The sequence below is a fragment of the Caloenas nicobarica genome, chromosome 13, assembly GCF_036013445.1.
Source record: "Caloenas nicobarica isolate bCalNic1 chromosome 13, bCalNic1.hap1, whole genome shotgun sequence".
Lineage (NCBI taxonomy): Eukaryota > Metazoa > Chordata > Aves > Columbiformes > Columbidae > Caloenas > Caloenas nicobarica.
The window spans coordinates 104,161-222,913 of record NC_088257.1 but is presented as its reverse complement, the minus strand read 5'-3'; the positions used below and the strand labels follow the sequence as shown (position 1 = coordinate 222,913).

The window sequence follows — 118,753 nt, the reverse complement described above, 5'->3', positions numbered from 1 at the left end:
CGGGAGGTCTCCTTAGGATGACTCTCCAGAAGCAAGAGAGCCTGCAGCTTTCTTCTTAGGACGGGCTTTCACACTTCTTACTGGAAGCTGAGGAGAAAGACAAAGAGGTGTCTAAGGTTAGTTTAACATCTAAATGTCTAACAGAAAGATACAAGAATGCAGAGTGAAAATAGGAGAAAACTACAACACCATGTTGACCCTATTCACGTCATCTGTTGTGTCAAAAAGGCGGCTATCTAACCATTCCGTTTGGTTTTGGTTAGTATAACAAATCACTCTGATCCAAACCATGAAATCGACTCAATCCATCGAAGAGCAACCAGGAGAGGAAGATGTTCTAAAACAGGACAGGTGTGATAACAAAACTGAAGTCATCTGTCTCCACAAAAGATTAGACATAGTGGTATTTCTAACTGGTAATATTCACGTAACACTCCACTGCTATAACTCTTCTGCCTCCTGCCATCCCAAACGCCGTTCTCTGAAACATGTAGAAACATCTTGAACTAGTTTGCACACTTTACTCCCGTGTCTTTCATTCCACATACTGACAAGAGGAGTGCCTTTATGATTTATGATGCATTCATCCCTTCCCGTCAAGCTCAGAGATCTCAGTCAAAGACCACCCACAATTCCTACATCTGAACCAAAGATCCAAACAGACTAAGCATAAAAACCAATATGCCTGCAAAGGGCTTTTTCAGAATTTCTGTGTTCACAATAAATAGCATAGAAGAGTCGTTACTGTCTTCTCATGATTTCACTTGAAAAATTCCTCACTAGGAAGCCGGGAATCAAATTTTGTTCCTCTTGTTTCCCTGCTCCTGTTTAATATGCTACAGAAGAAAGCAGAGGGGTCAACTCACAAGTAAACCTTGGGCATTTAACAAAGCCCCAGACTGATTTTAAATGCATCTTTAGACATACATGTCCATCCTTGGAGAGATTCAAAAGCTATCTGGACATGGTCCTGGAAACTGGCTCTAGATGGCCTTGCTTGAGCAGTGGGGTTGGACCAGGTGATCTCCAGAGCTCCTCTCCAACCTCAGCTATCCTGCGATTTCGTTACAAAGAGTACTTACTCACACACAAAGGTGTTCTGTACACTGTAAAATCAGGCTAACAGTACGACTTAAAATGATGCTCTAAGCAATTACTTTCCTCCAAATTATTGAATACTTAGTCTAAAAAGCCTGACAGTGTGAGCCAATCAAACAGCATTCTGTATCTTAAATAAAAATACAAAATGAAATTTGGAGTCTGAGTTGAATCAAGCAAACAGCAACCCCAACTTCACAATAAGGGAGAAGCATTTTACCACATATAAATCAAAGCACAAGAAACATTCGAGTAAGAGTCAAAACCTGAAAAGCAGTACCTCAAAAGGCATATTCTACAGAACACACCAACAGCTGAAAAAAAGCATTGTTAAGGTAAAATGGCTCTTGGACACAATTGCATTTATTTTTGTGTATAGTTTGTTTGAATAATAAGAACACAGGCAACTTGTGTTCCACCTGAATGGCTGTGAGTACCTTGGATCATCACATGGTCACATGGAGGAGACAGCTCAACCGTGACTGGTTACCAAAACTTCAAGACAAAACTCTGGGGTGGGGGGAGTGGGGGAGCAGGGAGCTGTGATGGAGGGGAAATTACATTTTCCTGTATCTAATATGTAGAAGTTCAGGAAGGCCTAAGAGGGAACAGAACCGTTGCGTTTTAGATGAGGAGAAAGCGGCTGTCCCAGGGAAAAGTCTCACAGCAGTAGTATCTATTTAGACTGTACAGACAGGAGAGAGGATACAGGCAACAAAACACGTTACAAATACCTAACGCCCCACTCTTCAACACAAAACCTGAATGAAAGCAAAGCTGGGTCCTGGCTTATGACAGGGGCTTACAGGCATGACAGAAATACCAAAGCTGGAGACCAGCATAGCAAGTAGGTGGCAAGTCCTCTAATGTAGGACTCAACCAGCAAAGACTTAGTCCAATCAAGTTTACACAAACAGTTTTTAAATGCACTGCAGCTATGAAGCCACAGAGCCTTCCAACAAAGCTCACAAATCAATGTCTGTGTTTGAAATAATCTACACATCAGCTCACCTCAGTTTTCATCACCTTCTTAGGAGCTTTGAGACTCTGGGTACGTTTCGGAAGTTTGTCTCCTCCGTCTTCATCTGATGGGTCTGTTCTGGTCTCTGACGGGGTCCCGTTAGACCTCTGCGCCACGCTGCTCTCCTCCCCGGAGGAGTAACAGGAAGCTGAGGAATCAAGAGAGAAAGTTTTAGCAAATACTTTTGAAAAATCACATGAAGTCTAAAATGGCCCATCCCAAAGGACCACATGAAAGGGAGATGTCAACAATCCTTAACAAGGATTACCCAAAAAGTACAGAGACATGTTAAAACATGGGAAGGGACTAGAGAAGACAACGTAAATCCTCCCAGATAATCTGGCGTCTTGTAGCCCTTCTGAGACCCAAAGAATGGAAGGTCCCGGGAGCCCCTCCTGGCTCACCACGAGGCCCCATGCAAGGGTCCTGCAGCGCTGTCCTGTACCTGAATCCTCAATGGTTTCGAGGCGACTCCCTGCAGTGGGGTGCAGCTGTGGCTCATGGCTGCGCAGATGCACAGCATCCTCATCGCGGATCAGAGTGAGATCCTGCATGCTGAAACTCCGCAGCTTCTCAGACAAAACTCCCTGGCCCTAAGAGGACAGAAAAATCAGGGCCAAGGGCGCTCTGCTTTCACCAAGCTTATCTCACATGGGATCACTCAGAAGAAGAGGAAAGGTGCCCTAATCCCCACCAGGGTAGTCCGGAAAAAACAGAGAAGGGAAAAAGAAAAGACCAACATGGAAAAGGTTAAAGCAAAACCCATTCCACTCTCCCTCCACTTGTCATAAGGATGGGATTAATTGCAAGGCAAACTGGAGAAAAGGAAAAGTAGAGTGGTGCCAACAAGTAGCAGTACCATAACAGACCCAAAGCATTAACTGCTGGTACACAAGACTGAAGTGCTGGGAAATTCCTGAATGTGACAGAAGGTGTTGCATTACCTTTGCAGCCGCAGTAACTGCTGCATTGGCAGCAAGGTTTAACCCTCTCTTGCCAACTCGCATCATGGTTTCATAGCTCTTGTCACGAGCCTGAGTAATGTATTCATCAATTTCCTAGGAAGGCAATGTGGAACACAGCATTTAGCTCCTCATTACAAACATCATCCAAGTCTCCCCATCATCACCCTTGAAAACTCAAAGCTCATCTGGATGCCTTTTTCCAGGCCACCAGCATCAGCTGTCACAGACCATGTAACTGCCATTTCCCTGCTACTTACGGAAAGCTTGCAAATGCAACTTTTACTTAAAATATGCTATCTCCAAATTGTAACAAGTGAAACAAAGCAGTTGCTTATACCGACAATGTGAAAAAACAGCAAAACCAGCATGGCTACAGAACACGCTGCTCCCACCGGGATTCCAGGAGCTTAACTACTGACAGTGACTCTAAGGGCTCGTGACACCGGGTTAGGCAAACTGCTGTCTAAGCATGAGGCAAACTACTGGCTACATTACTGTCTTCAGCAAGCTGCAGCACGACATCGTTGTCAGAGACAGAATCATTCTACATCCACTAATGTCAGCACAAGCATGATTCATGCATTTCAGTTTTTATTGTGGCATAACGGTATGGAAGCCACGCAGCTCCCAGACAGGTCAGTACAATCCAACAACGAGCAAGTACCTTCTCCTTATTGGAGAGCGTTGGGTGCACGAACTTCCTGTAGAGGACACTGGAGCCCTTGGTGTAAGGGGAGAGCAGCCAAATCACAAATGCAATTTTCAGCTCGAAATAAAAGGGAAACCTGAGAGAAAGAGGGAAGGAAAAAAAAAAAAAAAGAGAGAGAGAAAGATGGAGAACGGGAATCAAGATCAGCACAGAGACAGATGGAGGTAACTGGTAGAGAGCAGCACAGGTGGAAAGAGCAAAGGCAAGGCAGGGGCTCAGAAACAAAGGAATCGATATATCAGGTCAGAATAACAGCACCCTCTTTGGAATCCTAGGACATACCTTCTTCGAGTCTCATTTAGTCTTTCATCCATAGCCATGAACACTCCATAAACAGGGCATCTCTCAGCCCTGCAAACACACCAAATTACAATCTGATAGCTACTCTCATCATTCTGAAGTTTGTTCAGAGAGTATCCACTGGATGTTAATATTACATTAATTTCCCTCTCATTTTCTAAAATTTTCAACCACGTATCTCAATAAATCTCAAGTTCCTGCTGAGGCTGATGGCCAAGTTCCTGACACTTGCAGCAGGGACTCCTCAGATGAGACACAAGGGGAGGACCAGTCTAAATGAAGAGGAGCAGGCAGCATGTATGTCTTGCATCTCTAACCCTTACCCAATGAAGTCTCTGGAAGATACACCAGCAGAGACTGAAACAAGTGAATGCAAACTTCCTACACTCTCTATTAGCAGTAAGAGACTTCTGTTTTCAGCGGTCCCTTTTAAGTATGTGAACAAGCCAAAGCTCTTGTCCTTTTTAGATCTTTCTCTGCTTTTCAAAATTAATGCAGGAATAGGCAAAACTGCCGAGCACTTTTGTAAGGCATGTGTAGCCATTTCATGTTTCCTCAAAAGCTGCAACTCTTGACTAGTATTCTCTGAGAAATGTATGCAAAGCTCAAACATTAACACAACGAAGAAACTGAAGATACCCTGTTCCAGAGGTTCAGTTGAAGAGATGTAATGATGATTTGTCATTTTTAGAGGCCTACATATTGCCAGGCGTGACAGACAGCACTGAAAGGACTAAGAACTTGCCTCCCCCAGCACCAGTGGAAGAGAATTTTATCATGGAAAACACCCAGAGCACAGACATGCATCTGATCTGCTCCTCCACACAACAGGCTCACAAAGCAAAACAAGTCCCTCCCTTCTACCACCTTTTTTTTAAAGTGTATTTTAGACTGTTTCTCAAACTTGATCCTCTTACAGATGCTGTGTATTTATCGTAACTGTTTGCAAATATAGGAGATGAAACAGCTAAGACAGCAGCTACTACCCACAATGTCTACAAACCTGCTGACTCTCCAAAGGGACTGAAAACTCCTAAAGGAGAGACATTTCATTCTTAGCATCTTAACACTACTTCTCTCTCTCTAAAAAACAAACCAAACCAGAAAGAAAAAAAAAAAAAGAAAAAAACAACCATGCCTCCAAGGAACTCACCAAGAAAGAACAATGTCCGTGAGTGTCTCCGCAGTGGTGAAAAAGGCAAACACGATCCAGTACATCATCCACTTCACCTGCAAAAGAGCGGCCGGTCAGCAGACACCCTTCAGAACCCAGACACAAGCGAAACGTGCTCTCAGCAGAAATGACTCATCATCTGCACACATTCCCATGAACTCAACAGCAAGAAGGCACATGAGATCAGCCATGGAGAGGGGGGCATCCCCAAGGGTGCAGCGGAGTCCGGGCAAACGCGTGGGATCAATGTGCTCTGAAGAGACCAACGCACACAGACCCACCGAGGGGTGCACGACCTGCAGCAACAGCACGATGCAGCAGTGTTAAAGTCTCAGAGGAGCTTTCCAAAAAGAGTAAGCAGTTCACTTTAAGAAGTTACACTCTTTCATATATCATGATTATTGTAATAAATATATACACACACACACACGTAGAAGTTTCGTTTCAACTGTAGCCCTGTATTTTCTTGATTTAAAGTTTCTCCTTGGGAAGAAAAGAAAAAAACCAAAACAAAACAATAAACCCAACAGATACAGTATTTTGCTCTAACACATTAATAAACATTCTTTGCCTAAATCATTACTCCCAGAAATTACATAAGCGTTTCTCTTTTCTTTTTACATAGAGGCTCAGCGAGAGGTAAGAAAGCAAAGAACAAGCTGCATCAATCTCATCGTCTTGTTTAAGCTCTTGAGTATAGTTTGCAAAGTGTCCTTTGTGCTATTATTGTCTGCCTCACTGCTCCTCACACCCTTCTTGGAGCAGTAGGTATTTCGCCCAAAGAAAACAAAAGAACTTCCCCCTAATGCACACACATTCACACTCTGCTGTTCTAATAACAGGTCTCTCAGCTACAGGCCAATTATTCCTAAAGATGAATCAGCTGAACAAGAAAACTGCTACCCAAAAACTTCCAACAGCACATGGATCGATAAAAGGGAAATTGCACGTTTTCTATGCTGTTAAGAAGTAAAAATAAACATAAAGGTTACCTTTGCTAAAAGCAACTTAACTCCCCTCAAGAATGGGAAAGGAGAACTAAACTGTATCAAGAGAATTCCACGCACTGAACCCACACATTAATCCATATGTTAAAATTACATGAACAGTTTAGTGACGGACATCGTTACAGCAAATTAAATTACAAAAGCAGGTATTTCCTCCCATTCGCTTATGTTGGAAAATTTGGTGATCTGCTCTTGAAAGATTCTCCAAAACTTTCTAAAAAACCCAATAAAATTACGCTGCCTCCAACCCCTCTAACACAGTGAAGATAGTGGTTAGTAGCCCAGATTATTTCCACTTCATCACAACGGAAAGTAGCAAAACTTGTATTTAATGGCTCTCTCCTGCCTTTTTTTTTTTTTCCCCCTTACATCATCAGTTTGGACAGGACCAGGAGTCATTCATTTGACTTCTAAAGCAACTCTGTGAAATTAATGATGAAGTCTTCAATGCGGAAACATAAATCAGTTCTTGTATGAAGTGTGTGAATAATGACAAACAGCGATCCCAATGGGTGAGAGATTGCAGAGAGATCACGTACCAGCAAATCTTACTTCAGTATTAGGCAAAATGAAGGCAATAATAATAAAAGCAATCAGCAGACTCATAGATATATATAACATATGAGGAATATGTTATTTGCAGAAAAAAATTAATCTTACAAATGTAGCAGAACTCTTAGAAGGTTTCCATAAGCTCTTGCTACAGCGCTTCCCTTACAGGCAGGGCCTGTGGAGTTTCTACAAGGTTTCCAAGAGGCCTAAATCAACACCCAAAGAAACTGAATTGTCAAGGATAAAAAGGAAGGGGCTCACGAGAATTAACAACTAGTTAACAGAGAGGAAAAAGAGGACAAAAATAAATGGCCATTTTTCACAAGGAGAACAGTTACTAGTGGAATCCCAGAGGACCCTGCTGAGACCTGTGCTGCTCTTCGTTATGAAAGACCTGGAAAAGGCTGCGAATAATAAATGACAAAATGTGCAGAAGATACTTTTCTATCCAGGGAAATAGGTATGAGTTGATAAAAGAATTCAGAAAGGGATCTATACTGACTGATCTCCAGTTGACATTTTGTTGCTAAATGTCATTAATTACAAAGTAATGAACTTAGAGTATCTGCTTTTTTCTGAGTGAAAATTGTTATGGTTGCCCGAATGAGCTCAGCGCTCGTTAGACTTTCTCGTTCTGCTGAAGAATGCTCAGGAGGATTGGAAGAGGAACTGAGAAGAACACAAAGCTCTGTGACTGGTGAAATAAACTGCATGGTCACATCTTTGATACTGGACGCAGGTCTCCTGCCCCGTCTCCTCCTGCCACCCTTCACCCTGTGCTCTACAGCCAAAAAGAAATATAGCTCTCAAATAAACTGGAAGGATTCAACTTCTAGCTCTGGAAACCCCTGCAGTATGGATGACCAGAAACCAGAAGAGCAGAAAGTTGAGGGGAAGAATCACTAATTACTTTTTCTTATGATGTTTGTAATCTGCAGATTGCAAACACCTTCAAAAACTGAGGGTCAAACCACGCTATATTCTTCTTTCAACCCATTATGAAGGAGTCTGGCCTTTGCTGCTCAAGCTGATGACCACCAGCTTCAGCTACGTGCACATACGTAGCCCCCCAGCTCGCAGTGAGAACCAAAATAAATTCAGCAAATGCAAAAGCATAACCGGAGTGTAGATTTGACCAAAGCTGAAGATCACATGTAAAAAGAAATAAATTACTTTTAAAATAGTCTGTGCTACTAGAAGTAGTTTGTCAGAGCTGCTCAAGGACTTGTAAGTTTACACCACAGCGGGGAGCAGAGCGAGTTCCCCCGCGCTGGCGCCGCGCTCTGCACAGCACCCGCGAGCGCCGTCTGAGCAGGAATCGGCTCCTTTCCCGTGCCTGACAAAACTGGTTTTGCCCCAACCTTTCCTCTTACATTGAGAAGGACGGAGCCCTCCAAAGCATCAGGGATCAGGCAGCAGCCCACCAGCTAAACGCTTATTCCTGATGTAGCCCTCTCAAGGAGAAATGATTTATATATAAGATCGGTTTGAACAGTTCAAGTACACTTTATTGAACCAACTCCAGCATTTTCACTGAACATACAAACAAGAGAAAAATTTCTGCTGTAGTGATTCAGCTACTATCGACTTCAAGAAAACTACATCAATGAAGCATTAAGCAAAACCCAAACCCAAATGCCATACTTTTCCACATCAGTCCTAGCGGGGCTTACAACCAGATCGTTAGTTGATATTACTGTTAAAACAACTTCATCATACTCAAGTACTCTATCCCATTTCTTTTTCACCATTACATTGGGGAAGTCTTACTGGAATTTAGGTAACATCGACCAGAAGAAAATCAGATAAATACAATGTTTACATTCTGCAAGGAAACACAGCATTTATGTACCTCAGCAGCTAACCTACCCAAAGAAAATACGCAGATTTTTAATGTAAAAAATGCCTACAAATTCAAAGGCTCCATACTACTGAGTCTTTGAGCTCCAGAACAAGGATACTTTAGGCTGCTTTTAAAAATGAGGTTTGGGATTTTTTTTCCCTCAAGTTCTCAACAAAACAAATTAAAACTCTAAGATTTGTGTCTGTCTTAAAAGTTAACACAATTCTGTAAATGCAACACAATCGTTCCATGACAGACACCCATGAACCAGAACAAAATTTCAAGTGAAAAAAAATGCATTTCATGCAACAAATGAAGGTCCCGGGCAACTGGAAGGTCAGAGGAGAGGAAGGCCAAAGACAACAGCAATACTATACTACTTCATACGTAACTTCGAAGATGACTATGAAGTCAGAGAATCACGTGATTATCCAGATAATTTCTTTCATGCTTTCTTTTCAGTTTCTAATGTTACAACTAATAAACTTTGAAGTTTAGTGAGGCCGATCGTATTTCTGACTACATCTCCAATACTCAGTTATCAATGTCTCCTGAACATTCACAATTTGACTTCTCTGCTGAGGCCAGTATTTAAAAAAGAAAGCCACAAAACACCTCAGGCAGATGTTGTGGCTTGTAAAGCTGTTCACTGTGAGACGCACCTCAGCTGGCAGCTCCTTCAAAAAACAGTGGCCTGAATTTTAAGCCGACATGTAGGAAAGGTCCAGGCGATTCTAGAGGACTGAAACAGCACGAGACAAGCAAGGACTATATCCCGCAATCTTATTGTTGATGTGTCATCTCGTAAGGAGCACACAGAGCCAGCTGGATGAAGAGTTTCAGACTGCACCACAAAGCAATATTGACAAATTATAACCCATTCATCTGTTACCTCTCTTCTCCATCAGGTTATTCCTCGCTCTAGACAAACGGAAACTCATCCCACCCATACGCCAAATAGCTCATGTCTCCAGTGATCAACTCAGAACGCGCCTGCTGTAAGAGGATGGCACGTTACACCACTAAAAAGCATTTGTTGTTTTAAATACAATAACTGTAACAACGGCGTAGACAGAGAAGGGGAAATGATTCCGGAAAGAGGAGGATGAAGTCTTGGCCACCAGAAAACACTGACCACAAGCAAGGTTGACAGAAGACACACGACAAGCAAAATTACTCAGCCTTTTGGAAGAAAACAAAAGTAGCACTGAAAAAGCAGTAAAATGACACACAGCAGGGATAAAGTTAGAGGGGAGAACTTGTCCTGGGCTTTCAGATGCTTCCAGAAGGCAGCGTTTCCCCTGCTTTCCCTTCCCCAGCATCTACGGAGAACAAACGGCCACATTCATGGACGAAACCCCCCATTCTAGCGAGCGCCCTTCCGGGGAACTTCTCCCGAGCCCCCGCGGCCGCTGCCCGGGCGGCCCGGCCGAGCCCCTACTCACGTATTCCTTCACGTTTTTCGTCTTGACGGCCTTGTAGGAGGAGTACGCGGGGTAGAGGGTGCCGAAGATCAGCCTGCGGGAAGAACCGACCTCAGCGCCCCGCCCGCCGCTGCCGCGGCCGCCCGGGACCCGCGGCCGCCCCGGCGGGGCTGGGCCCCCCGCCCCGGCACCGCCCTGGGGCCGCGGCCGCAGCGCCCGCAGCGGAACCGGCGGCCCCCGAGGCGCCCCCGGCGGGAGAGGCCCCGCGCCCCCGCCGCACTCACACCACCAGGCGGGAGATGATCCAGGAGACCATGGCGGCGCGGGCTGGGCGGCGGGAGGCGGCTCTCCCGGCGCGGGTCCCTGCGGCAGCGCAGCCCGGCCCGGGCACCGCGAGGGAGGAGCCGGCGCGGGGCGGGGCCGCAGCGCATCGCGCGCCGGGCGGGGCCGAGCGGGGCCGGGCGCGAGCGGCGGGGCCGCGGCACCTGCCGGGAGGCGGGGGAGGCACATGCGCAATTGAAAACCACGGAATGACGGGGTCGTTTTGATTGAAAAAGACCTTTCATATCACCGAGTCCAGCCGTTACCCAGCACTGCCAAGTCCACCTCCAACCCCTGTCCCTGAGAGCCTCATGTCCGTCTGCCCAGCCCCTCCAGGGACGGCGACTCCAGCACTGCCCTGGGCAGCCTGTTCCAATGCCCCACAGCCCTTGGGGGAAGAAATTGTTCCCCGCATCCAACCTCAACCCCCCCTGGTGCTGCTCTTGCCCTGTCACTTGTTACTTGGGAGAAGAGACCGACAGAAGAGAAAGTGCTGGGCTGAGGTTACGGATTCTTTTTAATTTAAAAAAAAAAAAAAGGCAAAAAGCTAGAAAACGATTGTGGTTCTCCAGCTAACCAAAAAATCCCTGAAGGAAGGCACTACGGCAAAGTCTCATTACTTGCCAAATAGCCTTTATGAAAAGGAAAGAGAGCAAAAACAAAGAGCTGCCAGGGAAGAATTTTCTCATGAATGCATGAACTTTAGTATAATGAGCAATGATTAAAAACACAAAACATTTGCAACTTTCCGCTACATGTGAGAGTTGAAAACACAAATGTCTACAGACAGTGACAAAGAACGTTTTGTCATAGTCTGCTTTTGGACATGAATGGCCACCAAATGATTGCATAAGGGACTGCACAATTTACACCACTGATGGCATAACTGCCCTACAGATCGGACAAAAGGAATCTGCTCTCACACAGCCAAACAACACCAACATGCACAACCTTCACCAAAATAATTGTTTCTAACCACATCAGTGTCACCTGGCAACAGGTCTGGTACCTGAATAATGTGTTCATACTCAGGTGAGTGAGAGATGCAAATAGAAGAGAGAAAATTCAGAGATCTGGCGAGTGCGATGCATGAAGAGTGCGGGGGTGCTAAATAACTGCAGCATGGGTAAGCGGCACCTGAATTAAATGTGCCTTAAACTATTCAATGTGCTGAGGAGAAGTATGACATTTACTGTGCATTAGAAATGAATGGTGGTAAGAACAAAAGCATATGAACATCAATATTAGTAGAGCAGGTGGTCTTGTGAATGTCTGAAGTGGCAGCTTATTGTTAAGTAGCACGTTGAGCTTAAGAGCAACTTCAGGAAAGGTATTTTAAGCTGTTATAGCAATTTACAGTTAGCAACATGTAGCTCAATTTCTTTCCATACCTTGAAGAAGAACGAGAAATTAATTCATTAACTTACCTTCCCACAAGGAGAAACTACTGGTACTGAAGGGCTGTTTTTGGAACAAAAGCCAGCTGCAAGTCAAATTAAAATAGATTCATTAGTAGTATTCTTTTTCTTAAATTATTAGTAGTATTGTATAGTGCTATGTAATTAAGATCTTAACACCTACCCAGGAAAGCAATTCATTGATTGTTTTCGAATTAGGAATGTGTATTTTTCTAGAAGATGTGCTACTGCTGAAATAACTCATGACAAATTTGTGTTCTACAAATGGTTAAAATAGGCGACTAAATACCTATCAATTTATTATGGCCTAAACAATAAGGCACAGGAACCAAACTAAGTGTTCCTTGAGCAGAGCAGCTTAAGCAAAGCTTTATCTAGAACAAGGCCAGGCCAGGTTTGGAGATCCCACTGAAGCTGAGGGTCCAGCAGAAGCTGCTGTAATTGATCACAGAATGGTTTGGGTTGGAGGGACCTTCCCGGCCCATCCAACCCCTGCCATGAGCAGGGACGTCCTCACCAGACCAGGCTGCGCCGAGCCCCATCCAGCCTGGCTTGGGGCGTTTCAAAGGGAACGTAACAAAGGTACCTGCTTTCAAACAAAACAATTAAATCCTGCTACTCTGTCAAAGGATGTAGTAGAAGCTCTAAATGCAGCTACTTCCAGCATCAACACAACAGACATGCAGCGAGCTTCACAGTCTAATGACGAATGCCATAAAACATCCCTGCCCATGGAAGGCTGCAGCAGAGAACAGAAGCTAAGCACGTTTGGAAAACAAAACAAAACACAAAACAAACTCAAACTAAACCCCTGCAGTTGTCTGAGGTGTATATACATACACAGAGTGTAATACATAAGTAAGGTATAATATGGACATCCATAAATATATGAATGTTACATATTATCTCTATATATCTGATTAGCACTAATAAATAAAAATCCATGTGTTTGCAGATGCACAATACATGAAAAGTCTATTTCAGAAATTCTGAAACTGCTGTACAGTAATGGCTAAATTCACTGAACAGAATTCTAAGAGCTGATAATTACAGCTTTTAGTCAGCTGAAGACCTTCTCTTGGTGGAAAACAAGCAAGAATAGATAAGTGGATTCTGAATCTACATAAATGCAATTTTGTGCCCCATATAAAAGAATTACCTACTTGGAAAAAACTTACCCAAAGAAGTGGTAGTCTCCATCTCCTGATGCATACAATCCAGATAAAGGACACAAGTTTTCATATGTAAGTTACTGGAACTGATTTGCCAGGCCAATTTACAAATGCTTCCTGTCCTCATCTGGTCTAAAATCTGGATTGCTACATATTTCTTAATTTTAATCTGTAATTTTTGTGCAGATCGTTCCTCTCATTTTGGCTGAATATTGCCTTAGGCTGATTGTACTCTACAATTAATGAAAGAGGAAATTCAGGAGACAGACTCAAACCAAACATGGGTTCAGCATGAGATGCAGAACTTTCAGTGTAGACCCCTGCACTGGAAATGACCGATGCTATTGCATTACGCACAGCCAAGTCTTTGTATTTTTGATCTTTATGTAATTCTAATTGCTGATAACACAGCACAACAAATGAGGGAAACATCTCGGCTATAATTAACCATTCAGAATGGGGTGTATGCACAGAGTACAACAGAAGCGCACAGGAAATTCTGCACAATAGAACCGGGGCAGTTGAACGGCCCGGGGGTCTGGGATGAACCTTTTCTTGTCGCAGGGATGGCTGAGCCCGCCCCACGGGGCAGCTTGAGGGGACGGTGGCAGCAGGAGCCAGGCAGGGAACCACTCGCAGCCGGTGACCGCCCCCCACCAGCAAACCAACTGCTGGTGCGACGGATCCCCCACCAAAACCAGCTCTGAGAATCCAGATCAGGTGGACCAGTGTGCTCCCAGCACGTACTGGGGACACCAGGGGGAAACACCCCCCGCCCTCTGGTCAGACACAGCGAGAATCACCAGGCACCAGTGCCACAAGACTGAGAAAACTCCAGGCAGGAAGGTCAGTGCACAAGCCTGAAAGAAACTGCCCAGGCTGTTACAGTAAATGACTTTTATTTTTAAAAAAATGAAATAACCGTGAACATATTAACAGGCCTGCAGGCGGCACTACAGTACAGCTGGATATAAGGTAGATACATTTCCCCATGTACCCGGACAATGAAATCCATTGCATCAATGCTGACATTAGTAAATTCTGAATACAGTTCTATCAAGCGGGAACATTTGACTTAGAATAGTTCTGGACAAAGTTGACACTGAAAGTTAACTTCTCCTTCACTTGGAAAGGACAGATGTTTTCAGCTCGCACTGGTATTGGGTGAACTATTGCCTGCAGTCACCAGTGCAGGGCGAGATGTACAACATCTCCACATGAGAATAGAGTTTATACTCCTTTTTACTCTCATTCCGAGGAAGCAGGGCGGCGTAGGGCAGGGGGAGATGAGTGAGGAATACAGGTAAGGGAGGTGGGGGGTCAATTTCTATTCACTCTCCTTTGGCTGTTTTTGTGCTATTTTGGACTGCTTTCTAAAAATCACTTCTTGATTTTATTGAAAGGAAGACTAAATGTAATGCGCCTTTCCTTGAAAATCCAGGAACAGTTGTGGTACTTCAAAAATACTAAAAATATCTACTTTCATGAAATATTAACTGTTTCACTACAAACCTAGTTTTTCACTAAATACACAATTCTCCTATTTCTGGAGTCTCCTGGGGGGAAAAAAGTGGGTTCTCCCTTTATTTTTGCAACTCTACAGTGTATAGAGAAACGGCTACAAGAAGGGGAGTGCAGAGAATAGCTTTATTCTTTTCCTTGGCCTGTATCTCACATGGGAAGTTTGCTTAAATTTCTGCAGTTGGGCTACTGCTGGTCACACTCCTTCAGCAGCTATCAACTAGGTCTGCAGCAGGACAACCGCCTCCAGCACGTTCCGTCTACCTTTGTGGAGACTAACTAGGCATGAGGGAAAAACCCTTCACACTCTTTATACCATTTCTAATCATAATATGCAGGAACACCAACTGGTTTCCATGTTCTTCCAATTTGCAAAAGGCCACAGGAAAGGGACATGGCACCTTTCATTAGAATCTGGAACTCTGCATGTAACAGTGCGACCTTCCATTAGACCTTCAGCGTTGAGGCAGCGTAGAAAACAGTGGCTGAAGAGTGTGTGTAATACTGACCACACCAGCTCTCAGTGAAAGCCTCTGCCCCTGCAGAGACAGTCGTGTGCAGTCCCTGTGTTCATCGTGAGCAAGAGGCTTACTTCACAGGGTTGTAGAATCAGCAGTTCCTACGATCTAGCTAGTTTGGATTCATGAGCTTTCAGTGTGCCAACAGCATCCTTCACTGCATGGTAGATAATGTTCTTCACCTGTAATAGGAAAAAAAAAAAAAAAGTCAACTTCTACGGACTAACAAGGAGAGTCTGACATACCTACACAGTCAACTGACGGCAGAATTCTTACCAGCCAGCAAGTATACACAAACTACATACTGTCACTGCTCCAGGATATCAACAGCACGCATTTTAACTGTCATGGTTAGACAACAACTATTTTAGACACCTGCACTGATTTATTAACTCATTTTCTGGTCACCCAGCAACATATATTTACTCATATTATTTTAAGGTAAAGTCTCTTTCATGAGAGCCAGGAGGAAATACACTATTGAGTCACACATATGAGTTTGTTTTGAAGAAGTCCTTGTCATCCAAGTCACTTACAGATTCACATGAATCAAACCCAAAAGAAGCAAGAAAATCATATGGTTTAACTCTATATAAATTAATATGTTGCAACAAATCATCCTGTTGTCTTTGTATGGTGGCCAGAAATTCTTCTAATCTGTGCATCTTCCAGAAAGGCAAGCATGATCAGAGACAAACAATCTACTAGTACTCACAGCAATCTGTTCCATACTTAGCTTTTTAACAATCAAAGCTCTGTCTTTTATGATTTTTCTGATCTAAGTTTATTTGAATTCAGTTTCTAGGTACTGAACAGAACAGTTTCATCTCTGAGTTGCTTAATTGCACTTGCTCAAACTGCCAAGCAGCATCATTTTTTCCTGATGTACATATGATCTTAGTCTTTTGTATCATTTATGTGACAGTTATTGTCCCTGTATTTTTAAATATATATAAACATACAGAGACAGATGTTTATATAAAAATACTGTAAAATATACATGAAAAATGACAAAGAAAAACAGTGGGGTTTGGCTGTGAGGCACAAATACAACCAGTATCCTTTCCACAGGAGTACTGAGTTCCACTTTGCTAGCCGTTGCCTTGAAGAGTTGGTGGTAGAAGCTAGATCCCCACAATAAGAACTGATCCTACTTCTGCCTTCCTTTAAAATCCCATGCAAATCCATATAGAAATTTGTAGCAATTTTTCACTGAATTGTTCTGACGCTCTCGGGTGACATACTGGAGAATGGCTATACAGGGTGTTTCAAAAAGATGGACCCAATTTCAAAGCAGTATATTTCATGATGGCAACATGCTACAATTACAAAAAAAAAAGCACACATGGTTTAATTAGTTATGAAGTTTTAGTAACCTTTTTATAAATGCTCTATGTTCCTTCCACCTGCTGTAATATTTCTTTCAAAGATTTTGAAAGAGATACAATCTTTCTGAAACACCCTGTACATTGAGTACTCACTTTTGTAAGAACATCCATTCTGCAGATCTCCACCCTCCTTCATTTTACATGCATGAGATTACTAATACACAAGAAATGCTGACAACGAAATTTGCAAACTAAAGAGATACTAACTCTTCAGAAGCATATGTAGATGAAATCAAAAAAGGTCTCATATAGTCTTCTCCCTGTAGAACTGTCTTACACACAATGTACTACTTCAGTGCATAATATGTTCTGTGCATAATCATTACTTCAAGTAGTCACACTTCCTCAAATTTTAAAAATCACAGGATCATTTCGGTTGGAAAATACCTTTAAGATCATCAAGTCCAACCATAAACCTAACACTGCCATGTCCACCAATAAAGCACAGACCTGATTTTAATAAACAACCCTTCACTTTCAGAGCAATTTTTCTTTGAAGAAACAAACACAAGTGTCCTTGGTCAAACAAACATATATCTTCAAAGCTAAGCACTGCCTTTTCCTTTGTAATTTATTTTTTTTTCCTGCTATGCTTCACTGTCATTCAGGATTCAGCCACTTAAAAATTATCCATACCGACACATGCACTAGTCCAATAGTGGGAAAGTTCTCTGGAAATCCAAAAGTTTATTTCTAATTTTTGTTTACATAATACCGTAGACATAGGTACATTAATTATTTTTTAAATGCTTATCAAATGAGAACCTCCAAAGTTGTGGAAAGTTGTTATTTTTCTTAAATCATTAGCTGCACGTTTCTAGTACTGAACAAAGCTGGCAAGACACAGGATGTATTTAGTGACTACTGCCATAAAATGCTTACCTGCAGTTTATCCTCATGGTTTGTGTGAGTATTAGACAGGTGCCTGAACTCCTGGGTCAGACGGAAACAGTGCTTCACATGTTCCGGAGATACAAAATCTTCTGCCACTTTAATGCAGCTGTACAAATTATGGACCTAAAAACCCCATATCGAATGATAGATGGATCAAGATTGAATGAACCACACAAAACCCCCAAAATAACCTCACCACACGTTAGGTTCTTCCCCATTGCTTCTCAGAAACAGGAACAGAAGCCTATTTGATCTCACCCAGAATTGTGTCCAACAGTAAAACCAGAACAAAATACAAGACATCTCACATATTCCCTTTCTCTCCCATGCACTAGTGTTCCCTAAAGCAAGTTCTCTACTCTTCTCCACACTTTTTTGAATTCTGTTCTCTTGGCTGAAGCGTCACGACACAGAAATGTTTTCCCACCATTCACCCTAATTTTTTCTTCTTAATTCCATCACAGTACTGTACACATCATTCAGGTATTTATATAATTTTTACCCATTTAATGGCTAAGATCCAATTCAAATAGTTCCTGTAAGAATGGCATACATAGAAAACCTAAGTCAGCAATATTAACTACCAGTTATTTTGAAGCTGCAGTTTGGTTGTGCCTCAGATTCAGTTCTATTTGCCCCCACGGCCCACAGTTGGCACACCCACCTGATGGGGAGCACCTGCCGGAATGAACACAGCGTCTCCAAGGAACTGCACTATTGCCCAGCCTTGTACACCATACTCATCGTAGAGTCGCTTACGTAAGGTCTGGTCCAGGTACCAGCTTTGGTCATGAATGGGGTCATGATCTGGGGGATTTTCTTGGCCTTGTTCTTCTCCAACCTAGGGCCAAGATACGGGGTGGAGGGAAACCATGACACAGCACCTTGATATTGCTGGCTCACAAAAAGCTCTGTACCAAAAAACATAAACTATTTCAAGGTAGGACATTACTTTCATTAAGCTCATTTAGGTCTTAACTAGTGACACGCACATTAGTATGAAGATTCTAGACCAGGTTGAAGACCTGGGAATGCAATAACTATTAATGTTCTCAAAGACAGCATTAGCATACCCATGCACTTGAGGTTGATAGCCATTTGTTATCATTCAGCTGCTGCAAGTAAACTATGCAAGGAATCGTGTAGGTTCAAGACTCCCTTGTAAGCAGCATACCTTCCGGAGAAGTTCCCGTATCTTTTCAGCATCCTTGGCAGCATAGATGTGCCACAATGCTCCAGGTTTCTCTCTTCCCTCATGGATTCGCTGCTTTGTTACATCATCAGCATCTCCCTCATCAATGGTTTTCAGAACCTCTGAAAGGGAATCCACATAAAAGTGATATGATTACATAGCTTCTGATGTTTGACATACAGAAGAGGAAGGAGCATTTTTAGCCACTAAACCCAGTCACGTTGCTACCGCAACTGCTGCGTCACCCAGTGCCCTTTTGAAACACATCAAGCTTCGTTTTAACAAAATTCAGGAAACTGACAGCTAATCACAAAGCTCAGTCATGAATTCAAACTGAACTAACCACCATGATTCAAATACAAGGGGAAGAAGAGTAACTTAGCACCCTTTCTCCTCCTTTCTTCAGGGAGATACCTAATTTCTAGCAAAACGCTGCTGCTTCCACAGTTGGGAACCAATGAGGCGTTACTGCACTTTTAAATATATGCTGCAGATGTAGCAAACGGCCTTGTATAGTCATGATACAACTCACAGAAATGACAAGCTTAAACAATAAAAGATACAGTCTTCTTTCTCACACACACAATTGATTTTTAATGGACAGAAAACAGCTTTCCTCAAACATTACCATCATCATGGGTCCCCTCCCCAATGGGAATCCCAACGTACACCATGACATTAACAGCATCAGACACATCCAAGTGCAGGTTTGTGGTACCAACTCGTCTGTCTTCTGCAGTAATTAAGCCTGTAATAAAGTGTAAAATAAAATGAAATTCTATTTAAGCTCTAATAGAAATAGCCTGCCTAAAAGACTTTTCTAGAATGCTAACTTGACACAGCAATGAGAGCAGAAGCCAATGTCCAAGGGCAGCTGACGTAGTTATTTTCATGTCAGATGTAGGATAAGTACAAATTTTACTGATAACTAGTATTTTTATTTTACAGGAAATAGAAGTAGCAAGTATAGTTCACCCAAGTCATGAGAAAACAAGCATTTTAAAAACAAACCTGAACTTTTACTGTACAATTTTGTCTCTTTGAGGGTCATTTATACAGTCTGTAGTAGGGAACTCAGCTTTCATAATACAAAATCAGTAGGCATCCTTTGGCACTGTTCTCCTTTGCTTGGAGGCACAAGAGAAACCCCGACTGCTGTTACGTGGTGTCAAGATCACACTGTGAGCAGCGAGTCAGTGGACTGTGAAACATATGAGCCTCCAGCAGTTCATTATTTTCTCATACCCAGCTGTAAAATCCATATGATCCGTTGAATTCATAGCAGTCATTTTCCAACTCATCATTAACAATTCAGATTACAATTGAGTAAGGAAAAAGACCTGAAGACTCTCAAGTGCTTATACCTTTATACAGTGGATGATCTTATGCCTCTCAAGCGTCTATGAAAGATTTCACGTTTGCTTTGCTTTACCTTCTCATATAACACATTCTTCTCTCTTCCTCTGACCCCTCAATAGTACTCACTCTCTCTCTCTACTTTTGCTTTACCATCTCCTCTAGCAAGTAGCATGGGGAAAAAAATTAAAAGATTAAAAAAGGCTTTGTATTGGCAAACACTAACGTCAGTATGACTGCAAGACTACTGGTTATATTTTAGGATCGCCATCATATTTATCTCATTTCTATTTAAAATATAAGCTCCTGGGGACAAGAACTCAAGTCACCATACAGTACCTATCAGACCAGAAACAGTAGCTCATTTAGACAGTTTGCAACATGAACTTTAAGAAAGCACAACTGAAATACAAACATGGGTAAATGTAATATATAGGGTCAAACCAGGCCAGACAAATTCACAAGATAGGTTAATTAGTGAGCTCAAGTAAAGGCCCTTACAACCTCCACCTCAAAACTGTGCTTTGCCCGATGCAGTAGGGTGTAATTTAAGAAGTGTCATTCTTTCCTTAATTATTTGGTAGTGGTCTAGGTCACACAGAATATGCTGAGAAATACAAACACAACACAATTTTTCTACCTTAATGCTAAGCACATGAAAGACTTTACCTCATACTATTGAGAACTTTTTTTTTCTTTTAACTTGAAAGTAAACCGAGTTTAATACTTTCTCTCTTCAGACCAAGACCTATACACCTAAGATCAAATAGCAGAGAGTTACGTTCTATGCTAAAAAAATACCACCAACACTCCCTCCACAAAACATCCACATTAGGATGGATTCAACAAAATGAATGCATTCCTTCCATTGCGAGAAACTACCAACACACAAAGAGAAGTCAGCCACCCCTGATTACCATGCTCCTTGCTGCACTCAGATGTATATTGCTCGATTACATTCGAAGTTCTTTGGTGTACAGCCTTCTTCCCTCAACTTACGTGTCAAGTAATGCATAAACCAAAACAATGAACACTCTTAAATACTGAGTCAACTCAATTTGCCTAAATTCACAAACCTCTATTTTTTCAACTCTTATTTGTGATGTCATGATGCTAAAAATTTCCAAAATAACCCCAGAAACACCTTCTCAGAACTGCAGTATGTCGGTTTATAGCTTAAGTCTAATACACATTTGGTTACCGAGCTTGTTTTTAAAAAATATGAAACAATGTAAAATCTTTCACGCCCTTGTGATTTGTTACTCTAAGTATATCAATAATAGAAATGCAAACCCTTAAAAACCCCTGCATCCCTGTCTCATCAATATCCAAAGACAACTACAGAAGTGACATTGGGGTAAGTTTGCTTCTATATATACCTGCTTTGCAGGATGGCTGCATCTTTTTCTGTATCAGTATCACCTGATGTTTTCAGTATATACAAAGAGCAACTACTTTAAATGTTACTTATGTTACTCCGAAGATGCAAAAGCACATACTTCCAAATCAGTTGGTTATTTAAAAGTATCCTGGAACTTTTGGCCATGACCTCAAAGTCAGTACATTCAGGAACTGAAATAATTCAAGTCGATACGACATGCATTAATTGTTCATATATTCTCCACACTCTGGTACATTGCCAATCATTTGAGAGTTTAATGCTTCACAGCTCCATGCAAGGGATGTGTTCAGACAGAGGTTTCCTCCATTCCTATGCTATTTACCTACTATATAGTTACAGACTCAAGAGCATGACAATACCCAATTCAGGTAGCTGAACATGGTGACAGTTATGTCTTGCATGTTGCCTGTGGTCTGTGTTGTTAGACATGGATGAAGAAAATTACAAGTCATATGTGCATCTCTTGGAAACCACAAGGCAAAAAAGGGCAAATCTGACAGAGGGGACTAGCAAGGGAATAGATCGCAGGACCAACTGAAAAAATGACAGCGTGCTCCAGGATAAGCATAGAGTTTTGATTAACGCCACAGCCTTGCATACGCCCTAAAAGTGTAACAGAAAGTCGCAAAAATCAACATCTGCAGAACTGTTCTCACATACCATAGGCATTGTACATCTTGGGACCCAAGTCAGGACGGACAAAGTAGCTTGGCAGCCTCGATGCCAAATTCAGTCTGCCATCCCTCTTGGTATACTCAGGAAGAGGAAGATTTTCCATCAAGTCCTCAAACCTGGAGAGCAAAAAGAGAACAGAGGTACGCTTTCCTCCTGCAGCGCCCACAGCAGTGCTGCAGGCACTGGCACTAAGGTTCACTTACCTTGTGGGCATCATATCTCTGAAGTCCTCCCCTGGAGGCCAGTCCTTTAACTTCAGTACCATCGGCTGACCATCATCGGACCTGAGCCGCTCTGCAAGAAACAAATTAACATTTCAGCATGTAATATCGTTTTACCACAGCCCATTACCTTGTTCAAGCTCTAAGTCTTTTGTACCAAGACCTCTTACATTGCACAGCAAAATAGATCCTGATTTTTCTTTGGGCTCCAAGCATTATCATAGTATGACCAAACAACAGTTTTACAATTAGATATGTATACCGTTACCTAGAGCAGAAGTTTGCCAGATCTTGCACAGCTGCTAGGTTACAGAATAGTTTTTATTCAACTTTGAAAGCAGGCCTTTCCAAAGCACTTTGCCTTACTACTTTTACCAAAGTCTAAAGGAGTTTTATCTTTCATTTCAAGAAAAGTGGTGCTTCTATAAAAATAAATTTATGGGTCTGTGCTTTGAAATCAATTCTAACCCCAGTATAAAGCAAGAAACCATGCTACAGCACACTCAAAAGAGCTAAATGGCAGCTGTTACTGAGGAAGATAATCTTTAGTGTTTTAAATTCTTCTTTGTTAGAGGCGCTCAAATTAGCACGATGCCAAATTCAAACATTTGCTCTTCACTTCAAGAGCTGTACACAAGTCCTGACCGGTAACAGAGAAAGCTGGTGGCACACAGAGATGCTGTCACATACACAACAGTGGATGTACAACCTGAGAGCACCGGCCACATCAGATGCTGCTCTGCCTCAGATGTCACGGTGGCTGAGAAAGTGTCTGGAAGGGGCGTGGGCAGCAGACAACTCAGCACAACATTTAGAGAAACAAAGTTCACTCTTCTACCAGATTCTTCATTACACTACATGAAGCCATCAGTTGGAAAACCGAATACACTGCAGTCTGACACCTTCACAGCCCCTTTTCCCCAGAAAGCAACATCCATCACCACTTCCTAGCGTACCGAGGATTGTTGGGCAAACAAAAAGCAACCGATTTCACCCAGACCTAGCAGAGCCGCTGACCGCACCAAGAGAGAAAGCTGCTCCAAGAAACCAGGACTTGGAGACCTGTGAATCACATCTGCATTATATATCAACAGGCTACAGAAGACAGCCTTAGTCTGCAATATAAAAAACGATTTTATTGACATTAAAAGGAATTCAGAGCTACAGATACATAACCTAAGTGACCGGTCTAAAGAAAACAAATTTTGATGAGCTACAGATGTTAGAGAGGCAAGTGAACTTGCTCAAGGACTTGAATTTAAAGATGTTTCAGAACTTCCCATATTCAAGATTTTGAACTCATCAAGGATATTTGTTCCAAACAAGGAGAAGAAACTTGTAGGAAGGATATTCAGAAAGGACAGAGTGAAGAGCTACCTGGAGGAAAACACATGGACCTGACAAATTACACAAAACTGGACAAAACCCAGAAAACATCTGATCAGTAAAGAAAAGCAGGTCTAAGAAGGATCAAAACAAAAAGCTAGACCTGCCAAAAGTCCACTAAGAACTCAAAGATGTTAAAAGTAAATAGGATAAGATTAAAATTAACTAAAGTATCATACAGAATAATTAAGGGATTATCTCAATACTACGTCCAAATTCAGTGGCTGTTCTAAATCTCTTCAATAACTTCATGTGAGTGTGTCTGTATGGCAGGGGGTGGAACCAGCCACACATGTGAGAAATCTAAAATTTGTGTCATGCAGAAAAGTCAGAGTAATTTAATTTGCAAACAGTTTTCATAAGAATTAGTGTGTGAAATCTCTGGACTAGTAGCAAATAATACTTTACTAAACTGGGGATCGCACATGGCTGAAAAACACTAAATAAAATGTATTTAAAAGAAACTAGCAAAAGTGATCAGGTTTTCCAACCTAAATCACTAAACATTCCCCATACAAGTGTGGTAAAGGCACTGTCCAGAAGAAATGCAGCAGCTGATTTTGCTGAAAGGAGCATATCCATCTGGAGACAAACTGCAAATAACATTTCTCAAAGATAACTGACCCAGACGAATTTACTATTTTCATTAACGACCCTAGCACAAAAGCGAAGAGTTTGTGAACTTTCCCAATTACTGTTAATATACAGAAAAACCACACCGTTATATCCTTCTCGGCCACCTATTTCTGAGCAATAACAGAAATAGCATGAAATTTAACAGCACAAAATATAAGTCTCTGTGCTTGGAACCATATAAAAAAAAACGAGACAAAAGTTGGGAGATTTTTGACTGGAACTAGGGAAGAGAATATTCTTGGTCTACAAATCTATCATTTTGTTCGCTGCTGAACAAATATTCCATTAAGTCATCCAATAGTTCACCATTTCTGCTATGTGCCGACAGCAAAAAATACAGAAAACGTTTTACGCGCAACACTAAAAATCAGCAACATTGCAACGAACCTTTACAACTCTAACATCTGTAAACATAAGAACGCTCTGATTTAGGTATATATAATCTAAAATAGAACACACTGCTTTTTATAAACTCCTTAATCTGACCAGTTATAGCCTCCAGAATTTTAACTGTTTAGCTTCCACATCCACACTTGACAGAAGGTTTTCTCAAAGAACTCAAACATTAATGTGTTATCACAAAAGGTACCCATAAAGCATCGCTATTTGTAATACATATAAAGCTGTGTTTGTACTTGCAGATGATCTACTACAAAAATAATTTGCAATGTCAAGTTTACTTAGGTGATGTATTCCACCAATTCTGAGTTTTAGCATCAAAAGCCTCAGTCTGTTGTAGCTCTGCAGATTCCCTTTAGTTTTACAATAAATATTGAGGTTGGAAGGAGAGTAAGGGAAGTCAAGTTACTTACTGTCTTAATAATGGCAACCGATGATTAATTTCACTGAGGAAAGTTAAAAAAAAAAAAGCAGTTTCCCATGAAACGGATCATGTTTTGACACACAAAAGTAACACACAGCAACATGCCCTCGTACAAAGTTTTCTTGGGCAGCCCTGCCCTAATCTTCACCAATAAAGTATTTTCTACATGTAAGGAGCAATGGCTTCTTTGGATGAGACCAATAGCTATTCAGATTTTTTAAATCATTATGAATTTTTTTTTTGAGAAAATAAGTGGAAAAGGAGGAGTTGAAGGTAGCGAGACAGACTGCTCAGTTAAACTAGTCAGCCATAGATATTACTTACTAGATATTATCTCAAAGCCATCCCAGAAGTCACGCACTTTCACGTCTGAAATTATGGCACAGTTCCTGCAGTTCACCAAATCTACATCTTGATCTCCAAATTCGAGGCTGAAAGCTTCTGGTTTCCAAAGCTCTGACTTCAACTTCTTATGGACACCAGATACCAGCACGGGCTGAGAATACAAAGATGAATGCTTACTCCACCATAACCACATTTCTTACACATGCAGCCAAACTTTCTTAAGAGCTGAGACTCCTGGCTACCATCATACAAAAGACAGCACAAATCTATTTCCATTCATATCTGGTTTTTGTCCATCAAACAAGTAACCAGAGTCAAGGCAAACTTCAGTTCCAGGCTGTGTGCAGTTGCCTCACAAGTGGGGTTGGATTGGATTGGCCTCACCACGGCAAGTGTATCAGGTCTGCAGGAGGTGGTGTTGGCAGCTGGGGTGGGCTCGGGACCTGCCTCGTGCTGGACACACACGGTTCCACCTGGCTCCAACAGACCCATCACTGGCCAAAGCCGAGGCCATATCTGTGATAACAGGAAAGGGTAAAAAAATGCTCTGCAGCTGCTGGTGGGCAGGGGGAGGAAACAAAGCAAGAGAAACAACTCTGTGGACACTAAGGTCAGTGAAGGAGGGGGAGAAGGTGGTCTACAGAAGAGACCATGGTGAAAGCAGGTAGCTGCCCTACAGCCCATGGACAACCACAGTGGACCAGATGTCCACGGTGCAGCCCGTGGCAGAGGGAGATGCTCTGAAGGAAGCTGCAGCCCATGGAGAGCCTCTGCTGGAACAGTTCGTGAGGACGGTATATCCTGTGGGAGGGACTCCATACGAGAGCAGGGGAAAAGCCCGAGGAGGAAGGAGCAGCAGAGATGAAGTGTTATGAACTGACCGCAACCTCTATTATTGTCCATCCCCCCTGTGCCACTGCACGGCGGGGCGAGGAGGTAGAAGAGCTGGGGAGGAAGGAATACCGTTGAGCCTTTAGAAAGAAGGAGGGGTGGGTGGTGTAAGGTGTTTTTAGCTTTGTCTTTATTCCCCACCATCCTACTCTGGTTTTAATTGGCAATAAATTAAATTACTTTTCCACAAGTTGAATGTGACAGCAATTGCTATGTGATCTCCCTGCATTTATTTTGACCCACAAACTTTTCCAACTTATTTTCTCCCCTGTCCTGCTGAGGAGCGAGAGCGCGGCTGAATAGGGGCTGGAGCCAGCCGAGGTCTGTCCACCTGTGAAGGACAGTGGGTGTTGAATTCCACCACCCCTCCCTTTTTTAAGCACAAATGCAACTACCACGAGAAACAGCATTTGTAGTAAAGCTTTCTCATAATAAATTTTCCTATCCGATATGAATTTTTAAACTATTTCACTCATTCTTTAGGTATAATCATGGATCAGCATTAATTCCCTAGTACAAAACCAAGCAGCAGACTTCTCACTTGCAAAAGAGGTTTTAAGAGGCCTAGGCTAACCACATATATACCTTCCAGATTTGAGTGGCCTTTCCCCATAAATGCTCAAGCTATTTGCTAAACCAACAATACCAGGAAAAGGCAAACCAGGCAATCCTCCCAGCACTGGCACAGGCCTTTGCAGCTCCTCTCACCCTGCAATCCCTACAGAGAGTTACAAGACTTGAAAGAAAAGGAAAAGAAGGTACGAAGTAGAGTCTACACAAGTTTGAATCAATTCCAAGCTGCACTCTATATCTTAACAAAGATCTGAAGGTGGATCTTGGGTTTATTCACATGAAGAGCTCAGCAGAACCTTGAGGAGCACAAATGCCCCTAGGTGTTCTAGCAGCATCAGCACGTTAGGCAAAGCTCTACAGAGCTACAGACAAGCAACTCGCGAGTTATGTTGCCTAAAAATACCACAGTAACTAACCACTGCTTCACCTGGATTGCCCAATGGCCTCTAACAGAATGAGTACCCACCCTAAATGAGGACAGTGTTTCATTCAGAAATGAATAGAGGGGGGAAAAAAAAAAAAGGCAACTTTGGGGATAACAGAAATGGCCTTGGTTTTCCAATATAACACAACATAGCCCTTAAGTTCTAGAAGGCAGCAATGAAACCTCAACTCCAGAACAGTGAGGTTTAAGAAAACAAAAAGGAATTGTTACTTTATTCCTGTCACCATCAGAAAAAAAAAAAAAAAAGAAAAAAAAGGCAAGCAAAAGAACACCAAAGAATCATTTAGGTTGGAAGGGATCGCCCTCACACTAAGAAAAGCATTTTCTTGTGTTCAGGTCGATCTACTTGGTTTTTAATTTGTGCCCACTGCCTCTTCTCTTGTCAGTGGGCACTACTGAGAAGGGTCTGGCTCCCTCTTCCTCATTCCCTCTCATCAGGTATTTATACACGTTGATAAGATTTCCTCTCCACATTCTCCCAAGCCTTCTCTTCTCTAGGATGAACAGTCCCAGCTCTCTCAGCCTCTCTTCATATCAAAGATGTTCCAGTCCCTTAATCATCTTTGTGGCCCTTCGCTGGACTGCTCCAGTAAATCCAAATCTTCCTTGTACTGGGGAGCCCAGAACTGGACACAGCCCTCCAGGTGGGATCTCCACCAGTGCCAAGTAGAGGGGAAGGATCAGGATCACTTCCCATTGCCTGCTGACAACACTCTTCCTGATGCAGCCCCAGATGCCACTGTCCTTTGTCACAAGGATGCACTCTTGGCTCAGTCATCTCCTTGTCTGCCAGGACCCCAAGGTTCTTCCGGGCAAAGCTACTTTCCAGTTGGCCACTCGCCAGCACGCACTGCTGCAGGGTGTCACTCCTCCTGGGGTGCGGGACTTCACATTTTCCCTTGCTGAACATCATAAGATTCTTCTTGGTCCAACTCTCTATCCTGTCCAGGTCCCTCTGAATAGCAGCACAACCGTGCAGTGTATCGGCCATTCCTCTCAGTTTTGTATCGTCTGTAAAGTTGGTGAGGATGTTTAAACTCTGTCCCATCTAGGTCAGTAATGAGGATGTTAAATAGCACTCAACCCAATCCGGACTCCCTGTGGTACAGCACCAGCGACTGCAACCACAACCCTGTGAGTGTGGCATTTCGGTCAGTTTTAGATCCATCCCCCTGTCTGCTTATCTAGTCTATACTTCATCAGTTTGTCTGATGATGCTGTCGCAGTGTCAAAAGCCTTACTAAAGTTAAGATAAAAGACATCCACTGCCCTCCCCTCATCCACCAAGCCACTCGTCTCATCACAGGAGGCTACAAGGCAGGTTAAGCATGATTCAATCAGCATTCCCAAGTCTCTCTTCTCTTCAGGACAATATCCCATAGGATTCTTCCAAGCAGATATCTGAAAAGGTCAAAGTCCGCTCCCCTGAAGCCCAGGCTTGTGATTTTGCTTTTTTGTTTTGCTCCCTCCTCTCAGGACCTTGAACCAAACCCTACCATCTGATAGTCATTGCAGCCAAAGCTGCCCCCTATCTTCACATCAACAAGCAGCTCTTCCTTGTGTGTAGGCATGAGGTCCAGCAGAGCGCCCTTCCCTAGTTGTCTCCTTTGTCAGCTGTGTCAGGACATTGCCGTCAATGCACTCCAGAAAACTCCAGGAGTGCTTGTGACCTGTTGTGTTGATCCACCAGCAGATAGCGGGACGGCCCCATTTGGCACAGGAAATGTGAACACAGGGCTTCCTCCAGTTGTCTGAAGAAGGCTTTATCACTTTTTCTTGATCAAGTTGTGGGTAGCAGACACTCGGCACAACGTCACTCACATTAGTCTGCTTGCTAATCCTGGCTCCTAAAGTCTCAGACGGCTCGTCATCTGTTCCTAGGCAGTTTCACGCATTCCAGTTGCTGCCTCGCATGAACAGCAATGTTCGCTCCTCACCTTTCTGGCCTGGCCTTCCTGAACAGCCTTTAGCTATCCCTTGCCATATGACAGCTGCATAAGCTATCCCACCACTTCTCCATCATACCGATGAGATTGTGGCCACACAACCGCACACTAATTCCTCCTGTTAGCTCCTTGTATGCATTAGTGTACAGGCACTTCAGGAAGACACCCAGCCATGCTGTTTTCCCAGAAACGGTATGAGAGCTTTCCTCACAACACTGTGATGCAGACAGTTGTTTACTTATGCACATATGCCTGAGGTGGACATCTTTCACCCCTGTTTCCTGGAGTATGAGACTTCTCCTGTTCATATCACCCCACACTGCTGGCTTGACAACCCAATCAACCGCTTCCTTTCTTGATCACCGGTCATACTGTCCCATCCCTTGTTGTTCCTGGCTTACAGGTCTCCTAATCAGGCTGGTCAGACTGTTGGCAAAGATGCTTTTGCCCCACTTAGATGGATCTCATCTTTTCTAAGCAGTCCTCAATCCTCAAAGAGGCTCCCATGACCGTAAAACTGAAAGCCTTCTTGTTGAAACCCTCTGCAGAAACAATGGATGACATGCAGGATAATTCCACCCCTCTACCCCTCATCGGCAGGATTAAGAAAACCACCTGGGCTCCACGGCCTTGACCACTACAGTCACTCTTGATACTGTTCAAGTCTCCATATGGGGTGGTATTGTTCATGTCAAGACGGAAGAGCAGCAGAGGGTCAATGTCTGAGGGACAGACAAGCTTTGTCAGTCTTTCCACTGTGTCCCAAATGCGAGGCCCTGACAAGCAGCAAAGCTCCTAAGATGACAGAGCAGATACACTGATCCCATGTTTAAATATATTCCCTGATCCCAGCAGGAATTGTAACATCAAGGCAATGAAAAGGTTTTAAGCACATTCTACAAAAACCTAGAGATCATGGATGAGGAGTAAAATAACAGTACCTTTCACAGGATGGGCAGAAACTGCTGCCAGGTAGACTTCGAGCTGATGAATAAACTAGTTTTCTTCAGTCCAGGAAAACAGCGACGTAACAATTAAAAAAAAAAAAAAAAGAAATCTACTTAAGCTAGTAGAACCCTTACAGCTTTCGAGCAGAGAATTTCTCATGGAAGAAAGAAAATGTTTTCTCTAGTGAAGAACACAGCTAGAGTTGCAAGATAAAGGGATAACAGACTTAGTAGACTCGGTTGGCAGACACTTCCTGCCAGATCTGCTCTCAGATTGCAGGGAAAAAACCAAAAACCTTCAACATCACCCCAAATCTTCAGCATCTTTAAAGAAGAGAAAGCCTAGCATGAAAATTCAGAAAAGAACAGGTTGCTGTAGGATGAGAATCCTCACAGTATCCCCAGATGAGCAACAACCATGTTCAGCAGAGCAAAAGGCTCTTGAAGAATGGCTTCAGAAAGAAATAATCCTACGGTCTCCCAGAAAATTCTGGGATAAGACAGAGTTTAACTTACTTCTGACAATTTCTAAGACAAAGGACTTGAAAAATGTTGCTCTTTCTGCATGACACTGAAAGCATGGCATTCGTTATCCAAACATTAAGCTAAGAGGTTTTTCCAAACTAACCTTTTCCGACCCACAGAATGGGAAGGGGAAGATGATTTGGGGGATGGTGGTGGAATTAATGTTCTTGACTTCACTTTTAAAGGTGCAGCTGGGATGTACAGGAGGATGTCCACCAGGAGAGAACTGTGACAGAGCAGCGTTTGTTGAGAGAATCTGTGCTTGAATGAATTCTGTTCAGAATAGCTTTGTCAAGACAGCGATGCCTGCCTGGGTTACCTCTTCTCTTGTGTGGGAATGAGAGAGGTTCAGGTAGATTGCTTTCCACATTTCAGCATGAAACTCAAGTGAGTGCAACACCACTGGAGAATCCTTGACTTGAGCAAGGGACTTGCCATGCAAGGCGTCCTCCGAATGATCAAGTCATCCAAAAGCATCGATAGCACATCCTAGAGCGAAGCCTAAAACAGAGCGTCACAAACAGTACGTGAGCACAACAGTTGTGCCCAGAGCCTCAGAGTGTGCACCAGCTTGGAAGGCAATGCACACTGCCAGCTACGCATCTGACAGAAGATCAGTAATCCCATCTCTAGACTCCATAAGGAGTCTCCTGGGATTCATTAACAGTGAAGAACCCCAAGGCCACATGCAGCATCTTGTACCTGGTGATTAACCAGTCTCATGTACAGAGGAAGTGGCAAGCACATCTTTTGTAAGTATTCCCAAAATATTTAGGATCCTCCTTGGAGAGACAGTATTAACTGTTGACAGAGAGGGCTGAGAAAATATCAGAGTATACTGACCAGAAACTAAAGACCTCTTTGCCAAGTCAGGCAAATGACTGACAACACAGCACTGCAAAAGAATGATCTGAAATCCCTCATAAATCAGAAAGATGCAATAGGTTAAACAACAACAACAACAAAAACTAAAAGAGACTCTTGTGCACTTCAAAAAAACCAGGACAGGAAGATAACTGCTATTAGGGGGAAAGTTGGCAACACTAATAGCCAGCTGAGTTCCTAGTCAGACAAGTGAGGGTATGCTGCCCAGTAGCCTCTTCCACCCATTAGGAGCTGTCTAGACGAGTCAGAAATGGGAACCGGGAACTATGAGGTTGGTGGCGCCACAGTCCTCATGGCTACTTGTCAGTTATGCTTGTACAGTCCCATAGGACACACTAAACTTAACTGAAAAGTACTGTACTTCTGGCAGGAACAGACTCTGAGTGCCAAAAGAGGAACATGCAGCCTGATCTGTTCCCTCCACTACAGCTCAGCAGTCCACATGTCTTGTGAGCAATCACAAATAAGTATGGAATGTGAGTTCCAAGAGCGTTAGCGCAATACCAACAGAACAGCTGACAACAAGGACTTCCCCAGAAAAGATGATGAGGTGCATAACTGTCTAGCACCAATGGTCTCAATTTTGAGCTGTCAGCGAAGGTAATGGTGTCAGGTGCAGCTGCAGAACCAAGTGCCAAGAGCACAGTTTGACCACTGATGGACATGATATTCTGTTAAGAGCTATGGGTGCACTTCCTCTGCAGCTGCAGTTACGCATCCATTTTTTAAGATTCAGCTTGTCTGACCAGGCCGATCTCAAGGACTCTCTGGAGAAGTCTAAGCTGTAGCACTACAGATTGAGGCCTGAAAAAAGTGGCTATGCTGGCAGCAGGTCTAAGGACCAGTCTCTTCACTGAAGGCCTAAGAGTTTGATGACCCCTCAGACAAGCCAGGAGAGTGCTCAATACATGAGATGCTGAGTTCAAAACAATACTTGGGTTCGCACAGGCTGTAAGCTCACGATGAGACACTGCATCAAGTACATCCATAAATTTCAGCAGAAACTCAGCAGAAATTACTGCACACGGTACTTTTATTCTTGTACATGCTGCAGCTGGAAGGAACAGACCTTTTGCTGAGGCTACAAAGCATCGAGTACAGGCTAGATGTCGGGATGCATGCAGGGAATCATAGTGGATTCACTACTGGGCTGCAGCAGCGCAGGCTCAGCACACACCACACCCCAACTAAAAAGATTGTCACTGCAAACACCCTCATACCGGTAAGCTGAGAAAAGCCCAATGTGCAAGGGCACAGGGGCTCGAGTCAGTACAGCCTGGAGTGGACAGGGCTACTGCGTCCCCTGTTTATAGTGCTACAGTTGAAATCTTTATTCATCATATTCACTCAGGAGCAACTGGCCAAAGTTTGAATGGACTTGTCAATAACCAAGGTACAGGTTAAATTTTCAGGATACTTATCAACAGCAAGAGTTGGCTATTTGTCGTCACCCACCTGGCCTTGTTTCCAGCACTCCCTGAAGATCTTCCAGTTGTTTTTGTTGCTAGGATCATGAAGGCAAAGGAGTCTACCATCACAAAGCCAAGAGTGGGAAGTGTGTGGATCCAGCACATTTAAGCCCATTACCATCTCCTTCACCTCTCTCTGTGTATCAGCTAAATTACTAGCTCGTTTGGCAGCATCAGACGTCTTCTTATTTTCCACCACAGAAGCAATGATATGGTCTAAAAAGTTAGGCAGGCTGGCTTTACCTTTGGCCCCCTAGAAGATGTGAATCCAGAGGTAAGTTTAATCTTGCAACAGCATACATATTAATGCATATCTGCTCTCATTCAGATTTTAGTCATGGACATCTTGCTATCAGAAAAACATGCAACAGTATGCAACACGCATCAGCTCAGTGACAGGCATGTACCCAGTAAGAACAGAAACAGCTATGGCGCTGGTTTATAACAACAAAACTTAAAATGACCTCCTAGAGGCTAATGAGAAAAACGCTATAGTAAACAGCCATGGAATAGAAAACTTAAGTGATATAAACTCTGCTACTTTAATGGTACAAATGGTTCATACTTTTCTTAACTTCATTAATATCTCAACTCTATTTCCCTGTTTTCTATTACTAAGAAAGTGAATTCAACCCTGGCACAGGTAAGCTGATGAATACGGGAGCATTAAGTAAACACTGACAGACAGAGAGGAGTAAGTGCTTCCTGTATGTAGAACGTCAATAGAGCCATTAGTAGACAGCCTCTCTGGTTGTGGTGTCCATGCTCCACAAGGGATGTTTAAAATTCAGAAGAGATTAACGACACAATCTTAAATTGTGTTCTTAACTTCTTTTTTTAAACGCCTGCCTACAGGCCTTGCCTATAGCAAGATACTAAAGACACTAAATATATTTCATATATTCAACAGAAGATAAACACTAACTGGATCATTATTCGCAAGACAGATATCACTGAAGGAAAACAAAATTGTTTACCGTAGAAGCTGCAGAGAAGACCGGAGGAAAGGGGATTCCTGTGTCTAACGGGACCTGAGGAAGCTTTCCTGGCCCTGTGTGTAGCAGATCTCTGAGACTGGAGCCTTCAGCTTTGTTGGTAGATGTCACTGGGCCCAACAAGAGGCTGTTAAACAGCTTTGGGGTTAGTGGGGAAATCTTTGTGCTGGAGTTGAATGAGTCCAGTCCAAAGGGTGAATGGGATTCTTTACTAAGCACTGACCTCAGTGATCCTGATTCTGCGAGACAAACATCAACATTAGAGGAGGGGAAAAAAAAAAGCAACAAAAAAAAGAGAAAAAAGGGTGAAGTTCAAATGATCGCAAAGTACTCTGGAATTATCTGCTCTTGTATTAAATAGGATATTGACTGAATCTTATGGTAAAGGTAAATTATCACTGCAACAGTGAATAAGGTGCCTCAAAAACAATTAAAGACATCATATATTTCATACAGATTTTACCCTTAGTATGCTGTTAAGTTTCGAATAACATAGGAGATCTGACCTGAAGATGTTTGATACACAAGAAACCATAACTTTGTAACAGATTCAAAAAATATTTGACTTTCTGAATTGTTTCAATATGAAATATTTCAGATTTTAACCCTAGTCAAAATATTTCAGTGACTGATCCCTGTGAATCTAGTGAGTCATGAACATTTAACTTCGACATACAGAGTAGCTCCTGCTAGGCATATGGACAGGACTAAGTCCTGTGTCAGTCGTGCTACCTCTGACAACCGGGAGGTGTATTCTGTAAAGAGTTATTTCAGATTGAGAATCACACTCAAACTATCGACTATTAGAGAAGTTCTAAGCTTTCATCAGACCCTCCAAAGTGGACTCCACTCTCTCAGTTCTTTGGAAATACACTCTTCACATGGTACACAAACCAGTTTTATTTACTTCAATAGTTAGAAAGTGACAAAGCTGCATCTGAAAGTAATTATTAACATTTTACATCAGGATACCAGCTGCTTATTACTTAGAAAATAAATACAAGAACTGGTACGGAAATAAACTGAGAGTGACAAGACAGTATTTTTATCTTCGGCTGTATCATTGTCTTCCCAGCTCTGTGTATTGCTAAGCCTGTAAAAGAAACCTGGTTCTAAGAGGCAAAGGAAGAAAAATGACCATGTTCTCCTCTATTTAGGGCTAGGCACTCTCACAAAGAATAGCAACCAAGCAGTATGTCATCATTTCTCTTTTAATTTCAACCCCAGAGGGCATGTCTTCTGCTCACCTTTTGTTTCTTCTTTTGCCTTCTGCGTTGCTAAATCTGCAAGCCAGTGTAAGGCTGATGATGGAGCTGTTTCTGGACAAAGTGGTCTGTTAGTCTTTATTTCACCAGTGTTATTCGCTGGTGATGTCTCCGTTTTTGCAGATTCTTCTATCCTACTATCAGTTGCTTCAGATTTTGGAACAGTGTCCACTTCTAGTTGCCCCACTCCTGCTGTCCCTGCTCCAGTGGAAAAGGTGCTCTCATTCCCAGAGACTGATGCACCAGGATTTACAGCTGGAAGCTAAAACAAAAATATAAACAACTCGTAAATGTTGAATAAAGGGAAGAGTTCAACTCTGGAGACATTTTAGTTATACAGTGCATTTGGGTTTGTTGTTTTTCTTTGTTCATTTGCTTTAACTGTACAGTAGAATTCCTTTATACGTATGTACCAGCAGAGTACAGGAGCTGCTTCTCCACGTACATGAGACCTTGCACTATGGTATGAATCCTTACCATGTCATCTTTTAACACAACCCCAGACTTTTCAATTTCTTTTTTTACAGGAGAACTTCTTAATTTGAACTGTAACAGAACTGCTCTAGAGTCTAACATTTTAACAGATCTTAAAAATATAATGTCAAACAAGGTAATTTCAGCCTCAAATTACATACCTGTGATATTCCATTAGTGACAGCTGGTCTCAACACCGATTTGTTCTGACGGCTAATACACGGACAATTGGCTTTAATACCCCATTTGCCTCGTGCTGCATGAACCATGTCTCCAATATTATAAAGCGCTAGAAATAAAGTTAAAATCTTTAATATCCCATGTAAAGAGGTATAAAAACGAGGCCTTAACTATAACATATATTCAGAGAGGCAGGGTTTTTTAGTATTACTGCTAAGTATCTTTAAGATCACATGCTATAACAAGACACTTCCCTCTGAATAGTGTAGAGGACTGTGCTAAGACTAACTGCGCAATGTCACCGAGAGGCTGTCAAACCTGGCAAATCCTACAGATTATCATCTGCTCCTGCTGTTCCATATAGAGTCCAATGATATTGCAATGAGGCTACTTCAAACCATCAAGAGAGACCACATATCGCTTGGAGCAATGTTAAAAGCATCTGGAGCACAGGTGGTGTTCTTCCCTGTCCTTCCAGTAAGAGGAAGGAGGTAACGAATTGAACCGGTGAACACCTGGCTGCGTGGCCGGTGCCATACTCAAGGTTTTGCTTCTCTGATCATAAAATCGACCTTTGACAAGCCAGGTCTCTTGGGAGCTGATGAGATTCACCTGCCCAAGCACGGCACGAGAGTCTCTGACAACAAGTTGGCCAGACTTATATGGAACCACTTATATGTGACCACTTCCCTGGGGAGCCTGTTCCAGTGACCAACCACCCTCTCAGCAAAGAACCTTTTCCTAATGCTCAATCTGAACTTCCCTTGTCGCAGCTCCATTCCATTCCCTATGTCCTGTCACTGGTCACCGGAGAGAGGAGATCAGCACCTCCCCCTCCGCTGCCCCCCATGAGGAAGGCGCAGACAGCGATGAGCTCCCCCAAAGCCTTCTCTTCTCCAAGCTGAACCAACCAAGTGACCTCACGCGCTCCCAAGTCTTGTCCTCGAGACCTTTCACTGTCTTGGTCGCTCTCCTCTGGACACACTCTAATGGCCTGAAGTCCTTGCACGGAGGTAGCCAAAACTGCACACAGTGCTTGAGGTGGGGCTTCATCAGTGTCAGGTTTGAGACCACCCAAGGAACCTGAACAGGGCCTGTAGTGTCAGGACCAAATTTATGGATACAACTAAGAACAGCTGAGCATGACAAGTCACAGCTAATATCAGAAGCGTGTTCACTTCAAACTCACAGCTTGATCTTACTTGAGTTACCTTCCCTTCAACCCTTCTGCTGTAGCAAGTGCAAGTCTCTACGTCAATGCTAGAAAAGTTATCAGCTAGAACACCAACCATCTTGGCGTTTTTTCCACTTGCATGCTCAGAATTGAGACAAAAATGGGAATTTTTCTCCTTCCTTTCATGTTTCAAGCATTACCTGCACCAGGAATTATCTGTGTCGGCATAAGATTCTCTGGTTCATGAGACTGACCCTTTGCACACTTCAGCCATGAGAAGACTTCCTCATCTCCGTTCTCCTCTGTCTCTGGAAGAAAGACATAAAACAAGTAAAATTTTATATAAAAGACACTAAAACTTCACAATACAGAATGCTTCTGCATCAACATTGTTTCTTTAGGTTCTTTATAGTGCAGAGGATTAACCTAGTGATCTCAGAAATAGACTATAAATACAGACCATTAGAACAGGACCTACAGCAACTTCTTTGCCTCTTCAGATTATACAACCACTACAGTCATTTTCCTTTCATCTCTAGTAGCTTGTTTTTTTCAGTCACCTAAAATCTTGGCTTCTAGCCTCAATTTTTATATATCACACTCTTGTTCTCATTATGCTTTCCCAAGTAATTCTATCTTTTCTTGTCATCAGCTTCCAAGCTTTTTCAACAAAAAGTATCTGCAGATCAGTTCCAGGAAGAGGAAGCTAAGCTCTCCTGACAGTATATCTACTTAAAAAGCTAACAAGTAGCAAATGAATAGTTTGGAAAGTAGTCTGACAAATTTCTAATTCTTCAGATTTTAAACCAAGTTAGGCCTACAAATCTGAAGCTGCATAAACCGCATGTCGTTCTCTTTCTTTAAAAAGAAAGGTGGGTGGGAAGGGTGAGTGGGGTAGAATATGAGAAGGATCACATAAAACTTAATTTCAGGGTCCTCTAGACCTGGTACCTTCACTGATTGTTTCTACAGCACAAAGTTCAGAAGCCCTTGAGACAAGTAGTCGTAGGTAAGTAACGCCTTGGTTCTACATCTTGGCCCATTCCAAAATTTCAGACTTGATTAATAAACCATAATTACAATACTGTTTTCAGGAAGACATCATTGATAAGCACTATATACACACACATGCTTTTATTTGACATTGTAAAATATCAGTCCTCCTCTGAACACCAGTGAGTAAAAACTTCTCATATGCCCAGGACATCTCTTCATTTTCGCCTGGCACAGGTTGGGTTATTATATTTATTTTCTTGCTGTGAGAAGAAAAGGGTTTAAGAGACTACTGCCCTTGAACCATGGACATCTTTATATCACATTCTGTCAGTGATATATTCAGACCCAAATGCGTCTTCCAAACATGTACAGTACCAGATACAAGAAACCCCATTCTACTTACTTTCAACTATTTCCCTTGTACACTGGCTAATCATCTTAAAGAATTATCTCAAAAGATCATTATGCTCTCTTCTGGTGTATTCTGGCAGTAATTTCACGGGCTTCATTATTATACTGGGGCTGGCTGGGATGGAGTTAATTTTATTCCTAGCGGCTGGTGTGGTGCTGCTTTAGACTTGTGACCCACACAGTGCTGACACCACACCGAGTCTGGAGCTGCTGCTGAACAGTGTGTGCCCTGTCAGGTCTCCTCTGTTCCTCCCTCTGCCCCCCCAGCGAAGGGGCTGGGGCTGCACACGAGGCTGGGACGGAACACGAGCAGGCAAAGGGCTGTTCCAGGCCACACAACGTCCCACTTCAGCAACAAGAGCAGAGCGCAGGAATTGCAGGGGGCAGCCACCTTCCGCTTGGGCAACTGCTGGGCCACGATCTACCCATGGGAGGCGGTGAGCGCTTGCCTTTGCAGCGCTTGCTCTGTTTTGTTTTCTTTTTCTGTTTTTCTATTTCTTCTTCGCTTATTAAACATCTTTTCTTGCTTTTGCTGTTCCTTTCCTCCTTCCCCAGTTCCATTGCTGTGGGGAGTGAGCAACTGGCTGCCTACTGGGATTAACCCACAAAAATTATATAAAAATAGGTGACTCTTTATCTATTAAAAAAAACCCAAACCACATTGCTTTTATGATACATGCAGTGTTCTCTGGCACCTTTATAATAATGAGTAGACAGCAGTACTCACACTTATTAACATCCAGTATTTTGCACATCTGCTCCATATAACAATGTAACTGTCACTAATAGTCTTATACTTATTAAGACTGTCCATTGTCCACACCCATGCTACCAAAGGAATCTCAATACTGTAAAATACACTAAAAAGCCACCAGGTATTCACTTTTGTAAGCGCAATGTGCCTCTATTTGTTAGAAATTGACCTTACTGAACTTTTTCCTGAATTAAAAACACTAGTGCATCAAGTAATAAAAAAATCCCACCTTTCCAATCTAATTCCTTGTTACAGAAAGGAGTTCTCTGCCATGTCTGCTTACTACTTCATTTTGTGATGGTTCTGAACTGTTAAGATACTACTTAGTTTTTCTTTTATACTCTCCGAGGAAAAGATGGAGCTATACAGTAGCCTGTCTCAGTACACAGCCTGTGCCTGCTGATGTTGTAATTTTTACACTCAAATTCTAACCAAGAGATAAAACACAGGCATCTAAGGAAACGAAGAACTGAAAAGCAGCATATAAGACAGTAGTGCCCAAGCTCCAAACCTCTGGCCTCCCAAGCTGATACTCATTAACTCTCCCACAAAACCTTCAGCGACTTCCCAGAAACTGTCCCCATGGAAAGCAGCCAGTTCAGAGATACAGCGGCGGAACAAGTCCAGGACTCACCACTACGGGGACGACTCTTCCTCAGCCGGTAACAGTCCAGACAGACCCCAAAACCACACTTGCGACAAACCCAATGAATATTGAAGAGTGTTGTCTCACACACATCACACATTTCCCTCACGCCACGCACTGCTCGCTTCCATGCCACTTTCTCTATAAAGAGAAGGAAGATTAAGAATTATTGCTTTAACATTTTGCATTTCTCCCACCTGATTTGGCAATATGACAGTAACATTGTTTAAAAAAATGCACAGAAACATGACTTGAGGTTAGAGTACAGAAGCACATACTTTTTTGCATCCAGAGACACATTCTCGGAGTTGCTAGTCTTGCAATGCTATTAAAATCCCCATTTCTAAGAGTGGCTAAGGTCAAGTCCCAAAATGCACACACTACAAGGAAATGGAGCACCTTAGAGAGTTCTGTAGTAACTGAATTTCAAAAAGCGCTTACAAATTACAGCAAAATTAGAAAACTTCTGCTAGTTTTAAGAATAACGTGAACTTATAAAACCATAAAGAACGTATATTTAGCTTTACTAATCAGATGCCTGTCAACTCTTCAGATTCTAAACCAACACATTTGCTGAGGAAGGGCAAGTCCTCTCCAAATGTCTGCCCTTGTACATTCCAGAAGCTAAAGGGAAAAATCAGATAGTCAGAGCTATCCATACCATAGGCTGAACTGGATACCTCCAGGAAATTTCTTCTAAACCCCTTGTAGTAGCAACGCTGGCAATTATTTGCTCAGCTGAGTCCCTGCAGGTGCTGCTCCTCCCTAGAAAACCCTGAGCTTTTATGTGATGTCCCTGGAGCATAACAGCACGGGAATATCTAAGAAAAGCTGCTCATTAAAGCATAGCCGGTCAGTGTGATAAGTGTTCTGGATTTATTTCTATTTTCTTAGGAGAAGGGATCAGCTTATTTCTGCATTTATTTATCGAAAAATAATTTAGAAATGTCTGGGGAAGTTACCGTTGGCTTCCTTGGTAGTAATGTTGCACTGATCTAAAAGAAAAATCCCAAATGGTGGTCCCACAATTACACCCCAAAGAAGTGAGTATACTCTTCTCTTTGGAAGAAAAGGAGAAGCATTTTGACACGGAATTATATTACACTTGCAACTCTATTCCACTGCATCGTACACATATTACACAGAGAAGGCAGACAAAAAAACACATCAAAAGCCCAGCTTACGATGTGGCTCCACCATCATCATTGCCTCCTTCTCTGACATAACGAGCTGGCAGAACTGGTCCCCAACATTGGCCAGGATATATTTTGAAGTTTCCAGGTCGATCCCCTCTGCAGGGGAGGAGGAAGGAATCCACAGGCTCATGGCATCAGGGTCACTCTGCTGTGGGTTCAAGAAACCTTCTACTCGTAGGATACCTTTCCGGGTAAATATCAGCCTGCAGAAAACAGGATGGAATAATTGAGAAGTTGCCTTTAATTAACTTATAATGCCATCTATGTCAGAATATAAACCTAGAAAGGGGGAAAAAGGCTTCAGCTAGAGTGCTATACTCTACAGCCAGTACAGTTACTATGCAAATCCAAATAACACAAAGAATAAGGTACACAAAGGCAACAGCCACAAAACCCAGCAGAATGAATCCCCAGGTACCAGTAAGCGTTGGTGGGAAACTCCACATACAGGAAATTGCTACAGCTTGGTAAGTCACACTTCTCTACACTACTAATAGAGATGACAAAATTTAATTTATATGGGCTGCTGCATGATGATGTTTGCAAAATTGTGCATGGTTCTCATTCTCTATTTTAACTCGGGATAAAGTTATTTCCCAACTTTCAGTAAACCAGTATTTCAGTTCTGGCTAGGGCCACTAGCACTTGGCAACTGTTCTAACGGTTCACATCACAAGACATACAAAAAGCCTTACTGTACCTGCTATTCTTGCCACAGAGACAAGCCACAACTGTTTTATCAGTAGCTGTTGATCCTCCTAGTCTTTGTTTGGTAAAAGGTGTAACAACATAAGTTACAGAACCCTGAACATCTCCTGCCAATATTAAAGGTAACTTCATTTTTGAACAAAAACAATCTTGTTTTTAATCTCAGAGCTAGATTAATTTTTAACGAGTTCAGGAAGAGAAGCAGCTATAATCGTTACTAGATGGCTGGCACATACTAGAAGTTCACTTCATCCTTTATATTCCAGAAAGTGAAAAAACACGTGTTTTTTTTAAAAGATGCTAGAACGGGCGGTTAAGGAAGATCAAGAGAAGCGTAACAGGTCAAAGAACTGTAAGATGTGTATGTAACACAGAGAAAACACAGGCAGTTTTCTACTCCTAAAAACCAGTTCTGTACTCAACAAGACCTAGTCAAACATTTGCCTTGTGCTGGCAATGTTCAGTTACTTGTTGACTGAACTAAAATTGCATCTCTGTAATATTCTACCCAACAAGGCAAATTTGACCTCCTGAGGCTGGACTTGAAGGTTCACTTAGTATCATATGGCTGTATCTTCCATCAGCAGCTCTTCCTGCCCCAGTGAGGGAATTCCAGTCAGGTGATGCAGAGAAATGCAAGACATTCAAAATCTTCATTATTGCACCCAAATACATTAAATAAGTAAAACATAATTACTTTGTGCTTGGACATGGTCCAAACTCTGCACATAGACTACACATGAAGGAAGGAAGAATTTGAGCACCTCCGGAAATGGAAGAAGCGACACGCCACAGTTGAGTCATCCTGCTCTTGCTCCTTGAATTTGCGATACCGCTCCAGACGGCACTCCCGGCACTTGTGCAGATGTGGAGCTACATTGATGCAAGAGCCATCCTGGAGAAAAGGCTCACCTGACTGCTTCAGCTTCCTCACCTTGCTCATATCTTTCAGCACAGACTGGCCAACTGGGTGAGGCAAAGTAAAAATCCACTAGTTAACTGCAACAGCAAAAGGATGCCGGCCCCAATAAGCATTTTCAGAGATCTGTATGCTCGCACTCATGCAAAACCACTAAGACCGTTCAAGTCTGCAGCATACCACACTTTGGTCCTGACAAATATGCTTCAACATTTCCCAAAGTGAACATGTTGATTCACATACAAGAGGCATTACGCTTTAGCCTTGTAAATATCCTGTGTGCTGCCTACGAGCATAAATTGAGGTTTACACCTGTGGTTAGTTCACACAGTTCACCACACAGGAGATACCCCAGTATTCCACCCCTCTGTGCTTCCAAGACACCCTCATCCAAGTCCTCACCTTTCAGGGGGGCTGTGCGGGGCCGGCCCTTTGGGGCTTGCTTCCCTTTCCCTTTCCCCAGCAGGAGCTCAGCGTTGCGCTCTGCACTGGAGCCCAGTTTTGCCATCAAGTGGTCTGGGATGCCCTTCATACAAGCCTTGGCCTGCAACTGGTCTTCAGAGTCACTCAGATCTGACAGGTCACTATTGGTACTGGAGTCTGAGTCCTGTTTGGATGTCAAGCTCCGCTCATCTAGAGAGAACCTTTTCACAGCTTCAAAAGGGGCTTTGCTCTCCAGTGGAAACTCTGCCTGTGAAGAGAAAAAGCCATGTGGATGTCTGCCAAACACATTAGAAAAAGTTTTCAGAAGAGGATTGTCCTGCTGCCCAGGCCCAACAGCTGGTTTTTCTTCTGTTGGGCTGGAGGAAAGTGTGGGCATCTCAATAGGCTGTGTCAGGTTGCTGGTGGGTGAGCTGGAACGGCCATTCCCTACAGCGGAAGGACTCTGAACACTGGCAGCAACTGTTGAACCAGGAGTACTGGAGATCATCTTTGAAGAGTCAGTTGTTATAAACAAGGTTTTCTTCTTAGCTAGAGAAGAGTCCGTAGAGGTGAGTGATTCTGGCCAGCCAGAAGTGGCCTTATGACCCACAGGTGTAGCGGGAGTAGAAACCCCTGTCTGAGATGAAGATGCAAAGCCACTGAAAGGACTAAGTTCTGCTTTCTCAGCAAATGCCAGGAAAGGGTTTGAGGGTTCCTCTCTTGATAGCTTTGGGGGCTGTAAAAATAGGTTTTCATGACTATCTGGGGGGCGAGTATTCAACAGACTTCGTGAAAAGGCTGGAGTAAGGGTAGGCATAGACTCCACAGGCAGCTTCTGCTCCACAGAACTGCCAGGCTGGGCTCCTGGTTTAGCGTCCACTGAAACAATTTTACCTTTACAGATCCCAGCACCTGCACTATCTGTACACTGCTTGAACGAGTCCCGACTAGAGGCATCTTCAGTCAAGCTCTCAGAAATGACCGTGAAGTAGTTACTAGAAGGTAGATTTTGGGACATGCATTGAAAAAACAAGTTCTTGGACAGATCAGAATCTTTCTGAGCCTCTTGTCCAGTACAGCCAAAAGGAAATCCAGAAGGCTTGCTTTCTGGAGTCACCACTCCGTTTGATTGGTTCCTTCCACTCCCAAATACCAAGGACTGGGAAGCACTTGGGAGAGAGACTCCAAATCCAGAAGAAGCCAAAAGTGAATTTCGGGAATTCTAAAACAAAATTAAAAAGTATTAGCCTATTAGAGGATTCCTGTTTGATTCAGCAATACTTTGGCTCATCTTATCGCACAATTAGTATTCTACTTACCCACCTGTAATAGAAACTTCCAGCAGAATTATCCACAATGACAAAACTTCTTTAAAGATTCTGCTAGACTAATTTTTCCTACCTACAAGCTATTGAAATTAATGAGCTAATGGTGCCCATTACATACTAAAGACACATGGAGAAAATAAACACTTAATGTCTTATCACGCTTTAGAACAAAAGTGAGACACAAGACAAAGTGAAATAATTCACAGAAAAGCAAGTTATTTAAACTGCTGATTGCTTTAATTCAAATCAGCAAGAAGGGAACCTTAATTGAAACTACTTTTCAATAATCTCCCATCTTTCACTCTCCCTCAAGATCATCCTGAAAAGCTTCTCCTACTTAACCAGCACCCTTGAAATAATTTCTCAGTACAATTAAAGTGCTTCCTTAATACCACTGATGACAGATACAATTTTGACCATTTACCTACACAATTTGTAGTTGTTTCCAACTTTGAATTTTTTTCTTTTTTTTTTTTTTTAATATAATGATTTAATTACGTAACCCTCCTGCCTTTTACAATTCTGTTTCTCCTTTACAACTTACCATCTAGGAACCCTTGTCCCAACTTAAACATCTCACCTTTCCCCCCATTCTATTAGCTAAAACAAAAGAAAGAGATGACACTAATCCATTTAACCTCCTGGCAATTACCTTGGGCTCTCTAATGTATCTCCCATTTTCTTCACTTTTTTTATTCTGTAGATGATGAGTTTCTTAATTTTTGGTGTACTTACTGAGGTGGGTTTTTTGTTTTGTTTTTACAAGCCTTCATTTGATTACTTAAAAAGTCTTTTACTTCATTTTTAAAAGGGTTTCTCTTCTACTTTTCCCCTTGAAAACAAAGACATAACTAAAAGGTCTTCAAGCTGCTTCCAGACTGAGCTCTTTATCAAAATTTATTCTAAAGGTACCCATCTTAAATGTTTTAATTATTTCTGTTTTCAGCCCTAGATAGGACATGATGTGACTGGTTCATTTCTCTACTACAGAGATATCGTAGCTGTAACAGACAAGTTGGTCATCTAAAAGAGCTTGTTTAAAGGTAGCCTCTCTGTTTTTCTGGTTTTGAGGCTTTTTAAGTATCTCAGGGCACATTCTCATACATATTTGTTTATATAAAGGCAAGAGATATTAAGCAGGTTCTCTTCCATATGACAAAACAAAGTTGTTCAGTGCTTGAGTGTCTTTAAGGCTGCGCTCCTCAGACTAATGCTGAATAAAGGGAGGAGTGCTAAAAAGTTCTGTCTTACAACTCCACCAAATATCTTTTCTTTTGAGTTCTTAGACCAGATAACAGAAAGGTTTCCTTTGGGAGGGGAGGAATTAATAAGAGAAAAAGTAGTTTTCTCAATGCCATGGACACACTTTTTTAACAGGAGTATGTTGCAGAACACCTGCTGCAAATATGTATGTACGCCTTGAATATGCTGGATCATGGGCTACTCACCTCTCCCTGGGCTTGTGACCGGCCTGTTTTCAGTTTCTCCTGTCCAGTAACAGCTGGCAAACTGGTATCAGAGATTCTCACAGTTGTCAGCGTCAAAGCACTTGTAGTAACTGCAGCTGCAGAAGTCACCATGCCTTGGCCAACTTGTTCCAGTGATTTTCCTGCCTCTTTACATCCAGATCCAACTAGCAACGCTTGTCCAGCCACAGGGGAAAATGGAGTGAAGGGCAACGGTGTGTCACCACCAACTGGCTCATCTTGGACTACTAGTGTTCGGCCATTCTCTTTGGTGTAAGTGGCAAAGCGAATATTGCGATTAATCTGAGGAATGAATGAAGGCTGTTTGGCCCTTGGATCCAGTCCTGTTTCACTACTGGAGCCTCCTTTCCAAGGACCTCTGCTTACCTCACCTCCATCACTACCATTGCTATCCACCTCACCCCTCTCCTTCAGCTTCTTTGTTGCAGGATCAAACCCAGAATCTGAAGCATTTTTCCTCCTGCGTCCATCCTTTCCCTCCAGACTTTCTTTCTTCTTTTTCCCTTTAGATGATTTAGCTGCTTTCAGGCCCCCTCCCTATAATACACAAAAACATGCAATCACTATACAGAACAATCAGGAAACCGGTTCAAATAATATTCTTCTGTTAGAACAGAACACATAATGCTACTGTTACGCTTAGGAAAATTTAAATGCAAACTAAAACACCTAAGATATCACGTGAACACAGAGCACAAGCATAACTGCAGCGTTGTCTTTTCTCTGCTAAGATAGGATCCTCACAGTAAGATTTTTAGCTGAGTTACTTTGCTGTAGCATGCACCACATCATGACAGATTCTGGGAAATGCGGCACACAGCCATACTCTAACACAGTTCTTGCTCATGTATAGAAACCATTTGCATACTACTTTTTGCTACAAGTCTAATGCTCAGAATTCTTCTGAAGGGTGCTCTTTCTGTCCACTATCCAAACCCTACCAAATTTAACTACAGGAGATAGTTTGCCCTTTAGCCTAGGGTAAAAACACAGGTTCAAATGTTATCATGGAACCTCTCAACTAAAGCAATGAAATGCCACAAGCATACAAGCCAGCTTCAGAGAAACCAGATGACAATTTTTAGAAACGTCTACAAAGGTCTGTGAAGAAGCACAGAGTGATCCCGTTAGAAAAAGGCACGGAGCAGAGAGACGTTCTTTATCAGAGCACTACCCCTTAAAATGGAGCACAGCAACCATGATTATTGAGCCCCTCCAAGATCTATGCTGAACTCAGTAAAACAGGCCTGAACAAAAAGAGAAGATTGTTCAAAGAAAGCTGTGATCATTCGTCAAAGTGGTAAAGAAAATTTTCCTCTTCCAACTACATTATCAAAAGCCCACAGTGAACACAACATCAGCTTTCAGTTGTTTCCATGCTTTAGATATTTACTATCTAAATCTTTATGAAGTTTCACACTGCATATATAAGACCTGAATTGTTGCAGTACCTCACTTGGAGAAGTGTTATCCATCACCACATGAATCAGTCGAGGATCCACCGACTTTATTTCACCACTCTGATTTTTATGCAGATTGATATTGAAGAGGTAGGAGTAAGAAAAGAGTAGGTTAGTTTTTAATTCAGAGCATATAGTATCAATATAAGAGACCTTAAACACAGGGTTTCTCTGCAGCTCCTCTCCAATTTACCTTTTGTTTTCTGTCCCACTTTCTTGGCAATAAGACAACCTTCCAGTTTACCTTCTATCCTTTTGCTCCTTTGCTATTTCAAAAACTTTCAGATTTGATTCCTACCACTGATTCCTTGTATATTTGTTCTACTGAGCATTTCTAGAGGCGTTCATTGCATTAAACATAGCTCTTCTTAAATTTTAGTATTGTTCTAGTCTTCTGCACATTCACTCTGCTAGATGTAGAAAAGACTAATGGAAGGAAGCACATTAATTTATACTAAGCAGCCTCATCAGCGTCTCCCCACACGGAGCAATTAATCCCCAATCTCGATAACTGTGCCTGGATGTCACCTTTTTATTTCACGGTAGATACACAGTAAGATGGGTGCTTCCTGGCATGTATCTGCTGAAAGCACACACTCCTCAATTTCAGTGCCTCTGCAAAGCACTACACTTATTTACCATACATTTCACAAATTTCACTAATTTACCATTACACTTCTTTCCTGTATACCAGCAACAGATCCAGTAGCCAGAGTGCAGGATTACTGCAATGTACACAGGACTTGCTGGGCACATTCAGTGCATTCATTCTGCACATGGAAAAGGCTACAGGGACGGGGGCACAGGACAGGACCCAAAAAAGAGAAGACTGCTGCCGATACCGTGATTTACACACAGCACCTCAGCCCTGTTCCTAGTTGCTCCTGAAAAAGGAGCAGGCTGCTGGTGAGACTGAGCTACCTGTCAGACCACACAGAATATAAACCAGGTAACCCAAGCAGTGCATGCATTTTCTGTGCTGTTGACAACACTTACTAGGTTTACCGATAGGAACAGGACAAAAGGAAACAGCCTAAAGTAAAATACATCAGGTTTGTTTTGACTCTGACTTGTACTGCCTGAGAAAAGGCACAGGAAGATCACAGCATTCAAGACCCAGAAGGCAGCTTTCTGTACATCAGCATGCTCTCCCATCCAGAAAGACACTTCCAATATTTTTTCATATAACTCTCATTTCCAAAGAAATTCTTATAGCTTCATTTATAGAAGTGGGCTGTATATCATCATTTATTGTGGGAAGTAATCATAACAGGAAAAAAAAAATCTGTGAATTACAACACGGATAATTACTTATTACTCGTCTTTTAAAGCAAATAACAAAGAACCAAAAGCACAAGTTTTGGTGAGGCTGTCACTGTCCACAAGATATTGAGAAATGTATTTTTAGAAACACCAAAGCAGTCCTTCATATTTTTACCTCAGTCACAGACACCTCCATAAGACGAGTTATGGGGTCTTGATGGCTCACAACACCACAAAGCCAGCTGTTTTCATCTTCTGGTTGGTAAACCTTAACTCTTTGGCCTTTGACACTGTAAGGACCTGGAAAAGAAGGACTTTGAGTACATTTTCCAGACAAGCTTTGTGTCATACTGATTAAGAGTCATAAAATAAAAAGAAGAGTTCTGTGCACATAATTAGCGCTTGGTGTGTGATCCTTCAGGTGGAAGGAAATTAAGACACATGGGCTTCTGCTGCAAATCCTGCATAAGCCAAGCACACTGCTGTAAAAAGTGCATAAGCCCTCACTGCTGTGACTCAAAGCTATTGTAAAGACAAAATTAATACAGTTTGCAAGTAGAAAAAAATGCAGAAGATCAAAATAAACTCACTCCTTTGACAAAATCAAGCTAGACAGGGGTTCCTTGCTAACTAAACTCTTTTGCTTTCTAACCTACAGGTCAGGAATTATGAAGCATCAATCCAGTGGACAGTCCTATCATTCTGACTCAGTTCAGATGTAGCAAATCTCAGTATAAACTGCATGCAGTTCAGAACAGAAACATGTATTTGTAACTGTGGAAAGTTTAACATAATTGCACAAATATCCGTCTCTAAACCAACAAGTCTTAGTTCTTTGACACAGGTAATGAACCATCTACAGAAAGATTTCCTCCAATCCTGCCCTCACTCTCCGCATCAGCATGCAGAGCTTTCATCCTACCCTAAATGCAGACAAAAAAAACTCCGTTAATATTAGATCATCAAAACCCACATGACCATAAAATCATAGAATAGTTTGGGTTGGAGGGACCTTCGCCCAGCGCCCCCCCTGCCACGAGCAGGGACATCTTCACCAGCTCAGGTTGCTCGGAGCCCCGTCCAGCCTGGCCTGGGATGTCTCCAGGGATGGGGCATCCACCACCTCTCTGGGCAACCTTCACAAACATACCTACTTCTATATGAAAATATTTAGGAGTTTTATGTATAGTTTTTCAATTGCAGCCTGTAATTGGCCTGATACAGACTGTACCTGAGACATCCCCAAGGCAGGGACAATGCTCTCTGTCTGAATCTAGTCTTCCAGAAGATCCCAACCCCCAGTGATCTGACAGTCTATATCTGATACAACCTGAACTAGGTGCTTTGGAAGAAGGCTCCAAACTGGACAATTCTGCAGCTACTTGCTCGCGTAAGTAGTATTGTCCCCATAGCATTTTTATCAATAAACATTTTTTTAACCAAAAGGCACCAAATCCCCATTAAGAATTACATCATCCTTCAAAGGTAACACAGGGGGCTACCTCCAGGGTGGCCACCTGGCCCGGGAACTCAAACTCTGCATAGAAAATTGTTTTGGCACTTGAACTAGAAGACCCCAACCTGACAACAAAAGTTGCCATCAGGCTTAACCCCAATACACAATCCAGACCACAGTTAAGGTATTAACTCTATGCTGAGCAGCCACAGCCTCATCATATTTTCAACTTAAACAATTCATGTATTAATTATCGAAATGCCAATATTTGGATTTGACATAAGAAATTTTTAAAGATCAGCAACTACAGAGTAACTTCACTTCTAAATTTCCAGAACTATAAAACAGAACCATAGAACAGGACCAAAACTTTAAAAATTCAAAACTAAAACTTAAAATAAGTGAAGCTGTAAATACAGGGATGTTATCGATAATATGTTGTCCTACTTTAACTACATCTTCAGTGATCATTCCCAGAAGGTACTTCTGGTTCTATTTCAGCAACTGCTTACCCGTATCTATGACAAAATAACGCTTCTTTGTAAAGAATTTGCAAAACAATACAGAAAATTTACCTTCCAAATCAAACAGTAACAGATACTACCACTATTCTTCTTCACGAATCCCAGCATATTCTAAATGTTCCACAACAAAGTAGACCTGAGATAAAAAACACAGTCTCACCTCTACTAAATATCTCCTGAAGTTTCTGGTCACTGATCAATGCATTGACAGATTCTCTTAGTGAAGGCTGTTCCTGAAGAATCTGATTTTGACTCTCTGTTCCCATCTGCCAACAACAAACAGTTTTAACATAACGGTATAGTCTTTTAAGATAATAGAATCATTAGTTTTTAAAGGCCAGCTCTTCTTGGACTGCTCTCAGAAACTGACAAACACAAAAAAACCCAGAAAAATTAAGAAAAACATTGCTAAACATGCCAGGAGGAAAGAGGGACAAACTATGCATAAGCTGTTGCAAAACTTCCACTGCAGTTATCAGCTACAAGATGCCTGACAGCTAGCTCTCCATCTGACCAATGTCGAGAGGAGCTAGGGCTTTTCGAAGGCAGAGGGAGGTTAGTGTAAGGGCCTAGAAAAGCAGGGAAACAAATGCAAATACATGGCAGTGACAGGAGGAATACAAAAATATCTAAGTGGAACAGCAAAAAAAAAAAGTTATCTACGAAGCACAGCACCAAGTTAAATTCGCACTTTAACTGAACACAGTACAAATACCTGAAACAAACGTAATCCACTGGCATCAGACAGGAAACGTAAATGTCTGTCCAGAAGAAACTCCACTGGGACCACGGAACCTAAACCCAGCTTATCTACTAGAGGAGTGAAGGTCTGTGATGAACAAAACACAAAGGTTATAAAAATGACTGAGCACACATATAGGCCAACCATAGTTATTTCCACATGCTATTTAAGTATCACAAAGAATAAAAAATTTCATTTCTCAACTTGCACCACCCAGTGCCTGAGTTTTAATGCCAATTACTCATTATGTCTAAGTCAATAATTCTTGACCATGTGGCATAGTACAAGAAGGAATTACAGAAAATTATCTCCACTTCTTCATTAGAACTTAAAGCAGAACTGAAAATACCTTTTGTAGTATTCATTTTTTTCACAAGTAAGCACCTTCTGATGCTCAGGTTAAAAAAAAAAAAAGCTTTGGTTAATGGTTCAAACTATCCTACATATTTTGGGTATAGCCTTCTGAAAGCAGTGTTTTTATTCCTGCAAAGATGTCAGGTGTAAGTAATTTATATGCATATTATTAAAGGTAAGCTTTCCTTGCTAGTGTTTTGTGCAAAACTGAAATTCATAACAAAAGTACTATTGACATTCAAGCTGCAGGACAGATCACTAAAAATATCTAGCAGAATCAGAATGATAACCTTTATAACATAACTTGCTGATGGAAGAGGAAGTTGCCAGCCATCAAAGTCTTAGAAACATGTTATCTGTCTCACACGATTTTAACACACAAGTATTCACGACATTTTTCCCTTAACAGCTCTCATCAAGTTTGTTCATACTCCATTCTCCTGTACACAACAGTATGAATATAAAATTTATTTTCTCAGTTTATGTAAAACTATTTCCTAAAATTCAACAGGACTAGAAGAAAGAGATAATGAAGGACGAATACACATTCATAAGTGATATATCTCAAAAAAACAAAACAAAACAAAACAAAACCCTCAAAAACACCCCAAAAGCCACCACCCCCCAAAAACCAACCAACCAAACCCCAAACCATCCACTCCGTAACGCTGAGCAGTTGGCTCTCCAGAATTGTCTCATTGCACATTGCCCTGGCTGACCCCAGCCTGTGACCCGTATCGTTACCTGGGCAGGGCTCTGAGTGCTCACCTGGCTGTCCAGGTGGAATGCAGGGGATGGAAATGTTTTTTCCAGCAAGGCTATAGATATGGCTTGAGTTATAGTAGAAATACCGTGGGGTCTGAGTGGACCCATATTTGCTTCCAACAGGTTCTGACAACTCATTACACAATCAGTGTGTGGACTACAGTAACGCCCCCAAATTACCCAGATATCGAGATACTTGGGAATCATCTGAAAGAAACTGATCCTGTATAAAGTTTCCCAGATGAAATTAAACTGGAGTTCACTCTTGGAGACAAGTCGGAAATACACTGGAAGGAAAACTCTGCCTATGGAAAAAAATACCATACACATAATCTCTGCTGTAAAGGCCTTGTTCTCTTCTGCCTTAAGACAAAAGCAATAAGGAAACACCCAGAGAAAGAGGCAGTGCTGAACTTGTTGCTTTGAGTCCAAGTATCCATTTTAAACACTAAATTAAAATTCAGCCAGTGCACAAGGTCCTTGACTGGAAAATAAATGTCAGCATGCCCGTGCACAAAATGTGGTATTAAAAAGCAGACATTAGGATCCCAAGCAGTCCAAGGACTGCAGGAGGAGAAAAGAAACAAAAGAAGGGCACAACAATAAAAATTAGACATCATGACCACAAGGGTAGGGTTCTTACATACAATTACCCTTCCTCTTCGGAAGCCAATAAGAGAAGGAAGGGTATACGGATATAGTGCTCACCAGGATGTCTGCAGAATGGGCATACTCAGGTATGCTGGCTAAAAACATATTTGTTTTGGTCTCAATGATGCAAAAACGATGCATCAGCCTTTACCATACAGAGCTCTAGAGAGTCCACAGTAAGACCAAAAGGCTTATTCTCACAATTCGGAAAAGCCTAACACGCTCAAAGTTCTACAGTAGGGGAAAAAATAATATTTTTGGATGCGTACCACATCTCTTCAGAGACCCACTGGTAAACAATATCCCATTTCCGTGAGGTAACAGCTTTTAATTTCTGGGGCAGGAACTGGAATCATGCTGCCTCTCAGATGCTTTTCCAGAGGCACTATAGTTCCCAGTTAACTCCTCTATTTACCATTTAAAAAAATCCATCACCAAGCAATTTTTTGGTACCTGCAGAATGGTACAATATCCAAGCCTTGTGTTTCACAGCTGTGTTGACGCAAACCTCTGAGGATACGAGAGCGTTTGGCCACATACTCACCAGTGCAGGCCACTGGGCCAGGGACACTCGTGTCCCCTGAAGCATCACCGGATCATTTCGAGGTGCCCAAACCAACGATCCTTCCAGCAGCAACACTATAACTTCTTCAGCATGGACTTTCACCCAAGCATGTTGTTTCCAGTTACAGCCGTCAAATTCCACAAAGATCTGATTAAAAAAAAAATTCAGAAGGCATTTCAGCTCTTTTCAGACACTGAATAGAAAAAAAATAGATTCCTACAATCCCTATGGATAAGGAGACAGCAGCTTTAGTCAGAAAAATCAGAATAAGTGTTGTAATGATAACACTGAGATCATCACAGCTACATAGCTGTCAAACATTATGAAACAAACAGGAACCAAACTCACATCAACTGTTAACCTATGAAAAATTATTTATCCCCAAACACACACCACTGGCTCCAAATGCTATTTCCCCATACAAAATTAAAGATGTGAAAATCGTTCATCACAAAATACAGCTGATGACACAAAGCAAGCCTCTTTTGCACAGGAATTTTTTAGAGAATTTAGACACTGTTGGCACTTCAACAGACAGCCTCTATCCATATGGTAACTGACATTCACAGAATTAAATCCTTCCGCCAGGAAAGTTTGTGTTTGTGAAATCCATTCTAAATCAGAAGTTTTGTGTTGACTTGTACATTACTGAACTCCCTGAACCAAATGCAAATATTTTAGATGGTATGAGATTATGCAGAAATACCTACTCGCTAGACTTTTCATGACCTTATTTACAAGTGTGACAATATAAACCATACTACAATTCTAAATCACTATTCTGAGATACCATCCTTGTTTTTTCTATCACAAAGGACAAACGTTAAAGCCTTATGAAATTGCACATCAAGAATGCCAAGAGGAGGAACACGGTGACAAGTCTCATTCCATGTTCTGACAACTACGGCTGTTAAATTAACATGGCTGCATTCCAATCTTTCATTTACAGAACTTACATACCACACAAACATAATCAAATATGTCAGATGAACAGCAAGAAATTCCTAGTCAGTTAAGAAACACCTTAAGCTGGACAGTCAAAACAGAGTTTTGTAACAATTCCAAGATGACTGGGGGTATCAGGGTACTACCCACAGCGCTCTGCTTCTCCAGCGATCCTCATCAGGAGGTACCAGAGACACCCACACGCTGCTCCCCCAGACCCAGCCCAGTAAGGGGAGGGGGACAGAAAGAGACAACCCTCCTGAGGGATTCTGGAACTGCACTTACTGCTTCAGCTGCCCGCAGAGAAAGAAAAGACGACTGGGCCTTTCAACTTAGCCTTCCTCCAGTTCAACACATTTCAGCAATATAGTGGCAATTCAACTGAACACCTTTTCAGTTTCAGTGCCTCTGTACCTTTCTCAATATGTTTGAGCTACTTTGGCAGCAGTATGAGAGATAAAGAGAGGACTACCACATAAGAATAACAAAATGGCACTGTTTCTTTTTATGTACAGTATTAATGAAGTAATCATCTTGTTACAATTCTCTTATCATAGAGGTTATACGAAAAAAGCTGATGAGAAGAACTATTAGAAAAATGTTGACTTTGGAATATATTCCTTTTTGCAAGATATTTAAGAATTTGATGAAAAGGAAGGGAGATTTTCTAAATAACAACACAGACAGGACACATATCCCCTTAACCGAGCTGACAAGGATCTCTAAACACAGACAAATTCAAACAAGCAACACAGTGCAGGTTACCACTCTGTCCCAATCAAATCAGGATATCTGTTAGTTTTATTTTTAATTTATTGTTTCACACAAGACTTAAGTGAATTTACCTTGTCACGCATGTGAAGTAAGACTATAAGAAAATTTCTTCCAGTCTTAACCTATAAGACACCTCGCATTTCTATGAATCATTATAAATTGATGATGTGGAACAGCTGTACTTCTAGCTGAAAATTTATCATGTTACTCCCTGGTTTAAAAAAAAGAAAAAAGAAAAAAACTACAAGAAATAGCCTGTGATGAACTTCAAGATGGGTGTTCCACATTTGTTTAATAGGTTCATTAAATATTCTGACGGGAAGCTGGCCAACGTTATTCCACTTTACAAGAAGGGCACGAGGGAAGACCCAGGGAACCACAGACCGGTTAGTCTAACCTCAGTACCTGAAAAATTATCAATATCATGCAGGGTGCTATTGAAAGACATTTAAAGGACAACACAATCATCAAGTACAGTCAACATGGGTTCACAAAGAAAAAATCCTGTTTAGCTAATTTAATCTCCTTCTACAACAAGACCACCCACCTAGTGGATGAAGGGAAGGGGATGGATGTAGTTTTTTGAATTTTACTGAGGATTTAGATACTGTCCTGCACAGCATGCTTCTAGACAAGTTGTCCAAGTGTGAGATAAGTAGGTTCACAGTGCGGTGGGTGAAGACCCGGCCGGATGGCAGGGCTCAGAGGGCTGTGGTGAGTGGGGCCACATCTGGCTGGCAAACGGGCACCTGTGGTGTTCCTCGGGGCTCAGTGCTGGGGCCAGTGCTGTGCAATCGTTGTATCAACGATCTGGATGCAGGAGTTGAATGCACTATTAGCAAGTTTGTGATGATACCAAACAGGGAGGTGCTGCTGAGTCTCTCAAGGCACAAGAGGTCTTGCAGAGGGATCTACGCAGGTTGGAGTATTGGGCGATCATCAGTGGCATGAAGTGGCACAAGTCCAAGTGCCAGATTCTGCACTGGGGATGGAGTAATGCCCAACACCAGTCTAAACTGGGAGAGGAGCGGTTGGGGAGCAGCCCTGCAGAACAGGACCTGGGTGCTGGTCGGCGGCAGGCACAGGAGGAGCCGGCAGTGACCCTGGCACTAAGAGGGCAAACCACGTTCCTGGGGACGTCAGACACGGCATGGCCAGCCGGAGGGGGCTGTCCCGCTGTGTTCAGCGCTGGCGCAGCCCCACCTGGAGCCCTGTGTGCAGCGCGGGTCCCACCGCTGCAGAGGGATAGGAAGGTCCTCGAACACAGCCAGAGGAGGGAACAGAGCTGGGGAAGGGCTGGAGGGCAGGTCCTGTGAGGGGCTGCTGAGGGCTCTGGGCTTGTCTAATCTGGAGAGACGGAGGCTGAGGAGCAACCTCCTGGCTCTGCAGCTCTCTGAGGGGACATGGACAGGGAGGTGCTGAGCTCTGCTCCTGGGATCCAGGGAGAGGATGCCTGGGAATGGCCAAAGCTGTGCCGGGGAGGTTTAGATGGGACATGAGGAAATGAGGAAGCATTTATTGACCAAGAGCGTGGTCAAACCCTGGAACAGGCTTCCTGGAGAGGCGGTTGCTGCCCCGAGCCTGTCAGTGTTTAAGAGGATTTGGACAGCGTCCCTAATAACCCACTTTAACTTTTGGTCATCCCTGAAGTGGCCAGGCAGTTGGACTAGATGGTCAGTGTAGGTACCTGCCAACTAAACTGTTCTATTCCATCACTTAACTCAGAAAACAGACCTTATAGAATAGTTTCCCTTTCTAAAACCCCAGACCCATTAACTGGTTCAAAAGGAGAGAAAAAAACTTACGTATTCATATTAAGATAATCTCTCTCCCCTTCAAAACAGGGAAGTAACGGCAAGTTTGGTTACATGCTTTACATTCAATATTAGGTTTTCTTCCATCTTTGTGTAATCAACATAAGCAATGGGGTCCTGCCAAACTTGGACTTACAACTATTAAAAAGGTGTTACTAATTCAAAGTCCATACCTAACAGTATTTTCCTCCACAAAGATATGCAGGGCAGCTGCTCCAGGTGCATGCAACACCACACATGATATTGTCAGAATTGTCAGTAGTTTCCAACAGATCACACAGCAACAAACAGGATGAAAGCCCCAACACAAACAGCTACATTCTCAGTTTCTGTTTCCAGAATGTGCAACAGAATCACTTTGCGTACTGGGTAAGAAGCAGAAGCTGACTTGCACAGCACACTGCATGTTTGCGTAAATACCACTTTGTATTACTACAGAAAATAACTACAGCATATTTATGAACTCATGTGGAACATGCTTAGATTCTACGAGAGAAAAACACTAAAGCAAGGAAAGAAAGATGAGACAGACTTGAGAGTGAATAAACATATTTTCTTTTGATATTTTAAGTGGTAAACAGAAATACTCCACCTGAGTTGTAAAACCCAGAAGCCTTAAGCAAAGTGGCTACATTATAGCTGAGAACTTCCTGGCTTTTTCTCATCTTTATTTGAAAATCGTGTAGTTCTGAGTCAAGAGGGAAACGTGTATGCTGAAGCCCTGGCTACATCGGAATAAATTACCTCTCAAATGTGTCGATGGCCCTACAATCCATAGAGTGACATCTACCGACCGTATCTCTGCTGACCCTCCCAGTCCTGCTCGGTCAGTTTAGACTGACCAGAGAACAGCAACGGCACTTCGTTAATACCACTGCTTTTAAAAGTGCTGCTGCTGATGGCAACGAGATCTGCAATTAGTGCAGGTATGTCTGTATCACATTAAGAAAATTATGCTGCTTAGACAAAAATGCACATGCAGGATTTCCCAAGTTCTGCTATGGGGAAAAATGCCTTCCCTAAGCATTTCTAATTGCAAACAATAAACATTTTTGTTTTGTTTGTTTTTAAATCTACAAGACCTTTTTTTTCCCAATATAAAAAAATGAGGGCGCATACACACCTGTAACTCTTTCCTTCTCTGCTCCCTTTTTTTTTTTTGCCTGTCCCAATAAAAAGTGCCACTAGAAAGCAGAGTTGTTGCTCTGCTTTGTTTGATACACAAAGGCAGCCTGAACCATTTTTTTCCAGAAGACACATTCTTGTCTAGCTGCTACCCTAACTTTCAGGCCTTAACACACCATAGAGAACTATCGTTTGTTTCAAATGGAATTTCCCCTAAAGTTTTCCAACATCAGTTCTACTATAAAAGCAGCAACAATAGGAAGACCATAGGGTAGATAAGACAGGTATATTGGTTGTTTTCATCACGTGACACACAGGCTTTAAACATGATTTATAAGAGAAAAAATACCGCAGTTTATTGCATTAGAAATTGCACAATGGTCTAATGTAGATGCCATCTATTAAAAACAAAATCTTTACATTTTATAGTTTTATATATTATAAAAAGTAGAAGATGGCAAATAATCGAAGTTCAAAAATATCCCTTAAAATGGTCTTAAATTTTACCTAGTTTGGAAAGGAAGGATGGTCCATCAGTTGCTAGAGAGCAGCCAGAGGCCCAGGTTCAACTCCCTGCTTCCTCAGAGGCTTCCTGCATGACCTTGGCCAAGCCACTTAGTCTCACTGGCTGAGTTTCCCCATCTGCAAATTGGAATAATAGTACTTATGCCCAGAAAACAGGCACTGGTAGGAATCTGTTGCAGACTACCAAGTAAAACTGGGTAACAAGTCCATCTATGACCTTTTACGCATGATGTAGAAAGAACTATATTGTCAACATGTGGGAGAAGAAAAAAGGGAAGGTAGATACTGAGATTTCAACACATTGGAGATCTCGTGCAGCTAGTACCACCATGAAATGAGATTAAAAAAATTAAAACTACAGTAGTTTTCTAATGCAATCAAAGTATTATTTTGGAATCCGTTATGTAAGACAAAGATGATGTCACGCCAATGCTTAAAAAACTTTTAGCTTCCAATACAGTAACTATGCTTCAAAATATTTCTTACAAGGAAAGACAAAAACCCCAATCTGAAATCCCACTGCTCGCCCAGGACTCCATGGGGTGTACATGTATGGAACACGTGGCCTAGAAACTAAGCACACACAAGCAACTGGTGATTTCCTGCAATCTTCCTCCATGCTGTTTGCTGAAAGTTCCAGGGAAGCATCATGCACAAGAGATAGGAAGGAAAATTACGTTTTTATAGCAGCTAGCTACTATATTGTCTTAATAATGACATCAGACCAAACTCTCCTGCTGAAGTCTTCATCAACAAGTTTTTTCTTACACATGAAAGAAAGGAACAGAAACGGACCTATTGTGTCTCCCACATGCTGCATGGCTTTTTTCCACTTTATCCGATAAGACTCAGGATAACTGTCAAGCAGCTGAACACTTGCAGATATGAGCCGATTTGGAGAGTTTTGGTTAACGCCAAACCAGAAAATGACTGAGACGGGTATCTCTCTTGGATAACAAACGCTACCCAAGCCAAACTTGGGACCAGCAGTAACCTCATAGCCCTTTGGCTGCATGGCCAACACAAGCCAGTGATACCAACCGACACAAACCTGCAGAGCCATGACAGACACGGCACCGTGTGCTGCGACCGCCTCCCAGCCTCGCACCTGAAATCAATCCAGTAATCATGGTGCATTTTACACCAGGCAGTGCCAAAGATGTTAATCACTACGCTGTGCTTTTTAAGAGGGAATTTCCGAAAATGTTTGCATTCCCACCAAAACCTCCTGCCTTCTGAAGCAGCACCAGCCCATTCTGTACACCAAGAACTGAATCTCAGCTCCCCAGGCCTATCCTCAAATAGTGACACCTTTTTTCCTTAATTTATACTAAAATTAACAGGTTTGAATGTTCTCTGGTATTAGTAACTTGAAATACTTGAGCTATTGGAAAGTGTGAGTTTCACAGAATAAATTTATTTTAGAAACACACACATATTTTTGTTGAATACTGTGCTTTTTGTTGCTATTTCTTCTAAAATATATCTTTACCTGATGTCTGCCAGTATCCCAATCAAAGTAAAATCATAAAAACCACCTTCAGTGAAATAACGGCAAGATAGTATTTTTTGACTACTGTTTCTTTCTGGAGCTATTCAGACCAATGATACCTTCTGTTTTGCAAAACAAATCACCTGGACATCCAAGCAATCTGCAACCCCATTATCAGCAAGAAAAGGACGAGGACCTCCAGTTCGGAGCTCTGAAGGAAATGCAGCACCTTGAATTGCAGGTATGACACCCAGACTTTTTACAAAATTTAAAATTGGTACCTGTATAATTGCCAAGCGGCAAATAAAACACCTATATTAAAAAATAAGAAACAACCTGATAACTGTTATTCTATTAAGACAATACTGGTGGTTTGCCAAATATTAGAGTAAGTTTCACGTGAGATCTGGAGGAGAGGGCTCCAAAGAAAAGAATGGCAATAAATGGAAGGAGTTAAAAGTGGAAATTTTAACTGCAGAGCTTATGTGTGATAAGAAGAACTCTTACTGCATCTAATCTGAACTTGAGTATCCAAAGCGTTAAATGGCACTGCACTGAAAATGAAGAAGCTGGGATTTACAGAAGTCTAAGAGGAATGGTAAAAGCAAGGCGAAAATTATTAGTTTTAAAATTGAAAGTATCGGGGCAGTAGAATTATTATTGCAACACAATTAATAATGTCACTGATAAAGCTGGCATAAAAAAAAAAAATCAAATTTCTTTAGACACATTCCTGGCCTCGAGTGTAATCTTATCTTATGCAGACCAGAGAAGAATCCAAGGAGCTTTTGGAGTTTTTCCCATCACAGCCCCTCAAAATTTGCTATTCTAATTGCTAATTCTGGTTTGCCTCACGCCCGTTCCTTTGCTTTCCAAGTTCAGCACCTTCCTTAAAAAAACGTTAGTGATAAAATTAGTAGTATATCTCATTTTTCCTGAGTTTCATAGATTAATCTGGACAAAGTAAAAAATTTATTTTAGGTTATTAGATGATAGACCACATGACTATAGCTAAAATAAATCCAATCTCAAAGAAAAGCTTTAACATGGAGCTTAATGCCACATTCTCAACAATCTGAAAATAAGAAACCAAAGTTATTCATCTTAAGTAGAAAATTATGCTACTCTTTAGAAGAATGTCTAAGAAACTATCAGCCTCTCTCCAAACCCACCCACCTCAATGTCATTTCGCATACTAAGCAACTCTAACAAATGAAATTAATCTCTGAATACAGTTATTAACGTCAAAATGAACAAGGTGGACATGGACAAAACCATGGCTTTTTGGAGGAAATTCAGAAAGATGGCAAAAGGTCTGCTATGCACACAAAAACTGCAACGAAAATCTGACTCCACAAAAACCCCTTCTCATTTATCTTTGTGTTCTGCAAACGGAGCATCACCATCCAGTGTGGGTGAGGTATTGAAAAAGGACCTGAACCGCGAGTCTGGCACCGAGGCGGTGGCTGCTGCAGGAGGGCAGGATCAGCTCATCAATGGTAACCAGACACAAGTGCTAACATTTTTTCCGGCTACATACAAACCTGCTGTAAGGATGGTTTCAAAATAAAACATACTTAGAAACTACAGAAGAAAATAAATCTGCCACTGACTGAAAAGTTGAGTGCCTTGATTAGACAGAGCATCTAATCAAGAAGAGGCAGCACAATCAGCTGTGGACACCAGTGACCTCGAGGGAAAGCTCAAAGCTTCGCGTAGGTACCGGGGTCACAGCACAGCGGCCCCAGGACAACAACTACATGAAGGTAAAACTGAGTTTGGGTCCCAGGACAACAACTATGTGGAGGTAAAACTGAGTCTGGGTTTGGTTAGAACTGGAAGCATTAAGACTACTGAGAGAGCACTCCAACACTGCAGAGAGAAGTTACTGTACGAGCAAATGTGTTTTATGACCACATTAAAGGCTATTCGGCAACCAAACATAAACATGATAAACTTTCATTAAACTGGCCGAGTCTTCTTGGAATGACATTTCTCCAAATGTTTCTATAATAACATGATGTGGCTAAATAGAAATATTTTTGAAGCCACCAATGATCAAGGAATTCACTGAAGCATGGAATAAGATCAGCCAAAAGAAAATAGCTACTCAGCACACAGAACTTGCTCAAGGAATATGGATATACACACTGCCTGCAGGAGATTGTTTTCCTACAGAAACAAACACACGCACACACACTAACGTTTTGTACCTCGAGAAGTTAAAACTACAAACCAGATGTCTTGAAGCAGTTTCTCAGTTAAAACACTGGCCTGCTCTTTTCACCCAAAATGTTTAGGAAGTGGACTGCCAAAGCAGAGACACGTAACGCAGTAATAACTCCAGACAAAACTCCAAATAACTTTGTCATAACCACTTGCATTTCAAGTAGAAGTTGCTCCATATTCACAAGTCCCTGTATCTTCACCTTCTACAAAACTATCAGTCTTCTATTTGAAACCTGACAGAAAAGGTATGTGACCGCAGTATGTGACTGCGTATGTTCCACAGGAACCCCTGCATCAGGCAGGGCCCTGTGGTCACACAGGGAGCACAAAGGGACCTTTCAGACTTCTGTATCTCCACTGATATCTCCCCTGAACACTGAGAAAACATCTCACTATGGATACTACAGAAACCTGCATTTCTGCAACCATGTGAATGACAAAAGGGACTCGCAGCTGCCAACCTGTGGCTCAAAACCCATACCAGTTACGGTGCTGAACTACTGTCCTTACCAGTGTGTGATTCAGGCTTTGGGTTTTGAAGTGTGACACATGCATCCACATTAGAGAAAAACATACCAACAAATGTGTCAAGACAGGAATCTAAATTATTATTATACCTACTAGTATTCAACTTTCTAAATTTTACTCCATTTGCACAGCTGTTACTGAGTCTACTGCTTTCTGTAGCCATACCTAGAAATTCAGCTAAATGAACTATGTACTCACCAAACAGATCGTAAAGCATATGGTTTCTACCTTCCCAGCTTATGGCATTTTATTTGGTAAGAAGCAAGCCATATAGATATTATGTCAACACTGTCCACCCAAGAAAAAAAAAAAAAGCCAAAGGAGAAATACACTATGTTTTGACAATGACAGGAAAAAAAATCTAAGGTCTTGCCAAAGTATACTTTATTTTTCTAGCCTCTTTTCCTTGTTTGTGTTGTTACACTTCAACACTATGAAACGATATTCAAAAAGGTCAAAACAAATAATCAAGGAGATTCCTGCAGACAAACTTTGCCGGTGTGCAGTATCTTTCACCTTTCACTTGCAAAAGCTGGATCTGAATACTTCTATGAACTGAACATGCAAGAACGCTGCAAGTTTTCATATCATTTATCAGTATAAATAAAACTTGCAGAGGCTATTACCACTAAGTAGAAAGAAGATGGGTTAGCTCTAGTAAGAGATTTCTTGAATATACATTTTAAGCAGCAAGCCTATTTGAGCAGGAATCTTCCGAAATCAGATAACCATGGTTCACTAAACCTAAACTAGGGAATCTGAAACCTTTGATTCTGCTGCATCAGACACCAGGCAGGAGGAGCCCCAGTTTCAACTCCCTTTTCCTCTTTCCATTTCTATTGCAGTTTCAAAGCCTGTACAACCCCCATTCAGTCCCGATCAGAACTGAACTGCAGCAGACACAGGCTCAGCCGGCAAGCACCAGCATCCGAAAACCGCTTGAGAGCACATGGATCTGAATCCAGTCTCGTGGGGTCCCAGTGCCCCTCATCCACCACATCCAGTCTCCAGACAGGAAGATACTCCTTCCCAACGTGACCTGGTTAGAAAAACTAGTTGAAATACCCTGTTATTTATGGTTAACTCAAACAGTTCTTATACTTGCAAGGTAAATTAAGCGTATTCCACAAGTCAGATAATTTCTAAATAATTTCTAAATATCAGCTTTATTCAATAAAATCCCTTATGAATAAGGTACTTCAGATTACTATGTTTTCATTGAGCTGTACAATCTACATATCACCTACAAGTGAAAATGTCTTCAGAACACATTCAGTTATATGTGCAGATTACTGTAGGAAATAGATAAAAACTCAGACATAAAAAACTTGCGTGAGACATAACTTAGTATCCATAAAGGAGGAAAGAAAATAAAACGAAACATGATCTCCTGCTCTACCATCTACTGTAAAAAGCATATGTGGTTTATTCCACACCAAAACACCCCATGTCCTAGGGCTCCAAACTCCGGGGATTTGTGCAGCTTGTCTATGTATTAAAATACTCATCTCACATACGTTTGTTTCCCACATAAGCAAAAGCAGCACTGTCCCACATGCGACAGGTTGAGCTATTTTGCCATTGACATGTAACGCATCCTTTCACAATTTTAGGACAATACCAAGCTAAAGCCTGACAAGTCTTTTATGATTCTGTCCTAACAGACATTTTGAGAAAAAGGGCAAGATGTGTTTCTAGTCAGAAGAGATAAAGCTCTTTTCTAATAGCAGCACAGATTTTCCTCAGGATTTCTTCTAGGTGCTCTGAAGATGGCACAGCTAGGACTGACCACTATATACAGTTTTTACGGACTAACCATAATTAGAGTATTCCATGTTTTCTCAAAGTAAGAATATTTAAGTGCTACTCTCTATAACCAAATTTATACAGGGAAAAATAGCAAAACCTCTTCAAAGGCTCCACCACACCAGAACAAGTAACAGTTCCCTAAAATTCCAATATTAAAACAAACTCACAAAAAACCCGCTATTTCACCTGCTTTCTTAAGTTCTGTACTTCTTGTCTACTCCTGAGTTTTCTGACTTAGAAACGTACAGATGATCAACTGTATTTCTAAAAGCCCAACATCAGACTACGGGCCAGTAAGTGGAACTGTCCTTACAGGATATCACAAGAACGCACAGGCTTAAGTAACCCAAAGCGTAGAACAGATTTTTTTTTTTTCCTAGCCTTTTTCAGGCCTAGTCCACATTATTACTTTACCTTGGATAAGTACTTCATAAACTGTGGTTGACTGGTACCAACTTGTCACTTTCTTCTAGCAGAAGGAGTTTAAAAAGAGGACTTATTTTTCTGATAGTTATCACTGTCACAGCAGTATTCATTATGCATGGAAGGTTCCATGACAACACTAAATATTCCACATGACAGAACTCTGAAAAATCTGCCTTAAGTATTTTACACAGTCCACATTTAAGAGTTCTTGTATAGATTTGGAGAGTATACTGCTCAGAGACAGCTGCATCACTGAACTTGTGTTAAGTGAAAGGTTATTGATGAAAGGAACTGGGGTGAGAACTGCAGGGCTGAACAAAGGGAAGAAATTCACACACCAAAAAAATCCTATTCTTCCCATGCTATCAAGCACAAACGTTGATTTTTACTTTGTTAGGGTCGTCTAACAGGCATCACATGGTTGGACAGCAATGACTGACCAGGAAATAAGGGACTACCTTTCACTGGACACAGATCCACAAACAAACACTCCACCAGTCCTTCCACCAAAACAGTAATAAGATCAGGTGCACACCAAAAGTTCAGTACATCATACACATATTTGAGATGGATGATTCCATAATGCAAGAATACTGATGATACATATGGCAAACACAGCCTTCTCCAAGAGCAGCTCTCCAGACCACGTTTTAGTCAGCCCCAAGACATTTTCATATTTCAGACAGAGTCTCAAACACTTGTTCCATTTTCCTTTTAAAGATCCCGTTTCTGCATGTCTTTTTTTTCCCCTCCTCCTTAAATAAATAAAGGAGCAGCTAGAATGCATCGCCACATCTCTCAACCACAGAGACACAGGGTGCGAGGCCACCTCGGCTGGCAAAGCCAGACCCAGCACAGCCCTTCCCGCTGACGGCCCCACTGCAGCTCTGAAACAAGGCCAGAGAAAGCAGCATCACTGTAGGGAGTCAAAGGAACTGTTCAGAGTTGAAACTCCACAAAGAAGCCCAAAGAACTTACCATAACAACAACAATTTTTTAAAAAGCCAATCATAAAGAGAACAAACAAAACTCTTCAGACAGAACCTCATTCCCCCTAACACGGGTCATTTTAACAGCCACAGTTCTCAGGAGCGTGCCCTCGGTTCTCCACAAGTCTTCCACTGTTACAGCGGGAACGTGCAGAACTGACACACAAAGAGAAACAGCACAGACACCTTGCAAGCTCTTTTTGAGATCTCCACCCAAGCGCCTCACTAAGCTATACTAGAAATAAACCAAACAAATGCTAAAGAGTGTTTAAACATACTACACAAAGCACAAATTCCTACAAGTAAAAACAAAATCTAGGACGGAGTTAAATCAATAATCTCCACTCAAAATTACGCCTTCAAACAGGGGGCATCATTTAGGCTGACCGAGAACACTTAACGCCTTCCCGGAAAACAATCGCCCGACACCGAGAAGTTACAGCCGGCCGTGTCGGCCCCGCAGAGCAGACCCGGCCCAGCAGCGCCCGTCCCGCGCCTCCACCCGCCGCCCCCGGGGCTGCCGGCCCCTCCCCGCACTCCCCGGCCCGGGGCGCGTCCCGCCGGGCCCAGCGGCAGCGCCCAGGCCGCCAACACGGCGCTGCCGCGTTCCGCCCGGGGAGGCGGCGCCCCGGGCCCCGGCCTCGCCCCGCAGCCCTGCCCGGCAGCCGGAGGCCGCGGCCCACGCGGGCAGCCCGGCCCGCGGCTCCCGCCGCCCCAGCCCCGCCCCCGCCGCTGGGCCCTCACCGCCAGGTCCTGGGGCACGGCCCCGCTCATGGCCCGCACCGTGCCGCTCCGCCAGGCCCGGGACGGCAGCGCAGGCCCCGGCTCCGGCCCCGCCGCCTCTCCCTCGCCCGGCCCCGCCGCCAGCAACAGCAGGAGCCGCTTCCCCACGGGGGAGGCCGCCGCGTCCGCCATCCCCGACGGGCAGGAGCCTCCTCCTCCGCCGCCGGCCCGAGCCCTCCGGTCGCCGCCGCCCCGAGACACCGAGCGAGCGGCTGCCCCGCGCTGGGCCTCCGAGCGCCGCCCCCCGGCCCGGCATGCACCGCGCCCGCAGTCCCCCCCGATCCCGGCATGCACCGCGCCCGCAGTCCCCCTCCCGATCCCGGCGTGCACCGCGCCCGCAGTTCCCCCTCCTCCGCCCCACAATGCCCCGCGCCCCGGGGCCGGCTGCAGCGCGGAGGAGCCGGAGCGCCCCGCGGAAGGGCCCGGGCCTGGGCCCGGTCAGCGCGGAGCGGCCGCATGCTGGCGGCCTTTGCTCGGCAGGGCCTGTCATAAGCGCCTAGTTCAAAATCTGAATTTATCACAGAAAAGAAGGCGGTTTAAGCGAAACCTCGAGATAAACACAGCCAAAACCAGTTCAGCGGCTTGAGACGTGCGATCCGAGTTGCAGTTCCCAATGTCCCAGGTTGGCCTCGGGAAGCGCCGCGGCCGCAGCCCGGGGACCGCGCTTCCGAAAAGGCGGCTATAGATACGAAATCGTTATGTTAACAGGATGCAGCTGTCACAGTTAGCTGATACGTTTGAACGGTTATCGGGGAGAACAGTGAGATTCCCTAAAGCTCCTTTCCAACATAGTCGGACAACAAAAAAATACTTCAGAATCCTACACTGTAGAGAAATGACGTGCAACTTGGCACCATTCTGCTTGTGCAGTGGACACAGTAGCACTGAGAGAAACTGCAATGGGGAGCAGCTGCCATACTCCATCCCAGAACAAGAATATCCACATACTGTTTCCTCACTCTAGGAAAGGCACATTTGACACTGAATTAGCAGCAGCAAAGGCAAGTTGCTTGCTTTCATTTTTATTTATTTTCAAAGATTGTTCCAGGTGGTTTTAAGTAGATGACAATGTTTCATCTTTGTTACTTCCTGGTTATAGGGATGCAGTTTACTGTACTGGGAAATGGGTAAAGCAATGCCCATGACCGACTTGTACAACGTGCCTGTCCTGAGAAGTGTATTTCATCCTTTCATCCCATTATATGTACTCTTTAAGGTCTGATTTTAGTCCTGATGTAGCACACAGATAAAATACTAAACAGATTCTAAGATGCATTATTATATCAATAAAAGGTTCAAGACACTTTTTGGGAAGTGAGGTTGGCGTTTGGTATTTCAAACAACTACATATAATAGAACTTAAGAACAAACAGCAGCATCAGAACTCTGCTCTAACCTGTGCTGTACAGCATCTGTGAGTTTTGATTTACTACATGCCACCAGCTTTACTAACTGCCCCCCCCCGCTTTTTTATTTGAAAAATGTACAGGAGCCAATACATACATGAGACAGAACTGACGGGCAGCAGAGCCATGATACCTTGTGTCTGAGTGACTGGTAGATCCAAGATCAGTACTACATTCTTTGAACACCAGGCTTTGCCCTCAATGTCTTAAGTTTCTTTACTTAAACAGTGACATCATCAGCTACACGTCAGAAATAGGACCACCACATAAAAGATTCCAAGTGGTCCTATGTCCCCTTCCCGTTCCACCAGCTCCGAGACTGAAATTGCCGTGATGGAGCAGATCAGCATTTCCCATATCCCATCTCCTGAACGTGGTGCTGGATATTCCAAAGGTGCACAGCACCAGCTAGACAAATAGTGATATAATCCACCAAGAACAGGAAGGGGTTTCCTGACTTTCATCGATGACTGACACAGGGAGCATAGGCCGTAAACCAGAAATTAAATTTCATTTATGAAATACCTAACCAACTTTCTATGCCAATTTTGTTGCACCGGCTTCTATGTTAGAAAAATTAGTGTCATGGGCCAATTTTCTGTATTAATTTCACATACTATTTTACTGTAAAAGGCTGAAGACGGCTACTGCTGTTTACACAGGTATATTTAAACTACACACAGGCTGCAAAACCAGCCATCATGATGTGAGAAGTCACGTAAGTGAACACCAGGCTACATCCAAAGCTGTCCCTTATCCACTCAGACACTGCTTCTCCAGCCTGCCACCCTCACAGCCTTGGTGGATGGTCAGTGCTCCAGAATCCAAACAACATCATTTGCCAGAGTGGCAGATCCAGGGACTGACTGTGTGGAAGATCCAACTTATCTAGATTGAGAAAAGCGGGACTGATGCAGACACTCACCTGTACAGGTTTTCAGCCCTCCCCTTCAATATTGCATCTAAGGCCACCCCTTCCACAGACAGCAGCCGTGTTCTTTGGAGAACTTTATTAAAATATATCCAAGAAGTAATCAAACATTTTCTAATGAGTCAGGATAGATCTGAAGTGAGAAAAACATCTGTACAGATGACAGTGCTGTAAGTTTTTGTTTACGTGCTTTATTTCAATGTTTCACAGTTTAGTCATTGTCTACAAAAATATATTTCTGAAACTCTGAGTCCTCTATAAAAAAGCTGGTCAGCAGCAGTGACCCTGACAAACAGAATGTACCTTGGGACAGTGTGAGCACCTCCTGTAAGCAGATTAGTGCAGCTAGGGCACTCCTGCCTCGCCCTGGGAGACTTCTGTTCTTTGGGATTAAAGCCCTGCACTAGTTCTGAAGAAAGCCATTAAAAAGAAAAAAAAAAAAAAAAAGTCCTTCCACTTCTGTATCCTGCACTAAGCTTGGGAGGGTGAGCTGCGAGTCCGTATATCAGATGGGAAGAGAACGCTAACGAAGGACTAGGCACTCGGGGCGGAGACCACCGGGTACATCAGTACTGGTAGATTCTTCTTTGAGCTATCTGTTCAGAACTGCCTGTGTCTGGTGACAACAGGTTCAGCCTATAAGCAGAGGTACAAATTGCATACAAGCAGAGTTATCCTGTAAGCACAAAGAGAGTCACGATAAGGGTTCTGTTCATTTTGACCTCAACATTTTCTGCTGTGGCTTTAATCAAGGGGAAAATTGCCTTCATATCCAATCGCAAGCCTACACAGTGTTGGACAGAACAGAGCCACTATCAATGCTGTCAGCTTCAGCTCCCTGGTACCCATATCCAGAAATATTTTTTACAACATCAGTTATCTGATTCCTACACTTAATAGTTACCAGTATATCTAGGCACCAAAAATAAGAATTGAGAAACTCATGTGTTCCCCAAATGAGATCCTTCCACTCTTCCTCTGCTCAGTTATTTGACTGGTCTATAGAGATACTTGCAGCGAAGAAGAAAAAAAAATGCTGCCTCTTAAAAAATAAATCTCTCTTGCATTGTGCTCTAGAAGAGACAAGGTCAATGTACTCTGATCCTCTGTATTCACAGAGCTCATAACCAGAAGCCCCTTGCCACAAAATAATCTCGGTCCTGAACCTCTAAGCGGGGCAGGAATTTTCAGCAGCAAATAAGGAAAGAGTAGTTATTGAAAGACTGCTTCCCTAATGTGGTAATGGAAGATGTGCTCTCAGTCCATGAAAACTTTTCCCTATCTGCCTGTCCAAAGAACAGCTTTCTGAGCTAGTAGATAGTAAAAATTTGATTTCATAGAGACTGGAGAACTCAAGAAAGTGCTGCTGGTTATTTTAGGTACAGCTGCAATCAAAGTGCTTCTGAGCTCTAGGCTTTCGTTCAGAAAAAAACTTCTGTAACTTGTGCCTATCACCAGTCCCAGTCTGATCTGCTAAACCTGAGCAGCCAAAGAAGTACATGAATTTTAAGTGGAATTAGCATCATCCATGAAAACACAGAAGCCAAGAACCTTCACTGAGACAAATACCTTATAAAAAATCCCACTCAGCACTAGAGAACTAATATCGTCACACTAATGCTAAACAGTTAAAGTGTAAAAATCTGTAAGAAAACACCTGAAGTTTACTTCTTGCCTGTTTTCCTTTCTTGAATTGCTGGGGAGTATTAGGGAGGTGGGGGTTGAGGAGAAAGGAATCAGTCACTTCGCTGTATCAGTAGTAAGCCATTACATGAAGGCGGTATTGGAGAAAAATGTAAAACCAGGAAAAAAAAAATCTGAAAACCCAGTGACTCTGAAAGCTTTCCTCAGCTTCCTAAACTGTAAATAGCCTCAACAGAGGATTTTGTCCACACCTCAGGATGGATTTCCAGTCTGTTCCCAGCTGTTCAGCTTCCAGTCACAAACACACAATAGAGGCAGACAAACCCACACAGAGTGTGCCTCCCATGCAGCACCTCCTTTTATATACCCACACAACATGAACAAATCAATCAGAAATTGTAACATCTTGTGCACAGAAAGGACATAAACTAAAGTGTAACAATTAAAGGAAGATTTGGAATTAAGGAAAATAATCTCCTGTGGAACTTGTTTGCTGAAGACTCCATACCCCTTAAAGCAGCAATTCATATTCAATCATTTGGGAAATGGGAACAGACTTGAGAGCAACAATCCTGTCTTGGCTCCAGGTGACAAGCTGAGAGCGTTCTTTCTCCTTCAGTACCACAAAGCTTATTTGTGTACAAAAGAGTCTTGCCCTACCTGCTACTGGCGATGCAGTATATGCTAGCAGAGCTGAAGCAGAGTAATTTGGTCAACTGTTAAAAGCTGCCTTCTCCATCAGCACAGAGAAATGTCGCTAACACTGGTATGTTACCTCTAGTTAATGCAGTTATGCCAAAAACAACAAAAAAAAATCTGTAGCACAAAGCTTAGAATTTTAACATGATAGATACCCCGTGGATAAACACTGCCATTAGACTGTGAGGTACGCATGTGAGGAATCAGCAACTACAGCTGCAAGTTATTGCTACTTGCTGTCTCCCAGTGCAAGTTTATGCTGCTTGCGCATTCTCCTGCCTTCTCCAAATCGCACAGACTCCACAGTGAACTATTTTGAGGCCTCACAAACACAGTGGCCACCAGAACACATTTGATGACATTTTAATCTCTCTCAAATTATTTATCAGGCTGACTTTGAGACTGTTAGTTTTAACTTCAGGCCTAGTACTGCATAGACAAAACCTTGTATGGTCAAGAACTCGCAATGCCTGTGCTATGTCTGTTCTCACAGGAAACCTTAAGTGAAACAAGCGAAGTACTGCACAGAGCTGAGCCTACACTGCATTCTACCAAGGGCATAATAAAGACAACAGTCACAACTTCTCCAATTCACTAATATTTTTCTAATATTCCCCATGGCTACACTTAGAGAGGTTCAGCCAAATTAAATTCAAGCTACAAGTCACAACTGAAAAGTGTGCACTCAGGTCTGGTGTTAGGGACACCGAGAAACACTGCTGATCAGGCAGCTCCACTTCTGTTTTCAAGTGCACAAGGACAGTCTCCTGTCACAGTCAACCAAGGCAGATATATGGGAATAATCATTGGTTAAACCAAGGATCTCCAAAGGGAGGCAAGGTCACTGCTGCCCTGCCCCAGACAAGGAGAAAGATTCATTGAGAGATTAAAACTAAAGGATTACAAAATAAAGGCAAGAGCTAAAGTTTGCCAGTAATGAAATGCATTCTCCTGTCCTTTATGAACAGGAACCAGTCTCTGCAGGCTGTTAAAGAAGGTCCTAGGAGGAGATACCCTCCCTTTTTGTGCTGCCAGAGGAGAGGAAGATGCCGCTATTGGTCAGCAGGAATCTCTCTGTCTGCATCCAGTTTGCTCGTCTCTCCAGGGGAAGGGGTACGTGGTGCAGAGTGAGACACAGAAGGGATCCCGTGAGCTACAATCCCTTCCACTACTGGCGGTTCTGGTAGCCCAGGGGTGGCTACTCCCACTACTCCTGGAGGAAACCTAAAACCAAGAGAAACATGGAAATTACAAGCTTGTCCAACAGTTATGCAAGGGGAAAGGAGCCGTGCCCTCAGGCACCTGCTGAATACAAATCTCTCTTTCTGACTGAAATGCTCCGATACAGAACACAGGAGAAGTCTCCAGAGCTGAAAAGCAGCAGTTATATCCTAATACCGCATGACACCAGTTCTCAGACAGGCAGGCAGTCTCAGGTCTCACACTAAGCATGTGGAAAATAGACACAAAGTTTATCTCCAGTGAAAACAGCCAGAGGCACTGTACGAAGGTACCATGAAGGGCTGGAAATTCCCTCCCCATCAGCCCGAGGACTGCAAGCTGTGTTATCCTTCACCAGCCTCTCAGACAGAAAAGGAGCTGAACTCATAAAGCAGCCAGATGTAAGATGAAAAATAGGAGAGTGATACTCATGAAATGCTAATGAACCATTCTTCCATTACATCCATTCTGCCTCACTGTGCCTTCTCCATAAACGTAACTGAACCTCCGTAGATCCCTCCGAGAAGGGAAGAGAATAAATTTCCTGCTTTCCAGATGGGAGAAAAACAGAAGGGAAGCAACCTGCCCACAATCACTTGGCACATCTGTAAACAGACAAAAAACCCCTGAAATACACCCTGTTTAGGCCACTGCCCAAATCCACTGGTCAATATCTCTTTAATAGTCCATATCTGGGCTACAGATAAGAACTGTGCTTTGTTTATACAGCCCATATGATATGCACAACTTCTAAATGGTAAGATCCAGACCTCTTTTCAGTCACACAGCAGCAGGCTTTCTTACATCTTGGGCAGGTCTTGCAAAGATTTGGAAAAATTAACCAGTATGGAGCTGGAACTAAATATGACCAAATAAATCCTAGTACAGCTTCAGAAGTGTTGTGGTTAAGTTTCTGGTAAAAGCTCATGTATGGAGGTTATAGGAAGAGAAACATGCCTGTCTGCAGGTACAAGCAGTTCTCAAACCCAAAGGGGATGTTGGTCTGATTCAGCAGAAGACAGGCTGGAAGCAGTAACTTGGACAACCTACATATCTCACCTGTAAGCTGCAGCTCCGTTGAGTTCTGGGTGGACAGTTGCAGGATCAATACTGGACCACTGAGCTGCTAACAGCAAGTACTCCTTATTAACACAGTTCCTCAATGCGTCAGGTATGTGACCTGCAAGAGAGCCAAAAATGACAAAAACACAGGACACAAGTAGGAAGGGCTCGTTCCCTGAAGCATTTACAAAGGAATGTAGAAAGGAAACACGCAACATTTTTCCATCTGCCTCCACAGGATAACACTGGGTAAGGGAGACTCCTCTGAACAACTGGTCTCTGGAGAAGACAAGAAACTGATCCTTCCTTCCCACTTCTGTGATCTGGTGGGAATTATTTGCCACAAGCTGCAATTGCCCAGCCTCACCTTCCCCAAGAGCCAGTATGTCCTAGTCCAGAAGAAAAGGTGTACAGTGTAACTGTCAAAGGAATTATTGTGAAGGATTTGGAAGATGTACTGGGTACAAGGCTTTCCCAGGGTGGGAAAGTGCCACTCCAGCATTAATTCAAGATTCTCAGAAGGCAAAGAGACAATTATCAACTTACACTCCAGTACCAGAAACCAGTAACAGAGTCCAAGTTTTCAGAACAATCAGCACAATTCTTGCAGTGAACTAACAAAAGAATAGTAATTCAGCAGCAGCTGCAGAGCATAGTCTTCCTCATTACCTGTAATAGCTCTGCGGATCTCTTTAGCTGCATCTTCCCTGGATTCAATGGAAGCCTGTTCACTGTACCAGGCAGTGTGAGGGGTGCAGATCACATTGGGTGCATCTTTTAAGGGCCCCTGAGCAAAGCTGTGGAGGGGAAAAAAAGGAAAGAAAAAAAATACATTTCTCTCCAGAAGTGATAATTCCATCTGTCCTCTCGGGTACCAATGTAACTCAATTAAAAAAAAAAAACAACAAAAAAAGAATCGTCCAGTGTAGGTGAGTCACAGGACAGCAGCAGGCATGCAGGGGCACCGTTACCTGAAAGGCTCAGACTCATGCACATCCAACGCTGTTCCTCTGATTCTCCCCTCTTTCAAGGCTTGCGCTAAGGCTTTCTCATCTACCAGCCCTCCCCGGGCTGTGTTCACTAAGAAGCAGCCCTGGCGCATCTGGAAAAAGAAAAATATTAAGTGGGTTGAGAATGAGACTTTTCATGGAAGCTAAGTGAATCTTGGGAAGTCTACTGGAAATGAGCAGGAGCCCGCAGTGATTAGATGAGGCCTGGACGAACTAGGAGTGCTCTCACTGCAAAGCTAACCGCAGGGGAAATGCCTGCAAGCAATGCTTGAGAAATTGCTTTAAAAATGAACAAACAAAACCACAAGACAGCAAGGGCAAAAGTGGAACGCTCAAGTTCTGCACTCCATATTCATCCTACTACGTTAAAAAAGAAAGAGGAAATGAATCAAGTATCCAGTTACACAAAACTGGACTACAACGTCCAGATGTCTCTCATGAAAGCACTGAAAAGCATTCATAGACTAGTGGAGTAGAGCCCGAGACTGACTTTGCAGTGGGCTTGGGCAGAGAGGATTTGGCAGAGCTATGTAAAGAAACACAGTCCCCGCCACACCACATCTGGCTCTAACCAGCAAAGTCAATTACGCATTGTAATTTGAAATTATTGGATCACATAAACCATTATTTATATATGAAATTACTTGGCAAAAAGAGCCAATCCCATTCTTCTCTTAACATGAAATTCTATACAGCACAAAGCACAGGCACCCGGATCCACACGCTCCAGCCTCCAAAGGCAGCAGGAGGCACACGGCAGAGGCAGCAGGATTCACACGCTCTCAGCCTCTGTGAAAGCAGCAGTTTCTGTTTGCATTCATTTCCACAGTGCTCTGTGGGGGAAATCAAGCTCCTGCTGCACCTGTTTAATAGTGAAGTCATTGATGAGGTGATGGTTATGTTCATTCAGGCTGCAGTGCAATGTGATGCAATCGCTGTGCATTAGTAGATCCTGCAGGGTTCCTACTCGCTGTAAACCCAAGGATCGCTCCACTCCATCCGGCAGATAGGGATCATAGAAAATCACGTTGAAGCCAAAGGACTTGGCTCGCAGAGCCACTGCCTGTCCAACTCGGCCTTCACAAAAGAAAACCCACAATCATCAAGGAAAGGTAAAACAAACTTTAAAGACAAGATACTGGGGTAGACTGGGAGCCTACACTGGAGTTTACTGCCAGGGCCTGAGGTACTGCAGCCCTGGAAACCCCTGGGATTGCCATAGGGATCCAGAGGAGGTTACTCAGCGCTGATCCCACGTGGTTAATTCTAGTCCTTCCCCATGCAATAGCCAGAGCTTAGCCTAGAAGGAGCTCTGTTTTTCAAACCAAATCTGGACCCTGAGTGAGCAGCAGTAATTATCTGACTACAAGAACTTGGAGAAGGAATTGGTAGCTTTCAGGTGGCTTTGTTACTGATACAGCCTAGCACACAGAGAAATCGTCACCAAGACAAGCTGCCTGAATGTTTCAATTCTTCTAGCCATTTGAATATGAAGAAAAATCCCCAGTCCCATGACATACACCCATATCTTGAAGATATCCAGCATCACAGAACAGGGCACTAGCATTCCTTATATGCCAGTGTGTTCCAGAATGAATAGCTGTAAAATTATCAGTGTTTTTAGTCTGTGACTCTTAGGTTCCCAAAAACTTTCACAGTTCACTTTTCAATCTAACTATTCCCATCACTTACCGAGCCCAATGATGCCCAAAGTCTCCCCACGGATACGCACAGCGCCTCCAGCCACCTCTCGAATCTGTTCTACGCTTGAGGCTCGATTCCCTTCCCGCATGGCCTGATGGAGCCAAGTAACACGTCGATAGAGGTTCAAGATGTGGCAGAGGGTGGAGTCCGCAGTCTCCTCTACTGAGGAGGAAGGGATGTTGCAAACTGCAATGCCTACAAAGCCACAGAGGTCATATAGGATTTTTAGCATTGGAACACTAAACCAACATAGAGATCTTCAGGCATAAGTGCTGAAAGACAATTCAGTGCTCCAGAACTACTGCCAAGAAACACGGGATTCATTTCAGAAGCTCATTCTACAGCAACACAGATGCAACCAGCCAGCTTTTTAACCCCAAGGAAATACTATTCCTTCCTTATAGATACCCATTTGACTGACACACCAGGAAAAACAAGCAAACAAAAATACCACCAAACCCCAAAAAACCCCAACCCAACCCAACCCAAAATAACCCAAAACAGGCTGACGTGAGAAAACTAGGTCATACAAGTGATGCAATAAACTGTCTGTTTTAGAACATCTGCATGCAAAATGATGCACTCGTTCCGGAGATACTCCTGACAGATTAACTGGCAGAGCCTAGAAGAATTAAGACGGATGGTTGAGCTCTTTCATGCCTCACAGTCCACGTGCTCACTGCAAGCATCAGCTTCCCCAGGAGCAACAATAAGTAACTAAGTCATTAAATGCAGAGAGATGCCACAAGAGCCTCTCTAAATCCATTTGAAGTTACACTTAAGAACAACAACAGATAACATTCCCACTCTAGAATAACACACAACCACAAGGGACCCTAAACCCCGTGACTAGAACTACCAGGTAAATTACTCTTGCAAACAGAGTTAAAGTCCTGGCAGCACAAATTACTGTCAGAAAAGGGAAGATGGAACACTGTAGCAAAACTTGGTCACTCCTGAGCAATCTATTAAAAAAAAAAAAAAAAAGAGGGGTGTGGGAGTGGGCTGGCACCATATCACTTCTCACTGCTGCTATCCTTCATTCAACAGACCAGCCAAGAAATAAAAATAACTAGAGGAAAAAAAGGGTCTCTGCCCAAATGTAACCCTAGCTACTTGCCAGACCAAGGAAACTCTTCCTCCTCAAAAGTCTACCACTTATCTAAAAACTAGGAATAAAATCTAGGCAATGACTGAAGGCACACAAAGTTCAGCAAAGCACCACGCTCTTGTAAACCTACCACAGAGGACACATTTGACTAAACTCAGACCACACTCTGACAGAACCAAGAGAGCAATGGCCACACACCATGCGAGATATCTGACTCTTTTTCTCTATCAAATCATTTGCAATTGTGCCATAATGCCACACAGACCACTCAGAGGACATGAGGACGGGAGACAGGGAAACCTAATTTATTTTAATCTCACTGGCTACCATCTCATCCATCTTCAGACGCCACATACATTCATCTCCTACACAACCAGACACAAATTCCTGTTCACATGCGATATTATGCCTAAATGTAAGAAAATGCAAACACACACAATAGCCCTTTGGTCTGATTTGAAGATCCAGAACACACAATAAACAGTATCTTACCTCAGAAAGAATTACAGGGCCTGGCTAAGCATGAAAATAATCATTAATTGTCCATGAAAAAGCAAATCTGGCCATGCTTATAGGTCATCATACTATCGCTCCAAAGCAAAAACGGCGAGCAGCAGCCTGATGGTGAAAGAATTTTGACCCATTTCTCCTCGGGTTAATGAGTGTGGAGTGGAGGGAAAGAGAAAGCTTTGAGTGTGAATGGATCTGATACGGATGGTGAATTTAAGTAGAAAACTCTAAGAGCAGATTAGGTCCCAAACTCAGCCCAAAATTGTAATGGCTAGATGAGAGATGAAGAGCTTGCCAGGAACTCTTGAGACTACTCCCTTGCATCTTTCAGATAAGAAGACTCTTTAGACCAAATTCAAGCAATAGACAAATATGCGCTCTTCATTTGTTTGCAATTCATCTGTTCTTACAGATCTGGAAATCGTAACGGCTATTTCAATTTTATATGTAAATACTTGTGTTTGATTTAAGCTTAATCTGATCTGTATTACATTAAGAAAAATTTCAAACCTCTGACACAAACCTAAAAAACAAGGGGAAGGGTACTTGGGTGATCCACCTCATCTACGGGGCTACAAGGTCCCAAAGTCTCACTGCCACGTGTTTAATAAATTGCAGCTTTTTGTCACCTGAGACTCTTCACCTGTCTGAGACTCTAACGGGATCAATAATAAAGTTGAATCAGAACCTACCTGCATATAAAAAACTGACCAGAAAACTCACTTATCAAACATTTAAAGTGAGTTTATCCGGCATCGGCACTTGCAGGCTGCTTTCAGACATCAGACTTTGCTCAATTCCTTCCCCACAAATAACTCAAAGCTGCCTCACCAGAAGTTATCTAGACACCATATTCAAGTTTCTGAATTCCAAACAATAGCAAAGACACCAACATCCATAGTAGAGCAATCTGGGAATGGAGAATCAATCTTTCAAGACACCTACCAGCTCCAATATTGGTCAGCTTCCTAAAGATGCCTGATACTACACAGCTCCAAATCTTTTTACATAAAAGGTTTTAAATGCACTTGGCTACAAAGCAGAAAAACACGTGCAGTGTTCCACTTCACATTCAGTTCTGATCACAGCAGAGCCCTAATGGTGTCATCATACCTAATTCTGCAGCGGATTTGATGTCAACATTGTCATAGCCACTGCCAATACGCACAATGACCCTGAGGGCTTTGAATTTCTCCAGATCCTGACGAGAAAGGGTAATGGTGTGATACATCAGAGCTCCCACTGCCTCGTTCAGCACCTACAACAAGAGACCGTCCAAATCAATCACAGTCTAAGAGACAAAGCTCTATGTTTGAATGCTTGCACATTTTCTTGCCCACCTTTTCATGGATTTCCTGAGTTGACTGAGCATCACAAAACGCCACTGTAGCAACATCCTTCAAAATGGGCATCTCCACAGTGCAGTCCCGTCCATCCAGGAGCGCAACCAGGGGCCGCGCTGGCATCGGGCCATTCACAATGGGTGGCCGTATGCCTATTAAGAAAGTCAGCAGGAGTGACCACATCAAAGACAAGAATTCTGGAACCCTCATTTGCTGGTCCAACAAGTCATTAGCTCTGTTAAGAGTTCTACAGTATTCAGGAAAGGATCAGTCAAAGCAAAAGTAATAAATAGGAAACAAAATACAGGGCAATGAAGCTAGGAAAAAGAAAAGCCTCTGCCACCAGCATGTAAAGAAAATCAAAACGTATTTTATCAACAGTGAGATAACAGAGGTGGCTCAGAAGCACATCGCTTTACTCTAGGCTGCTAAAACCTGTTGTAAACCCACTCCAGGCCTACTGCCCACTAACCTGCCCCCACCTCGGCACGCCAAGGCACGGACCGCTTCCTCCGTAACCGAGCAGAGCGGGTGAGCTCACCGGGCACCAGCCGGGCGTCCCCCGGGCTCGGGCAGGCGCCGCAGACACCGCTCGGACCGGCCGCGGCACCGGCGCCCAGGCAGCAGCAGCGCTGGGCCGAGCCTCCCCGGCGGCAGGGCCCGGGGCAGCGGAGCGCAGGGCCCGGAGCCGCAGGGCCGCCCCGCTCAGCTCGACAGGGCCGGGTCCCACCGGGCAAGGGCGCGCTGCCGGGCCTGGCTCCAGGCGGCGCCGCCGCCGCTGCTGAGGGGCGCCCGCCCCCCTCTCACCTTCGCAGATCCGGTCCAGCCGCTGCCGCTTCACTTTGTGCCGGTCCATGGGCCGCTGCCGAGGGACGCACCACCCGCCGCCGGCTCCGGGAGGAAGCGGAAGGGTCGGGCCGCGGCCCCGCCGTCGCTGAGGCGCCGCGCGCTCCTGCTTCCGCTTCCGGGGCGCGCCCGCCCCGCGGCGCACAGTGTCCGGACCGCTGCCGGGGCTGCGGAACGGCGCCGCGTGCGGGCGGCTCGCGGGCTGCGCGGGACAGCGCCGCTCACAGCAGTTCCGGAGCAAAAAGATTCGAACAGAGCCCAGAAACGGCATTTTCCGCTGTTGGGCCTCGCACTGCACGTAAACGTGAAATAAAATCTGTTCCCGCGTGCTCGCGCCTGTGGGTTCCGGCAGCAGCGCGCGACCGCTGCCCGCGAGTGGCTCCCGCCGCGCCAGCGCGTCCGGGTCCGCGCACCGGCCGCGGCGGTGGGGCCGGCGGGCTCTGGGACCCGGGGCGGCTCTGGGCCCCGGGCGGGCGGTGAGGCCGGGGGCGGCTCTGGGCCCCGGGCGGGCGGTGAGGCCGGGGGCGGCTCTGGGCCCCGGGCGGGCGGTGGGGCCGGGGGCGGCTCTGGTGCCGGCGGGCTCTGGGACCCGGGGCGGCTCCGGGACTCGGGCCGTCGGTTCGTGGGCGCTCAGCCGCAGGTGTCCGGCACGCTGAGACAAGGCAGCAGGGACACAGAGAAGGTGAGTTTTCTGCCAGGCAGGAAAATAGAACAGTGGGCATGGAACAGCAGCTTGAAAGGTTCTTCTGGGCTGCAGAATCCCAGTGTGTGTGGCTCTTGCTAAAAAGCCATTTCGTACTTTGCTCAGCCATGCCGCCAGTGTCTGTATGTCTTCTCTGTCTGTTAGTTCTTGGAGATAGAGGACCTAGAAGGGGGTTATACAGTTACATAATGCTCTTCTCTGTTTCGTTGTTTATTCCTCATATTTGATTATGTTTTGGTTTTGGCCATCATAGTAGGAAGTTATGTGCAACGCCCAAGACCTTCCCCCCAAATAGTCTGCACAAAGCTAGTAATTTTTTTTTTTTCAATGTAAAGCTAGGATTGTTTTCTCCCCATAGGAACTGATGTAGCTAAAGAGACTCACGGGCTTCCTGACTCCCAGTTTGTTTTAGCCAGGGAATTGTACTGGTGTCTCAGCTGTAGGTGCTGATGTGGATGACCAATGATTGTGCCCACACTGAGAACATTCTTGCTCCTGGGATAAACTATATACTTTTGTCTGCCCAGAATCTCCAAATACCAACCACTCGACATTATGCATTTTTCCTCTGTTTACCGGGAACTGTGTGAACCTCAGAGCTATTGTCCAATGCACCATCAGGACTTCAAAGTAGAGCTGCTGAAGTTTTGCACCAATAGCAAGTCATGGACTATGGAGCAAAGGAAGCGGAACCAGATCACTCGCTTCAGGAAACTGGGGGCACCAAAGCAACATCTGGAGTAGAAGCTGCTCAAAAGAGTTGTGTCTTCTAACACAAAGTTCAGCTCCCTGCAGACAGCTAGACTGTGACAGTGAAAAAAAGAGAAAGGGCACCTGCCTTGCTCTGCCGAGACTGCTAGGACAAATTAGGAGGTCTGTTTAAAAAGTCTCGACCCTCTGCAAGACACTGGCTGAGCACGAAGCCACAAATAAGAGTCCCAGAGCCGCCTCGGGAAAGAACAGGGTTTTTTCACTGAAGACTAAAGCAGCTTTTAGGCTGTCTTGCCTCAAGATTGCAAGGCAGCATATGTCATTGCTTGAGCTCTCAACCCTCCTGCTTCAGACAGGAGTCTCCATGGCTTTTTCAATACTAAACATTGCTGTGGATTTTGTTGTTAGTTGTTCACTTCTGACTGGTAAAATAGAGAGTTGGAACAGACCAAAGTGTTTGAGCACTGGACCTTCTTCCCTGTGGCAATTCAGTGTCAAGAATGCAGGATGCCTAAAATGATGATTTCTCAGCCCGTCACCAGCCAGGATCAGGTATGCCCAGCAAATAAGTCTCCAGCAAATTAGTCGTTATTCTTCCGTAAAGATGAACAGTGAAAACTGGAGAAGGGTAACTCCTCTGTCACACCTGCTAAGTCCTTATTGACATGTTAGCCATGGTTTTCCCAAGCTGCAGCTGTTAAACTAGACCTACAATTTTGTTCTTGAGTACTGGCTCAGTGTAATGGAATTGCTGGTATGGGTAAGGATGACAAAGCTGAAAATTGGACGTATTTCTATGGCGCCAGCCAACAGATGGGGTGAGCAAACAGCTCTCTGTAAGGGCAGGCTACTCAGAGTTTCCCTTTTGGATGTTTTTATGGCCTCCTATGAAGCTGTTTTCGGAGGGAGACCAGGGCGAGGATGAACTGTCCTGCTGCCTACTGCTACTCCAACGGTTTGGCATGGGTTCTGAGGTGGTATGTAATACAGAAGAAAATGATCAAAGTGAAGGAATACTGATGCTAATTGAGAGTTAATCATCATACGCAATGAACTTGTATGTGCTGCTTTACAGCTAAGTTACCTGTCACCAGAGAGCTCCTGACAATTAAAAAAGGCATGGGGGTGATGACCATAGAGTTAAAAAAGAAAATACTGCTTTTCTGTTAGATTTCTACTGGGTGCCAGATTAAAATGAACTGCAACCTACCAGCCAGGTATGTTTTAAATTTCTCCTGCCCTATGAAGACTATGGTTCTCAGAAGATGTCTGTATTCATTTATCAGCTCTTATCTGACAAAACTCACCTAAGAGCAAGAGACCCTGAAGATCATGCTCTCTAGGAAAAGAGCATCACCTTTTCTGCACGTCCTCTGGAGATGGTAGAAATAAACACAGCACTGTCCCTCGACACCACTCAGGTGCGTGCCTGTCCATAAGGGCTGCGGTGACAGAGGGTGCCGAGTGCGCACCCCGGGGGCTCCGTCCAGCGCTCCGGGGCACAGCTGGGGACGGGGCCCCGTGAGCGGCCCTGCTGCAGCGCTAGAGACACGGCCACCGCCCAGGACAGCCGGCTGCTTTTCCAACACATCCTGCTCCCAGCAAAGGGGGATTACGATAGAAGTGGCACAAACAGAAACTGAAGAGCCCTGCACAGTATCTGGTGTTCCTGAGCCTTCTTAGGGCTACGTGAGGGGATTTTATTTCACCCCAGGGCATTAGGTGGGCTGCAGAGTCCAGCACGGCAGCTCCTGTGCGTGCTCATGGAAAAGTGCTGCTGCTGTGCTCCTGTGCCCTCCGGCTGTCCTGTCTGCCCAGCTAGAACATCTGCCTTTTTATTACAAATCACCTAGATCATTGGGGCAAAAGAGGTGCATAAGCATACCTGTGATGGTGCCTCAGCTTGGCACAGCCTCTCTTCAGCGTAGGTTAGTTAAAATAAAAATCCCAACAACATAACAGTGTCTATATACTGTTACTAAAAAAATGGACAGCTTTACCCATTTGGCTTGCATGCAAAATCTCAAGGGAAGCCTTACCTTCTCCTCTCTTAGCCAAACGGCCTTTGTGTTCTGGAACACACTGCATATGGCACATGGAGTCTCCCTTTATACTGACGCTGAGTGACCTTCACTTCTGTATAAAAACTTAAAACTCCTCTGAGTACAGTGAGGTATTCTGGACAGCCAACCCAACTTGCTGATAGCTCTTAAGGCAAGTAATTTGTTGGATGCCTTAAAATAACAGGAGGGAAAGGAGGGGTTTTTTGAGTACAGACAAATTGTAAATCCTAGAAACCTTGTTGCCAGGGGCAGAACTAGTAGAGAAAGCCTCGTCCATCTGGACGCAGCAGCTCTCTGCTGCGGTCCAAAGTCCTGTCATGTGGGAGCGGCTTGTACCTGGGTCTTTCCTGGTAGTCTCTAAAGCACCTAATGCTGCTGATAAGGTGTAAAGTAAACAGCCCCTGCGCTGCTGCCTGCCATGTGCCCATCTCTTTTACGAGCAAAGAGGAGAAAATGTTCAGGAGTGATTAAAATAAAAACCTGCAGCTAGCAGCTGGAGCCTGCTGCCCCTGGTTCTGTGTAAAGGCCGTGAGGGCGGCAGCTGATCCTTGCTGCCAAAGTGCCCGGAGTGCTCTGTCTCACAGCCTGAGCGCATGGAAACTCAGTCCCTTCACTGCGGAAAGCAGCTGTAGGGCTGCTGCCGAATCAAGGGAAAATAATCTAATACATGTTGTGTAACTCGATTGCTCTCATACCTGTTTGAGTACCTTGCCAGCCTACAGGAACAGTAAAATCTTGTTTCCAGGTCCATTACTTTTTTGTCTGTTATGTTCAGTATAGTACGTGCCTCTGAACAACTGCTGCCCCTGAGGCCTGGGTGTGTGTTGCCACTGCCAGCTCCACTGTCCTGCATGCGAATTTACTTCAGATGAGAAGAGAGCAAGTAGCTGCTCTGACCATATGCATTGTGGATATACCTGGCCCAGAACAATGGGCTCACAGTGCATCACTTAAATGTCTTTGAATCAAAATCTAGTGTAATGCATTATTAAAGCTACTTACTTTTTCTATGTTCTTGTCTCTGAAAAAATTTAAAATTCAGGTAGTAGAGTAGTGCTGTTCTAAGGAGTAACACCTTATCTTGAAGAAATATTTTGCTTTTCCTTTTACAAATAATTTTTCTTCTGAGGTGGTCATGACTTGGTTTGCTTCTGAATCTGTCATCCAAGCATATGCACACTAACCATTGCCTGGACTAGTTGGTGGGAAGGGACTTAGAGTTTCTAATCTAAAACCTGTGTGCCAGGCAGTACCACCACCAACACAAGAGCAAGTCAGCTGTGGCTTTTTCTACAGGTTTGGATACAGACTCTAATGTGTCTCGGGATACCCATTCTAGCACTGCACCAACTTCTCAGCAAAAAAGTTTTTCATAGTATCCAGCCTGAACAACCCAAGCTAGAAATTGTGGCCATCATCACTTCTTGCATCACCTGCCGTTGCCAACATGAGTTTGGGTTTGTCGCCTTTGCAAGTCACCTTGAAGTAGCTATGAAACGCCTCTTTGCAAGCAAACAAGCCCAGTTCTGTTACCCTCCTTGTAGGTCACATGCAGGTTATCTTGTAGGTCATCTTCGTAGCCCTCCACCCTCTATGGCTCTTCCACATCCCTCTCGAGCTCCAGGGACAGGGAGCTGCACACAGCAGTCCAGGTTTGGCCATGCCAGTGCTAAGTAAACAGGAATAACTTCATTCAGTCCCTGGCCATGTTCTTCCTAGTACAGCATGGTACCTGGGCTGCCCTGTTCAGGATCAGAGCTTACTGGTGTCCACGGCAACTTCCAGGCCCTTTCAGTGGGGCTGTTCCTCAGCCGGAACAGGTACCTGGGCTCACTGTCCTGTCACAGAATTCCAGCTCCCTCCTAAACTGCACCACGTGGCTGTTGACCCAGTCCTCTCATTGCTCAAAGTCCCTCTGGACTGGAGCTCTGTTGTTCAGCGTGTCAATCACTCACCCTAAATTGTTATAATCAAAAATTTACTAGTTCCTCTTTCTTGTAGGATGATTTACGGACCGTTATTCTCACCAAAGATACAGTCTTTCCATTGAGGTATATGACTTTGTACCTATCCAGACAGACACCTAAATGTCTCTGATCTTCCTGCTGTGAGCCACACAGAGGCTAAAATACAAGAGCATCTTTGAATGCTTTATTGATAGGGACAAAATAATAAATCTGAGCCAGAAGTGGCCAAATACCACAGGTATTGAAGCAGAAAACTACGTGTAGCTGCTGTGGATGTAAAACCCCTGAGCCTTCTTTAGCAATGAGCAGTGAGAGCTGTTTAGGGCACTAGCAGTCGTGCTAGGAAATGAAAGAGGTTTTTATTTGGTTTTCTGTGAATATAGACATTAACTTCTGCTGGGCTGTTTGCATTAGGTTAATATTTCTGTAGTTTACAGGTGTTAATATGAACTGTGAGTGTCTGCTGTCTGTCTCTAGCCCTGTAAAGAGCAGAGTGTGGCGCTGTAAATATTAGCCCAGGCAGAGCAGTCAGTGTTTGCAGAGCCTCTGCAGCAGGACTCTGAGGTCCTTCAATGAACTTCACCGTCTTTCGCACCGCGCAGTAACATACTCTGGTTTTGACTCAAGAAGGGCTGTAGTGATCAAATCCTGAAAAAAAGCACCAGAAGCACCAGTGTGCTATAATCTTCATAAGATTAGTACTACACAAAATAAGGTACAACTAATGCAGCGCATACTGCAAACAAAATACTTGCTTGGCCAAGCCCACTCTGGACTGGCTGTGGCAGTCGCAGATGCAGAGAAGAAATGCCTAGCACATCACTGAACTGCTACTTGCAGTGATGTACAGTCATTTCAGAGGAAAACTCGTGATGTGTACTCTCAGTTTATTCAAAAGGGCTCCCCAATAATGGAAAGGACTGTCCAGTGCTGTTGATTTGAACAGAAGAGGAAACTGAAACTGTCTTCCTGCAGATACTGTAGGGATCTTCCTGCCACCAAAGACAGGAGCAACTAATGAGGACACAGCACCGGTGTGGTGAATGAATTTCTTGTTTCACAGAGGATCCTGCATGTACCTCACACACAGTCTATGATAAGGCATAACATAGATGTGGCCTGCCATGTGTCCGAACCTGCTGAACGAGTTCTTAATGTGTTAGAGGAAAAACTTTCATGCACTGGACCAAGTCCTTCATAGCCTGAAAGCAATATGAGGAAGATGAACCATGATGGCTCCAATAAATTTCAAGAATGTGAGGTTTGGTGCCAGTATTTTCCATTAGAGGCAGCTGGATTGTAATCTGCACTTCAGGGTACAGAGGACCCAGACACATGAATGATAAAACAAAAATGAAAAGTAAAGTAAGGCAGTATTCCAGGGCAGGGAGGTGGAGTGGTGAGGGGAAGAAATGTACAGAGCTCTACTGTTCATGCCGCCTGTGCCGGGAGGAGGACAGAGTTGCCACCACTGCTGTAAAAGCAGTTGCTCTCTTGCCTGATGATTCTCAGTGTAACAGTCAATACTACACAACCTCCACGAGGATGAATTAATGATGAAACAGGCAATGCAAACCTGATGCCTGATCACCTTGCATACAGCTGTCCTCTTCAATCTCAGTGCGTACCAGACAGAGCAGCATTCACCTCTGAGAACAGAAGCAGAGGAAGATGGTTCACTCTGGAGTCAGAGCGCACGCTCTGTCTACCTAGGATTCAGCAGAAAGGAACTGCAGCTCTGTAATAACATCGACTCTGGTTCTGTAAGGTAAATGATTGCCTACCTGACTGTGATGGACTACTTTACGGAATGTTTCCCTCAGCTCTTTTGAAGTGCCATCCATCACTCATATATGTGCAGGGATGACAACCTCCACCCAGCTGCTGAGGAGCAAACTCCCTCTAGACTCTAGGAAAAGTGTGATCACACGGATGTGACTGCATAGCTCTGCACTCAAAGAATCTGCCAGCAAGTTGATTTCCTTGATGAGCCTGGGCAACTCTGTGCCTCGAGGTCCCATGTGTAAACAGTAACAGTTTTCACAAGCTCGAGTGTGTTCAAGTACTTAAGTGATGATATACTGTCCAGGTACTGCTTTGCCTTATGAACAGAATGGTACTTACTGCAGCAGGTGTTGACAAGATGCTATGGATAAATCTGCCAGGGCAAGAAGGAAAGGAACAAGGTGTCCAGTTTTTGCATGTGTTTAATCCCCGCGCAACCTTGGTGCATAAGGTTAACACTTGAATTTTGGGTAACACAAAATACTGGCAAGGATCTGACAAGAATTTACTTACTATGAGGCTTAGCCACATACCTATTTCAACACAGGACCTGCTGACATCACTAACCCCAAATCAGGCAGGACCTGTATGAACCTGCAAAGAGTAACAAGGATCACATAAACCATAGAACTGGTGCTAAAAGCTGAGCAAAACAGATCAGATTTGATCACTCTTTCTGCAGCTGTTTGAGAAGGTCAAAGGCCTGGACCTGGCATGAAATTAGAGAAACTGATTCCTGAGATATTATGCATTACACTGGTAGATGACCCCCATAGGTCAGAGCCGGCCTATACAATTTCAAGTGGAAAGAGTGATGAAAGCTCTGGTTGTGAAAGGCTGGTAATTATCCAACTCTGAGACCTGTGTAATGAGGTTGCAGCACTGCTCTGCATGTGTGTGGGGAAGGGGGAATAACCAAATAACCTTGTATGTCATGAGTCCCAGGCAAAGATACATTTAAGTACATAAAAATGGAGAAAAGGACCATTCCACTCCAGTCACAGGCTGTGCTGATGAGGGAAGTGCAGTGAATTGGTCAGCCCTACACCAAACATTAAGTTTGGGTTCCTCTACTCGGCCTCTTGCCAAGGCAACCTGAAAACCCTGCTGCAGCATCCAGCTTTGACATGGAAGGAAGAATTTTCCCTGTGTCTTTTTATCTGCTGCAGAGCATAATTCAAAGCTGAGTTAATGGATCATTTCAGTGGGTCTTGGGTGAAGATTTATAATCACAGAATCAGAAAAATAGTCTGGAAAGGAACTTGAAATATCCTCTAAACTATTCTCTTGTACCAAGCTGTGCTGAGCCATCCGTCCCATTTTTCTTAAGCTTCTCCAACTATTAGACTTGGAGCCATGGTGAGAAGGATTTTTCCTCCTTAAGCATGAAATAAGAGCCTCCAGCATCTGTGGACAACTTGTTCACGTTCAGAACTCTCTCACAGCAGCTCTCCTACAGTAAGCAGAAGGACTAATCTTTTTCAAAACCCAAGAAGACGAAAGCACCACTGAGTTGCATTGTGAATATTTAATGTGTTTGCACAATAATTACTCTTTCTGTTGGGCTTTTGGAGCAGATGGGGCAGGTCTCTCTACTTGTGCAAATAATTGAACTGCATAAGGTTTGCCTCATTTTCATATACTAATGTTTGATGTGCACCCTTGGACTGCTACTTTTTCGCATCAGTTAATTTGACCTTAGGATGCAAACTAAAAACCAGGACCTGTTCAAATTGAAGCCCAGCTGCCTAAATGCTAGGTGGGCTGTCAGAAACACCATCCTTACTGTCGATACAGACAAACAGCTCAGCCAAGGAAGAGCCAGCAACAGGCAAGATAATGAAATAAGACCCTTCACAACAAAGCCAACAGGAAGGAGCCAGAAGTTCATTCATCCCTCTTGCAGACCAAAGAAGCACAAAACGAATTTATTCAAAAGCCAGTCAACATCCGTCCCCTCCAACAACACTCCCTCTGTTGAGACTTCCTTTTACCAAAGTACAGCCCTGTGGGTGCTGCTCCCTGAGCAGTCCTAGCTTTGCCCTCAGTGCTAGGATGTGCTATGAATCAACGGTCTTCCACAGCCCCTTTCAAAGGCGCCCCTTTGGAAACGTCCTTGCAAATCTTGCCTGGGAAGCGCGTCCCAGCCCCGCGGGGCGGTCCGAGGACACCGCGACGGGAGGCGCAGACCCCCGCCGCGGGCACACGCCCACGCCGCGGGCCGGGCCGCGGGCACACGCCCACGCCGCGGGCCGGGCCGCGGGCACACGCCCACGCCGCGGGCACACGCCCACGCCGCGGGCCGGGCCGCGGGGCGGCGCTCGCCGCGCGCAGCTGGACGGGGCGGGCCGGGGGGCGCCGGGCCGGGGCGGGGCGGCGGCCGCTCAGCCCGCGGGGGCTGCGCGGAGCATGTGAGCTGCGCCCCAGAGCTCGGAGCGACCGACCGCGAGCATGGGGCTCGCCCTGCTGCTGGGGCTGCTCCTCACCCGAGCCGGTAACAGCGCCCGGGGCGCGGGGCGGCGGGCGGGGCGGGCGCGGGCTGAGCGCGGCGGGGCAGAGCGGCGCGTCCCCCGTCCCTCTCCCGGCGGGCGGCGAGCGGGACCCGCTCATGGTGCGGGGTGGCTCCCCGGTGCGGGGTGGCTCCCCGGTGCGGGGTGGCCCCGTGGGCCGTCCCTCCCTTCCCCGGCCCGGCAGCCACGAGCGGCGGGGAGAACTTGCTCCTCAGGCCAGGCAAGACGAGCGGCTGCTTCTGCCGGACGCGAGAGCGCTCCGCAGGGGAACGCTTGTCCTCGGGGCGAGGCGGGAGGAGATGCCCGGGGCCGCCTTGGTCCCCTCGACCGGAGCGGGCAGGTGCCGGGAGCGGAGCCCTCGGCGCGGCAGGAGCCTAGCCGCACCTCTCTCACACTGATTTTGGGGGGAGCTCGTTCTGATACCAACCTTCCACGTGTTCCCTCTCTGAAATACTTCAGGCTGATAGTTTCCGAGATGAGGCTTAGTTTGCAAAGACCAACACAAGGAGCTCCTGCAGAGATGCAGCTCTTCGTTCTACTCTTCTACTACTTACTGCCAGGTCACAGGAGCTGAGGATACAAATTACTCCTCTTCCTAATTAAGCTCTTTTGCAGTCTTCATGGCTGATGTGACTAGAAATACAGAAATTACAAAACTGCTCTAAAGCATTCCTAGACCCTGGCAATGAGATGTCAGCACTTTATATTCAGAAAAAGCTGCAGCTGCTGAATATCACAACAACTGCTATAAAAATGGGTGACTGCACGGAGACCTCACTTATAGCACTCACAGCCACGATTACAAGAGACTTCCCACAATTTCCCATGTGCAAATACTAGCGCTTCTTTGGTAACTGTGCTTAATAAAGGAAAGGTTTCCCTTCTGTAGTCATCCTCTATCAATAGCATGGTGCACCAGGGGCATTGAAATAATACATATATATTTGACAAGATATGGAGTGAAAAGGGAGAATAAAGGCATATTGTATTACCTATCCCTCTTTTCTAAGGTATAAATAATCATAGTCTGTGAATTGATTATCACCTTTTATTATTTTTTTTCCAACTACAGAAGGGACTCCCATATACATGCACCTTTCACTTGTTCTGCAACCAAGGCCATAGGTCTAGGAAAGAATTAGCTTTCTCATTCTTTCACATTATTATCTGGAGTACTAAGACAAGGTTTTAAAAATGAAAGAACATGTCAAGTATTAGGGCTTAAGACAATGCATAGCTATTAAATTATGTCTGTAGAGGCGGACTTTTATATTTGAGGTTTACAGCACCTTCACCTGAAGCATCTGATAGAGGCCTGTGGTAGAAACGCAGTCCATCCACTTACACCCAGCTCTGCTCTACCTTGGCAATTACCATATCGCTTTAAAGTTCTAAAAATGTCACTTCAAGCTCAGGTCGTTGCTGAGCAGAATTCTTAAGGCTAGGAAAGTACGTCCTGTCATAGAACAGTTTGTGTTGAAGGGCCCTCCCCAGCTCCCCCAGTGCCCCCCCTGCCATGAGCAGGGACATCTGCACCAGCTCAGGTTGCTCAGAGCCCCGTCCAGCCTGGCCTGGGATGTCTCCAGGGATGGTTCATCCACCACCTCTCTGGGTACCTGGGCCAGGCTCTCACCACCCTCGGGGAAACAATTTCTTCCTCATGTCCAGCCTGAATTTCCCTCCTTTAGTTTAAAACCATCACCCCTTGTCCTGTTGCAACAAGCCCCACTAACATGTCTGTCCCCATCTTTCTTATCAGCCTCTTTTAAGTACAGAAAGGCTGCAGTAAGGTCTCCCTGGAGCCTTCTCTTCTCCAGGCTGAACACCCCAACTCTCTCAGCCTGTCCTTTTATGAACTTTCTACAATGGCTGCTACAAGCCACTGTTGGACACGGGATGCTGCAGAGATGGCACTTTGGTCTGGCCTGGTGGGGCAGACCAATTCGCTCAGCTTAGGGTTCCAAAAGCTACTGGAGAGAATGGACTGATTTGCTATTGGGAATTTGCACTGATTGCAACCTTACAGGATGTCACCACACTCAGAATGTTCATTAAGGTTGTGCCCAGGTGTAATGCCTAACCAAAACTCACTGTGCTGGGTGCAAAGCATTTCCCATGGGAGATTTGTTTTTCAGGGAGCTTACAAAGTCATACAGTCTCTACATAACAGCCAGATGAACAAAGCACACGAAGTTGCTAGAAAAGCAAAGAAATTTGTAAAGTGAGACACAGACACCTAGATAGTATTACTGGGCTGTAGGAAAAGTAGAAAGTTTGAGAAGCAGACTAGCATGGAATTATGCAGCCTACAGCTTACAGCAAAAAACTGATGAAGCCAGCAAAAGCGAAGGAAGTGAAAGAACAAATAGATGGTGAAGATGGTATACCAGGTAATATAAGCTGTACCAAGATTTCTTTCTAATCTGTAGAGAAAGCAGACTGAAATAGTATTATTGTACCTGCTGAACAAGAGAACGATAGGAAAGATCATGTACCTAAAGAACATTAAAGCTAGATGTAAGGCTCAGCAGAGTAATTTCCTAAAACCAGCCAAGCAATATTACCCTGAAGAGAAGAAACGTACTAGCCTATATATACATTTTATTAGCAGTCGTGTTCCAGGTCTTCATTGTTCTCGTACTGTAGACACAGATTCATATACTACAGAAATGAAGAAAGATTACAGACTGAATTCACCTACTTGTGACAACATAATGCTAGGTATCACTCCAGTATTACTCTTAGGAGACAGCAGTCCATATAAAAACTTGTAAAACCTGAAAAAAACCCCTAGTTTTAAAGATCATATTGTTAATTTGAGATTATTCAATACTTCCACATAAGGTGGTGCCGGGGTGTGTGTATATATAATCAATGCACGTGTTACGCAAATATACCAACACACAGAGATACTGTCAGAGTTCGTAGTCATCAACAGATGAAAGCTGGAAGGCCAAGCCTGCATCCGTGCGTTTTTGGCAGGGATCTCAAGGACTGGGTTCTATATACTTAAACTGATTGCATATCAGTACTTCTGTATGAAACTACTTGCATCTTATGTTTAAGATCTCTCCGATTACGCAAAAAATACGCATTCTTAAGTTTCCAAGCTCAGTAGTTGTTTTTACACTCTACAAATGGCTTTCTCAGTACACCTCTTAATGACGGGTGTGTAGTTCAGCAATGGCAGCAGCACTGACTCACACCACACAGGCTGGTGTTGCTATGTGCTTCTTGCACTGCGGTTTTCATTAGCCAGATAGAGGAGCTTCTTCAAAGCAGGCCTCAGCAACGGCAAGGTTTCTACAGGGATTTACCACTCCATAAAATGCAGAGCCATCCCTGATCCTGGGCAAGTTGAAAGAGTTAAGGGTGATAAAAAAAGGGTTTGTTAAATAAAATTATTTTTGAGACTTTTTAACCTTTTGTTTCCTCCTTCATGCATTAATACTCACCCTTTTGTTTCTAAATGGGGGCAGCTCTTGTTCCTTACTACTCTGTATGAAGGACCCCAGGCAGTTCTGCCTCTTGAGAGGAGTCCTTATTGAACACAGAACACTGACAAGGTGCTTGTGCGGCGTTCATCCTGACTGTAATCCTAACAATCTTTTCTTGCTTGACCAGGAGACCTCCTGGCTCTGCCAAGGAGTGACTGTGTGGCAGCAGAACAGCTGTGCCTCTTGGACTCCACCTGCAATGCCACATACAGGACCCTGGAACACTGTGCCCTTGCTAAGACTCGCTTCCTTCCCCTGGACCACGAGAGCAGGGTCCAGTGTCTGAACGCAGAGCTAGGCCTGGCAAACAGCTCTTTGCTGCACTGCAAGTGTCACCGGCGCATGAAAAGACAGGAGCACTGCTTACGCATTTTCTGGACCGTTCACTCCAGCATGACAGATGGTGAGATGAAATAATATGAATTTACAAGGTACTAGTAAGGCTCACACCTGCCCCCCATCTGAACACAACTGCAAAAGGCCACGTCCCAACACTGCAGGTATCACTTTGGGACCACATCTCCTCGTGAAGAGGAGTCATTACTGCTCTGTTTGATAAGCAGAGAAAACTGATCTGGTCTGAGACCAGCCCTTCAAATACACCAGGGACCCTAAGAAACAAAGATAGCTACTCTGAGACAGTTGGATTTAGTGCTGTGAGGAGAGAGCGCCATGAAAATCACCTCAAAATGTTCACGTCTGTCCATCACTGAAAATGGACACGCATTTATGACACATGGTGTAATGGCATCCTGGAGCATGCTGCCGCCTTCCAGCTTTAGTGGGATGCTTCTGCTTGGCCTCCCACTAAAGACCGCCTATGCTACACATCTCACTAGTACTGATGCTGAAAAAAACCAAATGACAACACAGACCAAATTGCAGCCAGAGGAAATCTGATGACAAAATGCAATGCTGTTTTTACACAGTAATACCTTTGCATCTCCAGCAGAACCGTTCTTGGCATTTGGCTTTGAGCAAGACAGAGCATCTCTGAACTCCAGCGTGAGGAAACAACCTGGCACAAATAAGAAAAAATAAGTAAATAAATAAATAAAAAGCTGGTCACAAAGCATTTCTCCCACTGCATAAAATGTCTTGTATCTTGCCTAGGTTATTTCCATTTGGAGACCTCTCCCTATGAGAATCCAGCAAATGAAGAGCACTGGCAAACAGATTATAATAAACTGGCGGCTCTGTTATCAGGTAAGGACTGTAATGCTTACATGATATAATGCTGCCCTTTCTTATATTTTCTGAGGCTGAAAATTATTAAGAACAACAAGTTGGGGTAATGGCCCCTTTAATCAGAGGAATGCCTGCTCTGGATACTTGCCTCAATTTGTCCCCCCTGCCGAATGTAAATATAGCCACAGATCCAGGCCCACAAAACAGGGAATAACCCACAATGATGCATTCTCGGAAACAAACACCCCAACATGAACCAAAAAAAGATTTGTAACCAGTATAACTGCCATGTCATGCTACAGTCACATAGCAGGACTAATCTGCTGTGTTCTTTTTAATGTTCCCAATCTGACCATCAAGTCAGGGCTGCTCCTGTTTCCATGCAGAATCTTTTCTGGAGACTTGCTTCTTTGTTTCTGGGTTTCTTTTGGCTTTATAGACTCACAGTTATCAGGAGATGCAACAAATCCATGCCTGAAAGCAACTCATGTCTGCAATCTGAACAAGAAGTGTGTTCGGCTGCGCACAGACTATGCCTCGACATGCACCAAGGGAGCGGGAAGCGAGGACGTGTGTGACCGTCGCAAATGCCACAAAGGGCTAAGGAATTTCTTCGAGAAAGTCCCTGAGGATTTCACCAAAAGAATCTTATTCTGTCCATGTAAAGATGAACTCTGTGGAGAACGACGCCGGAAAACTATAGTTCCCGATTGTTCCTTCCAGTACAGCACCAAACCAAATTGCCTCTGGCTTCTGGACTCCTGCTTAGAAGACCATATCTGCAAGTAGGTCCAGCAGCAGCAGACACGAGCCAAGAGAACAGCATCGACACTGATGGTCTCATTTTCTTTCCCACAGATCCCGACTGGCTGATTTCCAACAAAACTGTCAACCTGCAGACATGTCTCCAGATGGTTGCTCTCAGCACAACCGTGCTGCATGCCTGCAGGCTTACATGGGCATGATTGGTAAGTGATACCCACAGGAACACACAGGTTGGATGGTTTCAGGCCACAGCCTTGCAGGCACACGCTGATGCTGTGAAGGAACATCTTGCTCTCCTGCAGGAGACAGTGCTCAGTAAACCAGTGAACATGCCTTTGCCTAAGTGATGCTAGTGCTCCTCCCTCTTGCTCCTGAGGTAAATGCAGTCCAAGGAGAGCTCTTCCATGGCATTTATCGCACTTTGTCCCATCCTCTGCTGCCAAATCAGCAGCACTTGATGGAGATTTTTGAACACATGTTTACATCATCAGCTGCTGCAATGTGCTTTAAATGCCGGACCAGCAGGACTCTCTGGGCCTGCATGAACCAAGTCATTCCTGCTGCGGGAGTTACATCCCAATCACAGCAGTGATTAAACATGACATCCCCTCACTGCCTTTTAGACTCCTGATGGTTTCTTAGTATTGAACACACTGTCTTCTCAGAGCCAGCCAGAACATGGCACCACCAGCTGTTAGAAGGAAGGTTGTCTTTGATTTTAGGTATTCACTGCCAACCCGCTAATACTTTTTCAGAGTGGCTCAAAAGAGGAGCTGTAAAGAGCAGCAATATCTCAGAAGCTGTAAATCTAGACTGTACCCTCTGGTTTTCCAGACACCTTTTTTGGTTTTGTGCCAAATGAACTCTGGCTGAATTGCACACTACAGATGTGCAGCATTCGTTTGGCAAAAGGCATTTGGACACACAGTGTTGCCACGTACACAAGAAGAGCACCTTTTGCTGCCATGTGCTCATACCGCAGTTGAGTCCCTGCAGATGCTTCACATCCTTCAGTCTAATTCTTGCGCCAGCCTCGGGTATCACTGTACTCACCATCGGATTGCTTGAGTCAGGGGTAGTGATCTCTGCGCTTCCTCACAGCCCAGCAGACTTAGACTCCCCAGGCCTGGGGCATCTTGCAGGGCTCCGGACCTCTCGTGGGTCACACGCATATTGCAAGGGAAGGCTTCTGCCCCAGGGCAGCGTTTCCTTTAATGGAACAGGGCACACGACGTGTCTTTCATTTGGTGAAGTAAATCCTGATTGCAGTTTTTGCGGGTTTGGGACAGGCACACCCATGACACCCAACTACATCAGTAACTCCAGCGTGGAGGTGTCCCTGTGGTGTACGTGCGAGAGCAGCGGGAACCAGAAGGAGAAGTGTGACCAGATACTCGGCATGTTTGAGAGCAACAAATGCCTTGGTAAGCATTGAATGTATCACAGAATCGGAGAAACAGCTCAGCACAGAGAAATTTAAATCCTCTTGATTTTAAGATCCTACATTGCATTGCCCTCGCATATAGTTCTGTCTGCTGCAGTATCTCCATAGTCTCCTATCCAACCTATAGGACCAGGCTGGATCTGCTCTCAGAAGTGTCTCTGTGTCTTTTGGCAACACTTCTGTTCATCTCAAACACCACAAAGCTATTTCCAAACAGCATTCAAATGAAGGGGTTGCAAAAAAAAAATCACCAGGGCAGGTCAGACATGCTGTGTCCATAGGTGGCTGAGGAACCACATCAGTGCACCAGGACTATGGGGTTTAGGTTCCCCTCTTCCCCATCCTTTCCTGTGCTCGCCTTTGGCCCTCACTTTGTCAAGATATGTAGCTCCTAAATCTTTATTTTTTTCTCTCCCTAGCATTTTAGCAACAGACGTTAATAAGATTTAAATATTTTATGTTTGTAAAAGCTTCCAAAGGCTATCAAAGAAACCAACATCATTAGATAAATGATTAATATTTAAACCTACCTCCTGCTGTATAGAAAAGCCTTACACCCAGCACTGTTGAAACACCTACAGCCTAAACACCCCATCTAAGATACTATATACCTGCCCCTTACCAAACAGACAGCTGGGAAAGTCCCAGAGGTCCTCAAGTACAGCGCAAATTGCCTTTGCAGTCTGCTCAACCTCACAGGTGAACCCACAAACTAACAGGCCATTCACCGAACAGAGAAAAGTATATTCTAAATCAAGGCCACACAGCCCGTGAGTGCATTTCCTAAAATAGGTCCCCTAGACTTCTGTTTACTAGACTCCAAGGTGTGCAAAAGAAAAGCACAATAAGACTCTCGCTTCTGTTTGCAGAAAATACCATTTGGTCTCAAATGCACCTGAAGCAGACAGTTCCAGAAAGACAAGAGGACTTATTTTATTCATCTTCCCTAAGCTTCCAAGGAGACAGTGCCAGCACATCTCTTGCTTCAGAAATGTCCCAGGTATGCATTGCTTTGTTGCTTTCACAAAGCAGTGAGTCAAATGGCCTAGAGATGGTACTTGATCTAGAAATGTGTGATTTTGGACATCAAAGCGAGGGATGCCACATGCATGCAGAACCCTGGACCATTTTACCTCAAGCTATTCCTCCTGCAGACGAGCAGAAATGAGGCTGTGCTGCCTGGCCACAGGAGTTTCCCAAAGTCTCACATCAGTGCTCAGAACTGCAGGTTCTGCAGCCAGACATTTGAGCATAAATGTGTCTAACTGAGATTCATTCCTCTTTTTCATTTCCTAGGTGGCTGAAGGGAAGACACAGCGAGACATCTCCAAACACAGCAGTTTGCCTATGGCCTCCTCTGTATATTCTGGAGCTGCTATTTCTTGGCCATCTCTGGCACTGTTGCTGCCCTTGTTGCTGAGCCCACGTTAACTTTGCATAAATGGCATCTTTCTTTCCCATATTATTAATATTATTCTATATCCAGGCACCTCCCACTACTGATTTATCTTTGGGAAACAGGTGGCTTCCAGAAAAGAAGCATGGAACAGCCTTAACCCAGAAGAGCAGTCACTGGAAACCTCCCCCCGACTTGCACCCCACTTTACCCCAGTCAGTTTACACTGAGCTCTGCAGGTATGCTGGCCAACCATTGCTTCCGCTGTGTTAGCACTATGAATAGCAGTCAGACTAATATTCCAGCGCAATTTAAAACAGAGGTCTGAGTTCTGTCAGAACTTGTGCAGGGTTTGGTTTCTAACTCCAGGGAGGGACCTAACAGCCTGTCCTACCACCCCCCCTTCTGGAGCTATTCCTCAGGCATACAGTCACAGAATAATTGGGGTTGGAAGGGACCTGTAAAGATCATCTAGTCCAACTTCTCTGCCACGGACAGGGACATCTTTAACCAGACCAGGTTGCTCAAAGCCTCATCCAACCTGACCTTGAACACTTCCAGGGTGGGGGCATCCACAACTTCTATAAGCAACTTGTTCCAGTGTCTCACCACTTTCATAATAAAAAATTTCTTCCTTATGTCTAATCTAAACCTACAGTTTTTCAGTTGAAACCTGTTGCCCCTTGTCCTGTCAGTACAGGCCTTAGTAAAAAGTCTCTTACCCTCTTCCTATATGGAAAAGCCACAATGAGGTCTCCCCAGAGCTTCTCTCCAGGCTGAAGTTCAACAGGCCTTGTTGAACTTCATGAGGTCCGTGTGGGTCTGTCAAGGCACAGAATACAGCGTACCATCCTAAAGACTGGAAGGCCATATTCCAGGGTGGGTTGCAAGTAAAGCTCAATAAACATGGACATAAAGTCCCTGGTAAACACCAGTTCTGGATTACTTTCAGTTCCTGTGTCAAATTAAGTCTTTTAGGTATATGAAAAATCCCATCCCAGATCAAGGACGCCATACTCCAGTTTATATTCTTGCTCTTTTCTGTTTTGCCCCTTGCAACAGAGAAATATATATCATCCATTGTGACAGCTAGCAACAGACTTGGGTTTTGTGGTTAAAGATGGATTTCTGTGCTCAACTCCAGTAAACTTAGGCTTATCTAGCAAAGGATGACTGTGCCTGGCCCCAGGACAAACCTCCTTAGTACTGCTTAGAGGATGCATATAGCTCATTGAAGCTGTATTTACCACAAAACCCCTGCGACATTCAGTTGCAAAGAATCTCTGGGAGCTGCAACTGCCTTGTACCTCTCGACATACTCAAGCCGTCATTGTCCCCTTCCACGCTGCCTGCCCAACCTCCTCCTTCCTCTGCAAGTTCTATTTCATGACCTGTTTATTCTGTGTGTAAATGTGTGCACTGTGTAACTGCTGTTATTTTGTACTGCATTTGCCTGTTAAAAAGTGATGTTAAGTGAATATTGATTTCTGAGCATAGGTTAATAGTCCACAATCAATTGTGTTCAAGAGTTGCCTCATCAGCCAGCCTACGCTTTCAGGATAGCTAGAAACTCAGCCTAAAGCAGCTCCTGGTGGACTTGCCCCTTGCTCATCCTATAAGCTACAACAGATCTCAACAATACTACACACAGCGAAACAATATTACAATCCTGAGTAGATGCAGAACAGGTGGATATTTTCTTTACCCTGTGCTTTATCTGTTGCCAGGAAAGCACCAGCTAGGTAGAATGCTGTGTTTCCCAGTCACTGTCAGACACCTTCTTATTACAGAACTTTACGCTGTCGTGTGTATCAGAGTAGCTGTCCTTCTGCAGTGCTAACATGTCCATTTCAAATTCCAGCCTTCTCTTTACTTCCCAGGCAGGTAGGGCAAGGAAATCACTGCCTGGGACAGAACCATCTCCTCTCATACAGAGGAGCAACATCTTATTTCCATGCAGTATGAACAAATATCATATTTTCTCAATTAAGAGGAGTACAAATGCTGGTATTTCCAATTACCTACTGAAATGCAGCTATCTGGATCAAGAGACAGCACTGTTTCCACGTTTGCTACTATTCTTTAATGAAAACAGAGTTCATGTTACCATATTCTAATATCTACATTAGACCATCCTCCATATGGTGGGACCAGAAATGTGTCCTCTTGACTGTAGGGTAATAGCATCTGTTATCTCCAGAACTCAGTAGAGAGTGACAGGGAAAAAGAAAATCTTGTTCTTTCCAATATTCCACAAATCAGTGAGGATATTTGGGAGAAAGATGGACTAGATTTCCCTGAGCAGTCTGTACCACACACACAGTCCACTCATCTGCACTATGATCTTTCTTCTTTCCCCACTTTAGTGTTCTAAGACAGGTTGATATGGAAAAAGGTATCAGTGTTTTGTTGTTCATATTCACAGCACTGTGGACCTTTGGCCCCTTATCCCTACTAAGAAGGTAATTGATTGCAATTGCAGCCTTCTGTCATGTTCTGGATTACACAGGAAAATGCTTGACATTCAGAGAAATCCTGCTCTAGACTGAAAATAAAGCAAAACATGTCAGTTTGGGTTTTTCTCCAAATGCCCTATGTTCCTTTCACATGTACATAAGTACCTTTATATACACGCTGCCTCTTAGGCTTGTTTATCAATAACTGTAAACAAAATTCACCTCTACATCTGCATTCACAGGTACTTGCACTGCTATGAATACAAACCCATTTTTGCATAGACTTTTGTAACACCTGGTCTGCAAATATCAGTTTTTCAACTACACAGCATACATGCAGGCACAAGTATAACTACTACCAAGAAATGTCATGCTAATATCAGTACCTGTTCAGTTCTTTTAGTACCACTGATGTTCAAAGACTGGCCCAGTTACCTAAACGCATTCAGAGCAGTTCTTACTAACCATACTACAGGGCAATTTACAAAAACCCCTCAGCTTCTGTTCCCCAGAAACTGCAATACAAAATCCTGTGAGTACCTTTGGTCTAAATACAAAAATAATCTAATAAAAATTATCTACCCTGACAGTCTTAACATTGAGCTCTCAGCAAGCATATAAAATGAGGGAACCTTGTAATTCTTGTAATGTAGAGTATTTTTAAAAATGTAAAATAATGCCAAATCTCGCTAATAAAATTTATCTTGCAACTCTAGAAGTCTGCCTTCCTTTGCATTTAATAGAAGCTACATTCCTTGTCTCCTGCTGCTGGAGGCATTATGGGAAAGAAATTTAAAGAACAGAGTTACACAGAATCTCTTACAAAGCGACCTTAACAACAACTTTTACAGACACCGTCAGGTACTTCAGATGTGGCTTCTAGAACTCTGACACAGCTTTAGATCCCTTAGCATGGTCTGATGTAGCATTTACAAAGGGCATCACTATAGTCCTCGTCCAGCAGTGAGCTCAGTCACTGCGTTAGATCAATTGTTTCTTGTGTGACAAGTGACAAATGCAATGCACATCTCTTGCCTCAGGTCATAAGCAAGGTGATGCCAGAGATAAGCCTTGAATTTGGAAGTCCAAAATTATGGTGTCCTTGCCTCAATAAAACCATTCCCACTGCCTCCAATAAATGTATGTTTCAGCAAGAATCCAGAGACTGCAGTTTTCCTTTTAGATCCCTGGCATGCATCTTAAAACCTGCTCACAGCAAAAGGTAACTTCGAATTGACAACACTACAGGTTCAGCAGTATCTTTTTCAATACATCCTAAAAATCATAAGTCATTCTATTTGCTAAAATGGTAGGCAGCTTTACACAAGAACAAGAAGGAAAACTTTCAAAGTGAACTTGGACGTGTCCACGAGCCAGCCCAGGCTTTGGGGCCAGCAGGGGAGCAGCAGGAGGCACTGAGCGCTGGAGCAGAGCAGCCGCTGCGCTGCAGATCCTGTAAATACCATCAGAGACTCATCGCTCCCACCGCGGGGACTCTGTGGCTGAACCTTTCTCCAGATGAGAGCGGGTGGGCTGAGGCTGAGCTTGGTTTAGCCTCTAATGGAAGCTCTTCTCAGCGGTGACGAGCCCTCCTCCAGGAAGCCGCTCGGTGTTTGGGTTTTTGCGAAGCCCGGGGTTAGCGGGGTCAGGGCAGGCAGCACTTTCTCCAAGTGCCTTCATGAAAATAGCCCCACAGACTCTCCATTTACAGCTGATCACCTCCATTATCCCCAGGCCAGGAGGAGATGATCAGCAATTGTTAAGTGCTTGATTCAGACTAATAGCTCACTGCTAATTCCCCCAGTAATGCGAATCTAAATTCCTGGTAAACAAACTGACTGCTTTTCACACACAGGGATGAATGCCAAAAGCCTAATATTAGAGCTCTGGAGCTGAAGCTTTTAGAGCAATCCTGTCCACTTAAAGATGTTTAATGACATTATATTATGTACAAAATAATTAGAAAATGAAGGCCCACTTGGAATCAATAGGTTACTGTCTAATTAAGATGAAAAAGGGCTCTACCCTGCTTTAAACAAGTTTATATAAAAATGGTGTACCTGATAAATGGTGCTGATAACTATGTCTTTACCTTTGGGCAGAACAAGGCAGCCATTAAGCTAGCACAAAATAATTGTGTGATTTTTGGCTCATCTTTCTTCTGATTGGTCCTACCTGTTTTCCTGTAAGGCATGAGATTTAGCTGTTCTTCTCCTCCCCCCAGCAGATGACAAAATGTATTAAGCAACATTAAAATATCTTATCCTAATAGAGAGAAAAATCATCTTTGCCTTTTTTGCTTGCGTGGCCAGAATCACTGAGTTCACACCGCTACATGCTTTTAAGAGATGTAGACTGAGCCTCCAGAAACACTTTGCAAGAACTGCTAGTGAGCTTGAGAATGTTACAGTTATCTCTACGTGTAGATAAAAAGACCGAGAAACGTTCTACAGATTATCTGACTGAAATAAAATTAATTAGTAAATTAGTCTTCAACTTAATTATATATCAGCAACCTCTGATCAAAACAAAGAGCAAAATTCTAAAAAGTGCTAAACAGAGTTAGAGCAACCGGAACTATACATCTAACAATTTTTACCCCACTTTCACTACATAACACACACATATACTCTGTTACATGTAACACCCTCTTTAAGATCGTGCAAGAAGAAAACAGCTGCGAGAGACCAGTTTTATTTGTCCTGCCACAAGCATCAAGGATTCCACGTTCGCATCCAAAAATAAAGATTTTTATCTTTATATTCCCACCTTCCTCCTTCCAGTAGACTGCTCTGGTAAGGAGAACAGAAATGTTTTCCTGGAATGATGCTTCTTGTTCTAAACTATGTCCATTCTTATTCCTAACTTTTTGGCGTTGGGTCAAGGAGTAACATTACATGGCAACATCTGCGCTGCAACACATACAGAGAGCCAAAATTAAGATTTTGTTTTACAGTGACATATTCAGCAAGAAAGAGCTGCAAGCTGTTTTATAATGCTGGAATTGCTGTTGTAGATAAATTCCCCTGGCATCCACAAGTGCTAATTTAAACTCCACTGAGATAAAAACATTTATTCTGCTATTGCGAGATATATAAATCATAGCATACTTGCTCTCAGAAAAAACAAGTATTATGCGACAAATTACATGTATGAAGTTGTGACTGTCATAACAGGAGATTGGACCTGATGACACAGGACGTTCCTTGCAGCCCTAAGTCCCCAAGCAGAGCAAGTGGGACTCAAAACTGTTTTCCACAATATTTGTCCTATTTTAGTTATTCTGGCTTTGCTCTTATAACATCAGGCATTCCAGTGGACTATAGAAAGGGTGATCCCCCTTCCCGATTTCTCAAAACATCTAGGACTCAACAGCTGTAAGCAGAACATAAGAGAATGTGTTTTCTCCTAAGAAAAGGACACTATTAAAACGAAGCTGACTGCAAATCTACATGCCAGATAAGAATCCTGCATCACAGGTTCCACCATAGGCTCTTAAAAAAAATGCCAAGGACCTTCAAGAACTGTGGGGTATCAGTTGTAATTCAGTGCTTCATTTCACCGAGGACTACAGGAAAATGGCACGAGAGTCAGCATAATGGCAAATGTTTCTTCATAATGGGGCATGTTAATATTGCAGACCATGTGCGCTGGACAATTCTGTTCTCTTTGCACTTATCATTGCTGTAGGCTCTCACGTGCTAGCAGATTCGCACATAACCCATTCGAGAAATGTTTTAACAAAGAGTAAGCAAAGTGCCACTCTGCTTTTCACTTTTTTCCCCACCAGTCTAGCATTTAGATTACTTTTCCTTCTATTTCAGTTCGCCCATTACATGCTGTCAGTTATAGGTCACTGAGCCCACTGCAAGGAACTGAAATTTCTTTAGCCATCCACACACAGTTACTTGTTCTGCAGCTTTCCCAACCAGCAGGTTTGTTGTTGTTGTTTTCTTTTTTTCTTTCCTCTCCCTAAAGAATCTTTTGATTAACTGAAGTCAGTTTTGCTAAGTGCTAGTGGCTCTGAGAAGCTTGTTGTGTCAGTGATCCCCAGGGCTCCATTAGGTTTTCAGGGCTATAAACCAAGAATTGCTCAGTCTTTTTGTAGAAATGTGAGATTAGCAGCTAATTCTTCCAGCCTCCAGCTCTTCGGATTTCACTCCCATCATTCCAGATCAGAGCATGCGCATCTTTTATGACAGTTCTAGCAGAATTCAGAATTAGTTAAGAGATTTCCCATATTTTTTCTCAATTTCAATCCAGCCTTGTGGAAAATTTTTAATGCACTAGTAGTCCAGGTCCTCAAACACAACTGTTTGGTCTTCTACATCCAACTTGGAACCGCAGTGCTATCACATCAGAACACTTTTGGTGCACTGAACACTTCATTCTTCATACGCAAATAGAAATCACAGTGCCAATGCAAGTTCTATATATTTTTCCAACATAGAAAGGCCCTTAGGCAGAGAGAGATTACGACTTGTCATGAAGGAATTTATTAAAAAGTTGGGGGTGAAATCTCAGCTGTTTAATTCGTACTACAGAGGACATATATTCCCTCTCCGGGGCTGAAATGCTAACGCTAGGAGCTCAAGGCTGGCCTCTGTTCTCAAGCATCACCAAGTTACATCTTCCATCTGGTAAATCAAGCACAATAAAATAGTAAGAAAAGGGAAAATATGAATAAATATACTAGATTATTATACATTTCTTTTTTACCAATCTCAGCTTAGTTTCAGATCTCACCAGAAATCCTACTGTCATTCATGATAGCATAGTATTTATTATCCACCTGAGTCTTGCATTTTAAGTTTGTATAATCTGTTATGTTATAAAAAAATACAAACATAACTTTTCAAATTAACCTCAGTCATACCCCATTTATCCTCAGGTCTTCATACCCTATCTTTATCTAAATTTCCACCTTTCTCAGCAGCCTCAAATCAGTCAAAGGGGCAAATAATCCACTGAGAAGGATTAGAAAAGCATCCATTCAGTGAACCAGCTCTGGCCAGGCTCACCAGCAACATAAGCCCCGGACAAGTAGGCAGCAATGTAGACAGCAGGAAGATAAATTTGCTTTACAAGATATTTAAAAGAAAAGTCAATCATTTAGACGATCTGTTTTGCATAGATTGAGCTAATCTGGACAAAATCTAACATAACAGGAGGACACATTTCAAAACACAAACAAGTGGACAGCCTCAAGCAGGGGGCTCTTGTTCAGCCTAATGCAGATGTCAGTTAATTAGAGCAGGAGGTTATATCATTACCAGCCAAATCAATATAAAAGGAATTAAGAGCTTGGAGAGCAAGCTGCCCTGCTTTCCAGCACAGCACCCGGGGCTGTATTTAGCTAAAATTCAATACACATCAGCGGACAATCAATGTAGTCTTGTATGGGGATGTCTTCTTGAAATACTTTAATTGGACTCTCTAGTGTTATCAGTGCTAAACAAGATGTCAGATTAATGTAGAAGCCTTCCCAAATGGGACTGGCAGCCCACGGTCTGGAGAAGCCACTTTTACTTCTATTAAAATCTCACTGGCTTTCCAACATGTATTAATAGTACTATTTTCACAGTTATCTTAAGAAAGAGTGACTGAAAAGCATGTTTTCATATAGATGCTCCATCCTGTAAAACCCAGCCATCTCCACACTGGCAAGAGCAGATCCACCCTGTTTTGCAATTTCAGTCCCAGGCTTCATTAATCAAGAACTTGTCAGTCACACTGCAGGGACAGTTGTTACTGTGAATTTGTAACCTCTACAGAGAATATGAATCGATATTGAAATTAGCAAGTGTAAAATACTCAAATGACAACTCCTGTAACTGGTATGAAATTTGACAGGGCAGTATTACACGCAGCAGCATACACTTTTCATGACAAAAATTTTAAACAGTTTTCATTCTGTATATTCCCTAAGTGAAACTGCAATACCATTTTATCACCTAACCATGAAGTTATTTTTACTGCATTTAATTTTACCTTTGTTTTAAAGGTAGCACACAGCAGCTACGTTACAAATTTCCTGCTCAACAGAGTGCATACTACAAAACAAAGCAAAATCTTTCCTCTGAAATGTTTTCTCTAATGAGACAAGAAACAACTAGATCTACAAGAGGACAGTACTAAGAGAAACAAGGTAACAATCACGTTACACAGATCTGTACAATCTAAGGCTTTGACATTTCAAACAGAAGAAAACATTAACTATATCTAAAATGCCATGGAATATTTAGTTTAAATATTTTCTGACAGAAATTTAAATTCCATAACCAGCTAGGAACAGGCAGCACTGCAGCTAGCACTGACTGGCACTATAATCTGACAAGACTGGTGACAACATCCACAACATGCTAAGGAAGACGAGCATCTGTAAGGCAGAAAACAGCAGTAATATGGAATTTTCATTATTCCTGTTTAGATGGGTAAGCATGGCAGCATGGAACATCAGAGCAGACTGAGAAACATGCTGTCAGAGGGACTACAGCATAGAAAAATCAGAAATAAAAGTGAACTCAGGAATTTTAACTACACATGAAAAATAGTAAGTGCCTTCAAAGCAGAAGTGCCCAATGTCCCAGTCAACTTCTGATCATCTTCTCTTAACTGCAAGCCTCTGAGTCTGCCCAAAACCAAAAGAGAAGTGTATCTGAGGTGGAAAAGCGAATGAATAACCTTTGAGAACTACAAGGGCATGCCAGCATGTGCAGAGAATGAATAACCTTTGAGAACTACAAGGGCATGCCAGCATGTGCAGAGATGCAGATAGAAAAGCAAAAGCTCAGCTCAAATTGAAATTGGTCAGAGATGTCAAAATCCACAATAAAGGGTTCCTAAGGTACCCTGCACTTGGGTCACAAAACAACTCCGTGAATGCTCCGGGCTCAGGGAAGAGCAGCTGGAAAGTGCCCGGTGGAAAACCTGGGGGTGTTGGTGACAGCGACTGACCACGAGCCAATGTGTGCCCAGGTGGCCAAGAGGCCACCAGCATCCTGGCTTGTATCAGGAATAGTGTGGCCAGCAGGACTAGAGAAGTGATTGTGCCACTCTACTCAGCACTGGTGAGGCCAAAGCTTGAATCCTGTGTTCAGCGTTGGGCCTCTCATCATAAGGACATGGAGGCACTGGAGCGAGTTCAGAGAAGGGGACAGAGCTGGGGAAGGGGCTGGAGCACAAGTGTGATGGGAGCGGCTGAGGGAGCTGGGGGGTTCAGCCTGGAGAACAGGAGCTGAGGGGAGACCTTCTGATCTCTGAACTGCCTGAAAGGAGCTTGGAGCCAGGGGGGGTCGGGCTCTGCTCCCAAATAGCAAGCGATAGGACAAGAAGAAATGACCTCAAGTTGCACCAGGGGAGGTTTAGATTGAATATTAGGAAAAAATTCTTCACAGAAAGGGTTGTCAGGCATTGCAACAGGCTGCCCAGGGCAGTAGTGGAGTCACCATCCCTGGAGGGGTTTAAAAGGCTTTTAGATGAGGTTCTTAGGGACATGGGTTAGGTTATGGTTGGACTCGATGATCCTGAGGGTCTCTTCCAACTGAAATGATTCTATGATTCTAAACATCCAGCAGAAACAGAAGGAAAATATTGCCCCGCTGTTAAACAGCAGAGGTGAAGCAGTCACCAACAACGCTGAGCAGGCAGAGGGTCTCAGCACCACCTTCGCCTCTGTCTTTACCAGCACGATTGGGCCCCAGGCCTTGGGAACAGAAATGAGGTTGATGCCAGCACAGACTCACTGTCAGTGAAGGGAGAGTTGGTACGGGAACCATGACAGGAGCTTGGCCCCTGCAGATCCCTGGGCCCTGACAACATCCACCCGAGAGCATTAAGAGAGCTGCTGACACCGCTGTGAGGCCACTCTCCACAACCCTTGAGAAGTCGTGAAGATTAGGGGACGTCCCACAAGGCTGGAAAAAGGCTAACGCCACCACACCTACAAGGAGGGCTTGAAGGAGGACCCAGGAAATTATAGGCCCCTCAGTCTTACCTCAGGCCCTGGGAAAGGTACGGAAGATATTTTAAGGAAGCATCGTGCCTATCAAGAACTGGCTATCAATTCACAAAACACCCTGACACAAGGAATGGGATTATAACCAATGGCTCCACTACTGACTTTTGTAGTATTTGTCAAATGTGCTTTTTAAATAACAGTACCCCAAACTCTTCACACAGGCCACCAGAACTCATTTGTTTTGGATGTACAGTCAGAAACGCAACTCAGCATAATGAAAATTCTCAAGGTTATATCAATATGATCTGTGTAGCTTTCAAATGTTATATAGCACTTTCATAGTGTGTCCTGGAAAAACATGAAGCCACTATTTCTCCCCAGTAATAAAACATCTAAGCAATGTAGTACTTTCTATAATGGAAGAGCTACACTCCCTATCTTCCATAACCTTCCAGTTTAATTAAATGTTCCTTGAATAAATCTCGTGCTTACACTCTCATGACATGCTACCAGTGCTGACTTCTCCGTTTATAAACTGAATGGATTCAGCCCCATCATCCCTGCTTATTGTACCTGTCACTCACAGAAAACTCCATACTCTTAGAATCAGTCTTCTCTGGGTCCTTCTTTGTTAGTTATTAATTTGATATGTCTATAGAACTGAATTAATTATATGAGCTAGGTACCAACAGACCTCTTTTTACTTGTTTAGAGTGGCCAAGAGGTTGAAGGAGAACAGGACACCAACATTCCTTGAAGTGAAACTACTAGAAAAAATTCAATTTACTAAGTAGGAATACGTGCACTTGATTTAGTTCAGTTTTCAGCTAGGCAGAAAGCATTGGTTCGGGGAGCGTGAGAAGCCTCCTCTGGCTTTGAATACAGAACCTTCTTACTTATCTACCACGACAGCAGAATAGCACTATGGGAAGTGCTATTTTAAAACACAAGTATCCTTCAGTCCACTGAAAGAGCATGGTGATTTAAGCTAACCTGTTTTAGTTAGAACAGATGAGAGGAGAATGTATGTTCAACTGTCATCCTTCAGCAGAGGAAGGGATATGCTTCAGAGGAGATGCAGTAATAGTATAAATCACTATTGACTTGATGATTACCAGTCATCTGACCAAATGCCACTAGGCAACCTGGAAAGAGAAGGCGTCAAGTGCCATGAAAGTTCTTCCAGATCTTGTCAGCACCTAATAAGACAGAGTAAGAATAAGCAGTAAATCACACACCTCTAGCAGTAAACCTATATAAAGCAATATTTTCCTTTCCTGAACCAAGACCGTTACCAGGAATTTTTATAATGTTGTATTTCAAGATGCACTCCACGATGACCGGGAGTCATCCTAACTTTTCACAATGATAAGAAAAAGAACGTAATCTACTTTCATTAAAGACATCCCTACAAATTCCCCTATATTGCATCTCCATTATATTAATCTAGTGGAGTTTTTATATTTCTTGCTCTTAAAAGGGAGGAGAAGAGACATATTCTGTATATATGTTTAACAACCTGGGCATCTAGACGCAATTCACAAAAAACTCTCAGAAATAGTTTAAATGCATGGATTACATATATTATTTAATTGAGTACTTCAATGGCTCGAGCTAACACTCAACATACCAGTGTTCAAGTTAAACCACCAGTTAAACTGAAGGTACTTAACCCCCCAATTTCTGTTGACCCATGGAGAGCTAACCAGAAACAAGCTAAATCATAGAAGTCACTACTGGGTTTCTCAGCCTTTCTAATCCACCATAATGCAGCTAGCACCACGCAAGTTAGATGTACTAAATTGTGTTTCAGAACGGCATCACTCTCAATTAAAGAAAATAAAGTCAATTATGTGCAGAACATACTTTAGTAACATTTAACTTCATTTTCCCTAGGATGTCTAATATAATCCACTGTTACACAGAGGAAATAAATTTTGCATTTGTATCAGATCCAGTGACAGCAGAAACCACTTTTGCAGCAATTCATCAACATGGTAGAAACCTGCATGTGCTTTACTTACGTTCCATCCAAATCAGTACAGCTCTGTTAACAAGCTAGGAATTTTAACCTGATTAGCACAGGTAATAAAACCCCTGTAATATAGTGTTGCTGTTTACTTGGATATTCGCAATGTCCTCAGAAATTCTTCTCTTGAGCATGGCTTACAAATCATTAAGTTCTGGTGAAATCTGAGGAGTCATCACAACTATACTGGGAAGTTAATTAATTTTATCACTGCCGCAGAACTTAGCCTGCTTAAAAAAAAAAAAAAAAAATCAGGCCCCCAAAGAAGAAAGAATATTACTTTAATACTTGCACCACTATATGCTGGGGGCCACCCAGCTGGAAAGCTGCTTTGCAGAAGAGGACCTGGAGTCCTGGTGGACACGGAGCTGACAGGAGCCAGCGGCGTGCCCTGGCCGCACAGAGGGCTGCGTCAGGCAGAGCACTGCCAGCAGGTCAGGAGGGGACCCGTCCCCTCTGCTCAGCGCTGGAGAGCCCACACCTGGAGGGCTGGGCCCAGTGCTGGGCTCTCCACTGCAGGAGAGACACAGACATACTGGACAGAGTCCCACAAAGGGCCACAAGGATGATGATGGGCCTGGAGCACCTGTCCTGTGGGGCAAGGCTGAGAGAGCTGGGACTGTCCAGCCTGGAGAAGGCTCTGGTGGATCTTACCAATGTGTACAAATACTCCAAGGGCAGGTGCAAAGAGGATGGAGCCAGATTCTTCTCAGTGGTGTACAGTGACAGGACAAGAGGCAATGGGCACAAACTGAAACATGGGACGTTCCCTCTGAACATCAGGAAACACTTTTTTACTGTGAGTGTGATCAAGCACTGCAGAGGTTGCCCAGAGAAATGGTGGAGTCTCCCACCTTGGAGATATTCATAAAACATTATCCTCTTTTCTCAAGTGGAGAGTAAGTATAGTGAAAAGGGAAAAAAATGCCTGGACAGACCAAATATAAATAAAGATTTACAGAAAGAACTTGTAAGAATCTCCTGACATTAGAAATCTGAAGTGACGTGCTCAATAACAAAGCTCTGATGCATAAGGAAACTACCAACAGCTTTGGCCACTATTTTATTTCCATGCTCCATTCCTAGGGGGAGGGAAGAAAAATAAAAATCATTGCATATCAATAGCTTCTACTTCTTCCAGTATAAACTTTGGGCAATAATGAAAGGGGCAGTTCTGCCTTCCCACATTCAATTCCCTCATTCTTATGTTGACTCCAGTGGCCCCATGAAAGGATTTTCAGCCCAATTAGTTCTTTCATTAACATCTAGATGTACAATCACTAGTGTCAAAACAAGGATGGAAGGTATAGGACTAACCTTTTCAGCATACAGCGCAGACTCGGGTCAGAGGGCAGTGCCAGTGGAACCACAGGCTGCGTTGTCTCTGTGTGGACTGGGCTCTTATCAGTCACAGATTCCTCCTGCTCACCTGCAAGATTAAGACCACCACTCAGTATATTGTCTCCAGCCTCTCTTCTCCTCAGTGACTTCTAGGATGCATAGCAGCACATTAAATGCAATCCAATCAAACTATTCTAGTTTTACAATTCAGCCTAACCATAATTTTTGAAGACTGGTTAAAACAATTGTCTCGGTCTCTTGAAATGGGAACAAGTCTGTTCTCCAATAAGTCAGGAATCGCAGTTTAGCAACAATCTGAAGGCTCTTGAATAACAGAACCCTTCAGAATTGGCATGGTTCTTTACAGTTTCACTGTGATATCTAGGGGTCTCAGTGGGCAATATGCTAAGCAGATGTTGCATGCTGGTTTCCTTAGAGCACCTGGGCTAATTATGCATGCATAGCAGATACTACATTCAAGCTCATCAGAAGCTGCAATTAAATAAAATCTCTTCAAAACAGAAAACATATGGCATGAGTCAATGGACTTCTCAGATATAAAGAAGTGATTCAGGCACAAACACTTTTGCTGCATGACTCCAGGGTCCTCAGGGGTATTTTATGTCACCTCATCTCAATTAACCTCCCAAGAAAGCAATTCCGATCTGAGCAAGAGAGAGAAAAAAGACATTACTGACAATACACAAAAGCCTACTCTGATGTCATAATGCTGTATTACCTGAGTCACAGGCAGATTTCCTGGAATTCAGTTTTGAAGTAGGAAAGCAGGCAATAAAGAGTATAGAAAGAAGAACACCTACCTGCTGTGAATCAAAACAGAAACCATTTCAGATGCCCACGAAGTTATTATTACTGCTGAAAGCTGCGGAAGCTTTCCAAACTGCACCTTAACACGTTATTCAGCTTCAAAATGTTCCCCACCGCAATTCTGCACATACCGCAAATGAAGAATACAATAGTTTTAACACGCTCACGGTAGCTTCTGGGTTACAAGATGGTTTTCTGTCTCTTTACTTCCAAAAAAGACAATTTACTGTAAACTCATACCTGCCACTACCTGTTCTGACATTGTTGTTCCAGCACCAGCAACGTACCAGCAGCAACACAAATAATCATCAATACTCCATGATATTATTTAGAGACACTTTTTTCATTATGCTACACTGCATTGCTCACAGGAAAATCCAGTTCTCCCTTTGGAGCAGGGATACCTTTTGCTTTCATGTGTTTGAGCCTAGTTGTAATGATTTAACATTTACAGTCCAAAACCGCAATTACTTTTGCACCAACTTAATAGAATACATCATGGAAGGTTAGATCAAACAAACACCTTCTGAACTCTGCTCAAAATAGTTACAAAAATACGGCAAGTACCTACCAAGTTCTCATTTTATAGCAGAGAAAGAATTCTCTCTGGAAATGTGCTGTTGTCACACTAAAACCTTCTGAGGTGTAATTTTTCAAGACACAGAAATTCCATCACTGTTAGCAGCAGTCTCTGAAATGGTATTATCTGGTAACCTGTGCCCTGCTCTTGAAGAATGAGAAACATCTTGACTACTGCATGGACAGAATAGTTATATACGTATGCATATATTCCAAAGTTTGTAGTTCTGAAGAAGTTACCTTCAAATTTCAGGGAATTGAGTGTACTATCAGCAAATTTGCTGATGACACCAAGCTGGGAGGAGTGGCTGACACGCCAGAGGGCTGTGCTGCCATCCAGCGAGATCTGGACAGGCTGGAGAGTTGGGCGGGGAAAAATTTAATGAAATATAACAAGGGAAAATGTAGAGTCTTGCATCTGGGCAGGAACAACCCCAGGTTCCAGTATAGGTTGGGGAATGACCTATTAGAGAGCAGTGTAGGGGAAAGGGACCTGGGGGTCCTGGTGGACAGCAGGGTGACCATGAGCCAGCACTGTGCCCTTGTGGCCAGGAAGGCCAATGGCATCCTGGGCTGTATTAGAAGGGGGGTGGTTAGTAGGTCGAGAGAGGTTCTCCTTCCCCTCTACTCTGCCCTGGTGAGACCTCATCTGGAATATTGTGTCCAGTTCTGGGCCCCTCAGTTCCAGAAGGACAGGGAACTGCTGGAGAGAGTCCAGCGCAGGGCCACAAAGATGATTAAGGGAGTGGAGCATCTCCCTTATGAGGAAAGGCTGAGGGAGCTGGGGCTCTTCAGCTTGGAGAAGAGGAGACTGAGGGGTGACCTCATCAATATTTATAAATATATAAAGGGTGGGTGTCACGAGGATGGAGCCAGGCTCTTCTCGGTGACAACCAACAGTAAGACAAGGGGTAATGGGTTCAAGCTGGAACACAAGAGGTTCCACTTAAATTTGAGAAGAAACTTCTTCTCAGTGAGGGTGACGGAACACTGGAACAGGCTGCCCAGGGAGGTTGTGGATTCTCCTTCTCTGGAGACATTCAAAACCCGCCTGGACGCCTTCCTGTGTAACCTCACCTAGGTGTTCCTGCCCTGGCAGGAGGATTGGACTAGACGATCTTTCGAGGTCCCTTCCAATCCCTAACATTCTGTGATTCTGTGATTCTGTGATTCACTCGAAATAGCACAATTCAAGTATCCAAAACCCAATTATAGGATACCCAGTTTAAGAAGATTCCTACTACTTTTTTTTTTTTTTAAACTAAAGGTGACTTAAAAAGGTATAACATAGCATACATATATAGTCCAGACAGAAATATAACTCTCATTTCCAGAAGAACACTATTAGAAAGAAGAAATATAAAGAATATCTGAAGGAAAAGCTTGTCTCCATGCGATTAGAAGTTTGACAAGAGTCCCCTTACATAAATAAAAGCAATTCCACACTTAGGAACTCAATAACTGTGTCAGAGAGCTGATACAAATTTCTGGGTAAGCTTTTTCACTTCTGACAGGCAATCTCCTTTATTTTGAAACTATCCACAGTTTGTGAAAATTTATTCTTCAGTCTTGATGTAAATCAAGTATAAATGGCTTCCCTCACATCTTAGGGTCACATGGTTTCCAAGCGCTAATCTTAATGATGTCCTGGCAGACTGTACAACAAGCGAAAGCAAGAGGTGCATTAACTGTGCTAAATAGACAATACAAGCAATAGCAGAAAAGAATTCTTATTACCTCGAATTTCTCAGTGTAAAATTATACAAGAACCTGTAATCATAGCTGATTTTTAAACAAGTTAAAATGCACAATTTGAATAGCATCACGATGAAGAAGTTGAATTCAGATAACACAGAAGTCTGGATTTTCTCTGACAACAGATTGAATTCCCTGTATTAGCAAGACTTGGTAAAGGCTGCTTACACTGGACTTCATGGAGCAAGATTTTTAACTTTGGAAAAAAAACCCATCCTTTTAAAGTAACAGTATCGACACAGCCCATTTCTGTGGTGGCCATAATTCCCCCTCACACACAGACCTTCACTGGTTTTGTCACCATGTTTCCATGAGGGACTAGAGACAGTGTCATCCAGGCAGCTGCTGAACAAAGTCCTGCTCCTCCAACAGCATCCAGTTAGTACAGCTAAATTAATCTGTATCGCTCTCAGATATGATCAGTTTTCATGCACAGAGGATTTAATTAGTCCCCTGCTCTAAAAGCCAGACCTGGGTGTCACTTAAAAGATGCATCTATTACACAGTGGCATGACAGGAAGAATTATGAGTTCTCATTATGAAGCAAGTCTTGAGAAATTGAATTACTGAACTCTTAGCCATCATTAAGTACCCTTTCCCCTTTTCTTGCTGCTTCAAGGAAGAGCCCAAAGCGCCACCTTTTGCTGAAGAGTTGGAAGCACAAATAACAAGTTCAGAGGCTGGTGAACTACTGCAGTGACAGCTACTCACACACTCAAATCCACCTGGTTGTGGACCAAAAAGTAAACCTGTCTTCTCACTAAACAGCTCAGAATGTCAGACCTGTCCGAGCTGCTGCTCTTCTAGAAGAGCAATCACGCGAACAGCTGGAGCATACCTGCGCAGGTGGCACGCGGCAGGAACGTGACATGAAGGATATTTTGCCTAGATTTCGGCAAGCATCCAAATAAGTAGCACTTTATGCATTTTTGCAGAAGGTTCCATATTTCTTACTGAAATCTCATAGAGCACTTCAGACATATTGCCACAAATTCCAGTCAGGAAAACAGCACGCAATACCCAGTGGGCCCAAAACTGGAGATAAACAGACTCTGACAAAATCACTTAACAGTCCTCAGACACACACAAAATCACTCATCAGATTCTTGTAAAACTGAACAACCTTAAATTAGAACAGCGTAATTATCAACCAGCTATCAAATACAAAATTTAGGAGTAGAGAACAGCCCACTCTAACAGGTGAACCCCAGAGAACACAAAAGAGACTGTAAGACAACAACAATTTATCTTGATGAAAAAAATATTCTGATTCCCTTTTCATCTGTGTTTTGGGACAGGGCAAGGAGAGAAGTCAGGCATTTTGTGCTGACTAGACCCATCTTTGTAATAACAAATAAGTTTTTATTTATATCTTGGATATACAGGCTGGCAGAGTAATAGAAGTATTTTCTGTCAAAACTACAACTGGACTTGCAACATATTTGGCTAAAATTAAGAAAGGAAATAAATACGTAATATTAAAATCAGACTTCAAACAATAGACTAATTTGCTTTGTCTATTTGAAAGACCAAGAAAGACTATAAATCATTTCCCACTTAATAACCCGGGCTTATCCTATTTCTGACAGCCTTTGCAGAACAACCTGTCCAGTGGTGCACAGACATGTTAGAGAAGCACCCCAGCAGGCTGAGCTCCTGGAAAGGGTTTGGGGGATTTCCCCATCATGATGTCTTTCGGGCACTTCCTTGCTGATATTCAAGTGCTGGAGGTAACCTCACTTAAGCCTCATTTTGTTGGTTCTGTGACCCCTTCCTCTCACGTTACCCCATGCCATTTGCTCAGTGATCCCATCGCATTACCCCATGCCCTTTTTTCAACTCGATACCCTTGATTTCAGTAGGCTGCTCCAGATTAGATGGTTCCAGATCAACACAGTCGCAACCCAGAAACTGTCATAGTAATCATCAACAAACTGAAGGCTGGTGGTAACTGTGGAACCTAAACCAGATCAGTGTAATAAGAAATAGTGACATTCAGTGGCTCGCCAAAAAAAGAATCTTTCATTATGATAATAATGAATCAAGTATGGTGACATCATGCTAATCAATTACAGTCCTGTCATTACAGGTGAACTTATGGCCAATTCAAACACTGGGTCCCCTGATTCAATTCACTTATGTAATATAAAAAAAGTGATTATGAAGGACACAAAACAGAGAATATACTGCCCTTAGCATCACAAAAAAAGGAAAAAAAAGTGTGATCTGTAAATGGCATACAAAATTAAATTGTACAGCATTCTTTCTTAATTTCTCTTTTAAAAGAAAGAGTTAAAGCTGACATTCTGATACTGGAATGAGCACAAAGGTACATTATTACCTTTCTGGAAAAGCTGAAAAAAGTTGTGGAGCACAATAATCCCAAAATATGTTTTTAAACTTCTGTACTGTTAGAACCAAACATCATAAAAACGATACAGAGTTAAATTACATTCTAGTGTAACTCTAGTGTAGTTCCCAAAGCATCAGAGGAAAAACGTAACAGGAAAATAAAGAGGCTGAGATGAAGAAGCAAACACTGGGTTAAAAGTACAGACTTGAGAGACCAGTATTAGGACTTATTCTACTTCATGTTTTCAAATTATTGCTTTTAGCACAGGAAGTGCAGTATTTGAGTGAAAATTTTCTAACGATACTAAGTTAGGAGGTGTTATCAACACAAAGGCAGATTGAAATATCCCATTAAGAAACAATCTGATGACCTTGAAGACTAGAACCAGAGAACAAGACAGCACACAGACACTATATAACGAGTATTTCTGCTATCAGCTAGGAACCAATCAACTAGAAACAAGAAAGCCTGGCATTTATTTATCTCAGAATGATTACGATGCTTCAGTGCTACCGGACTTGTGTCCTCAGCTTTCATCGAACAGAAGGCACTGCCAGTCTATGACTCACACCAGAGAAATTTAAATTAAACAAATGAGAGCGAAAATTCAAAATAAATTAAAGACAAAGTCAGCAGTGAATAAGATTTTCAGTTGCCACTAACTGAGTCTCCTTATGGTACCAACCCTTCCTTAGACGTCTCTGATTTCTCTAGGCCTT

At 43.4% G+C, this 118,753-nt stretch overlaps 4 protein-coding genes across 7 annotated transcripts in view; 1 reads left to right on the top strand and 3 right to left on the bottom strand.

The window, feature by feature from the left end:
* Positions 1-10,474, bottom strand: part of REEP2 (receptor accessory protein 2) — a 14,335-nt gene extending 3,861 nt beyond the window's left edge. The window contains exons 1-8 of the mRNA XM_065644109.1: positions 10,378-10,474; positions 10,115-10,187; positions 5,247-5,323; positions 3,749-3,869; positions 3,064-3,177; positions 2,565-2,712; positions 2,110-2,267; positions 1-87 (exon numbers count right to left, since the gene is read on the bottom strand). The exon at positions 1-87 is cut by the window's left edge and continues 3,861 nt beyond it. Of these exons, the coding sequence (XP_065500181.1) occupies positions 13-87; positions 2,110-2,267; positions 2,565-2,712; positions 3,064-3,177; positions 3,749-3,869; positions 5,247-5,323; positions 10,115-10,187; positions 10,378-10,409 (798 nt within the window). The 5' untranslated portion in view covers positions 10,410-10,474 and the 3' untranslated portion in view covers positions 1-12. The remainder of the gene's footprint in view (positions 88-2,109; positions 2,268-2,564; positions 2,713-3,063; positions 3,178-3,748; positions 3,870-5,246; positions 5,324-10,114; positions 10,188-10,377) is intronic.
* A 3,431-nt stretch (positions 10,475-13,905) lies between these two features.
* Positions 13,906-67,457, bottom strand: KDM3B (lysine demethylase 3B). Of its 4 annotated transcripts, XM_065644103.1 has the most exons (25): positions 67,179-67,457; positions 53,758-53,925; positions 51,417-51,530; positions 50,862-50,967; positions 48,897-49,021; positions 47,450-47,518; positions 46,365-46,535; positions 45,960-46,280; positions 43,163-44,405; positions 42,606-42,807; positions 41,122-41,336; positions 39,926-40,078; positions 37,331-37,438; positions 35,938-36,065; positions 35,285-35,564; positions 34,020-34,276; positions 33,029-33,295; positions 25,341-25,512; positions 22,154-22,244; positions 21,936-22,066; positions 19,146-19,265; positions 18,500-18,639; positions 17,990-18,166; positions 17,314-17,448; positions 13,906-15,225 (listed from the first exon to the last, which is right to left on the bottom strand). In XM_065644103.1, exons 1-25 carry the CDS (start codon positions 67,347-67,349, stop codon positions 15,145-15,147), a joined length of 5,145 nt encoding a protein of 1,714 aa, XP_065500175.1. In that variant the 5' UTR covers positions 67,350-67,457; the 3' UTR covers positions 13,906-15,144. The 4 variants fall into 4 exon arrangements, 3 of the variants coding, with proteins under 3 accessions (XP_065500175.1, XP_065500173.1, XP_065500176.1); XM_065644101.1 differs by having other exon boundaries at positions 45,960-46,535; XM_065644104.1 differs by lacking the exons at positions 13,906-15,225; positions 17,314-17,448; positions 17,990-18,166 and having other exon boundaries at positions 18,525-18,639; positions 19,187-19,265; positions 45,960-46,535.
* Positions 67,458-69,729: 2,272 nt separating this feature from the next.
* Positions 69,730-80,751, bottom strand: LOC135993937 (C-terminal-binding protein 2). The gene is made up of 9 exons (XM_065644156.1): positions 80,666-80,751; positions 79,856-80,010; positions 79,629-79,773; positions 76,883-77,089; positions 76,053-76,267; positions 75,152-75,282; positions 74,850-74,977; positions 74,178-74,298; positions 69,730-73,121 (listed from the first exon to the last, which is right to left on the bottom strand). The coding sequence occupies exons 1-9, from the start codon at positions 80,712-80,714 to the stop codon at positions 72,950-72,952; spliced, it is 1,323 nt and encodes a 440-aa protein (XP_065500228.1). The 5' UTR covers positions 80,715-80,751; the 3' UTR covers positions 69,730-72,949.
* Positions 80,752-90,331: 9,580 nt separating this feature from the next.
* On the top strand, positions 90,332-101,864 carry GFRA3 (GDNF family receptor alpha 3). The gene is made up of 8 exons (XM_065644096.1): positions 90,332-90,427; positions 94,068-94,343; positions 95,054-95,146; positions 95,568-95,913; positions 95,987-96,096; positions 97,183-97,317; positions 98,207-98,337; positions 98,634-101,864. Exons 1-8 carry the CDS (start codon positions 90,385-90,387, stop codon positions 98,766-98,768), a joined length of 1,269 nt encoding a protein of 422 aa, XP_065500168.1. The 5' UTR covers positions 90,332-90,384; the 3' UTR covers positions 98,769-101,864.
* The last annotated feature ends 16,889 nt before the right edge of the window (positions 101,865-118,753 follow it).

Bases quoted from the DNA above. Each gene is read 5' to 3' on its own strand.
- LOC135993937 (XM_065644156.1), bottom strand. From the start codon at position 80,714: ATGGACCGGCACAAAGTGAAGCGGCAGCGGCTGGACCGGATCTGCGAA. The intron at 77,090-79,628 runs GTATGATGACAC...GTGGCTTTGTAG, and splicing joins CAAATCCGCTGCAGAATTAG to GCATTGCAGTTTGCAACATC. The intron at 74,299-74,849 runs GTAATGAGGAAG...GCTCTCTTGCAG, and splicing joins GATCCGCAGAGCTATTACAG to GTCACATACCTGACGCATTG.
- GFRA3 (XM_065644096.1), top strand. From the start codon at position 90,385: ATGGGGCTCGCCCTGCTGCTGGGGCTGCTCCTCACCCGAGCCG. The intron at 90,428-94,067 runs GTAACAGCGCCC...TTGCTTGACCAG, and splicing joins GCTGCTCCTCACCCGAGCCG to GAGACCTCCTGGCTCTGCCA. The intron at 97,318-98,206 runs GTAAGCATTGAA...TTCTGTTTGCAG, and splicing joins TGAGAGCAACAAATGCCTTG to AAAATACCATTTGGTCTCAA.
- KDM3B (XM_065644101.1), bottom strand. From the start codon at position 67,349: ATGGCGGACGCGGCGGCCTCCCCCGTGGGGAAGCGGCTCCTGCTGTTG. The intron at 33,296-34,019 runs GTAAACAATTTT...CACATCTTCTAG, and splicing joins TCTTCTCTGCAGCTTCTACG to GGGGCCAAAGGTAAAGCCAG. The intron at 22,245-25,340 runs GTAAGTAATATC...TGTTTCTTGCAG, and splicing joins TGGCTTTGAGATAATATCTA to AGCGGCTCAGGTCCGATGAT.